Source organism: Suncus etruscus, chromosome 14 (assembly GCF_024139225.1).
Source record: "Suncus etruscus isolate mSunEtr1 chromosome 14, mSunEtr1.pri.cur, whole genome shotgun sequence".
NCBI lineage: Eukaryota > Metazoa > Chordata > Mammalia > Eulipotyphla > Soricidae > Suncus > Suncus etruscus.
In genome coordinates this window covers 30,271,179-30,415,357 of record NC_064861.1, presented here as the reverse complement: position 1 = coordinate 30,415,357, position 144,179 = coordinate 30,271,179, and positions in this window count along the sequence as shown.

Genomic DNA, 144,179 nt, shown 5'->3' with positions numbered 1-144,179 from the left:
CTCCCAACCTGTTGGGGTTTTAGATTTGTTCCATCTGAGCAGTCAATTAATTAGTAATTGGAGCTCCACATCATCATCCCAGGCTCTTGTGCGAGCTCTGGGTACCCCCCTCCTCCTTTCCATTCGCTCAAATTGAGCAGCCCAGTTCTGTGATATCATTTGAAACCCAGCCAAGAAGCAATTAATGTGCTGTTTGCTGACAAGGATTTGATGCTGCTCCAGGAGCAAGGGCTGGGGCTGAGAAGGGCAGCGCAGGGGACAGGAGATGGGAGAGCAAACAAAGGTGTGGACGTGGCGCTGCTACTGGTCTTCGCACAGGTGAGGCTAGGCGGGTGTGTGCCTCCTCCCCTATGCTCTTTCTGGCCTGTGTTCCTCACCACCTGGTTTGTGAGAATTCTGGGAGAATAGCTACTGAGCTCCTCCAGGTACAGGGTGCAAGGTCTATTCAGTTCTCACCAGACCCCCAACAGAGGTTGCCAAGGCCATTGGACAGACAGGAGACTGAGGCATCTACCGTGAGATAATTGACCTAGGAGACTCAGGCCATAATTGGTACGATGAGATGTGACATAGTTAAGCCCCTGGCTGTGCAGGCAGAGTCCTGGAAGGGAGAGGAAGGGTTAGCCCCTGGCCCACTGTTAGGACACTATGACTTGCTGGGGAACATGGGCTTGATAAGTGTATCACCAGTGGCTGTCTCCACATGTGGCAGGTGGAATCTGGTAAAGTTGCTGTCTGACTCAGCTTATAGAGTAGAGACCAGGATGGTGTGAGGGGCCAGCTGAAGGTGCTTCTTGGAGCCTTTGGCACAGTCTGGGTGGGTTTACTCTTAAAAGCCCATAAGTAGAGGTGGCTTGATATGATGGGGCTCCAATTCTCTCTCAGGGCTAGGCCTCCAGTGTTCTGCCTGCCAGCTCTTGCCAGCAGCCATGTGGTCAAACTGTGTGTGGGCTGGATCATGGTTTTGTGTGTGTGTGTGTGTGTGTGTGTGTGTGTGTGTGTGCGCGCGCGCGTGTGCGTACACTACATGCCCTGTTATGGACTCATCCTGGGTGGAAATAGGTACAGGTCAAGAGAGGCCATGCCCAAGACCATAGGCTTCTTGCTATCAGTGAAGGTCTGTCCAGAGCAGGAGTACAGGTCTCCAAGTATATGCTTTTAGTAGAATGGGGGACAGAGTTGGATGCCAGTGGCTTGGTCCCTGTCCTTGGCCTCTCCCATCACCCTGAATGGAGAGCAGTTTCTGCCAGACTTCCAGGGGAAGAGGAGACTCCAGGTGTTCCTTGAAGTTCCATGCTCTTAACCCCACATGCTGGGCAGGGTCAGTGTGGGATGCACTGGGTGCAATTGTACAGCTCCTGCAGGGAGGAGTGGGAAGCATCTCAGATGCAGTGAACGAATATCTCATCTGCAGAGCAGCCTCAGACTTAGGCATCTTAGCAATACTTTTGCAGTTCTCTGCTGCTGTAGTTTGGTTACTTTGCCATATGTGCCCCTGAGGAGGGTGTAGATGGGGTGTAGAGTGATGGCACCTCCCTTTCTCATGAACACTATTCCTGGAGATTGTGCCCTGCCAAGTGTTGAGTGAAAGGGTACTTGCCAGAGTCCAGGAGACAGAATGACTGATATCTCACTTCTAATGCTGCAGAGAAGAGAAGCCAGCCTTTAAGCTAGTGTTTCCCAATCTTCTTTCAGCCTGGCCCCTTTATGAGTGTGTTTCCTTCCTGTGGCTCCTCTTCTTTTAACCCTAATTTCCTGACATGGCCCTCACTCCTGTGACTTTTACCTGTGGCTCCTTCCTTGGAATATCCTGGGTTCTCACACAGAGACCATATGCCGCCCTCCCCACATTGAGAAATGCTGATTTAAACCCTACATGCTTAAACTGTGGGTTGCAGTCTTATATGGGGTCACATAACCTAAATGTGGGGTTTGTGAAGAACTTGGCACCAGTAAAAGGTTTCTGAAGGTGTAGCTATCAAAAATTAATTCAAAAGCAACTGCAACAATACATCTGAGATATATCTGGCAATGCTTACCTATGTTGCATTTCTTGGGCAAAAGGGGTTGCAAGTGGAAAAAGTTTAAGAAGCTCTGAGATAAAGGGAAAAGTGGAGGTGTGCACTTGCAACCCATCTAATAGGTGGTCCCCCTGGGAAGCAGGGAAATTTATGCCATGTTGTCTCTCAACTTAACTTACTTGGAGGACTAAACTGAGGACTCCTGTTTGTTGGGGGAACACCTGCTCCTTGACAAATGGTTAAGCTTCAAGGTGGAGCACTCTCATTGACTTCCCAGAGCTTTCCACACTGCCATGCCTACAGGTAGACGAACCCAGGGCATGCAGAAATGCTAATTCTTCACCTTCTTCCCCCCAAAACCTTGCCCCAATCTCTTGTCCCCTCAGTCTCTTCTAGCTCCAGCCACTCTCCAGTCTTGATAATGTAATTTCTTAGCTGGTTTACTCCTTCATGGCAGTTCTGGGTGAGGCACTACTCCTAGAATCCTGCTTGGATAAGGAAAAGCTCAGTTCATCTAGAGAAAACAACCTCCATCCATATATGCCATCAGCCACACATACTGTGTGTGTACTCTATGTTCCTTTAGCACCTCTGTCACTAGCACTGGGTCCAGTGTAGGGTAGGTGCTTGGTCACTGGTGAATGGATGGGTGAGGGGCAAGGAGAACATGGGAGGCTAGGAAGCAAGAACATGATCCTAGTCACATGGGCTGATTGTAGAGGAGGGCCTGGGTCGGGAAGGAGAGTGAGCCAACATCAGCCCACCCTGCTGCTCCATGCCTTAGGGGCATGCTCTCCACCAGGGGTGGTGCCCTAAGAACGACATAGCTGCTTTCTCCTCCTTTTCTTGGGTGACACCTTGGAATGCTCACATCAGGTGCTCAGGTATGATGGCTCAGGTTAAACTTGCACCCCTGAATTCTGGTCATGATTGGTGAGATAGTGAACCCCAAAGGAACCTGTCACCTTTTATTCTTGTTTTATTATTTTATTTTTTTGTTTTGTTTCGGGACCATATCTGTAGTACTCAGAATTTACTTCTGGCTCTCTGTTCATGGATCACTCCTGGCGGTACTCAGGGAATCATAAGTGGTATTGGAGAGTGAACTGGGGTCTGCTTCATGCAAAGCACAGGTGTCCAAACTTGTTTTATATAGTTGGACACCCCACAATATCTCCAGCCCCAGCTTTTCACTTTAACCCTTTTATTGTTCGTTTTGGGTTACACATAGTAATGCTTAGAGTTGATTCCTAGCTTTGTACTCAGAGACTACTCCTGGAGTGCTTGGGGGACCATATGGTGTTCCAGGTATTGAACCTGGATTGACCACATGCAAGACTAGTTCCCTATCTGTTATACTATCTCTCTGTCCCTATCTGCTTAATTCATTGATGAGAGTCATGCAGAATAAGGGTCCAGGGACACGGGAAGTATTTAGTGGGAGGATGGAAAGGCAGGGTGCTAGTGATTAAGAGGATGGCAGAAGTCAGGTGGTGAGAGTTGTGGGGTCCTGGGACTCCATGGAACTCAGGTCAGTATAAGCACAGCACCCTAGATTAAGAATGCCCTGGCTCCCCTCTGCTCACCCTTCACAGTAAGGGCTAGCCAGAAAAGTGGAAGTGGGGCCTGGTATAAGTTGTTAGGGCTTCTCCTGGGCCAGGACAATGACTTCATGACCTCTTGGGTTGTCTATGTAGGTGTCTGTCACTGATTTGTCTACTCTTTCAGACTATTTGGTATCTGGCTGTTCGAATATGGTGGGTCCCCGTTGGCGGGGGTGGGGGTGGGGGTAAACGAAAGGGGGGAGCGAGAGAACAGAGAGAGAGAAGACAAATGGAGAAGACAAGAGAGAGAAGAGAGGAGAGATGAGAGAGAAAGAGAGAGGGAGAAAGAGAGAGAGAACTGGGGGGGGGGTTGTTGGTCATTGTCAACCTTGGGCCTAGTCACAGGCTCTGAGTGTTGTCCCAGACCCAGGGTGAGGAGGGGCACTAATGTGGCTGGCTTGTCTGGGTAAGGTCTTTCGCATGATGGGGAGAAAATAATCTGTTTTGTTGCAGCCGGGACACCAGGCGCAAACACAGTTGGTGTTCCTGGCAGCCCCCCACTCTCTGAAGCGTATTTGTTGCTTTTCTGAACATACATCCAGGTGCTCTCTGTTATGATAACAAGTGGTGACACAGACTTAGCTCCACATGGGATAAACAAACAGAGTAAAAATATCTGGATTCAGGGCAGATTGGCACCAAATCTAGTGTTCGAGCTGTCACTGCTCTGCTGAAGGGTGAGAGGAGACACCATCAAAGCTCCCCTTCCCCTGGAGTCATGACGTACTACATCCTCCACAGTAGAGCCAGGGGCAGAGAGGAGGGCTGGGCCAGGCCCGAATGTGCACGAGGCTGGTCATGTCTGTGTGGAGGCAGCTGGGCCAATGTTTAGACATCTTTATGATGGTAGAAGTTTCTGGGCCTCACCCAGAGGAGCTATGCTATTGCATCAGAATTGAGGCCCTTGCTAAAGGGGGATGAAGAAGGGGAGATAGATTAAAGCAGAACCCAGGGCGAGGATGAACAGGGAGGCCATTTGTCCTTGCTTTAGTCCCTACCAGTGGCTGCATGGGGCAGAGGCTGGCAGCAGGTATTGGCAGGCTGGTCTGGGCCAGAAGAGGTGAGAAAACATGGATCTGAGCACTGTGGGCCTTGGGAGGAGAGTGGGCAGAAGGCCTCAGAGGCAAGACTGACTGTGGGCAGAGAGGGGGTGCATGGGTAGTCAGCACTATTCCTCGCCTTCAAATAGAGTCTTTGCTTTCACTGAAGATGTGACTGTGTTAGCCCAGGACAGTGCTTACAGAGCAAGAAGCTGGTGTGACATCAACCCAGAATCTCACTCACCCATACTGCTTTTGCAAACTAGCCCCATGCCTGACCTGGACCAGCATTTTCCATTCACTGTGTGTGATGATGGGGCTTTTCTGGGCTCTGGGTATCATGTGAGACTATAGGAAAACTCAACACATCATTAACTCCTTTTCCTCTAGCTTGGCAGTACATAGTATAACTGATGTCCAGCTTTGGCTCCAGTGAAAGATCAGTCAGGGCACATGCTCCAGCTCACCGGGGCTAAAGTACAAAGTAAAGAAGTTGGAGCCTGGAGGTTTGAGGCCTTGGAAACTTGGGAATATATTCTACTATAGCACCACTGCAGTGGTTTCAAACCATGGGCCTGTGAACCATGCTGCTTTGCAACTGTGAAGCCTTTGATCTTGACCCTTCTATGGTGTGAGAGTGGAGCAAACTGGTGGCTTGGATGGAACCAAAACCTTAGCACTTCTTGGTAAAGGAAGTGATGAATTGTTCCTCTGTATCACCTGCTCTGTGTGTGCTGCCTCTGTCTGCAGTGGGCCAGCACTTTACTCCCTCCTTGGTTCCTCTTCATGTCCTGTTTCCTGTTCTGGAATCACTATTTCCTCAGGCTCGTGGTCTGGGAAGCTCCTTGTCATTCAGTTTTTATCTCAAATATCTCTGCAGAGATTCCCCTTGACTCTTCCCAAATCTGAAGTGTTCCCCACTCCACTGATTGCTGTATAAACCTTGTTATCCTCAAGGTGTTCGTCATATTTGCATGTCTGTCTCTTCTCCCTCCTGAAAGTTAGCTCTGTGAGGCCCAAAGTCTCCTTCACCTGGCCCATCTGGTTTGTCAGTGCACAGGCAGTGTGAACCCTGATGGAAGACCTGGGTGTGCTCAAGGGGAGTTGGAATTGCAAGGACAGACTGGGGTTGAAGCTTCTAAATATCTCTAGTGGGATAGTCAGACAATGGAGTCAGAACTTAATGAATATTTGCTGATCACATGAGTTGTGGTAAGGGATGGGATGGGGTGTGCCATCCTATAGATGTCAAAGTCCCAGTTCTCCAAGGGCAGGAATGCTACTCCATGGCCTTCAGCTTCTTCCACTTATGCAAGGATGGATTCTCAAGGGAGGATGAAAGCAAATAGGGTGAACATTTGGGTCATTCCTGGCCACTTCCTGGCCACCTCATGTCAATTTACTTGGCTGGTTACTAATGGTCTATACAACCCTCGTAGGCTGTAAAGCAGAGTTGGCAGTAGTCCTAGCAAGTGAGAGGTGTGTGTGGAAAGAGAGAGAGAGAGAGAGAGAGAAGAGAGGAGACAGAGAGGAGAGAGGAGAGAGGAGAGAGAGAGAGGAGAGAGATATAATGTGGATAAATTGGGCAGGCAATGAAAACTGTGTTTGGTGTTTGTTTTTGTTTTTTAAAATTTTTTATCTTTATTTAAACACTGTGATTACAAATATGATTGTAGTTGTATGATTTCAGTTATGTAAAAAACACCCCCCTTCACCAGTGAAACATTCTCACTACCAATTTCCCAAATCTCCCTCCTTCCTACCCCACCCACACCTGTACTCGAGACAGGCTTTCTACTTTCTTCATTCATTCACATTGTTAGGATAGTTCTCAATGTAGTTATTTCTCTAATAGCACTCATCACTCTTTGTGGTGAGCTTCATGTCATGAGCTGCACTTTCCAACCCTCATCTCTTTTGTCTCTGAGAATTATTGCAAAAATGTCTTTCATTTTTTTTTGGGGGGGGCCACACCCACCGGTGCTCAGGGGTTACTCCTGGCTGTCTGCTCAGAAATAGCTCCTGGCAGGCACAGGGGACCATATGGGACACCGGGATTCGAACCAACCACCTTTGGTCCTGGATCGGCTGCTTGCAAGGCAAACGCCGCTGTGCTATCTCTCCGGGCCCTCATTTTTCTTAAAACCCATAGATGAATGAGACTATTCTGTGCCTATCTCTCTCCCTCTGGATTATTTCACTCAGCATAATAGATTCCATGTACACCCATGTATAGGAAAATTTCATGACTTCATCTCTCCTGATGGTTGCATAGTATTCCATTGTGTATATGTACCACAGTTTCTTTAGCCACTCATCTGTTGAAGGGCATCTTGGTTGTTTCAAATTCTGGCTATTGTAAATAGTGCTGCAATGAATATAGGTGTGAGGAAGGATTTTTGTATTATATTTTTGTGTTCCACAGGTATATCCCTAGGAGTGGTATAGCTGGATCGTATGGGAGCTCAATTTTCAGGTTTTGGAGGAATCTCCATATCGCTTTCCATAAAGGTTGGACTAGATGGCATTCCCACCAGCAGTGAAAAAGAGTTCCTTTCTCTCCACATCCCCGCCAGCACTGCTTGTTTTCCCTTTTTGTGATGTATGCCAATCTCTGTGGAGTAAGGTGGTACCTCATAGTTGTTTTGATTTGCATCTCCTTGATGATTAGTGATGTGGAGCATCTTTTCATGTGCCTTTTGGCCATTTGCATTTCTTCTTTTACAAAGTGTTCATTTCTTCTCCCCATTTTTTGATGGGGTTAGTTTTTTTTTTTTTTTTGTTAAGTTCTGTCAGTACTTTATATATTTTGGATATTAGTCCTTTATCTGATTGGGTATTGGGTGAATAATTTCTCCCACTCAGTGGGTGGCTTTTGTATTCTGGGCACTATCTCCTTTGAGATGCAGAAGCTTCTGAACTTAGTATAGTCCCATCTGTTTATCTCTGCTTCCACTTGTTTGGAGAGTGCTGTTTCCTCCTTAAAGATGCCTTTAGTCTCATGTCAACCTACATGTTGTTCTATATACCTTATAGTTTCAGATCTGATATCAAGGTCTTTAATCTATTTGGATTTTACCTTCATACATGGTGTTAGCTGGGGGGTCTAAGTTTGCTTTTTTGCAAGTGGCTAACCAGTTGTGCCAACACCACTTGTTGAAGAGGCTTTTCTTGCTCCATTTAGGATTTCTTGCTCCTTTATCAAAAACTAGGTGGTTGTATGTCTGGGGAACATTCTGAGTACTCAAGTCTATTCCACTGATCTGAGGGTCTGTCTTTATTCCAATACCATGCTGTTTTAATAACCATTGCTTTGTAATACAGCTTAAAATTGGGTAAAGTAATGCCTCCTATATTCCTTTTCCCAAAGAGTGCTTTAGCTATTTGAGGGTGTTTATTGTTCCAAATGAAATTCAGAAGTGTTTGATCTACTTCTTTGAAGAATGTCACAGATATTTTTAGAGGAATCACATTAAATCTGTACAATGCTTTTGGGAGTATTGTCATTTGAATGATGTTGATCCTGCCAATTCATGAGCAGGGTATGTATTTTCCATTTCCGTGTGTCCTCTCTTATTTCTTGGAGCAATGTTTTATAGTTTTCTCTGTATAGATCCTTCACATCTTTAGTCAGGTTGACTCCAAGATATTTGAGTTTGTGTGGCACTAATGTGAATGGGGTTGTTTTCTTAATGTCCACCTCTTCCCTCCATTATTGGTGTATAAAAAGGCCATTGATTTTTGTGTGTTAATTTTGTAGCCTGCCACCTTGCTATATGAATCTATTGTTTCTAGAAGTTTTTTGGTAGAGTCTTTAGGATTTTCTAAGTAGAGTATCATGTCATCTGCAAACAGTGAGAGCTTGACTTCTTCCTTTCCTATCTGGATTCCCTTGATATATTTTTCTTGCCTAATTGCTATAGCAAGTACTTCTAGTACTATGTTGAATAGGAGTGGTGAGAGAGGACAGCCTTGTCTTGTACCAGAGTTTAGAGGGAAGGCTTTTAGTTTTTCTCCATTGAGGATAATATCTGCCATTGTCTTGTGGTAGATGGCTTTAACTATATTGAGAAAGGTTCCTTTCATTCCCATCTTGCTGAGAGTTTTCATCAAGAATGGGTATTGGACCTTATCAAATGCTTTCTTTGTGTCTGTTGTTATGACCATGTGATTTTTTTTTGAGCCATACCTGGTGCTCATGGAAAGCTCCTGGTGGTGCTTGGGGGACCATATAGAGCCAGAGCCAGGGATGGAACCCAGAGCTTCCATATACCAAGCATGTGCTCCAGCCCTTTGAGCCAGAATCTCTCTGGCCCATGAATGAGTAATTGAATGCTGGGTGCCACCAGGGTTACTGTTTACAAGTTCTCCACCTCTGGAGGAGCCTTTGGGGATTAGAACTCTGAAGATCAGTTTAAGAACCTGAGTCAGAGAGAGGGGAGAAGGCTTCCAAATCTGACCCTGACTGCCTTTCTCAGGCCTCACAGGATACATCTCCTCTGAGCCTAGACATTTTCTCTATGTGCTGACTTCACCAGGCCCCCCCTACCATCCCCTCCCAGCATTACCTCCTTTGTGCCCCTAGTCCCAGGCTTCATATTTGTGAGAATCTCCTCTGACTGGTTTTCTCTCACTGCAAATTGCCTGGCTCTGAACTTCCTTTTGGGTCTCCTTCCCTGGTGAGTATGTGGGTCCCCACCTGTGTATAGTGGGGATGAGGCTGTGGATGTTGCAGGGCTCTTGGAGGAGGAGGTGAAGCACATATGATAGAGGCACTCAGGGTGCCCATGCCTACATTTTGTGCAGACAGATGTTAACTTAGGGTGAGGAGTCACTTCCTGTTGCCAGTGTGGCCCCCTCTGGGGACTTAGCCACTTCCTATCCCTTCCACCCCACAGTTCTGACCCTTACAAATTTCGTGCCAGAACTGGAATATTTTGCTCTTTATGATGTGTGTCATTCTCATTGGTGTGGTCACCTCTGGCTTCCGACTAGATGAAGCTTCCTTAAGTACATTTGTCTGATGGTGATCCTCAGGCTGGATTAGTCTCATTTGTCTTTGTCTCATGTCTTTATTTCTTTGCTGTTCTTAGAATGGAAGTGCCTCGAGGGCCTGGGTCTTGTCAACCAGTGTTGTTTTCTGTCCCCAGGCCTCACCTGGAATAGGGTAGAGATTCAGTAGGTATTTGATTACAATTTTAATTTTTTTTTTTTTTTTTTTGGTTTTTGGGTCACACCCGGCAGTGCTCAGGGGTTATTCCTGGCTCCAGGCTCAGAAATTGCCCCTGGCAGGCACAGGGGACCATATGGGATGCTGGGATTCGAACTGATGACCTCCTGCATGAAAGGCAAACGCCTTACCTCCATGCTATCTCTCCGGCCCCTACAATTTTAATTTTTAATTAAAAATTAAAAGGCATCAATGTAAGTTGGATTCTCAGAAGTCAGGTAGACTAGGATTCTTCCTTCCCCTGTGCTGCAGAAGAGAGAAGTGAGGCTGGACCAGGTAAGAGTGGGATGCAAACTGCTCAGTGGGAAGATGCTTGCTGAGGTGTATTTGTGCACCTGTGCATTTGTAGGCCAGGTGGCTACGGAGGCTAGGCTGTGAGGGAGCCACAGTCACTTGATTGCATGTGGCAGACGGTGTTGGAAAGATGAAAAGGCTTTGCGGGAATTTTGCTTTATAGGCACATAAAGGCCTTTATGACCCATAATGTGGACGAGGGTCTAAAGAGAATTCTGTTCTGCTGTCTACCAAGTGGTTTGTCCAGGGCCTGTGTGGGCTGCAGCTCCTGACCCTGTCCCCAGGACAATGGATCCCAGACAGGCGTAAATACTACTTTGTTGGCAGGGCTGGGGTTGTGGGCAGCATAGTAGCCATGGGGCATGGCAGAGTGGCAGTGGGGCTCAGCTGCCTCATGGGAAATGTGACGTGATATAGCTCATTAAGCCCTACAGATGCGGGAAAGGGAGCTGCTTCCAATTACCACGATGAAAATTAATGGAATAAAACTTCCTTCTCACCAGACTGCCCCATGGTGGGATGGGAAAGACTTTGCTATGTGGTTTGTAGTTAGGATTGGTCAGGAGGAGGTGGTATGTGTGTGTGTGTGTGTGTGTGTGTGTGTGTGTGTGTGTTTCCAGGCAAACAAGGGGAGGGGGCACATAATGCATATGACTGGCAGTGGGGTGGCCCTTACGAACCTAACTTTGTATCCTTGACCCAGACCAGGGAGTGAAATGGAGTCGAGCAGGAAACTGGTCTTGGTCTATAGAACCTTGAAATGGGAGTAGTCTCTACTCGTCTAAGGGCTGAAGAAAAGGAGAAGGAAAGGAGAAATTTGGTCTCAGAGCCCCATTAAGCTTTGGACTCAGATGAAGCTTAGATGGAATTTGGGGGGGGGGATCACATTGCAGTGTCTTCTTTGTCTTCAGGCAAAGGTTTGCCCCATTGGCGAAGCCCAGGAATCATGGGTTGAAACAAGAAACCTTAGTCAGGTTTGGGACTAGAGTCCCCAGGACAAACTAATGATGGTAACACCAACATTTCCTGCTGCTACCTGTGCTAAAAGTAGTGGCAGCTTTGGGCTCTTAGTGAGCAGTCTCACCACTATTCAAGCTTAAATTTCCTGAAGGGACTGCATCTCTGGGCTAGGTGCAGTGTCTGCACCTAGGTCATCTCATCTGGTTGGATTAGGAGAGCAATACATGCAAGTTACCAGGGAGAAGCAGAAGAGGGATACTCAGTCGAACCCGTCTTACTGGCAAAGCAGTCAGTGCTATGAGGTGACTTGGCCAAGAACATATAGCCAGGAGGTGGCAGGCTGGTAGGAATAGCAGGCTTCCCCTGGCAGTATGAGGAAGGGCATTTTGCTACAGCATCTGTGAGTTCATCAGCCCCACATGCCTTCACTCTGGCAGGTCTGAGGATTACTCCTTTCTCTTCTGTCACCTGTCTGTGCCATGGGGTTAAGGGATGGAAGTGTTTGGTGCTAGGGCTTTGTAGGTACTGATGATTGTGTGGGCCTTGGTTCTGGGAGTGGGTTGTCCAGTGTCAAGAACCAAGGGCATGTTCATGGTCTCCTTGGCTGGTGGCTGCCTTGGTAGGGCTTCTCAATTTTTGTAGGAGAGTCTTCTGGTGCTGACCACCCATGATGTGGGCTAGCAGAAGCTCTTGAAATGGCATGCAGCCCTGGGAAGCATGGACAGGAGGATGCTCAGGATTTGCTCAGCCAAAACTCACTCTTACCTTGCATTGTGGTGTTATATTTATTCCTAATAACCTACTTTTCTGCTTGTTTATATAGTGCAAAGATCTAATAAATTGTGTTTGAGACCAGAAGAAAATGAGGAATAGTTTGGAAAAAACAGGAGAGGAGCACTGGCTCAGAGGTCCTTGAAAGCCTGCTTTGGAGAGCTCCTTGGCTCTTACCCTCCCCTGGAAAAGTGAGAGTGAGGAAAAGTGAAGGAAGGAAGCAAGAGCTGGTGGTTGCTGTTGGGGTGGGGCCAGTCTTGCTCGTGTGTATTCATGATGGAGCGGGAGTGCACGCGTGCTTCCATCTAAGGCGCCCTGTGCAGAAGTGGGCTGGGCGCATCACTCACGTGCCAGGACCCCGGATGCCGAGGCCGGGGGAATGCTGCAGTCTAAACATTTACATTCTGAAAAATGGGAAATCATCCGCTTCAATATAAATTAACTAGGGCCTGACGGGTTTATTACATCCTGGAATGCTTTCATGAGGCTCTCTCAGAGGGTCCCTGTGTGCAGGCCCCAGATCTCCAGCTGGGCTCTCCTGGGGCCTGCTTTTCAGGATACCCCTGTTGGATACTGAGAGTTGGACCTTGGACCGTGGCTATTGTTGAGTGATGTAAGGAACCAGGAGGCCTGGTACTGTACCCTTGAACAATGAGGGCACCCTGAGCCACATGGGGGAGAGGTGGCCTAGCAAAGGAGAGGGAGTGGCTAGGGATGGCATTACAGTTGTATTACAGATCTGTACAGAGAGGAGCAGGGGATAGGATCTCTGCCAGGTCCCTGTGTGTGGGAGGTGACTCTAGTTGAACAAACTACTCAACTAATCAACTCACTACTCAAGTGGCACGGAACACTTCATGTCCAGGAGCGAAGGCTGATAGGTCTGAGGGACCTGGAAATGATCTTGCTGGCTGGTGACTGAGCTCCATGTTCACTGAGTAAGTGCTCAACAGTCCTGGGCCCATATCCCTGCTGTTTTGGGGACAGTGAACTGGGTTCCATGATCAGCAAGCTCAAAAGATTTTAGGGACCCATTCTCAAAAATTCAAACATAAACACACCTAACAGTTACAAGTTAGTGCTATCCTAGCCTTACTTTTTTGATTAGCACCATACATGTGTGTATGAGTCTCTGCAGACAAAAATAGAAGCTGGATGAATGGTTTTAGATTAACTATTTGTTTTTGACCCCCCCCCCCGGTTCAGGGCAAGAAACCTGCTCTCTAGAGAAAGGGGTGAGGAGAGGGGAGCTTTATCTAGAGCAGTGGTTTTCAAATGTGGATCACTTGCACAAATCTGTGAGACTAGATTTCTGGATCCCACCAATGTCCAGTTTCTGATATGTTTATAGTGGGTGAGTAAGGTGAGGGGTGGACCCTGAAAATTTGATTTTTCTAACCCCTGAAAATTTGCTTTTCTAACAGGCCTACAGATGACGCTGATGCACTTAGAGACCACACTTTGAGGAGCCTTGTTCTAGAGAAAGAAGTACATGGGATGTTTTGGTTTTTGTTTGGGGGATCAGAGATCTTTCAGCACCAGCTTCTTAAACAGTGACTTGCAACCCCAAATAGAATTGTACAGCTGAATGAGGTGGGGGATTGGGAACAACTTGGTAAATGATCTTTATTTTTTAAATTTAACTAAAGACCATGGTTTACAAAGTTATTGATAGTTGAGTTTTAGATCTGTAATGTTTCAACACCAATCCCACCATCAGTGTCAACCCCCACAACCAGTACTCCCATACCCTGTCATCCCCCACTCCCAGTCAACATCCCCACCTCCTGCCTGCCACCTTGACAGACATATATTAAAATTTGGTGATTTAACCCATTAAAATGGGGAGAAGAAACGAATAGATACTTCCTTAAAGAATAAATACAAATGCCAAAAGGTACATGAAAAATGCTACATATCACTAATCATCAGGGAAATGCAAAAATCAACAATGGTACCATCTCATGCTAGACTGGCACACATCACAAAAAACAAGAACAATCAGTGCTGACGGGGATGTGGGTAGGAAGAAACTTTAATTCACTGCTGGTGGGAATGTTGTCTATTCCAGCATTTATGGAAACAATATGAAGATTCCTCAAAAAACTGGACATCGATTTCCCATATGATCCAGCAATATCACTCCTAGGATATATATCCTAGGAACACAAAAACACAATACAAAAATGCCTTCTGCACACCCATATTCATTGCAGTGCTATTTACAATAGCCAGAAACTGGAAACAACCTGGATGCCCAACAATAGATTAGTGGCTAAAGAAACTGTGGTACATAAACACAATGAAATACTATGCAGCCATTAGGAAAATTGAAATAATGAAATTTTCCTATACATGGATGAACATGGAAACTATTATGCTGAGTGAAATAAGTCAGAGGGAGAGAGATAGACACAGAATTGTCTCACTCATCTGTGGGACTTAAGAAAAATAAAAGACAGTATTGTAATAATACCCAGAGACAACAGAGAAGAGGACTGGAAAGACTGGCCCATTATATGAAGCTTACCACAAAGAGTGGTGAGTGCAGTTAGAGAAATAACTACTCTGACAACTATCGTGACAATGATAGTGAGTGAGAGAAATAGAATGCCTGTTTAGAAGATAGACAGGGGGTCAAGGAAGAGGGAGATGGGAGGCATTGGTTGTGGGAAGGTTGCTGGTGAAGGGGTGTGTTTTTTTTCTTATAACTGAAACCCAACTACAAACATGTTTGTAATCATGTTGCTTAAATAAAAATATTATGAAATAAAAAAATTTGGTGGAGTCAGTGTTGAATCTGTGCTTTGGATATATACCACTCTCCCACACCCCCAAATAAAACAACAATTCAAAATCAACTGCTAAATCCACTGTGTTTCTATCAGTGCTCACACTTGTTATTTTTTGCATGAAAAAAGTGTCCCAAGTGGGAAAGATTAAGATTTAGAGAAGACTTTGAGTCTGAGAACTTAGCATCCATGTCTTTGGTAGAAGGGCTTTAGGTATCCAGGGAACCATCTTGCTTCTAGAAAGGAACCAAATCCTTCAATGACCTGGACAGAGTTGACCTGATACCCCACAACAGTGGTTGGATTTTGTGATTTAGTCATTAAAGAGCCTTTCACCAGCCTTGCCTCTGGGCCCAGCCCATGTGTAACAGTGTCAGTCTGCTGGATGTGGAAGGAAGGTGCTGTGTGTTTTGCAGTTATCTATAGGGAGCCTTCAGGAGGGTTTCTTTGCTACTTAACATGGGATTCATATTGTCTACTTCCAGTGGTCCTCAAACTATGGCCCGTGGGCCACATATTGTATTTGTATCTGTTTTGTTTCTTCATTGCAAAATAAGATACATGCAGTGTGCATAAGAATTCGTTCATAAGTTTTGTTTTTACTATAGTCAGACCCTCCAATGGTCTGAGGGACAGTGAACTGGACCCCTGTTTAAAAAGTTTGAGAACCCCTGGTACTCTATCCTTCCTGGGCTTCCCTGGCCTCTGCTTAGGCTCCCAGGCATGAGTCTGGTCTCTTTGGGAATGCCAAATGACCTCTCTGGCCTCTTAACTACTCTAACCCCGAAGCCTGATTATCACAATACCTGGAGGATATTAGCCCTGGCCACACTAGGGCCAAAGTTACTTTGTGCTGACCCCACCACCACCCCCTTGCACCAACAGCACCATGTGTGTCCTGGCACCTACTTTGCATTCACTTGCCACACTTTCCAGAAAGGAGAGACTCACCAGTAGAACTTGGGCCAAAAAAAAATTCTTCCTCCTTGCAAACTGGTCAACCCTGTAGTATGAGCAAGAACAAAGAAGAGTCCTATAATGGTGGTTGTTGAAGGGATACAGGTGAAGGCCCAACAAACCAGTTAAGGAACTGCAGACAAGCCTTTTTTCTGGCTCTCCCTCAGACCAGGTGAGGCAGGGTCAGCCTGACACACTGCTTCTGAGGCACTGCAACCTCCAGTTGGTCCATAGCCTATCTTTGCCTGAACTGGGTGGGATATGATGTGTCTTGAGGATATTAGCAAGCCAGCAAAGCCATCTAGGTATAGTAGCTTCAAAATTACAGAGACACCTCCCTTACAGTACCTAATTCACACCCCCATTCTATAATTCACTAACCTGGGCACATAGGCCACACCTCTTGACCTGCATCCCCAATTTCTGTGCTTACTATTTGAAGTGGGATGCCTCCAAAGTGGAGGGGTGGAGGCACATGAAAATCCAAGGGATGATGTTTAGGCTGAGCTGGTGATGAGGAAGTTTGGAGTTTTGGGTTGCTTAGATACTCAATTTTATTCTTCATCTTCTTTATCAAGATTTAATGTCTTATTTTTCTACAAAGTTCACGATTGAGTTTCAGTCATACAATGTCCAACACCATCCCTTCACCAGTGCACATCTCCTACCACCAGTGTTACCAATTTCCCTACTGCTCGAACATTACCACCCCTACCACTTGCCTCTATAGAAGACATTTTTCTTCTTTAAAAAAATTTTGGGGGGCCACACCTGACAGTACTCAGGGGTTACTTCTAGTTCTCAACACAGACATTACTCCTGGCTGGATATGTGGGTGACCATATTAGATGCCCTACCCGCTTTACTATTTCTCCATCCTCTAGATCAGGGGTCCTCAAACTTTTTAAACAGGGGTCCAGTTCACTGTCCCTTAGACCATTGGAGGGTCTGACTATAGTAAAAACAAAACTTATGAATGAATTCTTATGCACACTGCATATATCTTATTTTGCAATGAAGAAACAAAACAGATACAAATACAATATGTGGCCCGCGAGCCATAGTTTGAGGACCACTGCTCTAGATAGTTTTCTTCTATCACTCTTGCTTTTTTTCTCTCCCTCTCTTCCCTTCTCTTCTCTCTCTCTCTCTCTTCTTTCTCTCTCTTCCTTTTAAGCACTGCGGTTTGCAATATTGCTACTGAAGGGGTATCATGCATATCACTTTACCTCCTTTCAGCACCTAGTTCTTGTCCAGAGTGATAATTTCCAGCCATTATTGCCATAGTGGTCTTTTCTCTGCCCTAATTTCACTCACCATTCTTTGTGGGAAGTTTCTTTGAATTAATCTTTCTGGTCCTCATCTTCATATTCTTTGGGTATTAATCTGAATTTAGCTTTTAATTGTATCAGAAGAATACAGATTCATAATCAAGTTGTCTTAAGTTTAGAATAAAAGGCCATGCCTTCCATCCCTGAATTCTATGCGCACACACACATCACCTTTCTTGCACAAAATACAGGGGCAAACACTGTATAAGTGTTTGTTGTGGTATGGTGGCCACATATTTTCCCTAAGGAACTTTTTGGAATTAAGTATATAGCCACTAACTTGCTTTTTTAATTTCTTGATTTTCTCTTACTGTTTATTTAACCCTGACTATACTGTAATGACTTTGTCCAAATGCATCAGATCAATTTAGGCATTTTTCCTCAGCATGGAAGGACTTTCTGGGCCTAGCTATAATGATCCTAGTCCTTCTTTCCCACCTTCAGGCATCTTGCTAGTTCTCTTCAACCAAGCTCACTGCCTTTTCTCTTCTGTTTCTCTTTGTCCCCCACCCCCAAGAAGCATAGTTTCTGGTGTAGTTCTATAAAAGAATGCTGAAGAAGGCAAAGCCATAGAGGTACTTGTATTTCTGAAAATTTTCTTGCTTGAGGTGGGTTTGTTTTGTTTTGTTTTGTTTTGGGGCCATACTCAGTGGTTCTAAAGACATTAAAAATAATTTATTTAAGCACTGTGGTTACAGAAATGTTCATAGTTGGGTTTCAGTCATCAAATTTATATCACCCTTCACCACTGTTCCCCATCCGCCATGACTGTCTTTGAGACAGGCATTCTACTGCTCTCTCACTATCATTATCATGGTAGTTGCTACTGCAGTTAGTATTCTAACTGCACTTACTGCTCTTTGTGGCAAGCTTCATTTCATGGACTGGTCTTTTGGCCTTCATCTTTATTGTTTCTGGATAGTATTACCATACTGTCTTTTATTTTTCTTGAATCCCACAGATGAGTGAAACAATTCTATGTCTATCCCTCTCCCTCTGACTCATTTTACTCAATATAATAGTCTCCATGTATAGGCAAATTTTATGACTCTATTTTCCCTAATGGCTGCATAGTATTTGATTGTATAGATGTACCACAGTTTCCTCAGTCACTCATCTGTTGTTGGGCATTGGGGTTGTTTCTAGAGTCTGGCTATTGTAAAAAGTGTTATGAACATAGGTGTGGAGAGGGCATTTTTGTATTGTGTTTTTGTGTTTCTAGGGTATATACCTAGGAGTGGTATTGTTGGATCATATGGGAACTCAATGTCCAGTTTTTAAAGGAATATTCATATGGTTTTCAGAAGGACTGGACTAGGTGCATTCCCACTAACAGTGAATAAGAGTTCCTTTCTACCGACATTTATACCAGCAGCGGTTGTTCTTGTTCTTTGTGATGTGTGCCAGTCTCTGTGGCATGATATGGTACCTCATTGTTGTTTTGATTTGCATTTCCCTGTTGATTAGTGATGTGGAGCATTTTTTAATATCTTTATTTAAGCACCATGATTAAAACATGTTTGTAGTTGGGTTTCAGTCATAAAAAGAATACCCCCTTCACCAGTGCAACATTCCCACCACCAGTGCCCCCATCTCCATTCTCCTCTACCCCCTGCCTATATTTAAGACAGGCATTCTACTTCTCTCACTCATTAGCATTGCCATGATAGTTGTTAGTGTAGTTATATCTCTAACTGCACTCACCACTCTTTGTGGTGATCTTCATGGCATGAGCCAGTTTTTCTGGCTCTCATCTCTATTGTCTCTGGGCATTATTATAATACTGTCTTTTATTTTTCTTAAAACCTAGATGAGAGGGGACCAAGACCAGACAGTCGTATGAACACTAAATAGAAATAAAAAAATGATCAGACTTAAACACCAATTCCAAAGCCAACAATAACAGAATTGACACCCAATCTACAACATGCTAGACACAGAGGGGACCACTTATACTAGCAACCCAGGGTGTAAAGGAGGGAGATACGGGATGCATGCAGGGAACAGGGGTGGAGGGAGGACAGCATTGGTGGTGGAAATGCTCCTAATTCAATGTCACTATGTACCTAAAAAATTACTGTGAAAGATTTGTAATCCACTTTGGTCAAAATAAAAATAAAAAAATTCTAACCTGAAGAATGGAGATAAAACAAACAAACAAACAAAAAACCCAGAGATGAGTGAAATTATTCTGTGTCTATTTCTCTCCCTCTGACTTATTTCACTCAGCATAATAGATTCCATATACATCCATGTATAGGAAAATTTCATGACTTCATCTCTTCTGATGGCTGCATACTATTCCATTTTGTATTTATACCACTGTTTCTTTAGCCATTCGTCTGTTGAAGAACATCTTGGTTGTTTCAAATTCTGGCTATTGTAAATAGCGCTGAAAAAATATAGATGTGAGGAAGGCATTTTTGTATTGTGTTTTTGTGTTCCTAGGGTATATTCCTAGGAGTGGTATAGCTGGATCATATGGGAGCTCAATTTCCAGTTTTTTGAGGAATATCCATATTATTTTCCATAAGGGCTATACTAGACGACATTCCCACAAGCAGTAAATAAGAGTTTCTTTCTCCCCACATCTCTGCCAGTACAGATTGTTTTTGTTCTTTGTGATGTGTGCCAGATTCTGTGGCAGAGATGGTATCTCATTGTTATTTTGATTTGCATCTCCCTGGTGATTAGTGATGTGGAACATTTTTTATGTGCTTATTGGTCATTTGTATTTCTTTCTTTTTAAACTTTATTGATTGATTGATTTTTGGGTCACACCCAAGGGCACTCAGGGGTTACTCCTGGCTCTGCACTCAGAAATTGCCCCTGGCAGGCTAGGGTACCATAGGGGATGCCAGGAATCAAACTGAGTCTCTCCTGGGTTGGTCACATGCAAGGCAAATGCTCCACAGATGTGCTAGTTCTCTGGCCCAGGCCATTTGTGTTTCTTCTTTGAGGAAGTGTCTGTTCATTTCTTCTCCTAATTTTTTGAAGGGGTTAGATTTTTTTCCTTGTTAAGTTCTGTGACTGCCTTGTATATCTTAGATATTAGCCCCTTAACTGTTGGGTATTGGGTGAATAGTTTCTCCCATTCTGTGGTGGCCTTTGTATTCTAGTCACTATTTCCTGTGGTGCAGAAGCTTCTTAGCTTAATATAGTCCCATCTGTTTATCTCTGCTTCCAGTTGTTTGGAGAGTGATGTTTCCTCCTTGAAGATGCCTTTAGTCTCAATGTCATGGAATGTCTTACCTACATGTTGTTCTATATATCTTATTATTGTGGGTCTGATATCAAAGTCTTTAATTCCTTTGGATTTGACCTTTGTGCATGATGTTAGATGAAGGTTCAAGTTTTCTTTTTTTGCATATGGCTAACCACTGTTGAAGAGGTTTTCTTTGCTATGTGGAACATTTTTTCATGTGCCTTTTGGCCATCCGTATTTCTTCTTTAAGGAAATGTGTGTTAATTTCTTCTCCCCATTTTTTGATGGGGTTAGATTATTTTTTCTGGTTAAGTTCTTTCAGGACCTTGTATATCTTAAATATTAGCCCATTATCAGATAGGTATTGAGTGAATAGTTTCTTCCATTCTGTGGGTGGTGATTGTTTTCTAGTCAAGGTTTCTTTTAAAGTTTAGAAGTTTTTAAGTTTAATGTAGTCCCATTTGTTTATCTCTGTTTCCACTTGCTTGGACAGTGGTGTTTCCTCTCTGAAGATGCCTTTAGTCTCAATGTCATGAAGTGTTTTGTCTACATTTTCTCCTATATACCTTATATATTCAGGTCAGATATCAAGGTGTTTAATCCATTTTGATTTGACCTTTGTGCATGGTGATAAAGAAAGGTTTGAATTTGTCAAGAGTGAATTTTGATGCTGTGACCAAGAGGTCACTCCTGGTGGTTCTCAGATGACTATATACAGTGCTGGGGATGAACCTGGGTCAACAACATGTACAGCAAGTGTTATACCCACTATTTATACTATCTATGTATACTATCTAGTACTATCTATGCTGCCCTCTTGTTTGAAGTTTGTATTTGATTTGTATTTGACCATTTTTAGGCCATTTCTCACTTCCCCTACTCAAATTTTGACTCTCATTTTTTTTATAATCAAGATACTGAAATGTCATGTTTCCATTGCTTAATACAAGTTGAAGATTCTATTGTTTGATACTCATTATTTGGAAATCTGGAAATTTTAACTTGTTTTTTTCTCAATTAAAAATTCTAAGGATGATCAGATTCATTTGTGAGATATAACCCCTCCCCATACTATGGTAATAATACCCAGAGATAATAGAGATGAGGGATAGGAGGGCAGGTCCACAGTAGGAAGCTTGTCACAAAGTGTGTGTGGCAGGGAGTACAGTTTGGACAGAAAGGATCACTTTGACAATAATACTTGGAAATGATCCCTTTAGACAAGAACTGGATAATTAAAGGATCTAAAGTGATATGCATGATACCCCTTTAGTATCAGTATTGCAAATCACAGTTGGTGAGAGGGAGAGGAGGAGGGAGATGAGAGGAAGAGAGTGAGAGAGACGAGAGAGATAGAGAATACAGTTGAGGACGTGGTGTCAGGAACTGTGCATTGTTGAAGAGATGAGTGTTGCAACATTATACGACTGAAACTCAACCATGAACAACTTTTGTGATTGTGTATTGCATGGTGATTCAATTAGAAAATTATTTAAAAATTAAAAATTTTAAGGAGCCAATAGATGCCAGGTAGCACAAGTTTGTCACCACTGTACTTACTATATGTAGTCTTCCAAGATCCACTGAATAACTCTTTAGAACAATAACCCTGGGAACTGCTGAGTATGGCTCAAAACCAAATTTTTAAATTTTAATAGTTTGATTAAAATACACCATACATTTTCTCTTTTTGGAATGATAATCATCCTTAATGTTGTTGGCGCTTTAATGAATCCTCTCTCCTTTATGTCCATTTTTCCATTTTTCTTTTTAGACTAGCAGTTCTCAAATCTTTTGTTTTCAAGTTTCTTTATGGTCTAGGAATCTGTTTACATATATAAAGATCTTGGAGAATTTCACAGAGCTCTTGTTTATGTATATTTTATCTATATAGAACATACCTTTTTGCCAGATTTGAAATGAAAATAAATTTAAGTATTGATTCATTTAAGTTAATGAGCCTATAACTGTTAGTATTCGGGCCTGGAGCAGTAGGAGAGGGGGCAAAAGGTGGCAGGACTCCAGTGAAAAGTCTCCTACCCCCACCCCAGCACTTTAGCTACAATGGGGCATCCTGTTACAAGGGGGTGAGCTTTTGGGAACTAACATCTTCACTCTTAAAAGGGACAGTATCTGCTAAGGGATGTCCAGGGACCATAGAGTCTCCGTTTCCTTATACATACTTATTAATATAAATAAGTTTAGAACTATACACTTTTCAAAGAAAAATTGAGTGTAAAAATTAACATTTTGCGGGGCTGGAGTGATGGCGAAGTGGAAGGGCGTTTGCCTTGCATGCTGCTGACCTAGGACAGAGCTCAGTTTGATCCCTGGTATCCCATATGGTCCCCCAAGCCTGGAGTGATTTCTGAATGCATAGCCAGAAGTAACCCCTGAGCATCACCAAGTCCCCAAAAGTAACATTTTGCATAACTTCTCATCTAAAAAAAGTGTGACCTAATAGGGATGAATATATTTTTACGTGTTTCTACATTGACAATCTCACGTGGTAGGTTGTAGAAAAGATATTGATGAAGAAAATCTGGTTAAGATGTGTAGTTGGAAAAGAGAAGAGCCATTTTCACTAACTTTAAGAAATTGTGACTGCTCTGTTTAACATTACACTGCAGCTCTACCGTGGTAAGTTTTCACAGATCAGTGTTAGTGTGGAATATAAAACCTAATTGGTGAACTTTTGTTCTTAGCCAATGTTGAAATCTCCACCTCTCTTTTGTGCTTTGCCTTTTCCTGTGTGTGATTTTGTGGCACCATTCATTGATCATTTGTAAAAGATTAGCTCGCTGAGTTGTGTAGATCTTGTAAATTCAGACATTTCTTTATATAGTGCCAGGTTCCTAGATTTGTAAATAGCATCACCAATATTAACAGAAAAGTATGCACTAGAGTTAATAGTAATAGATGGATCCCCCCAAATTCTCATTTTGCTTAAAAGGTCAAATGTTTGTGTCCTTAACAAAATTACCAGTTGGTTTCCTTGAATTCACTCATTATTGAGAGAAGACTGCCATTCACTTTTACTGTCAGGGTGTGGTAGTACATAGAAAAACTTGGGATACTTGCTGCCACTGCTTTGATCTGTCTTACTCACAATTGCTTTTGTACTTTTGGGGATGTGTATAAGTGTAGTGGCTTTACAGATCCCCCTGGAAAGACTTTAGGATCCTTTTATGGATTTTGTTTTTGTTTTTGATTTTGGATCACACCTGGCTGTGCTCAGGGGTTACTCCTGGCTCTGTGCTCAGAAATCACTCTGGCAGGCAAGGGGCATCATATGGAATGCTGGAATTCGAACCACGTCTATCCTGAATCAACTTTGTGTAAGGCAAATGCCCTACCACTGTGCTATCTCTCCTGCCTCAGGATCCTTTTATGTTGTGATGGAAAACACTATGGGACCGATTATTCTTGATAATATTTTTAATTTTATCTTACATACTTCCATTCAATATTTTATTCTTGCTTTTCAATTTTCAGTTTCTTAGAGTTCTGTATAGCTTTCCATCCCTTTTTATTTTTTTCTTTTTGTTTTTTTGGGTCACACCAGGCAGTGCTCAGGGGTTACTCCTGGCTCTTCACTCAAAAATCACTACTGGCAGGCACGAGGGACCATATGGGATGCTGGGATTTGAACCACTATTTGCCCTGGATCTTCTGTATGCAAGACAAACACCCTACTGCTGTGCTATCTCTCCAGCCCCACCTTTAAAAATTTTTTTTATCTCTCTCTTTTTGTGTGTGTGTGTGTTACTCTCAGCTATGCCAGTAGTTATTCCCAGCTTAGTACGTGGGGGTCATTTTTTAGTGATGCTGGGATCACAGGGGGAGCCATATGGTGCTGAAGAGGAAACCCAGGCCTCCTCACTCAAAGCATGTGCTATAAGCCCTTTGAGCTGTTTTTCTGGTCTCAACTTTAATTCTTGTCTTATATGCTTTTGAGGTACTCTTATTTCATTGAAATTACTATGATTTTTCTAGATTTTCCTTAGTCTTTATATAGCATATGTTTTCTCTGGAAGACTGACTCTATACCTGATGATTTTTTTTGGCCCTATTGAAGATGAGGCCCTAACATGGGGCTCTGAAGCCTTTGGAGTATGGGCGGGGGTGGGTTTGGTTGTAAAGAGATTGTTTAGGAGGCACTGTGTCTAGTGAGAATCTCCTTCAAAGCCTTTTCAAAGACTAGATGACTTCAAATATGACTGGTACATGGAACGTTTGGCCCCAAACTCTTTGCTGTTCAATGTATCAGCCTTCAGAGAACCCTAACCTCCCCATCTGCCTTTGCCCCCACCCCAACTAGGCTGTTTAGCTTTTGTGTATTTAATCCTATGCTCTCTGAGAGCTTCAGAGAGACACCATTACCTGGATGATGAGGAGGGAAGAAAATGAAGGAGGTCTTACTTCTCTTCAGGGTTTAATCTGGTCTGTTTTCTGTTCCCACCACTCCTGCCCTCAGAGGCCCCATTCCTTAGACTTAGCTAGCCTCTTTGAACATTTCAACATATTGCAGCCAACATCCCGAAGGCTGGTCTGGGCAGAGTGTGCTCATTGCTGTGTCCCTTCCTCATCCACTGACCTGCTGGCTTCCAGAACAGTCAATCTCTCTTCTGCACTCTTATTTTTTTTCTTTTTGCTTATTCCAGCTGTTTCCAGAATAGGAAGAATTAGCATTTGTGCTCTGCCTCATGGCCTGGTAACTGTGGAGCCTCTGGGCTTCAGGTTAGGTGTCTGTGGTCCACAGACTCCTTTCATACTGTCTATTGACAGTGTGATTCAAAAGATTCAAAAGACTGAACTAGAGGTATCTTGTAGGTTCAGAGCAGGGTTCCTCCTCAGAAGGAACCATTCTTCCTATATTGGGGGGTATAAGTATGTGGGGTCTTATTGCTGAGGCCAGGAAACTTTTTTTTTTTTTTTTTTAATGGGAGCTACTTTCAGCAGCATCTGCCAAACTGCTGGGTTGATGACACTCAGGAATCATGCAAGTTATACCTGATTCCAGTCTGACTGTGTGAGTGTGTTTAAGAAAATAAGCAGAATTGGAGGTCATGAGGTCCACATCAAGTAATACTGGGGGCCTCATGTAATGCTTAAGGTTGAGCTATCACTGTCCCCCCAGATCTGCTTTTAAGGCCTCTATTCAGCTGGATGGGTTGGGGGATGTGTTGTAAAATTGTATTGTAAAACACCTGAATTTACCCTCCAACTGTGACTTAGAAAAATTGTGGAAGGAAAGGAGGATTCTTTTTACTAATGTTGTGGGCCAGAGGGAGGCAGCACAGCAGGCACACAGTCTAATTCTGAGACCCCTTGGCTTTGTTCCTGACTACTGTCACCTTGTACAGGCCACTTAACTTTTCTGCTGTCCTCACCACTGACTCAGCAAATCATTCACCTTTTTTATGAGTTTCCTCTTGTGTCAAGTACTGAGCTTTCCGTGTCAGGGTGGAGGACCCTGCAAACCACAAGTCCAAGACAGAAGAACTGGCCCATACCAACATCATTTTTTGTCTGGTGTGTTTGTTACTGGAGTTAGGAAAAGGGTGAGAACCCACATCTTCACTCAGAAAGAGTAACAAGTCTGGAGGGCTGCATTTTGGGGTTGAATGAAAGAGCTCATCACTGGCCTCTTTTCTTTCATAAAGGTACATGCTGGGATGGCTTCCCTGTAGGCCATAACTTGGAGTTTGCAATCCCTGCTATTCAGGAGGCGAGTGGGGCTGTGGAACTCAGAGGACAAAGGGTAGACTCTATGTACCATTTCTTTGGGCTGTTACCAGGAGCAGAGGAACTGGCCACCCCTAGTGAAGCCCTTGGACCCTTTGGAGCTGCTAGGTCATTTACTCATTTTCATTTTGAGAGCTGAACTGTATAATGGAAGCCTTGTCCTGTGCTGAGGTCAAGGGCAGCCCTATATCTATGTGCCCAGAGAACATGGCTGTTGGAGCCTGATAGCTTCAGTTTTCCTTACCTAAACCTCCTGATCAAACTCCAACTCCTCTGTCTCTGCCACAAGGCTGCTGCCATCTTGTAGCCCCAGGGACTTCATCATACAGTTATGCGGCAGTGACCTGGACAAATGTCTCTTCTTCGTGGAGGGTCCAGTTAGAAGAAGCTTTTATGAAAAGCATCTTGGTGGGCTTGAGCTGAATGCCCCCACTCTAGACCTGCCTGAGGCAGCTCTGGGGAGGGCTGGGGAGTCACCACTTATCTCACACCATTAGGCTTAGGGCAGTGCTGCTAGCAGACAAAGGCTCGAAGGGGATTAGGGGTAATTACCAGGCCAGCTCTTTATTCCCAAGGTTTAATGGGCCCAGCCACTGTAATTGTACCTGCTGGTGTCCGGCTGCTACCTCCTATCTGAAGGCCAGGGCCTGGGCTGGGGTGTGGGTATCCAAGGACAAACTGTGTACACCCACCTGCCCACACATGGCTGGATGAAACCTGGACTGTCCAGTTCTATGTGGTCTGGTGGCTGGGAAAGGACTAATAGCAGAGCTCAGCCTGGAGAAAATGGGGAACCCATGGGGTTAAGGATACTCATGGGGGTACCAGAGTCTGGTCAGAGTCTGAGTTGCCTAGTTATGTATTGTGAGGGTAATATATGGGTGGTGTTGGGGGTGTGTTCAGGAATTCAGAGGGGGCAGAGCTATTGAGGTGTTTCCATATCCTTCGAAGGTGGGAACTGACTTAGGAAGGCAGGCATGTTGGGGTTCTGACTCAGCTGGTACATATATATGAACCATGCACATATATATATGGTACATATATATGAACCATGCACATAAGTTCTAGGGGAACCTAAGGAGTCCAGCAGGTATCTGACAGGCTTTGTGGCCCCAGGGGGCTCAGGCCACCCCAGCTGCTGCTGCTGCTGCTGCTGCTGCTCACTCGGAAAACCATAGTTTCTGCTTCCAGCTCCTGGGTACCCTGCTTTGCCCCACTCCCTCTCAGGAGGCCTGCATCGAAAATGTTCCAGAGTTCAGAAGAGGGCATTTGAAAATCCAAACTATGCATCCCTTTAATCCTTTCAGGGAGCCTGTAAGGTGATATTGATGGTGATGTTTTTATTTCTTGGAATTATTTTTCCAGTCACTCACGTGAACTCAGAGTGCCATATCAGTTTACCACCTTAAGTAAGAGGATTAAAAACGTTGCATAATGCAGGACCCGAGTTAAGTGCCCCAGCCCCAGCTCTGTCACATCGTGTAATTGGGAGTAATTGAGGGTGTGGGTCTGAAGAAAGGCGCCCTTTGTAGGGGGGTGTGGTGGTGGGGCTCATGTGAGCCCTTGTTATGGGGAGGGGGAGAGACAGATTAAGCTGAGCTTGGGCTCTTTCCTGCCATTGGAGGGGTGTGTCTTGAGCATCTTTACCTGGGCGTCATCTGAGGGTGGACCTCTGGTTGCTTGGATACTGCAGGTGTCGAGAGGAGAGGGGGTCATTCCCTGGGGGCCTGCAAAGCCTGTGTCACACATCTCTTGGGACATTGGCTTCACACTGCCCCTGCTTCACATCGACAGGGCAACTGACTTGACACCTTCCCATCCCCTGAGCTAAGGACTTTGATAGCTTTGGGGGAGCAGATGAATTATATTTCTCAGAAGCCTGGTACAGTGCTTGGGTGTAAGGTTCACCTTCCATGGGTTGCAGCTCTTCTGATCACTCATTTGTTACCACATCTACACAAGTTACCACATCCACACACTGTAGGTGCTGCCCCACAGCTGCCTGGGCCACTAATCACCAACAGCTTTGAAGTGGAGGGGAGAGATCCTTTGTCTCCCATTAAGCAATGAAACCCTCCAAGTGATGACATTTGGGGTCCAGCCTGCACCTGGTAGACCCAAAGCTGTGGCTTTAGAAATAGCTACCTGTTCTTCATGTGGTACCCTTTCAACCATATGTCTCCCCTGTTTTCCTATGCACAATGCTTTCTTCCTGGGATGGCAAGCTAAGTGCTTCACTGGGAGCTCCTGGCAAGTGTTTTGGGGGACTGGGAGAGGACCTTAACCTATAGGATAGCACAGTTGGGAGCTATGAGGAATCTCCATAGATTTTTGTCTGTAACACTGTGGGAGCCTGTTCCTACCACTGACGGTCTCTATTCTTTTTTGACCTTTTTCATTCTGCCTTGTCCCATGATAGGGAGCAGAGATTTCTAACCAACCCCCAACCCCAGTTCCCCAAACCATGGCTCTTCTGTTCACCCAGTCTCACTTAACTTCATGGGGACAGTTGGCATGTTGGCAGTGACAGGGACATGGCAGAGATGAAGGCAGTCATTTCAAATTGAACCTTGAGTGCCTGGCCCCTGCCTGCCACTAGGTGCCAAGACCTTGTCCCAGGTCTGCTTTGTCCCTTTGTAACCCTGTGTCCCCAGGGTCTAGGGCATGATGGTGGGGAGGAGACACACTGCTACGCCTTCACCAGAGGCAATGTTGCCCCACTCTCTCCTCAGGACTGGCTGAACACATGCTTTGTGTACAGAGCGGGTGACACCACTTACATTCCACTCATCTGTGCTCTGGGAGGATGGACAGGAGTGTAGGGTTGACAGGAACCAGATCAGCTCTGAGTATTCCTGCTGAGGACAGGCTGAATTAAATTGGTCACCCATGGTTTTGCTGGTGCCATTTACACCAAGAAACTAGGGAAAGAATCTAGGAAAAGAAAACTATGGAAAGAAAGAGGCTCCTGGGCTGGCTCTAATGTCTTCCCAGTGCTTTGTGCTTACATTTTCCTCCCATGCCTTTAACCCTGAAGAAGGGAGTCCCCACGTTATAAGCTGGGAATTACCTAAAGACACGTTTCTGATTTGTGTGTGTGTGTATGTGTGTGTGTGTGTGTGTGTGTGTGTGTTTGCAAATGGCTATCAGTTGGTCTTATTAAAATTGAGGTTCTTCTCTGGTTGAAATGGGGGTATGGGGCCTGGGTCTTGTCTTTCTACCTCATCTAGTAACTCCTGAGGCCACACCTTGCCTCACCAGGGCTCTTTAGAAACCACTTTCCACACTGCTTTCCTAAGCCAGGCCCCTCCACATGATGGGGTGATGATTAGGATTCAGGGCTCCATGATCAGGTCTCCTGCGTCTGGTTCCTGGATCTGCCTGTTTCAAGTTATTGTGGGCTTGACAATACACTTTAATCTTCCTAAGGCACCTCTCCTCATCTGTGAAATGGGCGGGAGAACACCTACTACACAGGCGTGTAGGAGGATTAAATTAATCTGTGTAGTGTTTAGAGCGATGACTAGTACCTGGGCTATAAAAGTTAACAGTTATAAACAGAACACTTGTGACTTCCAGATGTCCCTGGTGGTTCAATGGTAGAGCACAGGTGTTGTGTGTGGAAGGCTTTGGGTTTAGCCCCAACACTAGCCACATATCTGGCTTGCCGAGTCATTCTCTGATAGAAGACTGGGAGAGAGAATCTAAAGGAAAGGAGGGGGGAGAGAGAGAGAGAAAGAGAAGAGAGAGACACAGAGAGAGAGAGAACAGAGGGAGAGAACAGAGAGAGAAGGGAGGGGAGATGGGAGTGGAGGGGATGAGACAGCCATTCTTCTAAATGCTCAGGGTCAGCTCCAAGGTGGTGACTTTATTCACAGGTGAGTCACAGGGGAGATGGCCTCTTGACCCAGCATGGAAGCTAAGCAGGTTGGTCTTGGGCTTAATTTGTAGCATTTTTCTGTCCTGTCCTGGGGTAGGAAGGGGTGCAGGCTCAGAGCATGGACTGTACAGAGCTCTGGCGAGTGGCACACAGTGGTGGCCTAGTCAGGAGATCTGTTCAGAGTGGCTTTGTGCTTACTGGACAGGAGAGCAGATCTAGAAAACTTTTCTAAGAAGGCAGATCCTGGCCTGGTGCTTCATTTTCTGCAGGAAACTGAACAGTTGTGCTAAATCCATCACCTTCATTGATTAGCATCTTACACAGGTTTTGAAGACACCTGGGAAGCTCCTTTCACATACTCTCCCTCCCTCCCCTCATTCCCCCCCCCCCCAGTCTTAAGTGATTTCTGTGGCCTAGAGAGGAACAGCTCTTACATTGGGCTTACATTGGGCTTTCCTGACCATGTGCAGGGCTCAGCACAACTTCCTCAGTTAGCCCAGAGAGGGTCTGGGTTGCTAGGGAGAGCAGGACCAGAAGTTGGGGGTAGGTTCTACACCAGGAGTTTTATTTGCCCTAGTCCCAAGAGAAAGGACACTGCTTATCATTGCTGGATCTCTGACCTTTGACTCCACACTTGTTGCTTGGTGGGCACTTGGAGTGAAGACAGTGAGCCATGCCAAGAAGTACTGCTCGGGCTCGGAGAGATAGCACAGTGGTGTTTGCCTTGCAAGCAGCCGATCCAGGACCAAAGGTGGTTGGTTCAAATCCGGTGTCCCATATGGTCCCCCGTGCCTGCCAGGAGCTATTTCTGAGCAGACAGCCAGGAGTAACCCCTGAGCACTGCCAGGTGTGACCCAAAAACCAAAAAAAAAAAAAAATGAGCAAACTGTTCAAAACTGTTCAATCAAACTGGGGAAAATTTGTATCCTGACATAGCTCATGAAACTATGTGTTCTTTACTGCATTTCATTGGGTACTTGTTGCAGATTTTATAGCTTTTATTCTTTTAGTAAAGTAGTGGGGTGTGACTATTATGTGGATAGTTTTTTTTTTTTCAGCTGTATTGGTATTATATTAAAAAGAGTGCAACTGGGGCTGGAAAGATAGTACCGTACATGGGGTGTTTGCAGTTGATAGACCCTGGTTCAATCCCTTGCACCCCAAAATGGTCCCCCTGAGCCCTATAAGGAGTGATCCTTAAGCACAGAGACAGGAGTAAGTTCTGAATACTGCTAGATGTGATCACAAAATGAAACACATTAAAATATAGGGTTATAACAATGTCGTTATGAAATAATGATAGCACTGATGTTAGTTTTTAATAATGCACATCTAAATTAACAACTGTTATAAAATTAACATGTTTCTTCAGTTTAGAATGAGTTATATTTGCATGGGGACGGGGTCATTGGCATCGCTTATTCCCGTCATTGCTATTTGCAAGTCATCTGTGTCAGCCCTCAAAGACCTCAGCCTGCCTTACACATATACAGCCTCATCTTGAATACTTAGTTACTCAGTCCTGGGGAGGAAATACAGACTTAGAATGACTTCAAGAATGTTCTTCACCATAGCTATTCTCTTTTAGGGTGTACTTCATGCCAGTGTGGTGTTTCAGGATATGATGGGACTTGGGAATGTGCACTCTGAGGGCTGACTGCTTCCCAAGGCTAGTGGCCTTTACACAAAAGTTCTTCACATTCTTCTCCTATTGGGCAGGAACTGCCATGGCTACCCCAGATCCTGGAGTCTAGATAGGTCAATGATTAGTTTTCCATCTATAAACCTAGATGGCAAGTTGAGGTTATGGTTGGTAGAGTGTAGAAGTTTTTCTCAATAAACCTATGTTCAAGCTGGTAAAACTTCTTGGAGAGAGGAAACCACAGGATGAGGTTACTTGCCACGTAAATTGTGACATGGGACATTGAAATGACCTTCAAAATAACAAGCTCAGGGATGCCAGAGAAAAATACACTCAATATATTCTGCCACATGCCACTTGCTGGTTAAATGGGATTCAAGCAACCTGTTTTTTTTTTTTTTTTTTTTTACCTTATGCCAGCACCCACTCCTACTGATATCATCTCCTGGGGAAGAATCCTGCACTGTCTGAGTTCCCGTCCTGTTGGCAGATCACAGCCAGGCCTGAAGTTGGTGCTCAAGGTCACGAGGACAGGGGACACTACTTACTACATCCCATACCAGCACCCAAGATGTCAACTCATCAAGGCCAGGTTCAGTTTTATCTCAAAGACATTTCAAAATGGAACAAGATTTCAAAATCATGATTTCACAGAAATTTCAAAATTAGAAAACCCAAAATCACACTGTCAACCTATGATGGCCCAGGCCATCAGGAATGGACACTGCCTGGCTCCTCCCAATGTCCCCGGCCTCCACCTCTTGCTACAACTCTGTGGGTTTGGACTCCAGGGACAAAATCATACATAATTGTGTGGTTGACAGCATAGGAGAGCTAGAAGTCAAGTCCTAGAATGAGCTTGGGGCATTTTGGTGCTTTACCCTGGGTCCTCCAAAACTAAGACATGAACTTTGAAGCCAGGATCACAACTTCTCACCTGGTGGCTGATGTTGAAGAAATTTCCAATTTTCTTCCAACCTCCATCTTCAGCCTGAACAACAGCAATTTGTATGCTGAGGTCTCTGCTATTCCTTGATTGCAGGTTGACTGTCCTCACACAGCACCTTCCATGTCCACCCTCACATAATAGTTTCTTAGGAAGCCTCGATGGCACCTCGCACAATTGGAACAAACTTATCTCTGTTGGGACGCCTGCCTATCTCCTTCACTCAAGCATCCCATGTGTCTGCCCTCTTGGGATTCCTGCCCACCCACTAACTGGGTTCTCATTTCCCCCGTGCATGTGTGTGATGATGTGTGTGGCTGCACGAGTCTGAACGTGCATATGTGTGCTTGTGGATGCGTAAGCACACACAAACTCATGTGCTTCCCCTTTCCAGTATGTTGAGAACTCACGTGGAAGGAGCCCAGCTCTTTAGATTCTTTCTTAACTCACTCACACAGCATACACAGTGATATTTCTGGAGAACACAAACATGACCATTTGACAGGATAGGTGGTCTAGGGAGTGAGATGGTACACAGATCCTGTACTTTTTCCTTGAGTTCTAATAACTTTGGGGGGAACTCAGCTTTAAGTAATTTTCAAGAACCTTCACTTCCTCTAGAGATGGTTTGGTCTGGGGAATAGATATACTGGAAATATGGGCCTAGATTCCTAGTGTACCCACTGTTTCCCAGTCTTTCCTGGACACAGGTGTGGGAGGGAATGAAGGAGCTTGGGGCAGTTGAGCCTGAACTGCAGGGGCGATACTTGTGTCAATCACAGAGTCATGGCCCCTCTTCTCCCATGCAGGAAATGGGGCCCAGAAAGCTCCCTACCCCCCCCAGCCTGGCCTCTCCATCTGGGAGGGCAGGAGGAAGCCCATGCCGCAGATCCTGTGAAGTCTGCAGGTTTCACTCAGTTAGGATTTGTCACCTGGCGCACAGTCAAGTATCTGCCAGACCTGTCCATGTCAGTGGCAGCCTCCATGGCACGCTGCGTGATGAAGTATCCAGTCAAGTTTTGGCAATTCCAAAGGTGTGGCAATCATGAGGCTTGCAAGGGGCCAGTGAGGAGCATTGCGACAGAGGCTCTTGTGCTGGGCCTACAGGATGCCCCGGGAGGGAGGCGGAGGGTGGAGGGCACCCTTGACAGTTGACATCTGTGTCAACAGCGCCCAGTGACACACCAGGGGAAGACGAGCCTGTGCTTGGCAGGCCAACAATGGGCTGATTGACGAAATGAACTTTCCCCATAAACACCCCACCATGGCCAGGGGTGCCTTGTCCCACAGGGGTCTGCTTGCTACTCCCGAGGGGCTCTCCTGGCAGCTCTGAGCAGAAGCCAAGGGCTATTCTTGGTTTTGCCTGGGGTCACGACCTATGGATGAGTCTCCAGGAGCCTGTTGTAGGGCGCGGGGCAGATTGGCAGCTACTCGGCATGCAGGAACAAAGGCCTAGTGGCCTGGGGGTGATGAATGCCACATGGGTGGGAGCGGCTGGGTGCTGCATGGGTCATGGATTTGCAGTGCCTCCCACCTGGCATGAGGAGGGAGGTGCTTCATGAGACAGCGGGAAGGGGTGTTTTCCTCCCATGAAACATGGCTTACTTGGTGGAAGTTGTAAACACAGCCTTGAAACCCTAGCCATATTATACTTCTGAGCTCAGTTGAACCTCAATTGAGCCTCAATTGAGGATGAAAATCTTGGCCTTTCCTGCCCACTCTTTTGCATACATGCATAGCACGCACACGCACACGCGCGCACATACACACAAACACACACACACACACACACCCTTTCCCTTTCTTTTCTTTTTTTAATTTTTCCCCCTTATTTAAGCACTATAATTACATACATGATTGTAGTTGAGTTTCAGTCATAAAAAGAACACCTTCCTTCACCAGTGCAACCTTCCCACCACCAATGGCCCCAGACCTTCCTTCTCCACCCACTGCCTATATTCGAGACAGGCATTCTACTTCTCTCACTCATTTACATTGTCATGATAGTTAGTGTAGTCATCTCTTTAACTAAACTCATCACTCTATGTGGTGAGCTTCACATCAAGAGCCAGTCCTTCCAGCCCTCACTCTGTTGTCTCTGGGTATTATTACAATAATGTCTCTTGTTTTTCTTAAAACCCATAGATGAGTGAAACTATTATGTGTCTATCTCTCTTCCTCTGGCTTATTTCACTCAGCATAATAGATTCCATGCACATTATTGTAAAGGAAAATTTCATGACTTCATCTCTCCTGATGGCTGCATAATATTCCATTGTGTATATGTACCACAGTTTCTTTTTCTTTTCTTTTTTTTTTTTATGAATGGTGACATCTTTATTGCAATTATTACTACTTACTATGCATGTTAACAAATGATCACATTCTTGGAATATTGTGGAAGTAAATTCCATACTGAAATAAATTTGTGTTAAATGGGGCTTCTTGAATCTCAACTGCTGTAGTTCCATAATTAAGATTCTCTTATTTATTTTTTTATTTGAACACCTTGATTACATACATGATTGTGTTTGGGTTTCAGTCATGTAAAGAACACCACCCATCACCAGTGCAACATTCCCATCACCAATGTCCCAAATCTCCCTCCTCCCTACCCGACCCCCACCTGTACTCTAAACAGGCTCTCCATTTCCCTCATACATTCTCAATGTACCACAGTTTCTTTAGCCATTCATCTGTTGTAGGGCATCTTGGTTGTTTCCAGAGTCTGGCTATTGTAAATAACACTATAGGTGTGATGAAGGCATTTTTGTATTGTGCTTTTGTGTTCCTAGGTTATATTCCTAGGAGTGGTATAGCTGGATCATATGGGAGCTCAAATTTCAATTTTTTGAGGAATCTCCATATTGTTTTTCATAAAGGCTGGATTAGATGGTATTCCCACCTTTCTCTCCACATCCCCGCCAGTACTTATTCTTGTTCTTTGTGATGTGTGTCAATCTTGGTGGACACATCCCTTTTCCATTGAGGCTGTAAGACCCATGTCTGCTGGTATCTTGCATTGGCCAAGACCATGGCAGAGGAGACTATCTACACTTAAGAACAGTGAGTTGATGTTGCCAATAGGAAGTGCCTCATCTACTATTTCCCCTGCAGTGTCTTCAGAGGAAACAAACTCAAATACACTTATGCTACTAAGAGGGTCTCTAAAAGGGGCCACTGTCTCTCCTGGGATCTCAATGTCTCTCTTCCCTCCAGGAGCATGCACCTGAAGTGTGCATCTCAGGATTATTCTGAGTGCCCCATGGGCTCATGGGGGCCTTTTATTGTTGTGGTTGGCTTGTTTGGGGGCCCACACTTGACATTTCTTAGGGGCTACTTATGAGTGATCTGTGCTAAGGAGACCAAGAGGTGCAGAGGAGCAAACCTGGGGATCTTGAATGCAAAGTCCTCACTCACTTCAGCACTTTGATCTATAGCTCCATTGCCCAAGGGAGACATCATAATAGAGCTGATCTGGAGGGGAGGATGATCTTCCAAACCATTTATCTATTTCAACGTCCAGTTAAAATCATTCAAGTTTCTTCAGATGGCCTTTCTTTTCATTGTTCTCAGAACAAAGAGTAAAATGCTCACCAGAGTCCAGGTTCTGCTCCTCAAGATCCTTCCATGTCATGTGATGCCACCACCCTTGGTTTTGTCCTCCAACCCTGCTGACCTTTCTCCAGGCAAGCTGACACATAAGGCTGGTGGTGGGATTGGGCCCAGGGCCTGATGGCTTTTATGCTGGGATCATGCTTGCTTTCTTTTCTCTTCCTTCTGGCTCTTTCCACTTAATTGACTCCTGTCAGTTTATCAGTTCTCGGAGCATTTGTTCTGGTAGAGAATGTCCATCTTGTTTTTTTTTTCTCTTTGTAAACATATTTGTTCTGTAACTGGTGAAAGAATTCTGTTGTCTGAAATTTCTGTAGATATGAATTAGTTCATAATATCTTATTTTTTCATGGGCTTGGTTTTCTTGACTGTGTGTGGTTCATCAATTTGAAGAAAATTGTCATAGGGAGAAATCTTTCTGGAATGAAAGCACTTGCTAGTGCTGGGTTTTGGGCATGCAGACAGTTAATTCAAATTCAAGATTTCTTGAACTTCAAGTTATTTGAACCATGAGCCATGGCCCCCAAGAGAACTCGTTATTTTTAGCTTTGCCACTCTGAGGATGAAGCCCTTAAAGACTTAGTTCGCTGGATATGGGGAGTTCAGCTTTCTACCGTGGGTGGATTGAGACTTTGGTTTTTGTCTTCTTTCTTCTTGGAGTTGACCATACATGCAGTTAAACTTTGTATTTATTATTTATTTGGATCAGAAAATAGTGTCTGAGTAAAGGTAACTTGCTTTTTAGCTTATTTTTATTTTTGCCATTGTTATTACTTTGGCAAACTTCTTTTGAAGTTATTTTTTTTAATTTTGTTTGTTTTCTGGGTGTGGGGGGGGAAATAATGCCTGGCAGTGTTCAGGGCTTACTTTTGGCTTTGTGTTCAGGGTTCACTCCTGGTGGTACTTAAGGAACTATATGAGTTGCTGGGACTTGAACCTAGGTCCACTGCATGCAAGCAGTCTTAACCATGTACTATCTGTCTAGCCCTTTAAAAATTTTGTTTTGAGAAGATCTACATATACATATATGTGTGTGTGTATATATAGTTTTTTGTTGTTGTTGTTTTTGGGCCACACCCAATGGCACTCAAAAATTACTTCTGGCTTTGCACTCAGAAATCACTGCTGGCAGGCTCGGAGGATCACATGGGATGCCAGAGGTTGATCCTGGGTCTATACTGGATTGCCTGCTTGCAAGGCAAACACCCTACTGCTGTACTATCACTCTGGCCCCTGTTTTGAGATCTAAAGCATTTTGGTTTTTGTTTTTGGGTCACACTCAGCAGCACTCAAGGATTACTCCTGGCTCTATGCTCGGAAATCGCTCCTGGCAGGCTCAGGGGACCATATGGGATGTCAGAATTCAAGCCACCGTCCTTCTGCATGCAAGGCAAACACCCTACCTCCATGCTATCTCTTCGGTCTCGAGATCTAAAGCATTTCAGCTGGAAATTTTAAGGTGTTCACTATGAGGATGAAGCCCTTATTCATTCATTCATTCATTCCTCTTATAAAAGCATAAGCCTCTTGAGATAATTGTAATTTTCCCAAGATAGCGTTCTCTGACTTTCTGCAGGTCACTCTTTATAGCCTCTCCTTCCACTGTGAGCTGCTCCTACATGCTCTCACATGTTTATGCTTTTGAGTCTGTGTGTATTTTGGCTAAAATCTCTCCCCACCCTGACACTGTGTTCATTCAGGGTGTTTGGGTCACTGCTGCATCACTTGGACCTTGATAGTGCCTGAGAGGTGGTGTGCACATAAGGGCTATTTGTGATTGGGAAGATCTTGACCCTATTTGGTTCACCTTTGAACTTGGCCTTTTAAATTTGATTTTTGTGTGTCCTGAAAATTCTTCCAACCTCTTCATCTGTCCATTTCTCAAATCACTTTCACCTTCTTAAATACTTGTTTCAGCACTGTACACATACCTCTGCTCCTTCTCTGCTTGTTCTACCAAGATATATATTAATTTCCCACAGTCACACTTATGAACTATAACATGAATGTATTGTAATAGTTCTGGAGGTCGTAAATCTGAGATTGGTTCCCATGGGTCTAAAATCAAGGCTGCAGCAGCTATCCTCATTTCTTTCTGGACACATTAGGGAAGAATCTACTGCCTGACCTTGTGCAGTTTCTTGAGCCTCTACCCTCCTAGGAACATGGCCCCATTCATCATTAAAGTCAGTGATCATGGGAAATATCTTTCTAGTTCTACCTCAGTTTGATCCTGTCTCTGCTTCTGTCTGATCTGTTGTAGGGAGTTTTGCTGAGGATCCATTGAGATAATCTACGCTAGTGCTCTTGCTTAGAGTCAGCCAATTTGCAACTTCAATTCATGGGCTTCCTTAATTTCCCCTTTCCAAAAGTGGTAAGGTCTCTAGTGTATAAACAGTTTCACTCTGAGAACTCACGCCTGTTAGGCACCGACAGTGTGGCACTGTTCTCAAAGTGAGTCTCACAGACCACTTTCCACTGTACCAAAGAGTCAAAATGTCATGATTTACCATTAAATTTCACTTCTCTCTAATTTTTCTCATTTCCAAGTAAAGATTTTAGTCTGAGTTGTTCCTTTGAACCATAAAAAGAAAAGAATATACTAAATACCTTGGTGGAAAGAGTAATCAAAATGAATGGAGGTCCCTGATGAACACAGATGCAAAAATCCTCAGCAGAATCTTAGCACATAGGATCCAACACCTTATCAAGAAGGTTCTATTCCAGAGATGCAAGGATGGTTTAACATGTGTAAATCAATCAACGTAATACACCATATCAGCAAAAGAAAAAAATAAAAACCATATGATCATATCAATTGATGCAGAGAAAGCATTTGATAAGGTTCAACATCTGTTCATGATAAAAACTCTCAAAAGATGGGAATGGAAGGAACTTTGCTCATTATAGTCAAGGGCATTTACCCTATTTGCCAATGGCAAATAGTATACTTAAAGGAGACAACTAAAAGCCTTTCTCTAAAATCTGGTACAGGGCAAGGCTGCTCCCCCCCTCTTGACACTCCTATTTAACATATTACCGAAAATACTTGACATACCAATTAGGCAAGAAAAAGATATCAAGGGCATCTAGATAGAAGAGGAAGAAGTCAAGTTCTCACTGTTTGCAGATGACATGCTACTATATTTGAAAACCTTAGAGACTACCAAAGAGCTCTAGAAACAATAGATTCATATAGCAAAGTGGCAGGCTACAAAATTAGCATTCAAAAATAAGTGGCCTTCTAATACACAAATACTGATAGAGAAGAAATGGACATTATTAAAAAACAATCCCGGGGCCAGCGAGGTGGTGCTAGAGGTAAGGTGTCTGCCTTGCAAGCGCTAGCCAAGGAAGGACCGCGGTTTGATCCCTCGGCGTCCCATATGGTCCCCCCAAGCCAGGAGCAATTTCTGAGCACTTAGCCAGGAGTAACCCCTGAGCATCAAATGGGTGTGGCCCAAAAACAAAAACAAAAACAAACAAACAAACAAAACCTATTTACACCAGAGCCACAGAAACTCAAATACCTTGGAATCAAATTAAATAAAGAGGTGAGTGACCTATACAAAGATAACTACAAAACACTGCTCCAAAAAATTAAAAAGGGGGGCTGGAGAGATAGCATAGAGGTGGGGTGTTTGCCTTGCATGCAGAGGAGGGTGATTCAAATCCCAGCATCCCGGATGGTTCTCTGAGCCTGCCAGGAGCGATTTCTGAGCATAGAGCCAGAAGTGGCCCTACGTGCTGCTGGGTGTGACCCAAAAACAAAAATGAAATAAAATAAAATAAAAGAGGACACAAGAAAATGCAGATACATACCCTGTACATGGGTTGGGAGGATGAATATAATTAAAATGGCAATACTCCCCAAAGCTTTGTACAGATTTAATGCAATTCCTCTATGAATACTCATTTCATTCTTCAAAGAAGTGGATCAAACACTCCTGAAATTCATTTGGAACAATAAACACCCACTAATAGCTAAATCAAACCTTAGGAAAAAGATGGTAGGCATCACTTTCCCCAACTTTAAATTCTACTACAAAGCAATAGTCATTAAAATAGCATGGTATTGGAATAAAGTTGGACCCTTGGGTCAATGGAATAGATTTGAGTATTCCAAAAATGTTCCCCAGACATAAAATCAATTAATTTTGATAAAGGGACAAGAAACACAAAATGGAGCAATGAAAGCCTCTGCAACAAATGATTTTGGGGGCCCGGAGAGATAGCACAGCGGCATTTGCCTTGCAAGCAGCCAATCCAGGACCAAAGGCGGTTGGTTCAAATCCCGGTGTCCCATATGGTCCCCCGTGCCTGCCAGGAGCTATTTATGTGCAGACAGCCAGGAGTAACCCCTGAGCACCGCCTGGTGTGACCCAAAAATAAAAACAAATGGTTTTGGGAAAACTGGCCAGCCACATGCAAAAGAGCAAACTTAGACCTCCATCTAACACCATGCACAAAGGTCAAATCCAAATGAATAAGACGTTGATATAAGACATGAAACCATAAGGTATATAGGACAACATTTAGGTAAAACAGTCCTTGACCTTGAGACTAAAGGCATTGTCAAAAAGGAAACATCATTATTCAAACAAGTGGAAGCAGAAATAAACAGATAGAACTATAATAAGCTGAGACGCTTCTGCACCCCAAAGGAAATAGTGAGTAGGATACAAAGGCCACCCATAGAATGGGAGAAGCTATTCACCCAATACTCATCAGATAAGGGGCTAATATCTAAGATATACAAGGTACCGACAGAACTTAACAAGAAAAAGGGGCCAGAGTGGTGGTGCTAGAGGTAAGATGTCTGCCTTGCAAGCACTAGCCTAGGACAGACAGCGGTTTGATTCCCCGGTGCCCCATATGGTCCCCCCAAGCCAGGAGCGATTTCTGAGGGCATAGCCAGGAGTAACTCCTGAGTGTCAAATGGGTGTGGCCTACCAAAAAACAACAACAACCCCTCAAACAAAAAATCTTAACAAGAAAAAAGTCTCACCCCATCAAAAATAGCTCCACATTAAAAAATGAAAAAAATTTCATGAAAAATGAAAAAAATGCTTCATATCACTAATTATCAGGGAGATGCAAATCAAAACAATGAGGTACCATTCTCATACCACAGAGACTAGCACACATCACAAAGAACAAGAACAATCTATGTTGATGGGAATGTGGAGAGAAAGGAATTCACATTCATTGCTGGTGGGAGTGCCATCTAGTTCAGCCTTTATGGAAAACAATATGGAGATTCCTCAAAAAACTGGAAATTGAGCTCCCATATGATCTAGCAATACCACTCCTAGGGATATACCCTAAGAATACAAAGACACAATACAAAAATGCCTTCTGCATGCTTATATTCATTGTAGTGTTATTTACAGTAGCCAGAATCTGGAAACAATCCAGATGCCCAACAACAGATAAGTGGCTAAAGAAACTGTGGTACATATACACAATGGAATACTATGTAGCAGTCAGGAAAAATGAAGTCATAAAATTTTCCTATACATGGATGGACATGGAAACTATTATGCTGAATGAAATAAATCAGAGGGAGAGAGATAGGCACAGAATAATCTCACTTATCTGTGGGATTAAAAAAAAAACAAAACAAAAGACAGTATTATAGTAATACCCAGAGACAACAGAGATGAGGGTTGGAGGGATTGGCCCATGATATGATGCTTACCACAAAGAGTGGTAAGTAAAGTTAGAGAAATAACTACACAAACAGCTATCATGACAATGGTAATGAGTGAGATAAATAGAATGCCCGTCTCAGAGACGGGCAGAGGGTAGGGAAAGAGGGAGATGGGGGGCATTGGTGGTGGAAAGGTTGCACTGGTAAAGGGGGTATTTTTTTATTATTGAAACCAAACTATAAACATCTTTGTAATCATGGTGCTTTAATAAAATCTTATTATGAAGAATTTAACAAAAAAAGACATAATAAGAGTGGAGGTGATGAATTTGTTTTTGATGAATCTGAAAGAATTTCAAAAAACATTGGATCAAGCTATGATTCTAATGATGGTCTATTCTAATAATAGTCTACCAGTAAAGGGAAAAAGATCTTTTTTGAGTTTAGAAATTATTGGTGTCAATGCATATATTTTATACAATGTTTGTAAATAGGGTACGGAAAATGGACTTGTGTCACACTATAAATTTAAGAAGTTAGTCATGCTGTTATGGGAAGTTTTTGACACCAACTGTTATGGTCATCTATCATCCTCTACAGCACAGAATTTGAGTGGAAAACTTCACGTCATAAATCAATTGCCTGAAGAAAGGAAGAAAAACTCTCTTGTCTGTTGAACCAAAAGTACTAGAAGACAAACCGTTTACTAATTAGTTATTGTGAAACTTGCTATCACCACCCAGGTTCCTGCTAATTGCATTTCAAAGTAGCAAACTTGTGAAAATTACAATTTATAAATTTGGAAACTTCCAAATTAATAAAACGCTATACCTCTCCATTCATAATATCCATACAATAAGACATTCAAATAGCATGCAAATTATTTGTTTTATGTGGTGGCTATACCCGTCATTGTTCAGGGTTTACTCCTGACTCAGGGGTCATTTCTAGTGGTGCTATGAGGCCCACAGGGGATGCAGGGGATCAAATTAGGCTAGGTCAAATGCAATGCAAATTCCCTACTCTACTATTGCTCTGGCCTATATGTTAATTATTTATAATTTTTTACTTTCAAACATATGTACTACATATCCACAAAAAGACAAAAATGTTTGCTTTGACCAAGAAAATTTTCAAGTGTGAAGGGTGAAGAATAACCTAAGGGGTATTTCTGCATACAAATTGATAGGTCAGTTTGGGAGTTTTGCAAGCCTCTACTGAAAGTTTTCCTATAAGCACTTTCTTAGCTGATTGAGTACATGCTTAGTTTTCCGATCAGGAGTAAATGTCTTCTCTTAGAACTCCCTTTTCTCTGCTTTGGGTAGAGTGGCAGCTTAGCAATTGTGCAGTGAAAGCCAGTTGGGGTGAGTTGAGGATGGGCAGAAGGGTGGGAGTTGGGGGCAGTTGAATACCCATCAGGCTCACAGACCCACAGAACTTCAAGGAGGTGATATAAGTAATGATGGGGATGCAGAAGTGACTGGAGCTTAATGGGAATTGGCACCTGCTAGGCTTTCTCTATGGTGTTGAAGATGAGTTATTAGTAGTGAAGTAAAAAGTCCCTGTCTCTTCAGGGCCACCCAACACAGTTTCCACTTCTATGTGGAAATGCTGAGCATTTGAACTTTAGCTAGTATGACTGAGGCACTCAGTTTTAATTTTAATTTGGAGGGGGTAGTTTGGGGACACATTCAGCAGTGCTCATGAATCATTCCTAGTGGTGCTGGGGATTGAATTAGAGTTGACCATGTGCAAGGCAGCTCCCTGGTTCCTTTAATTTTTGTGTTTTCATGAATGTGCATTTCTTTACATTTGGATAGTCACATGTGATTAATTGTATAGTCTTCTGTTATCTGGAGTCAGGTTGTGACTGAATGAGGGAGAGGTTTGGAGTTTGGGAGGGTTTTGAAATGGCGGAGAGGGTTTGGAGCATGAGAGGAGTTTTGGAGGGAGGGATTTGGTAAGTAGGGAAAGGGTGTGGGAGAAAGGCTTGGGAGGAAGGGAAGCTTTGGCGTAGAACAGGGGTTTAGCTTGAGGGGCGGGGGAAATTTTGGAGTAAGAACTGGTCTTTCCCTGGGTCTCTGATCTGCCTTGGTTTAATTCTTCTTGTTCCTAGCCTCCGCTGAGAACACTTCAGCTCCTGCAAAAATTCCCACCAATGGAGCTGGAGAGAAAGCTCATTGGTAGGGCCTTTGCCTTGCACATGGCCTATCTGGAACAGACCCGGGTTCGATTCCCGTGATCCCATATGGTCCCCGGAGCCTGCCAGGAGCAATTTCTGAGTGCAGAGCCAGGAGTAACCCTTGAGTGCCACTGGGTATGGCCCCAAACAGAATAAAAAAAAAAACAAACAAAAATTCCCACCAAAGTCAGCTAAAAGCAAACAGCACTCCTTGAGAAGTAGGAGAGCACTGTTTATTATGTTTGTGGACCCGTTGAGTTCATTCCTTGATGACAGGGCCCCAAAGGTTAGAGCTCTATTATATAGAATATCTAATGGAAGATGGGGTATTTGTAGGCAGTTTGTAGCAGAGTTACAGAAACAGAAAATTCCAAGCATATTATTTTGTAAGTACTCTTTTGGGCCACCTCAAGGACATGAAGACATTTGGAATATATATATATATGTATATGTATATATGTATGTATATGTATTATATATGTATATGTATTGTATATATGTATGTATATATATGTAGTTGAGAGCCATATATATATCTATATCTATATCTATCTATCTATCTATCTCTATATATATATATCTCCTAGGTTCCAAAGGTTCCAAAGCAAGACTATGACCATCTCAAGGACATCCTGAATGCAGTCTTTGATTATGTCATGTTGTCCATACTCAGCTGCCTGCTCTTTGGGGTTAGCAAGTTTGAAATGTGGGATCTCTTTTCCTTGTCATCATTACCTGGCCTTTGGGTAATTCTACCCTGTGCACCTTCTCTGCAGCCAGCAATCTCTGTCACCACCAGAATTAGGATCCTCTATAGACACTTCATGATTTTAAGGGAACCAGATTGGGTGGGTAGGATAGAGCTGGAGTCAGCTCCACCCCTCCAGGAGGCACCTTCTGGGATGAAACCTCTAGATGCCAGCATTAGACATGCCAATGAAGCACCTTTGTTTCTCAGGGTGAGGCTCAGGGCTGAGTCCTTACCCAGATGTCACCTAATGCATGTTGCTTGTCAGTTGAGAGCCACTGTGTTTTCTCTCTTGGGGTCTTCTTTTCTGTCACACCCACATAATCACCTTTCTTGGCATAGGAAAGAGCAGGCAGTGTCATAGGTATGAAGCTTGGCAGAGCTGTGCGGTAGGGACCTGGGCACTGGGGACCCCAGTGCCTCTGGAAGCTAGCTGCTCATCTTTAAGCCCCAGCGTCTGGCCCCCTCACCTCTTGGCAGAGCTGAAGGGCTGTGTCTGACAGGGAGGCCCTGTGGTCTGTGAGGGTAGGGATCCTGGCAGAGACCAGCCAAACATTTGCCCAGGTAGAGGTTTCAAGCGTATGGTGTAGGGGATGTGCCTGAACTAATCCTGTTATTAGCTGGATTATCTCTTCAAACTAAGAACCAGCTTCTGTGGGTCCCCTGTGAAATACTCAGCCAGGAGCCAGGGTGACAGGCCCCACCCGGGCGTGTGCCTGGTGGCACTGAGCCTGCTGTCTGTGGCCGCCAGGCTGCTGGCTCCTGGTGCCATTACCCGACTGCTCATTCAGGCACCTTTGAAGCTGTCCAGTAACAGGCCTGGAGCTCATGCGGGGACCCAAAGGTGAACTCAACCAGATGGAGTGTCACCAGGAAAGTCACCAGTCTTATCACCAGAGTTAGGTCTTATGCTAGGTCTTATGGGACTCTTGAGCATTAAGAGTGAAAAGTGGGCCTGGTGCTGGAGAGGTAGTCTCATGTAGTGGACTTTAGGGATCCTGCTGCGACTTCTGTGTCATAGGTGATGAAGGGGCCTAGCAGGCTGTAGGAATAAGGTGATATGCTCAGACATAGATGTGAGGAAGGCCAGGTGATTCCAGAACACTGACTGGTATCAGAGGAGATCGCCAGGTCACTATTTGCACTTTCATTCTTCAATTGTTTGTCCAGCAAAGATTTGACCACTTTTGCTCATCTCTGCCATTGTTCTAGAAGTGAGGTTTGTCTCACAAAGCAAAATAGACCATCCTGCCTGTCCTCAAGGTGCTTGAAATTCTGAGAGGGAGGATTGGAGAGGGGATGCTTGTCCTAAGGGAATGCTGGGGCCAACTCCCCAGTAGTATGTGCTGTAGGGTAAAGGAGAGCAAATGGGCTCAATGTTTGGGGACAGTCATGTATACATTGAAGAGAATGGATGGAGACAGAGAAGCAGGAGTACAGAAGCCCAGTGCAGGAACATCTCTGGGGTGTCTAAGCAAAAGCAGGAGGCCCATGTGGGTGGAGAAAGATCCTCACAGTGGAGAGGAAAGTGTGTGGAGGGAGGTCAGGGAGTAAATTATTGAGGGGGACTAGACTTCTTATTCTAGTGTCCCCAGTTTCCAAGGGATTCATGTTTAGAACTCAGGGTGGGGAGTGTCTCTGAATGAGAAACAAAATGGTGCTTTTCTTATTTATTTTTGTTGCCATATACAGCTATGCTCAGGAGGCCATGCCATGCCAGGGATTAGATTCAGGGCTTCTACATGCAAAGCATGTAGTTCAGTCCTTTCCTACCTTTATTTTATTGAGCCTTCATCAGAAAATTTAGCATACCTTTGATTGTGATTATAGGAAGAATAAGAGAAAAAGAATGAAGAAAAGAAAGAAGGAAGGAACCCATTGCAGTCAAGCCATTTTTTCCATTATCAACAAGGAAAATTAGTAGGTTTTTTTATTTTACTTTAACACCATCTCAGATATTTCAAAACCATTTTTCTCCTCATTTGAAATTGAAGCAGCCACAGTGTACCTTACAATATGATACACAAGTACTGATTTTTATCACAGACCAAAACCTAATTCTTTAATTTGTAGTGTTCTCTAATTTTTAGACACATAAAACATTTCTCAGGTGGGATATATTGACTTAACCAAAATGCCAGGGATTCTTTGCTCTAGACAATGTGGACTCTGCTCTGGAGTCTGAGAAATTTCTGGTAGGCTGGGGTATTGGGCAAGGGGACACTGCAAAATTCTGAAGACAGACATGAATTCTGATTGCTATGGCAAAAGGATGATTCTGGCTACCTTGTTGCACCAAGACTGTCAGCATGAGGAGGGAAGAAGGAGAGGACTTTGTATTTTGTGGGGTACCTCCTGGAGGTGCATGGAGGATACCAAGTCTCCAAGTCTATGTTTGGGGTGTGTTTGTGGTGCTATGGGTCAAGACAGGGACTTGTACTTGCTAAATATGTATTCAGCACTGGAGTTACCACTCTGGCACCTGGTTATATTTTTTGGGATGATTATGGGTGATATTGGGTGGTGCTCAAGGGGTAACATATCCCCTTTGACAACTCTGTGGTCAACAGACCATGGAGCACTTATTCCTGGTTCTATGCTCAGGGGACCATATGCAGTGCCAAAGATTAAACTTGGCTTGGATGTGTGCAAGACAAACACCTTAACACCTGTACTATCTCTCTGTTTCATGAACTAGGACCAGCTGGATAAAAGACAAGTGCATTAACCCCTGAGTGTTCCTTGACTCTCAGATATCTTTTGAAGGTAGGCCAATAAGAACTGCAGCAGGATTGGGACTGTGAAAAAGAGGCATCAAATCAAAGAGGGTTGGATGAACTGGTCTGGCCACACTGGTCTGGCTGAAGGTTTTGCACAAATAGCAAAGAACTGTGAGCAGCTCTTCCTTGGTAGGTAGGGGTTTGTGTGGTGAGCTCTTCAGGGACTGCATGGAGAACTGAATGGTGGGTTAGCCATAGCTGAAGGGAGGCAAGCCCCATGCTTTCTTGGGTGATTGACTTGGGGGGGGTAGGGAAAGATGGCCTGGATTGATGGTGCTCTCAGAAATCATGGTTAATAGTGGGCAGAAGGTGTGTGGGGATTTAGACCCCAGGCTAGGAAGGCATTGGTATACTTTAATAATGGGCAAGAAACTTGCTTTTTAAAAGCACCTCGCTTCTCTAACTCAGATGGACTGATGGATGGTTGCAGATTTAATAACTTGGTAAACCAGAGCTACTCCATGCATAATGAATTTCATTGATATATAATTATTTTATATAAGTATAACTTATTGTTAAGATTAATGTTATGTAGCAATTATTTTAGATATCACAGAGTGATACTTTGTTTTCTGGAACTCTTTGATGGAGCTATTAATCTGGTTATGGCCAACTACAGCCAGCCTTTCGGTAGTTTTTGTTTTGTTTTGTTTTGTTTTGTTTTGTTTGGATTTTGGGTCACACTCGGCAGCGCTCAGGGGTTACTCCTGGCTCTACGCTCAGAAGTTGCTCCAGGAAGGTTCGGGGGACCATATGGGATGCTGGGATTTGAACCACCATCCTTCTGCATGCAAGGCAAATGCCTTACTTCCATGCTATCTCTCCGGTCCCTCAGTAGAGCATTTTAATATATGTTTTATAAAGCAGAAATGGAGCACAGGCAAATATGCTGCTAAACACGCAGCTCCATTTTTCTGACTCCACCACATACTGATTTAGGAACCTGCCAGTCCCAATTTGACTCTGGGGGCAAAGGAGAGGAACTCTGGCATCATGGTTTATGATGATGGGGGTGTTTGTCCAGGTTGATGTCTGTCCAGTTTTCTATTTTCCATCTAAGGTCGGAATTTGATTATTTGGGAATGGGGAGAGAGACTCACACAGTTTGTGTGCACAGCCGGCCACATTCAGTTGTATTGATTCTTCACCTACACTGTGGAGAGGGAGATACCACACTGTCTTAGGGCGTTTAGAGCCCATGTGGGTAAGTGATTAGAGTTTTAGAGATTTATGTTTAAACATCCTTTGTATGAAAAATGTGATTAGTGTAAAACTTGGGATAAGTGAAACAAAAATTTCTTGAGTAACCAATTTAAGGATGGCTTGGAGTAAATAAATGGTTTGCCCATCAAGTGGCCCTATTCATTCACCTCTCATGTCTCCAGTAAACTGTGTGCCCAGTATTGGGGATTCAGTAATGAGCAACATAAACACTTCTATCTGCATGAGCAGGGAACCACGCACAAACACATACAGACACACATAGACACACATAGTTAGAACATTAAGACTATACAGTGAAGTATCATCAACAACATTTAAGGAATTTCTTTTTTTGGGGGGTTCACACCCAGCCACACTCAGGGGTTACTCCTGGCTCTATGCTCAGAAATTGCCCCTGGCAGGCCAGGGGACCATATGGGGTGCCAGGATTTGAACCACCAATCTTCTGCATGAAAGGCAAACGTCTTACCTCCATGCTATCTCTCCGGCCCAATTTAAGGAATTTCTTATCGCCTTTGGTTCTCATTTTTGTAGTCGTTTTTAAGTAGAAACACTCAGACACATTCAGTGTGTCCCTAGCACACTGAAATGGGTATCTCCTGTCAATCCTTTTTCTATACTGTGTGTAGCCCTTTCCTGAAATCTGGCTCTGTGCCATAGTCCTTGGTTCTAAAGGGAAAGGGGCTTATCCTTCAGGTAACTAGAGGCTGTCATCTGGGGATTCCCCATGTGAGGGTGGTGTGTGCTGTTTGCCCTTCCCTAACTGGTCCCAAGGGCCCTACTTTTTAAAACCTTGAATCAGCATCTTATAGCCTTTCTCCTCCCTGCTGGCAGCTGCCCTTCTAAGCTAGTGCTCTATTCTAGTCAGTAAATGGAGAGACATCTTCGTGTTTTTGTCCTAGTGCTCTCAGAATTGTTAGCAAAGCTCTCAATTCTGAGCAGAGTCATATCCTATTCATGTGAATCAAGTGGGGCCTCCCCTGGCACAGGAGTGCCTCAGGGAATGTAAGTGATGAGGCTGGGGAATCTACAGGGATCAGGAGGTTTGGTAGGAGGGTTTGCATAGATCCCCCCATGGGCTTTGCCTGTTTCTGGATGTATTGAGGTCCCAGCCCCCATTGAAGGGATATACCTGCTCTGAAGTATGTAGATTCCTGGAAGGTCTGTTTCCTGAACCACCTAAATCTGAGTGTCATGTCAGGAACTACTAGCCACTGAGACAATGAAACACTTCAGATATGATTTCAAATATACTTTCAAATATATTTGGAGCCACTTAAGTATGTAAATTTATACTTGCTGCTATGTTTTCTAAGATCTAAATATTGATCAAGTGTTTCTGAGGATCCTCTAGTATCTGAACCATCATGAGCTGTGAATATTAAAAATATAGCAGAATTTAGGGCCGGAGGGATTAGAGTGTTTGCCTTGCATATGGCTGACTCAGGATGGACCTGGGTTTGATTCCTGTATCCCAGATAGTTTCCTGAGGCTGCCAGGAGTGATTTCTGAGTGCAGAGCCAAGAGTAACTCCTGAGCACCACTAGGTATGGCCCTAAAAAATATATATATATATATATCTCACAATAAAATAAACATATATATATACACACACATATATATATACCAGAGTTTATATATAATATGAAAAGAAAATGTAAATATAGTCCTTTAAGTATCCAAAGATCTGGGCTGGAACATATGCTTTGTATGCAGAAGGCCCAGGTTAGATCTTTTCTGTGCATGCTCCCCTGAGCCCCACCAGGGTGACCCTCAGTATTGAGATGGGAGGAGGCCCTGAGCACTGATGAGAGTGGTTCAAAAAAATACCCAAAATAGCACTTAATTTTTTAAAAAATATTTATTACATATTGATAACATATTTAAGTATACTGGGCTAAGAAAAATATTAAAATTAAATATTTTTTCAACTGTCTGTTTACCTTTTGGGAGGAGGTTTGGACCAAATCCAGCTGTGAAAAACTCCTGGTTCTGTGCTAGGAGTCACTATGAGTGATGATTGGAGGATTGTTTGCGGTGCAGAGATTGGTCTGGATTGGCCGCATCTAATCCTGTGACTTCCAGAAAAATAAGATGATATTTGTATGGCCAGGAAGATAGGTCAAGGGTCTATGTCTTGTATGCAAATAACTCAGGTTTGAGCCTCAGTACCACATGGCACCCTGGTGGGCCCCATCACTTTAGAGCCCAAGTTGCACATCTTGAGCTCTTAGGCCTGAACTGTCCAGCTTGATGAGCTGAGAATCACTGGGAATTGCCCCAAGCTTCATGAATACTACTCAGAAGACCTCTTTTAAGATCATAGATGTGTGCCATATACCTAATGAACAGAGCTGATATGGAACCTTTTCTGATTCAACTCATATTTGAGGCTGTTATGTAAACTGGGGCTGAGACTACCATTTAGCAGATACTTAATATGCCAGCTCTGTGCTGAGGCTTTGACATGTTTTCACTTCTCCAAGAGTCCCACGAAGCATAGATACTACATTTTCACGTCCATTTAAAATATAAGGACAAGGACAAAGGTCTGGAGATATATTCAGTGCTAGAGTGCATCTCTTCTTGTACATGTGAAGCCCTGAATCCCATCTTGACAACCTGTGCACATGAACATACATATCCACCAGAAATCAAATACAAGGACTTGGGGTCCTGGAATCATGACTGTGAATGCCATGTCACAGTACCCCCATTCCAGCCCTATGAATGAAGTACATGTCAGGGGTTTAGAATCCCAGAGCAAAGCCAGCAGGAAACCCCAGGACTACTGTGTGTGAGCCAAGGCCCTTGGGTTTGTTGTCTGAGCACCTGCCCTTTCCCTGGGGGTCCATGTTGGAGAGCAGGTGAGTCTTAGTGTACTGATGGATGTCTCACCCCAACTCTGCAGCTTCCCTAGAGCCCAAATCCCAGCTGCTATAGCATGTTCTCAGACATCCATTTTTTTTACAGACAAGCAGTTCGAGCCATAGAGGGTACCCTGACTCTCTGAGATCACAGTCAGAGTGAACGAGAGCCTTGGCTTCCAAATCCACCCACTAAATGTGTCTCCAAAGACAGAGTAAACCTCTTCCCTCCTTAGCCCCCCAACCCCAGGACAGGGTTCCTGGAAAATTCACAAGCATACTACTTTCATGGGGCCTGAAATCATTCCCTGTCTGAGACCAGAAATGTCCCCATTGGGACATCTTCCTATTAGAGTCTGATTTTCCATGATTTGTTTTTTGAGAATCTTTGGAATGGGCAAAGAGCAATAGGACAGGGCAGGAACATGAGGCTGCTTGCACAGGTGGAGTGCAAGGGCTTACCCATAACTGAATTTGTCTTTCACCCTGTCACTTTTTACTTGTTTTGGGCTCATCCCTGATGGTGCTCAAAGCTCAAGTGCTTTGGGGTTACTCCTGGTAGGGATCAGGGGACCATATAAAGTGTTGGAGATCAAACCTGGGTCAGCCATGTGCAAGATAAACATCCTAGTTCATGTACTCTCTCTCTCTCTGACCCTTCTATTTTCTTTTTTTCTTTTTAGGCATTTCCCCTGCAAGGGTTATGGGAGCAAGACCACTTGGGTACTCCTCAGCCCAGTGATATAGGCTTGATGAATCTATTGAATATACCTCAACCCAGTGGTGCTAGGCCATCAGAACCATAACTGACAGTGCCTAGGGGTCTCAGTGATGATAGGTTTGTGAAATCAAGCTATATATATATATATATATATATGTCCCACCCCATTTAAAAGTTTTTTGCTTTATTTAAAGTAAATTCATCACATAGTTGACCATTAATACATTTACTTCCAGATAAGTGAGAGCAAAGTTACTTAAAATATATAAAAAGAAAAGAAAGGAAGAGGATAAAGAAAAATAAGTAAATTATCAAGCACATTTGTGAAAATTATTATATCTCCAGTGAAGTCATTAATACAATGGCAGATTTAGTAAGCTCTTGTTGTTAACTGCTTATTCTGTTAAATTGGTATGTTCCTATAGGGATGACGGCATAAAACAAATTAAGTTTTTCAGAAATTTAAATCACTATTACTGATGTTGTGGTTTTTAGGGGTGTTTTCTTAGCTGCCAAGCCTCCTGGAAGAAGGAAGATGGAGGGAGGGTGCCTTCACTTGTTAAATAAAAAAAAAGGCCATGGTAATATCAGCTTAAACTTAAGGTGTACCTTAAGTTTGGTCAGGTTGGGTCCCTGAAGTGAATCATAGAGGACTGGTGAGGCAGGGCCATAGGCAAATTAACGATTCTGGGTGATGGATGCAGCAGGTGTGGCTTTGGCAGGGCAAGGTCTTGGCTTGCCCTTCCCTCCCAAGATTGCCAGTTTTCTGCTGAGTGGCTGGTATACCTATGATTTTTCACAGCTTGGTTTGCCTCTCTTTCAAAATAAGAGTGAACCTATGGAGCTGGCCTGGTGTGAACATGGTGATTGTGTTTGTGGGCATGGTTATAGCTGCCGGGCTTCTGGAAGATGGAAGATACAGGGGGAGGGTGCCAGTACTTATTCCAAAAAGCGCTAGTGATATTAGCTGAAATACCTGTGTAAACTTTGATCAGATTGGTGTCCCTGAAGAGAATTATAGAGGAGTGTGAGACAGGAACATAGGAAAATGGTGATTTGGGTGATGGATGCAGCAGTCATGGAGTGGACAGGCGGAGGCTCAGTCCACCTTTCCTCCTGAGATTGCGAGCTCTCTGTTGTGTGGCTGGTGTGCCCATGATTTTTCATGGGTTGGTGTACTTCTCTTTCAAGAAAAGAGTGAGTTTATTGAGCTGACCTGGTGTGAACATCTGACTCTGCTTGTGGGTGTGATTATAGCTCGATCCCATCCTTTTGAACTATTCATTCTCCCTGGTCCTTACAAAGGTGAATTTGGTAGTTTTCTTTTTTTTTCCCCCAGAGTTCTCATTTTTGCAGAATAATTCTCAGCAGCATTCACTTTAGTTTTCACCTTACATGTGACTTTTTTTTTTTTTTTTACTTTTTTTTTTTTGAACCAGACCTGGTGGTTCTCAGGGTGTACTCTTGGTGGTACTGGTGTTATGTAGAGAAAGTTAGCCACATACAAGACAAGGTCTTATCTGTGGTACAATAGATCTCTCTGGTCTTTGAAGGCAGAGACCTCTTTTCTGAAGGCATAGGGTTTTCTCTGGAAGAACTTCCCCAGTGGATAGCGGGCCCCAGAATTGCCTGGATCTTTTTTCTGGACTCCCCAACATCCCTTGTCTCTACCTTGAGCATTGCTTACTTCTCCTACCTCAATGTCCTACTGGTCTAATGGGGATCAGCAGAACATCTGAATCCTCTTTCTTCCAGCAATGCAATGAAGATCCTGATGCAAATGCGTAAAGAAGTTGCCAACAGGAGACCTTTCTTGTCTCTCTGCAAGAATCAGTGGGCCAAGGAGTAGCACTATGGGGGAGGTGCAAGTCTGAAAGTCAGGAAGCAGGAGTGCAAAATTCTCTCTGGATGTAAATTAGATGTCTACTACATGCTTGGGTTTTCTTACCTTAAGCCCAGGCAGCTGTACTGAAGGGGACAGAAGGGATCATCTCAGGCCTCAGAAGGATTCAGACATTCCTGCTAAACTGCAGGGAGGGGGGCCACAGGAGAATATCTGCCTCCCTGCAGTCTTCATGCAAAGAGTGCTTCTCAGGGAGTTGCCTGGCTAGATCAGACAGCTTTCTCTGAAAGTATTACTCAAGCAGGGGCCAAAGGGGAATTGCTTTTCTCTTTTTCTTTTTCTTTTTCGATCTGATCAAAGTCCCTAAGGCTCCTGAGTCTCCCTGAAGAGGTTACAGGTTCTGGATTGTGTAAACATTCTGCCAGGAAGCATCTTTGGAGACCTCCTCGATATGGTCCTCCTGTTTTGGAGGAATTAGAGATAGAGAATTAGGCCACAGCCAGATGGGGCCACAGGGACAGCTCCCTGAGACTCAGAGTGGCCTTCCTTCCTTTCAGTCTTGGTATTCAGCATGCTCTGGGGAACCCTTGCCTTTCTCCTTCCCAGATTTCCTATGCTCACAAGGCAATGGAAGTCCCTTTCTAGTGGAGCCCAGAGGTCTGTTTTAGGCAGAAAGCCCATCTTGGCCTCTTTGCAATTTCCCACCACCCCTCGCCCCCAGATGGCTGTTGCTTCAAGTTAGAACTCATCTTTGAGAGTGACTGCACTCAGCCCCCAAGCAGGAAGGCCCCTTCTCCCTTATTCTGCCCCAGGGCCCTGGTGTGTGTGTGTGTGTGTGTGGTGGTGAGAGCAGCTATAGGGTGGAGTAGAGGGGGGCCTCTTAAGATGTCTCCAGCCTCCCACCCCCATCTTTGGTGGTGTGGCAGCTCCTGGCTCTGCTGTTGGTCATTGGGTGCTGGGCTCATCCCCGATCCCTTCCGCCTTTGAACTGAGCAGTGTCTGTCTCCCTCCTGGGAGCCGTCTTGAACTGTCAGTTCCCAGGGATTAGATGCATGTTTAGGCTGGATGAACTCATGAATGAAAATATTTTTGCTTCGTGGTTTCAGCAATGTAGCCCTACCCTATGGGCCCCCCTTTTCTATCCTTGTCTCTCCCTAGTCCCATATACCCAGGCCCACCCTAATAGTGGGGCCAGGCCCTTACTATAGTTCCCAGGCTGCTGCATGATCACTGGGCAGGGTCACAGTGCTGGGATGAAACCAGAGGAGTGACAGCTTCCGGGTAGGTGAGCACAGTCAGGGTGCTTCCTTTCCTGATCATGTTGTCTTTTGCACATTGGGAGGGCAGGGGCTGCTCTGGGACCCCCTGGATATCAAGCAGGGACATATCTGGGAGAAAAGATACAGTTTGGACCGCTGGGTTTGGTCCAGCCATGACTGGAGGGCATTGGGCAAGTTGGTCTTGGCAAGACAAAGACCATGGTTTTGGAAACAGAGTCTGTTCTGGCATCTTGGAAGTCGAGATCTCTATTGTGGAACTGAAATTCAAGTCTCAGCTCTATCTCATAGTTGTGTGACCTTGGAAATGTCACAGCCCCAATGGTAGGTGGGGGTATAGGGTTTCCAATTTTTACTCTGATGGCACCTGGGAGGGAGGCTTTGCTGTTGGTGAGAAGACTAGAGGGGGAAGGAGAGATTTGGGGCCTCTTAAAAGTCCTCAGTCTCCCTGCTGCCTTTGGTAGTGTGACAGCTCCTAGATCTTCTTTGTCCATTTCATGCTTCCTGTTGCTGGGTATGGCCTGGCCACTACCTCCCTGGTGGCCCTGCTCCCTTGAGAATGAAGAGAGGCCAATAGGAGACATGAGCCCGTCAGTGGTTCAGACAGAGGAGTCCTGCCCACCCAGCTCCACCCATGGACCACAGTCCATGAGGCAGCTGTCAGCCCCCATCTCCTGTAGGTTTTGACAGGGATTTTCTCTGCAGGAACAGGCTTGTGGCTCTAAGGAACTCTGTTTTCAATGCCCCTTGTTTTATTGTTAAGGGAATAGAATTGTTAGAGATCAGAATAAGTCTTCAACAGATAACTGGCCAACTGGCATGACTGTATTGGGCATGAGAGCGAGTGTATGTATGTGTAGACCTGATTTATGTAGCAGTGCCAGCTCCTATGTGCATGGGTAGCACCAGGGAGGTCAAGTGGTCATGAAATGGGCATATTATTGGGCTTTTCCAATCTTCACTTCTGATCAGTAGACATAGAAGTGTTGTTCTGCACAAATGTTAAGTGTTAAATTCTAGAAATGGACTTGGAAAGACTAAAGGTCCCTCTTAGAAGCTTCCCTAGCTTTCCTGCCTTCCCTCACCCCCTTCCCAGCAGAACACAGCTGTCCTTGCTTAGGGCATCCTCCTGACCTCAGGGTCTCCCTGGTTCTGCTGACATAGGACTTCTAGATTAGGGGCCTCTCCAGCCATCCTGCTTCCCTATAGTGCCTGGCCCTTTCACACTCTTGGGGAAATCCAGGACCTCCTTAGTTGTGAGAAGTGGGGACTGGAATCATTAAATAGCATTTTTTTTCTTTTTATTTGGGCCATAGCCGGTGGTGTTCAGGGCTTACTCCAGTCTCTGCACTCATGGCTCACTTCAGGTGTATCAAACCTGGGCCCAGAGCATGCACGGCCCTTCCCACTGTACTATCTCTCTAGCCCTAAGGCAGCATTTTATTAAGGATTGACAGGAACTTCTTGGTAGGTGTTCCCCACCTGTCAGGTCTTACAGTCAAGGAAACAGTCTGCGTGGTCCTGCCCATGTCTTCTCAGGCAGATAGGCAGAGCTAAGTTTCCTTATCTGTTCGACAGGGCTGAAAACATACCTCCTAGTGAGTTGGGAGCTTGAAGGAGAAAGCCACAGTCCTGACTTCTGCACTGGTTTGCAGCCGGAAGTCATTGGAAATCTTTCCCATTATTGGTCTTTTCAGAAAAACTAAGAAGGGACAGCTAGCTCTGTCATGGACTTCAAAGTTTTCTTCCTTCGCACTATGCCTCACCTTGACTCTGCGCTGTATAACCAGGCCCAGCCTCTCCACTAAACCTTTCTCCCACTTGTTCTCTCTCCACTTGCCTACCAAGCTCTGATTCTGCCTCTGGGAAGGTTAAAGGTGGGGGTGGAATGGGGAAATGAGCCCAGTCTTCAATGTGTAGGGGATCCAGGACTCCTTCCGCCATTAGACTTCGGAGTAAGGAGGCTTACCAACCTGTTTGTCAGGTCCTGTGTTTCTGTCCCTATTGGCACCTTCTTAAGGCCTTGTCCTACATTGTTCTGAGTCAGATGCTAGAGCTGAACCCCTGTCTGTCCATCACTGGTAGTGGGAGGGTATTATGTCAGCCAGGTGCCCTGCAGTATGGGGCGCTCCATGGAATCTGTCTCTCGTGCTCCAGGCTGGATTGAAAGACCATTTGGACAAGGCAGGCCAGGGTGGAGGCAGGTGACAGGCAGCTCCTCCATGAGCAGATTAAATATTTACATTAGGCAGAGATGAGGGTTAAGTGCCTGGGAGGCAGGCGCGGGAGTGTGTGTGTGTGTGTGTGTGTGTGTGTGTGTGTGTGTGTGTGTGTGTGTGTGTATGTGTGTGTGTGTGTGTGTGTGTGTGTGTGTATGTTGGGGGGTGGCAGCTCCACAGAACATCTAGTGAGCTGCAGGACAGGGAGCCACATTGGGGGCCTAGCGGAAGGACTGTGAGGGGCTGGGGCCAGAGCAGAAGTCAGGGGCTGCCTCCACAGGGAGGCCCACAAGTGTGTGGTGGCCCAGGAATGCAGGGGTGGAGGGCCTGCATACTTGTGTGTAATTAGGTTGGGTCCTCCACAGCGGCTGCAATTAGCTGCAGGCAGGAGACAAGACTTCCTGCAGCCAAGGTCACTACTGCACCTGGGCTGGCTTACCTGGGCTCCTGCTGGTGGCTTGGGCTATGAGTTTTCGGTGGGGGGCAGGTGGGACTACTGAGATTGGGTCAACGCTCTCCTCTTGCAGCAGGGGAGAGATGTGTCAGGGCTTCTTCTCTGGGGCCCAGCTGACGTAGAGCCTGTTGTTGCCGCTGTCATCTTTTCTTTGTTGGTGGTATTGGGGGCCTGGGGGTGGCTGTTGCTGAGCTGCTCTTATCTCATACACACTGAGGCTAGGACTGTCAGTAACCCTGTGTGTGTGTGTGTGTGTGTGTGTGTGTGTGTGTGTGTGTGTGTGCATCTTTATACCTGGATCTCCATGACGGGAATGTGTTAAGGGTCTTGTTGTTCCTTCCTTCTGAGGAGCAAGCCCTTCCTGACTTTGTGGAAAAGCATTAGCACTGAGTCTTCACCTTTCTGGTGAGCAGAGTCAAGCCTGAGTGGCTTAAGAAGCAGAAACAGCCATGAGCAACCTTCCTGCTGTCTGAGTCTTCTCTCCTAGCATGATGCTGCCATGTGAGACATGTGTCTGACTCAAGTCGAAAAGAAAAGGCAAAACAAGGGTAAGGGCAATTGGAAGCACAACATGCTGGCTCAGGGTCCCCTGCTCAAGTTGACCATGACACAGGGCTACCTGCCTAACTTGGGTCAGCGTGCTCAGGCACTCTCTTCTAAACTCAGCTGGAATAGGCTTCCTAGCCTGGCACTCAGGCAGTGTCTGGATCTCTGTTGTGCTAAGCTAGGAGTAAATTTAAGATCATGGGTTTCCTGGGGGCTGTCCCTAGGGATGGGAAGGGAGTGGGCCATTTCCCTGCAAGGGGGCTATGCCTTTCTGGTGGGGGCAGGCTAGTTGGAGACCCAGTAGGGACGAGTGGGGGTTAGAAGAACATGCTGGCTGCCCTCTCAAGCCTCCTCTCAAGACTTGGCTATGTCCCTGGTGCCTCTATCTCCTGTGAACCTTAATTTGAGCTCCCCCTAAGGGTTCTTCAAATAGTACATTTCTTCCAGGCCCTGCTTATTAGGGGACCCCAGCAAAGCAGGAATGTCAAGGTGGAAGCACTCTATTTTCCCAGGGTATGGATTCTACCAATGTTTTGTGGTGAGTGGAATGGTGTTCTAATTCCTGACAATTAGGGGACTGCTGAGAGCAGTCACTGTTCTTCTTTGAGCCTGTTCATTGAGGAAGACAGGGTTCTGGGAGGTGAGTGTCAGGGAGTGGTCTGGTCTGGAAAGACAATGCTCCCTGAACAGTAGCCTGTAGTGCCATGTCCTTCTGTCCTGTGCTGTGTAGTGAGAAGGAAATGCAAGTCAAGTTTCCTGGTTTGCAGCAGTTCTCAGTTCCCCTAGTCCCTGTGTGTATGCCAACTCGGCAGATACTGAGCTGCAGCTGGCAGCAGGTGGCACATTCATGTTTCTGTGGACCTCTATCCTCAACACAGATGTCAACTGATTGATACACAAGTTTGTGTGTGTTGTCTAGATACTATTGGTTCTTCAAAAATGGAGGCATGAGGGTAACTCATTGTTGAGAATCAGTGTTTAATTTTTGACTCTTCCCACTCAAACCTCACTAGGAACAACTCACTGTTGGTCAGGAGCCCTGCCAGTAACATGACTACAATGCATATGTAGTTTGTCTGTTGTATGTCTATGTTCATATGATAAGCAAGAAAAAAGAGAGTTATTGAGGAAGTTTTAATAACTTGGCATTTCTGTTTATCCTGAGTGTAGACCAGAAAAATGAGCAACCCATATTGTTCAAGGCTTTGCCTAGAAGTATATGTTAATTGACTACCCTAAAACTTAATGTCAGCAACACTACAACTCACTTCTGAGCAAAGCTGATCGAACTCTTAGCATTTTCCCCATAAGGGGTATCACAGATCTTGCACTTAAAAGCAGACAGCACCTCTGCAATATGCTTGGAAGGACCCTTTTATCATTTTTGGGGCTATATCCAGCTTGCTTGAGGGGCCTTGTGGTACTGGGAATGAAAATGGGGACTCCCTTGGGCTGGAGAGAGAGAGAGAGAGTATAGGCTTTAAATCACTTCCTCTGTATACACCAATAACCACTAAGAGTGACCCTGAGCACAAAGCCTATGCTGAAATAGCCCTGAAATATTATCAGATGTGACCCCCAAACCAAAACAACTCCCTGTTTGGACTCCCACATGCAAGGTCTACTCCTCAATACTTTGAGTCTCTTCTTGGTCTCTGGGACTGTTTTAAACAGCAGAATCCCCAGCAAGAATACTTTTTGAGTACTTGTTTATGAGTATACAAGTATAAGTACGGACAGTTATGAGCAGAGACAGGGCAGAGCATTCCACTGGACTTTAGCTGTGCTTGTCAGATGAGTCCAATTTCCACAGCTCTACACACCTCGACCATAGCAGTGCCACAGTATTGACATCAGGGGGCGTGATTAATAGCAAATTGTGGCATGTAGGGTAATTCCTAGGTGCCCTATAAAAAAGCATAGTAAAGTAACATGTCAGATGTCCAAAGGCAACAGAAACTGAGAACTGGTCTTCAGCAGGGAGCTTATCACAGGCAGGTGAGAGGGGTATATTGGATGGGAAAGGGAAACTGAGAACAGCAGTGGAGGGAAGCAGTTACTCTGGTGGAGGAATATTATGTGTGAAACCCTATCAGCAACAACATTGTAAACCCCAATGCCTAAAAAAAATGGTATCTTCAAACAGGAGGATGAGGAGTATGTGGCAAGCACCCTAACTCTTCACTCAGCCCCACTATTGAAATTATACAAGGTTGAGAAATGGCAGCTGATCACTAGAACCCCAGAGAACATGGAGAACTTGGAGGTCCTCAAATGACTCCAGGCCCAGCTGCCAGCTCAGTACAGAGCAGAGGGAGTTCCTGAGACCTCAGATTGGGCTGTGATGGAGCTGAAGAACTTTGCCCATAGCAGGCTGCTGTTCTCCATACTTAGTGCTCCTGTCCAAAGCTGTACTGGTAGGCTTCTTGCTGTCCTTAGGAGTGTCTTGCTGTGTTTTCAGGTGTTGAAGGGGGGAGAATATAGATGCTTTGGGTACACTTTGAACATATAAAAAATAGTAAGTATCTTTGTAGGTTGTTAATTCTGTACCACCACATCTGTTTGTTACTCCTGTGACTTCCACAGAGTGCGACGGGCAGCAGAGAAATATCACTGAGGGTAGTTCTGTGTGCAGCAGGGAGTCCCAGAATCTTTGCTGGTAGAAGGGAATTAATGAGCAGGTGAGAGGAATTCTACAGTAGAGATTAATCTTTAAGACAGGCTTGGGAAGAAGTAAGGGAAGGCAGGGCAAACTGGCTTCCTCTGTCCACTCACCAGTCTCTTTGGCCTCTTGGTGGACTGTACTATACCCCATTAAACCTTATGAGGCCTTACTGGCTCTCTTCAGTCACCTGAGGGTCCAGGTGGTAAGGCCTAGCAGGGGTCCTCAAACTTTTTAAACAGGGGACCAGTTCACTGTCCCTCAGACCATTGGAGGGTCTGACTATAGTAAAAATAAAACTTATGAACGATTCTTATGCACACTGCATATATCTTATTTTGCAATGAAGAAACAAAACAGATACAAATACAATATGTGGCCCTTGGGCCATAGTTTGAGGACCATTGCCCTAGAGTATATATAGTTCACCAATAATTATCTAACAGAGCAGGGCTGGTGCCCTTTTCTATACTCTCAGTCCAGTGCTTATTTCTTATCAGTAGTGGGCTGCTACTTCGCACAGAGGCACTTTGTATCAGGTGGATGAGTCTTGATTAAGGACTGCCTGCAGCTTTAGAACTCTTAGGAAATAAGGCTTTAAATCTGATTATTCACAGTAGATTCTTGGTGTGATAACTCACAGGCTGTGCTACTTGTGATAAATGACTTAACTTCTCTGGTCTTTAGCAAGTTCATTTTAAAGTGGCCTTAAGGGGTTGGAGAGAGTACAGAGATAAAGAATTCACCTGGTACATGACCCAACCCTGGTTCAAATCCCTTGCAGTGGGGCCGGCACGGTGGCGCTAGAGGTAAGGTGTCGTCTGCCTTGCCAGCGCTAGCCTAGGACGGACCTCGGTTCGATCCCCTGATGTCCCACGTGGTCCCCCAAGCCAGGGGCGACTTCTGAGGGCATAGCCAGGAGTAATCCCTGAGCGTCACCAGGTGTGGCCCAAAAACCAAAAAATAAATAAATTAATTAATCCCTTGTAGTGCAAATGGTCCATTGAACACTTCCAATTATAATCCAAATTCCTCTAACCCCAAATAAAATTACTGTAAAACTGATAATAACTATTTCTCAAGTTTGCCTTGAGGATTAATCAGTAAATATATATGAAACATTTAGAATAGTACCATCACAAAATATGAGCCATGCTAGTGCTTGTTAAATACAATTTATAAACTTTCTTACATGATCTGGGAATAAATACTGTTACCAAGTCTCAGTTTTGTCATTTAAAAAATTGGTAGGACTGGAGAGGTAGCACAGCATGGCGCTTGCCTTGTATTCAGCCAACATGTGTTTTATCTCCAGCATTCCATATGCTTCTCCCCACCAGGAGTGATTCCTGAGCACAGAACCAGGAGTAATCTCTGAGCATTGTCAACCATTGTCAACCCAACCATGACAACACAACAATAGAAAATGGGTAGAGTTCTATTAGTACTTTATATATCTTTGTAAATTTGTAATTAAAATTTTTTTAAAGAAAATGGGGAGAGGCATTTAGACTACTGAGAGTTCTTGTGATGACTCAGTGTTATGACAATGAATGGATTTCAAAGGCTCAGTTTGGGGTAAACATTGGACACTGACTTTAGTTTTCAATTTATGGTTTTATTATTAGTTGCCCCCCTCCCCAGTTCTCTGCCCCCCAGTCAGCAGTCTGACTAGGTATATGGTGCACTAACACAGAGATGGGCCAGGAGGCCAGAAGGTGGCAAGGGCTGCTGAGGTCAACCTTTCAGTGCGGCCAAAGGTGGATTTGTGGTTCCCGCCTGGCACAGACCTGTGACTAGCAGGGTGGAGGGTCCTTGGGCAGGCTGTTTTCTCTTCTCTGAGTCACTCTCTGCAGGCAGCCAGTCCTTCCCACCCTGGGGGGACTCTGAGAACTGCTGTGGTGAGTGGTGGTCCCTTCCCCATGTCTTCTGCCCTTGTTCTCCAAGGCAGCTTCCACTCATCTCCTAGCACAGTGTTTTGTGGAACAAGCTCCCTCTGCTGTGCCTCTGGAAGGCTCACAGCATCTCCTCAGAAAGCATCAGCCTGATTTTCTAATCCAGTTGAAATCTGTGGCCCGTAGTTAGAAATAATAAATGAAGTGCGGTAAAATAGGGCACTTTGCCTGAGTCTCCATTTCTGGACGTGGGTGTGGGTGGAGAAACTGGGTTTTCTTTAGGGAAAACTTGACCTCTCCCTTGCCCGACAGACCCTGACCATTTAGTCCCCCACCTCACCTGACCATCAGCTCCCAGGGGCAGGAGCCTGGGACATCATTTTAGGTAATCATTTCAAATTCTGATCTTGATCTGTCAGGTCAAAGTCCACACTTGCCTGTAAATCAATGCACACTCTTTAGCCAACTCTTTTTTTTTTTTTTTTTCACTCCCCAGCTTCTTTTACCAGCTTCTTCTACCTATCATGCTTGGAGTTTAGTCTCGGAGATCATTGTTTAATCAATATTAAAACATTCACGGAGTTTAAGTGTTTACTTATGTGCTTTGAATCATAGCTCGCAGTAAGAACAAGTGATGCCCCTAATCTGCCTTCACTGCACTCCCCAATACCCTAATTATGTAATTTAGAAAAAAACATTTCCTGACAGCAGTTTCTCGGTGCACAGCAACAAATGCTGACTGGGGACAGGACCAAACAACCTGGTAATAGCTAGCACATGGACCCACAGCCTCAGTCCAGGCAGTCCTGGCTTGGGGCGGACGCCCATCCGTTTGGGTTAAAGCTTTCAAATGATGGCGTATTAGTGCCAGTAGAAGTAATTCCACATGAAAAGAGCTGTAGCTAATAGCCCATCTCCAGTCTCTCTGAGTTTGCAGAATAGGCCCTCATGGCAAATTGTTCCTGACTCTGACTCTGGTCAGCCAGAAAGCTCTCACCCAGCCAGAGCCGAGGCCAGAGACATGTCAAAGAGGTTAAGGTCTAGGCAGGGCCTCTCAGGCCATGCCAGCATCTATACCCATGAACTTAGGCTGGAGGGGATATGGGGTCTCTGAATGAGCTTGCCTGTTCACTCTTGCTCAAAGGTGTTGGAGGGGCTCAGGATGGAAGGGTGTGATTGGAGACCCTGAAACTGAAGTGCTCATTGGCCCTAGTTGCTTCCTGCAGAGGAATAGAAGTGATCTTTTGGCTCTCCCAGCTCCCAAGGAGCCCTCGGTCCAACAAATATTTGTCGCCATAGAAACCAGCAATAAACTGATGTGGGGAGGAACTCACCTGTCTCATTTTAGCCCTTGGGGTTCTGGTGCACAGCCACTCCTTGGGGTGGCCTCCAGCAGCTGGGGCCCACGACTATGGATACTGCTGCTTAGGACCCAACCTCTTGAAGGCCCCAGAGGAGGGGTGTGAGTGGGTGGATAGGGGATAAGGGAGTCGAAAGCTGAGCTGCATAAACTGTAATTTGGCCACAAGTCCCACTCCAGTGGGTTAGCCTCTCTGGAAGCGCCAGTTGCTATGGTGATGGAAGCAGTGCCAATGGCAAGAGTTGTTGTGGTTAGGGTGCCTCTCTTAGACAAAGAGAAGGAGGCCAAACTGACTACCTCCGACCTCCCGCTTTTCCAAGGGTTGGATATTGACAAACCCTGACCTCAGGATCAGTCTTTCCAACTGATCATTCTCCTCCTAGGAGAATTATTTTTGAGGGCAAAGTGCCTATGACTTCTCCAGAAAGAAATGATCATGCACTTGACCATCATGAGGGGACGGACTTCTCAATGACTTCAGAAACTGGAGTTTAAAAGTTTGTATCTTGGGGCTGGAGCAGTTGTACAGCATGTAGAGTGCTTATCTTACATGTAGCCAACCCAAGTTTGATCCCTAACACCACATATGTACCCCACATCTTCTCTAGAGTGATTTCTGAGCACAGAACCAGGAATAAACCTTGAGAACTGCTGGGTGTGGCCCCAAATCAATAATAATAAGAAAATTCAAAAATAAAAATTTCTCTCCTGGGCTAGAGAGTCAACTCAAAAAAAAAAAGGCCTAGGTTAGCTCCCTAGTATTATGTTGTGACCCCCTAAGCACCACCAGGTATGGCTCTGACCCCCCCCTCTTTCAGACACACAGAAAAAAGAATAAATCCTCTCTCATGGGCAAACCCAGACTAGAGTGTTCTTTCTGGAATCTCCTGCCACCCAGATCCTGGCTGCAAATCATCAGCTACCTTCAAGCTGCATCTTGACTTGGACCTCAAATATGAGCTCCTCTGAAAGGTTTTCTAAGTGACAGAATGGAGGCAGCCTTTTCTGGAGCTTGGGTGCTCGTGTAGCTCATTAACTCTCAAAGTGTTTTACAAATATTTATCCACCTTAGGTCATTTGCAAACCTAACCCTGTCATCTTGCCTCAAGGCTGTCCCCTCCAGTCTGGTTACCCAAAATGAAGTCAGAAGCCTTGGACTAGGAATCCTACACTAGAGAGCGGATTTGGAAAGCTAGCCCGAGCACTTTTGTTTATTTCCTTAGTCTGCCTTTCTTAGTTCTAGAATGTGTCAGGACTTCCCCATCCAGACATGTAAAGCCCTTTGCCCTCTTGCCAGCAGTGAGAGTATTTTTATGTATGAATTCATCTTAGATCGCTTTAGAAATCACTTTTCATCCTGTTAATACTCTCTCCTTGAGATTAGGTGAGAGCCTGCAAGTGAGCTCAGAGCCAGGGTGTTTCAGTTCAGGGTAGGTAACCAGTTTCCCTTCCATAAGTGTTCCCGTCTGGTGCGAAGAGAGTGGGAGGGGGGAAGATAGGGGGAGAGAGGGGAGAGTGAGGGAGGGGAGAAAAAGAGGAGAGAGAGAGAAGAGAATGGAGAGAGAGAAGAAGAAGAAGAAGAAGAAGAAGAAGAAGAAGAAGAAGAAGAAGAAGAAGAAGAAGAAGAAGAAGAAGAAGAAGAAGAAGAAGAAGAAGAAAGAGAGAGAGAGAGAGAAAGAGAGAGAGAGTTTTTCCTGGGGCACACAGGGGTGTGTGGACTGAATGTCAGGATATTTCTCCCAAAACTCACCCAGAGGATTCCCAGACTCTAGCCCCTCCCTGTCCTCCCAGCAGCCCACCACCCCAATTACATCGGGGTGGCTGGCCTCAATGTAGCCAAACTTGAATGTTGCTAAAGCTCTGATCTCAGCACTTTTGACTGAGAAGGCTGACCCTTGGTGAGTTTTCAGAAGCCAGGCCAAGCTGTACTGCACCACACCGGGCCTGCTCTGTTGATAAGACAGGTTTTTGTGGATAGCAGGCAAGAGGGTAGCAGCTCCAGTAAGACCCATATCAAGGTGTTACTAATCCTTGGGTTAGCTAATGTTTGTCAAATAAATAGCCTCATTAGGAAGGGTTATAAAAGTCCGATAAGATCCTCCGAATTATCCCCCAAAGCACAGATACTGGGACTTTCAGTTCAGCATAACTGGGGGCATTGAGCAAAAAAAGGGAGAAGGCCCAAGAGGAATATTTTTTTTAAATAAAAGCTTCTTCCTTACCTAGCTCCAACAGTGGTACCCAGAGCATGTCATAATCTGTTCTGAAAAAGCTACAAGTTGCCGAACCAAAGAAGAAAAAAAAGCAAAAACCCAATCACGACAATGACATATTTTAGGTTACTATTTCACCTTTGCAAATCAATATAACAAGCCATTAAAACTACATTTTTTTCTGTGAATGATAAGTGTAATTACCTCTCTCTTGCCATAAAAACGTGTCCTTATTAAATGTAAATATTTAAAAATGATTGAAATATATTTGAAGGGCACTTTATAGCTTGATTTTATATGCTGACATCTGGGTTGCCTTTCCTAAAACACTATTTCTTGGAGAGTTATTAAATTAGTATTTTGAAAGGACTAGCACTAGACCTTGTTCTTGTTTCAATTTTGGTTCTGTACCTATTTAGATTTACTGGGAACCCGGAGAGGGTTTATATTTTAGCTAGTACTTCGTTGTGCTGGCTGTGCTTGTATGCATTGTAACCATGATATTCTTTGCAAAGAGAATCTTTAAACACTGGGAAACGACATCTCTGTTTTTATTTTGTGCCCCATGTAAGAGTAGAAGAATCAGTATTCTAAGATTCCGACCTGTAAATATTTAAATTTTCCATTTTTCTTTTGAGCAGGAAGATCATTTTAAATATTTACTTCACTTTTAATTGTGCATCATTTCAAACAGAAAATATCTCGTTGGTTTTATGGAGATCACTCAGAGGCTCTTTAATTTGAGAAAGATAGTTCAGTTGAGACTATTTCTTCTCAGCTATACTCTGTAGCAGGGAATTTCTTTAAAATTTATCAGTTTCGGTTGTCTCCCTCCTCCTCTGCGTTTTTGGAAATGCGAGATTGTTCAGGTCTGTGCTTGAGAGCATTTCAGAACGAGAGAAAAATCTAATCTTTGAAAATACAAGCTTTGCTAGCATGCCTAATTCCAGATGGCAAAGAGACCTTGCCCAAAAATGTGAAAGAATTCAATATTTGGTGACTGAAATATTTTTTCACGGTAAACAAATATTTCTGGGATGGATGTATTCCTGAGCTGTGCATAGGAGAGCAGCCATCCATGCAAACCGTGCTGGGCTGCCCTTCCAACCCTCTTTACTCTCTCCCTTTCACTCTGTTAAATCCTTGAGATGTGTAAAGATGTTATGATAGGCAGCGGGTCAAGTGATCTGCACATGTAGCTTTTAACAAATTTTTCTTTGCAAAGGAAAATTTTTCTTCAAATAAATCCCCCCAAATAAATGGTTTGTAAAAACAAAAGTCTATTTGTTTTTAAATGGCACACAAGAAACCATGTTATAACAATATCTTTATTTGAGTTCCGCCTGAGAAAAGAAATTCACCTATAGTCAGCGATTTCCCTCATGATAAGCCTTTAAAAAATAAAGTTGTCTCTTGGGAGAAAATAAACATCGATGAAGTGTAGGCATTTGTAAGGAGTAGCCATTCTTTACTCGTCCAATGGAACTTTTCAACCTTTGTTTTCTTATCCAACCCCTCCATCCTTCTTTCTTTTATAATTCTTTTCATACAAATTCCTGAACCATAGCATTTTGGAAATTGGTTGCTTTTAATTATATAGGTACTCCATGAAGAACATGTGCCCCTAAAATTTTCCCCCAATGAAGCAGAAATTTTAGACAAGTTTTTGAAATTATATATATATTTTAAATGAAAATGCTTGGCAAAATGTCTGGAGTTAGGAGGTATTTTTTTACTGAAGGTGAGCAAATGACCGAGGAGCACGCTGCAGGCACCGCTTAGAGACTTGGGAATTTTTCAGGAGGCTTTATTTTCTTACGTTAATGCCTTTGTAGAGTCCGTCCACGATCAGACATCAAAGAGCATGCAATTAATAATGGGCATCTGGAGGCTCGATCACATGCTTCTGATGCTAAATGGTGAGCAACAGGAAAATCAGCCGGGGTATTAGCTGGAATCATTTGCAAACAACAGCAGCAGAGGCTTCGAATCTTTTGTGTCTCTGCTCTCAGCACCACAGAGGTTCACAGATTTAAGTCCCCATAGGCTTTTTTTTCTTCTGTTGAATGGGTGCATAATAACTGAACTGTAGACCTGTCTCCTAAGCGTGGAGTCAGATCACCTTAGTTTCTTCAATAAAGGCGAACCCAATTTTACGTGAACTTCCCCTGGAAGCCTAACATGGACGACAGACAGCTTGGCTGTATTATTTCAGCCTTTACTTAATCCTCCTCCGTTTGTACCTTCATTTGTTTGCATTTTCCAAAATGGATGTTTTCCAGCTCTACGATAATAGTAACTTTCTGCTTGCCGCAACCGAAGGAGACCTTGTTATTCGTTTCCCCTCTTTTATGGTCGCCAGTTTATCTTTCAAAGCGATAGGTTACACAACCCCAAGTAATATAAGATAGGCACGAAAAGACTGGATTTAAGCTCAACACAAATGTTCCTTCCAGAGAAATACGGCGCTTTTGGCTCTAAACACTATAGCAGGTATATAACCTGCAACTCGAACAATAATTCCCATTTGAGTAGGTCACAAGATAATAAAGGAGTGCTTGTTTCTAGGAAATTAAAATAATGACAGTGGGGGGAAATATTTATTTGCTCTGTACATTGGTCAAATGACTGGCCAATATTAAAACTTGTAAACTTACAGATGCAACCAATTCTATTTCATTAACAAATATTGCAATCTCACAATAAAGTAAATGCATTAAAAATGTCTACGGAGACACTGAAAGGTCAGAGCTTGAGCCTGCTTCGAATGTTAAAAAAAAAAAAATCTAATTAGGGAGAAAATGTTTTCTCGTAAGCCTTTAAAGAACATCTTGAATTTTAAAGACTTTTGGCCGTTCAGGTAGCAAAAGCACCGATTAGCTTTGTGCACATTTCTGTCCATTTGCCCCTGGACTAAATCTATCCAGTCGTCAGCTTTGTTTTCCTTCTAAGTACAAGTTGGATCAACAGCATACTTGAAAGTTAATTTGAAGCAGGGTCTATATTGCCGTCAGCAAATATGTTATAAGCTTATTATTTAATAGCGATTCCCGAGTAAGGCCATCATCCCCTTCCTAAATCCAAATATAAAAGCCGAAATCGTATTTGTTAAAACTGTCATTTCGAATTTGTGGCCCAGGTTTCCCCCCACCCCCCAGTGGGGCTGAAAGCCCCCAGTGCTGTTTCCAGCTGCAAGCACCCGGAGCCCCAGCAAAGCTGCTGGTGTTGGCTGGCTTAGAGGCTCCCAGCCGCCCCCAAACCACTGCCTTCCCTGAATATTGCTCCAGTCCAGCACGCTCATGGCTTTTCCACATTGTAAAATCATTTGATTTATTTGTTTGGTTTGGTTTGGGTTTTTAGAAGCTCTGCAAAAAAAAAAAAAAAAAATTATTTCCTACTGGCAAAGAGGGCCCTTGGTGTTACACTACATTAGTTTCACAGCACTAGTTTAGGGTTCTCAAACTTCAAATTGTGAAGTAGAAGGGGGTGAGGGGGGGGGGCTTCCAGAGCTCTCCGCTAGGACCAGAGCACAACCAATTAAACCTGATGGATCCCTTTTGCTGTTCCTACCCGCTAGAGTCCATAGGTCTCTGCCTGTTAGCTTGTGGAATTTGATGGGAGACATTGTTAGTTATAAAGAGGCCCCTGGGTTTCTAGGCTGGTGTTAAAAAAAAAAAAGTGATTTTTATCGTCACCTTTGGGTAGCAAGAAGCTCGGAAGGGGGCGCCGATGACAGCCACTAAGCTTTCTATCTCTCCTCCATCTCCTCCGGTGGCTTCCTGTTCCCAATTCGTGCTCTTTACAAAATCCGCCTTTCTTACAGGACCGACTGGCTTGCACCACCCCCAGCCTGCCCAGGGTGCCCGGCCCCAGAGGGCACAGAGGCTCTGGAGGAACTTGCACCCCAAGACCTAGATTGGGACTTTAGATCTCCCGGCCTTCAGGGGTCCACGATTGATGGGCCCTGCAACGGGAGATGGAAGGCCCGGGACTGTGCATTTCTCGCAGTTGTGCAGGAGAGGGCCAGTCTGAGCGCCCTCCTGCGCCATCTCCCAGGCTCTTCCCTCCCGCGCCTAGGAGACCTTGCTTGGCCTTTGCTGCACGTCCGAACTGCTTGGCCCTCAGGTGCGCGCTCCCCAAAGCTCTCCTGCCACCTGTTGGCCACGAGTGGTGTAACGCCGGAGAGGCTACACATGAGGGCCAACACACCAACCAGCCTTCCAACACCCTCTAGAATTGTTCAATGCTTTGCCAGCTGATCGGACCACAGGCAGGTGGATCAGTTCCCTTTGGGTGGCCATTCTACTAATATTACCTGGGTCCCCATTGGGCTAGACACCTCCCCCTCTCTCAGTGTGCCAGCATGTCCAAGAATGTGATGGTAAGGGCCTTGCCAGGATGCCTCCTTTCCTGGCTGCAGAAGTTGCCTGACTTCTCAGGCAGCCTGGAGCCAGAAGGTCAATGGTATCTGAAAACAAAAGACAACCCCAGCTCAGGGGAGAATCGGGGTACGATGAGAGGTTCTGGTGGAATGGGATACATGAGACAGTGGAGCAAATAGAGCACAATGGGCCATTCCAACCTGAGCTTTCTTGGGATAGTGGTCCCTTCTTTCTTTTTTTGGGGGGTGAGGGGAGAGTTGGCCTATCCCCAGCAAAGCTTAGGGATTACTCCTGTATCTGTGCGTGGGAATCATTTCTGACAGCGCCCCAGGGACCTTCATTGCTGAGGATCATCTCTGGGTTGGTTGTAGGCAAGGCAAGTTCCTTAATTCCTGTACTGTCTCTCTGGCCTGACAATGTCCACTCTATCTTTTCTCATAGACTCCCATGGCAGAAAAGAACTGGAAGTTTAGGACTCTTCAGTCAAAGTCAGAAAGAAAGGTGTGTGTGGGGGCTTTAGAGTGAAGCGAATGGAAGTCAGAGAAGCTTCAATGGACAAAAAACTGCTTCCAGTGTCACAGGGAAAACTTTCTGCTCTAAGAAGGGCATTCCTGAGCTTCCAAACAGGCTTGACTTCGCCCATCTAAGTACCCTGCTATCGCAGTCTCTAGAAAAGTGAGGTTCTACTTTGGGGGTCTGCTTAGGGCCTTCTGGTATAAAGCCATGCAGGGACCATACTTGTGAACCACCTGGGGGGGTCCCCACAAAACCTCTTTTAGGTCTTGAGCAAACCAGGGTCCAGGCTCGCAGTCTGTGAAAATGAACATGCCACTGTGGGTTCAAGAACTTTGGGGGCAGAGTGCAAGGTGAAAACTTTCATTCTTATTTTGGGGAGAGAGTCTGAAGCCACAGCTCTTCCCCTCCTCCACCTTCCTGGCCCTACTTGAGGGGGTGAAAATGGACTTGAGGTTCATTGTTGTGGACCACAGGGTGGTCCTTGGCCAGGCCAGTGACTTTCCTGTTGACTCCCTCAATGTTGCCAGCTAAGGTCAGTCTATTTACATGTGTCCATTTTAGGTCTAACCTTGGCCACTTTTCTCCATTATGAAGGGAAGTGTCAGGGCCAGCAGTGAAGATCACAGGCCCCAATGTTTAGGTGGTTGTCCTCTGACTTCTAGAAGGTGTGTTCTGATCTTCTGCCCTCTGAAATAATGGGGAGAGGCCTATGGTATTGGGCTAAATGATTGTCTAGAATCCAATCCACAAAAGCTATTAAAGTCAGGGGCTCATGGGATGCACCTTGGATGGAGTGGGGGTAGTGAGGGGGGCAGTGGTGAGTTGTGTCTTTTCTAGATCGCCTCAGAATTTTACATGGATGAAACTCACAGGCCTGTGTACTCTTGGTACTATTGCCTTTGCAGCAGTTCTGCATAAAGAAACACCCTGTGGTCAGAAATTTTCTCGTTACACTCGGTTGGGGTTTTGGGTAACTGTAATCTCTGAGGCTGGTCCACAGCAGAGGGAGAGGATGCCTTCTTCCCATGACTCAAGATTTTATGGAGAAGAAGGAATGTGGGAGAAGTCAGTAAACTGCCCGTCCTCTGTGAAGAGCCGAAGTAGATCTCCCTTATCCCTGGCTGGCTGCTCTTTTACACTCAGCAAAAATAAGCAGCCTCCCTTCTTACCTCCCTTCCTTCCCTCCCTTCCCTCACCTGCCTTTCATTTCCAGCTGTTGTGATTGAAAGATGGGACTGAATCAATGTCCTTCACACAATCACTACTCTGCACTCAGATCTTGGCGCCTTGTAGATAAGATGAACTACAAGTATGCCTGGACCCACTGGCTCCCACTTTTGTGCTGGGTGTAAGCATTAGTTAGTTGTCTGGTCCAGAGGAATTATGACAGATAAACTTTGTTTTGTGACCACTGGCCATTCCAAAGCACATTTTTTCAGCTAGCAATCTGGGGGGAGGGCCCTTATCATTCGACTGAAGTTGGGAGTCCAGAGTAGGCTCCCTGGCACTCTTTCCTCTCTGCTTGGCAGCACCAATGTGTAAAAAGTTTAGGCACCACCAGGGTGAGATGTCCTCTACAACAGATGTTTATATTTGATGCTGTTCTTCTATCTAACCTTGGTGGGCTCCGAGGAGGAACGGATGGATTCTTAGCTGGGACCATCATCTGTATTTCACACATCTGCAGTGATAAAACTCTCCCCATTCAGAATTATGACTGATAAAGGAATCTGTATTTGCAGCAATCCTCTTCTACAGCCTCTATTCCCTTTCACCTCGGGCAGCCCAAAGAGGCAAGTCAGCTCCCACCTTTCTTGCACCTGGTATAGAGAATGATTCCCCATGGATCCAGCAGGAAATAGCTCTCTCTCTCCCTCTTTTCCCATCTCCCAGCTGTTACCAGTTCATTCCCTTTAACTTTCTTTCTGAGTGAAACTGTTCCAGAGGCTAGAGAAAAGAAAAACTCAGTGAGCCAGTCCTTGAAGCGGGGACATTCTTGATTGAGAGATGGAACCATTCACCAAGACATAGATTCTTTGCTGGCTCCCAACATTGAGAAGGATTGAAGGTTAAGAGGCCCTCTAGATTGAAGCTGAGAGATAACTTTTTTTTTTTTGGAGTGTGGGAGAAGGGATGGTAAAACACTGGAAGCCTTTGTGATGATGAACAGTTTGGGAAGATGTAGTGTTTTTCTGTAGAGGAAAAATACAGAATGCTCTTAGAGACAAACAGTTGGGTCTTGGTTGTCAAGCCTTCACTTAGAGAGCACTTGCTCTGGCCATTGTCATTGCTGTGAGACACTTAATCCCTGTGAGAGGCCAGGCTCCGGGTCATCCCCATCCAAGAGATAAAATTCAGCCCTGCTTTTCTTCTTTGTGTGATCTCAATAGAGGCAGCCAAGCAGCTGCTTTGACGCCAATAAGCAGACCTCTGCCATCAAAGGCCCTGTTCGTTATTAGCTTGAACCCGAATTGCATCTTGACCTCAGATGAGATCTAGGAGCATGGGGCAAATCCTGTTGACAAAGCTTCCATCACCGACAGCCACCTTCTCTCCCTAAATTTCTGTCTCTTCCTCCTCCCTGCAAAGCCCTTGGACTCGTGTGTCTTCCACCTGGCTGTGGGAGAGAGCATTCTGCAATTCTAGAACTGCTTAAAGCAACTTGAAGACAAGAAAAAGGTAGTCTCCTCTTTTGGTCTGTAGAGACTTTTGCCAGTATCATCTGATGGAGCTGTGGGTGAATTGATGCTTCATATAATCCAAGCCAATAAACCTCTCAGAACACAAAATAAGGCACCCCCTGGAAGTTTCCTTTTGTCTTCTGCGCAAAAGCTGTTGTCAGTATTTGACTTGGTTTCAGAGGCTTAAATAATTGAGTAAATTTCCAGGAAGACAACCCACCTAAACATGAATGACCACTCACTTTTCTACCCCTTCTCCCAGTTTTTAATATTGGATGAATCACTGGAGTGGTTTCTGACACTGTCTATTGTCTTACCTGGATAGGGAAATCCTCCCAGGGCTTCACCAGTTCCTGGAGTTGCAGCTGTACATGCACAAGTCACTGAGCTCCAGCTGGAGAATATTGTAGGAATTTGGCCTCTGGACCATATTCATTCTGATTGAGAGTCAGAAGGCCCTTTGATTTCAAGTCAAGGCTTTGGTAGAAGATCATAAATGTGTGTGCCTGCTAGTGTCTGCCCTGGGGTTTCAGGAGCACTCAGTTAGCATATCCTTGCTGGTAGAGGGAGTTGTTGAATTGGGGGACACCTTACTGAGAACACCTAGTGAAGGCAACCTGCCTATGGGGAGAGACCAGCCGGGCTGGAGGAGCTGCATTAGTGTAATTTCAAAAGTCTCCTTCATAACTGGAAGCTTTTTGACCTTGAATGCTTAATGTTAACACCTCATATGTCACCCAGCTCTGCTGTCTGTATGCCAACCTTTCCAGTTCATAGCCCCATACTGCATTCAGAGACAAGGGTTCTTTGAATGGCCTTTAATCTGGAGCAGCTCTCCAACCTTCTTGTTCCTCACACTTATGTTTTGGTCAAGAACAGATCAGAATGTGAAATGTTTGTCCTTTGGGTTGCTCGGATGTTTTCTCACTGTTCACATCAGAGCAGAGCTCCTATCCTGTCTTGCTACAGTCATCATGGACCTTACCTCTGGAGACACATGTCATTCTCCTCCCCCTTGTTATTCATGTTGACTTTGATTTAGGGTCAAGGTATGGTCTGGTTCCTTGCTCCCCTGACCCACCCCATTCTCATTCCTACCCCCAGCAAATAACAGGTTTTCTTTGGGCAGACACTCTGATATGCAAATAGCTGGTTTCTTGTCCAAATTCACCTTCTTCCTTTGAAGCTAACATCTATCTGGGAGTTGTCAGGCTACTGCCAGGCACAAAATGGAGACTCACTAACTGGCTCCCGTTTATTTTTTGCATTATCTTTAATGACCTCTGTCTCCCTCCTTTCCTGTTTCTGTTCCTCTCTATTTCCTTGCTTTTGCTGATGCTTTGTCAGGATGGCCTCATAGATTACTATTTTATTTATGATATTTTCATTGTCACTTCTTTTGATGCTTAAATTATCCTCAGTATAGCCAGTGAGACCCTCAGAGTGTGTGTGTGTGTGTGTGTGTGTGTGAGAGAGAGAGAGAGAGAGAGAAAGAGAGAGAAGAGGAGAGAGAGAAAAAAGAGAGAAGAGGGGAGAGAGAGAGAGAGAGAGAGAGAGGGAGAGAGAGAGAGAGAAGAAAATGTATGTGTTGGCGGCAAGAGTTGTTGTTGTCGTTGATTTAATTTTAATTTTGGGCCATGCCCAGCGGTGCTCAAGGTTTATTCCTGGTCCTGTGCTCAAGGATCACTCCTGGTGTGCTCTAGGGACCTAAAAGATGCCAGTTATCGAACCCAGGTCACACATACAAGGAAAATACCCTATTTGTTGTACTTGCTCCAGTTCTCCTGTGACCTTCCTCCATGTTACTATCATCTTTGTTTTATGTAGATATCCAGTATCTTATTAAATTTTTGGAACTAACAAGATGTTTCAGGCTAACTTTGTACCTTCCCTGACCAAATATTGGAATTAAGTAATTTTACTAAGGAATTTTGTTTGTTTTTAGTGGGAAATGATATCTAAAGAAACAAGATCTAGGTACTAGGTTCTATTCAATAGTATCTGAGTGCTACTTATCCTGAAAACCTATGCTCTGTCTACCTACATGATTATACACATATGTTCAAGCCTAGAAATATATCATGTGCATGTACACTTTTAAAATTATACATCTATGGGGGGTTCTAGTCTTGTTTTTCAGGGAAATCTCCATATTGCTTTCATAGATATCCATGATAAATCATTATTAATAATATTGTAAGCCTCCCTACATTTTTTAATTCTTCTCTTTTTTGTGTAGCTGATAAAGTTTTAGTTGAATCATTGAGATAGTTACAGAGTTCATGATTGAGTTTCAGTCATACAACGTTTCAACACTCATCTTTCTATGTTTCTCCCTCTCCTTAAATAAGTTTTTAAAAGGAAACTAAAGTTTATAAATAATAATAAAGATATACATATAGATCTACATTTATGATTTCATGCCACTTCCTTCAATCCTTCTATTCTCACCAGTTCTTCACTGCTGCCCTCACCTCATATATAAACCCCCCTTCTTCCACAGTGAAAGCCCTGGCTCACAGTATCACCCCTGTACTCAAATCATCAGTCCTGCAATATGCAGAAAAATCCTTCCCAAACAGCAGCATCCCTGTCACTATGAAAGACAGATCTAATGAAGGCTCATGGTCTGCATGCAGTATTGTGTTCCTCTGCACTAAGAGCATGTGGTTGGCATTTTTGGTTCAAAAGCTACTTGTTAGTTTCCATTTCTTTCCCTTCTCAGCATGTTTCTCAATTTGGGTTTGTGAGATGTTTCCTCCTGAGATAGCTTGGTTCAATTGCTTCTGTTTGCTCTTGATTTTTGTTTTTTATTCCCCTTATCCCAGTGGAATTTATTTGAATTTTTCTATTCTGCAGAATGTTGGTATGCTTTCTAAAATCTGTATGAAATAAAGCTCAGAGAAATGTCACTCTTTCTCATTCCCCTTTCCTCTAGCTCCTCCTCTACCCCTTAAAGAGAATCAATCCCTCCTCCTCGCATTACTGCAGGGTTTTCTTCCTGTGTTTCTTGCAAAAATAAGTGGACACAAATATGGCTTCCTCTTTTTCTTTTTCACAGATAATGTAGCATACTGATATTTTGCATTATTTTTACTCAACAGTAAGTTTATAAATCAGACCCTATCAGTTTATAAATATTGCTCCTATTTCTTTTTAAAGTAGCAGATAACTCCGTTGAAAATTTCAACATTTCTCAAGTTTCCTGAGATTTTTGTAGTCCAGTACTCTGAATGAACTTTGCATAAATATTTCTATTGTTGGTGGTCTCTGTGTGTGTTACACTCTAGAAAGTAGGGTTTCTCGGTTCAGGTAAATCCTATTTTGTCTGGGAAGTCTTGTCACCCTCAACAAGGGTTCTGTAATACACATTCTTACCAGCAACATTTCCTCATGGTTTCAAAATTTCAGGAGCAATTTTATGTCTTTTTGGTGTATACATACTGTTTACACACAATTTCATTAAATTTTGAGAGGCCTCTTTTTTTTTTTTCCTTAACTTATTAGCTCTTTATTTGTGATACAGGTTGCAAATTTTTTTTCTTCTAGTTGTTGTTTCTTTTAATTTTGCTTGTGGTGTTTGGGGCCAGGAAAAACTCAGAATTATATTTTCTGGTCAAAATAATTTCTTTTGCATTTGATTCCCTATAGATTTTGATTAATAACTAGAAAATACCCAGGTTATATGAGAATTTATTCACATTTTTTCACTTAGGAGACAGCATAATTTATTTCTAGTATTTATGTATCTATGTCATTTGGAATTTTATTTTTGTATATGATGTGATGACTGGATCAAATTTCTTTTTTCCTAAATGTTTAGCTTTTCCTAGGTAATTCAGTTTATTCTATGTGCCTCACAATGCCATCCTTTACACACAAGATTTCCGTATAAAATAAATTTTATTTCTAGATTTTGAAGTCTATTCCACTGGTCTGTCTCTTTATGTGCCATTGCAATTTTGTTTTAGTTATAGACATCTTTAAGATTTTATAATATTAGGGTCAGGCTAGTTCTTTCAGCCTCTTCTTCTCAGTGGTTTTATGTCTACATTTTTCTTACATGTTAATTTTGCCACATTAACCTTAGCATCAATTTGCCCAACTCTAGAATTTTTTTTATATATATATTTTTTAGATGTTATTTTTTTAATTTTTTTAATTTATTTAAACACCTTAATTACACACATGATTGTGTTTGGGTTTCAGTCATGTAAAGAACACCACCCATCACCAGTGCAACATTCCCATCACCAATGTCCCAAGTCTCCCTTCGCCCCACCCGACCCCCGCCTGTACTCTAGACAGGCTCTCCATTTTCCTCATACATTCTCATTATTAGGACAGTTCAAAATGTAGTTATTTCCCTAACTAAACTCATCACTCTTTGTGGTGAGCTTCCTGAGGTGAGCTGGAACTTCCAGCTCTTTTCTCTTTTGTGTCTGAAAATTATTATTACAAGGGTGTCTTTCATTTTTCTTAAAACCCATAGATGAGTGAGACCATTCTGTGTTTTTCTCTCTCTCTCTGACTTATTTCACTCAGCATAATAGATTCCGTGTACATCCATGTATAGGAAAATTTCATGACTTCATCTCTCCTGACAGCTGCATAATATTCCATTGTGTATATGTACCACAGTTTCTTTTTTTTTTTTTTTTTTTTTTTTTTTTTTTTTTTTGTGGTTTTTGGGTCACACCCGGCAGTGCTCAGGGGTTATTCCTGGCTCCAGGCTCAGAAATTGCTCCTGGCAGGCACGGGGGACCATATGGGACGCCGGGATTCGAACCGATGACCTCCTGCATGAAAGGCAAACGCCTTACCTCCATGCTATCTCTCCGGCCCCATACCACAGTTTCTTTAGCCATTCGTCTGTTGAAGGGCATCTTGGTTGTTTCCAGAGTCTTGCTATGGTAAATAGTACTGCAATGAATATAGGTGTAAGGAAGGGGTTTTTGTATTGTATTTTTGTGTTCTAGGGTATATTCCTAGGAGTGGTATAGCTGGATCGTATGGGAGCTCGATTTCCAGTTTTTGGAGGAATCTCCATATCACTTTCCATAAAGGTTGAACTAGACGGCATTTCCACCAGCAGTGGATAAGAGTTCCTTTCTCTCTACATCCCCGCCAACACTGTTTATTCTCATTCTTTGTGATGTGTGCCATTCTCTGGGGTGTGAGGTGGTATCTCATCGTTGTTTTGATTTGCATCTCCCTGATGATTAGTGATGTGGAACATTTTTTCATGTGTCTTTTGGCCATGTGTATTTCTTCTTTGTCCAAGTGTCTGTTCATTTCTTCTCCCCATTTTTTGATGGGGTTAGATGTTTTTTTCTTGTAAAGTTCTGTCAGTGCCTTGTATATTTTGGAGATTAGCCCCTTATCTGATGGGTATTGGGTGAATAGTTTCTCCCACTCAGTGGGTGGCTCTTGTATCCTGGGCACTATTTCCTTTGAGGTGCAGAAGCTTCTCAGCTTAATATATTCCCATCTGTTAATCTCTGCTTTCACTTGTTTGGAGAGTGCAGTTTCCTCCTTGAAGATGCCTGTAATGTCCTGGAGTATTTTGCCTATGTGCTGTTCTATATATCTTATGGTTTTGGGGCTGATATCGAGGTCTTTAATCCATTTGGATTTTACCTTCGTACATGATGTTAGCTGGGGGTCTAAGTTCAATCAACTCTAGAATTTTTTAAGGCTTTTCATTGGTCTTTTATTGTTTATAAATTAATTGAGAAGAATGGACATCATAATGATGTTGTAACCTCATGATCAGAACCAAGGGCTGGCTCTTATGTTCATTCATTTACTAGTGTAATTTTAAAGCATGTTTTATAGTTTTCTCTGTCTCAGTACTCAACAGTTTTTGTTAGTATTTATCTCTTATTTTGCTGTTGTAAATGGGGATTTCTCTTTATATCTTTTAATTGGTTATTATTTGTGCCTGTTTAAATCTTTTGACATATACTGTTAATTTTATATCCTACTACCTTGTGGAATTATTTTGTTTGAGTTAGTTCAATGACTCTCAATATGTGGTCTGAGTACTCTTGGAGTTGCTGAGATCCGTTGGATTCACAAGGTCAAAACAATTTTCATAGTAATACTAAAACATAATTTGCCCTTTCAACTTTTATTCTCTTGAGTGTGCTGCAGAGATTTCTAGCGGTTATGTGATGTGTGATATCATAACATATTTAGTGCAGGGCAGATATGGAAATCCAGCTGTTTTCTATTAAATTTAACAATAGAGAGATGTGCAATAATGTAAAATGATGTCATTCTCATTGAAAGTTAAAATTCTTTAAAATGGATTAATCACTATTTTCAATATAATGGAATTTCAGTACAGCATAACAGCTCTGTGTGTTTGGGCTTCACTTACTGCCCACAACAGGGGTTCCAGTACCAATTCCAGGAATACCCAGAACCAATGGACCCCACTCTTTCCACCCACTCTATCTAGTAATCCTTATGGTTTGTATGTTGGTGTTAGTTTTGTTGTTTTATTTGCCAACTAGTTTAGTGCTGCTTTTCATACATTATGCACAAATTAATCTATACAACAATTGTTTCTTTTTACTTCCTTATTTCACTCAACGTCATCACCTCAGGTCTCAGCTATCTTTGTACCATACGGCATGATTTCATCTTCCTAATGATAGTGTAGTATTTCATTTAGTATATATGCCACAGTTTATTGATCCAGTCATTAATCAATAGGCATTTAAGTTGATTAATTGTTTTGTTTATTTATGAACAATGCTCTTTGAACTTAGGGTGCAGATGTCTTTTTCAATAAGTGTTTTTCCCCACAACTTTTGGCTAAATGCCTGGAATTGGTATACCTGGATTCCATGGCATTTCTATTATTTTCTTTCTTTTTTGGAGGGATGGGTTACACTGACCTGTGTTCAGTGCTTATTCCTGGCTCTGTACTCAGGGATAAATTCTAGAGGTCTTGGGGAACCATATAGGGTGCCATTTATGAAACTCACATTTGCTGCATGCAAGGCAAGTGCCCTATCTGCTGAATTAACACTCTGGCCTTGGTATTTCTAATATTTTTAAATTTGCAGTTTCTTTTCCTTTGTTGTTATCAATGCCAGGCTCACACACATGTTGTGTTTTCTAGGGATTCACACTTCTGATTGCAGTGGTTACTTGCTTAGCTGTACTGCTCACCAGGGAAGTGGAGGAGCACGCTTTCATCTGTGGTGCTTTTGCACCTGGTACTTGGATCAAACTACTTATAGTTGTGGTGTTTATCCAATGTTTTGTATGATTCTAAGTCTATGATCCTAATGTGTGCTCACCTATTATTGGGACTATTAGTTATATTGGGACTACCAGGAGGGTTGCTGTAATGCTCACATGTATGCTCATCAAGGGTGACACACTTCAGTTGTCATATTCATGCATATCTTAATATGGTTGTCTTCACTCTGCTGTGGTGTGAAGGGTCCCAAACAACCTTTAGTGATCCCCACTCAGCACATGTGGGCAGTGCCAGGGATTAAATTTTCACCCCATCCTGGCAAGGTGAGGGCCTTTATTTTTATTTATAAAAGAAATCTCCAGGCTGATTTCCCCAAAGGTTGTTTATAGAAATATACATTCCCACCTACAGGTGCACAAGGTTTCCATTTTTTTTTTATAGACTTGCCAGCCAATACTTTTGTGTTCTAGTATTTTTTGATGGAAGCCATTCTTGCACCAAAGTGACTATCTCATTATGGTTTTGAATTGAATTTTTCTAATAAAAGAGATTGAAAGGTTTGTTCATGGCTCTGTAGGCCATCTGTGTGATCCGTATGTCTTCTTTGGACAAGTGTTAGTCCTTTTGGGGGTTGTATTGAGTGACATTTTTGTTGTTGTGAAGTTGTATGAATCTTTCATATATTTCTGGTATTAATTCATTGTCATAGGTATGTCTGAAGAAAGAGAGGTACTTTCTCCCAATTGCTTAATTGTCTTTTTGTTTTGTGATAACTGCATATAACTTTCCATTTTGTAGAATCCTAATTTTTTTCCTTGCTTTTGCTTCCCTTGCAAAAACTCAATGGAATTGAATCTTTGAGTACATTTCTCACATTGGGGTACTGGGGTGTATAACATATGTTTTATATGAATTGGATCTAACATCCAAATATTTAATCATTTTGAGTTAAATTTTTTTTATGGTGTTAGTTATTTACTTAGGATTAAGTTTGGGTTCTTTCTTTTCTTCCTTTTTTCTCTAACACTTTTGTTGAAGACATTTTCCATGCACCATTGTGTAGACTTGGCTCTTTTGTCATAGATGAGATATTTATGGTTTTATGGTTTTATTTCTGGGCTACTGTATTCTGTTGATATTTGTTCCTGTTTTTTTAATAAAAATATTGCCACATATTTTATGTGCTATTGTTTTGTGATGTAGTTTGAAGTCAAGGTCTTTGACACTTTCACTTTTCATTTTTCTTCTTTTATCTTGGAATTATCTTGTTTGGAGTCTTTTGTGGTCTCATACAAATTTCAGAATTGCTTATTCTGTTTCCTTGAAAAATTACGTATTTTGATAGTAGTTACATGGAATCTATAGGTTGCTTTAAATAAACTGGCCCTTATGTGTGTGTGTGTGTGTGTGTGTGTGTGTGTGTGTGCGTGTATGTGTTTATTTCGGAAGAGGCCACACGCAACAGTGCATTGGGCTTATTTCTGGTATTAGAATTACTCCTGGTGGGTTCAGAGGTCTATATGGTATGCCAGGAAATGTACCCAGGTCAGCTATATGCAAAGTAAGCACCATGCCTCTTGTAGTATCTCTCTAGCCAACAAGTAGGCCTTTATATAATATTTGTTCATCCAATTTACAAACATGGAATGCTGGTTCATTTCTTTGTATCTTCTATTTATAATTTACTTATAGTGTCGTAGTAGTTTTCAGTGTATTGAAATCTCCTTTGTTAGGTTCACTCCAAGGTAATCTTTTTGGATGTAGTTGTAAATGGGATGATTTTCTTGTTGTGTATCAAAATACAACAAGAGTTTGTATATTTCATATCCTATTTCTTTGTTACTGGTCATCAAGTCTAGAGTAGTCTTTAGGTTTTTTAATGTATGTTATCATACCATATACAAATAATAATAGTTTTACTTATTTTTTAAATTGGAATCTTGTTATTTCCTCTTCCTGTGTAATTGCTTGGCTGGGACTTCCAAACTATTTTGAAAAGTAGTGGCTAGAGTGGACATCCTTGTATAATTGCTCTCAATTTGTGATCTGAGTACCCTTGAGATTTTCTATGATCTGTTGGATTCACAGGTCAAAATAATTTTCATAGAAATACTAAAACATAATTTGCACTTTTAACTTTTATTCCCTCTTGAGTGTGGAGTGGAGTTTTCCAGAGGTCACATGATGTGTGATATCATAGCAGAGTGAATGCAGAGAAGATGGAAAGCCAGATGTTTTCTATTAAATTCAAAATAGAGATGTGCAAAAGAGTAAAATAAGGTCATTCTTTTAAATGTGAGTTTTTGTGCCTTGGTTTTCAAAAATCGTGCAACTTATGTTAGCATGATTGTTGTTACCTTTTTGTTTTGTTTTGCTTGGGGGTCGCACTTAGCATTGTTCAGAATATACTCCTAGGTCTGTGCTCAGGAATCAGAAGGGGTGATGGGAAGTAACCATATAGATAGAATCCTGGGGATTTGCAAGCAGGGCAAGCAACCTTCGCACTCTACTATCTCATTGGCCTTTGTTTTTACTTTTTTTTGTGTGTGTGGTTTTTGGGTCACACCCAGCAGTGCTCAGGGGTTACTCCTGGCTTCATGCTCAGAAATTGCTCCTGGCAGGCACGGGGGACCATATGGGACACCGGGATTCAAACCGATGACCTCCTGCATGAAAGGCAAAAGCCTTACCTCCATGCTATCTCTCCAGCCCCTTGTTGTTTTAAAGTAGTAAACATTTAAAAATTTCAGCTTAAAATGTTTTTTGTTTGTTCTTTTTTTTGGCCACATCTGTTGACGCTCAGGGGTTCCTCTTGGCTATGCACTCAGAAATTTATCCTGGCTTGGGGGGGACCATATGGGACGCCAGGGGATCTAACCTCGGTTCATCCTAGGCCTGCACTTGCAAGGCAGACACCTTACCTCTAGCGCCACCTCTCTGGCCCCTAAGCTTTAATTTTTTAATGTAATAAATATCCATTGACATAACCCACAGCTCTTTGAGGTCTTTTTAGGAGTGAAAATTAGTTCTGGGAGCAAAGATTTTTATGAAATTCTGGGTTACTCTTTAGATTCTCTAGAGAGGCTATCTTGTTCTCTGCAGCACTATTAGCTGCTGCTTTAAGTTCTCAACTGCTAGCTTTCTCTTGTCTTTTGGCATTAGCTATTCGGTTATATGTGTAGATGAAAGTAGGCAATGGGGTCTTGTTCTTTACCTCAGTAGGAATGTCTTTGTTCTTTCCCCATTAATTAAAATAATTAAAATGCTGAGATGTGAACTTTGAACTGTATTATTCTGTGTTTATTGAATGCCTTTTATTTTGTTGTCTAAAATCTCCTTTGGTATTTTAGAATAGTTTTTATTTTTGATTCAGCATTTGCTTTTTTTTTTAAATAATTTTATTGTGATCAACGTGAATTATGAATCTTTCACAGTAATATTTAAGATACATAGGGACATTAAATCAGGGGTATTCCCACCACTAGTATTGTCTTCCCTCCACCCCTGTTTCTAGCATCCAGCATTTGCTTATATGCTTATAACTTTTTATTTTAAATTAATTTTTTGTTGTTGTTTTGAGGTCAGATCTAGTGATGTTCAGGGGTTATTCCTGGTGGGGCTTGGGGAACCATATGCGATGCTGGAGATTGAACTTGTGAAGAAAAGCACTGTTCCTGGTGTACTATCCCTGTCTCCATAAATTCATACCTTCCATATTGCTCTTCATTCATTTTAAATTTTTACTGTCTGATCTGTTTTTAATGATATTCTTTGATCACACTATCCTTTAATAGGAACAAGAAATTATTTTGACTTTCCCCTTTCTTTCTACTTTGCTAATTTTGTTTGTTTTGGGGCCACACCTAATGGTGCTCAGAATGTCCTGGCTTTGAGCTCAAGGACAATCCTGGTAGGCTCAGGTGACCATATGGGGTACTGGGGATAGGATCTGGATAGACCATGTGTACAGCAAAAACAAAATATATATATATTTTATATATATATATTTTAGCCACACCCAGTTATGCTCAGGTGTTTCTCCTGGCTATGAGCTCAGAAATCGCCTCTGGCTTGAGCGACCATATGGGACACTGGAGGATCGAACCATGATTCTTCCTGGGTCAGACACATGCAAGGTAAACAAATAAGTTTCAGGACTATTCTCATTATTTTATATTTAGTGCCAGATTTCCTTTTTAAATGACTATCTCAACTACATTTTTTTTTTTTTTTTTTGGTTTTTGGGCCACACCCAGCGGTGCTCAGGGCTTACTCCTGGCTGTCTGCTCAGAAATAGCTCCTGGCAGGCACGGGGGACCATATGAGACACCGGGATTTGAACCAACCACCTTTGGTCCTGGATCGGCTGCTTGCAAGGCAAACACCGCTGTGCTATCTCTCTGGCCCTCTCAACTACATTTTTGCCCTTTATTCTTTGTTACTCCAAGATTTTCTTTAGACCCTTTTCTTTCCAACCTTTTCTACACACACACACACACACACACACACACACACACACACACACACACACACACACACACACACACACACACAGAGCAGTGGGAAGTGTTCTGCTGGAATTGAGAACGTATTTCTCTATTTAGATGTAATTTGAATTTTCAAGTATTATCCTCTAGTAATAATAATGGTGTGGGAGTCATATGTGTAGTTTTTGTTTGTTTTATTGTGTTTTTTTCCCATTGTCAATCTTTTTCTTAAAGTTTTAAAAAAATTCTTTGTTTTTGTTTAAAGTGAGAAGAGGTATGCATGTAGGAAGCCACTAGATTTACTCTTATTTTAAAGAGTGAAAGTATAGAATTTTTATTCTTATGGAATTTTTATCATTTCAACAAGTGCTTTTAAAGTTACTTGAATTACTTATATTAATATATCATATGTGAGCAATACCACAAAGTGTGTTTATCATATTTTCACTTATTAATCTTAAAGGGAGAATTGCCCCATTGGTGAAATTTTCAGAAACTAATACAGCAAAGAACAAAATCTCTTTGGGGAATGTGGCAGTTACTACAGGAAGAGACTTGCTTTAGTTTTGGAGCTATATAACTATAGGTCTATTTATAGAGCTATAAACTCTAAAAGATGCTGGTAGCTGTAACCAGGCCTACAAACACAATTGCCATGTTCACACCAGGCCAGCTCCACAGACACACATTTTTCTCAAAAGAGATGTAAACCAAGCCATGAAAAATCACGGGTACACCAACCACACAACAGTCTTAGGAGGAGAGGGCAGGCCAAGTACCCGCCCTACCAAGGCCATGCCTTTTGCATTCATCACCCATAATCACCACTTTGCCTGTGGCCCTGCCTCATCAGTCCTTCTATTCAGCGACACCAATCTGTCCAAAGTTCTGGTATACTGATATTGGGCTGATATCATTAGGGCTTTTTTAGAGCAAGTGTGGGCACCTTCCCCACATCTTCTTTCTTTTGGGAGGCCTGGCAGCTAAAAACACATCCCACAAAAAAATGCAGTATCAATAATAGTGCTTTGAATTTCTGGACAACTTCATTTGTTTGATGCTGTCATCCTTATAGAAACACACCAATTTAGATGCCAATGTGTAGCTGAGGACACTTAATGTTTGGAAACAAAATAACAGAATAGACAGCTATAACAGCGTACTAAACCTTTTGCCATTGTCTTAATGACTTCATTGGAGGTACAATAATTTTCACAAATTTGCTTGCCACAACTTTCCCCCTTTCTTTTATTTATTATTTATTTATTTTTTGGGGGGGGCCACACCCGGTAATGCTCAGGGGTTACTCCTGGCTATGTGCTCAGAAGTTGCTTCTGGCTTGGGGGACCATATGGGACACCGGGGGATCGAACTGCGGTCCATCCAAGGCTAGCGCAGGCAAGGCAGGCACCTTACCTTTAGCACCACCACCCGGCCCCCTTTCTTTTATTTTTAAAAGTTTCTTCTCTTCTGGTGATACTTAGGGATTACTCTTGGATCTGTTCTCATGAACCATTCCTGACTGACTCAAGGAACTATATGGTGATGGGGATTAAACCCAGGTCAGCCACATACTATACAAACATCTTACATGCTCTTTGGATTACATCTCTTTGGCTACAGTCTTTCTATTGTGTCTGATGGCTAAAGAATCACTGCTCTCTTATTATTGGTGGCAATTCACATTGTTAAGTATTTTCTAACATTTCTTAACCATCAAAATAAATATGCCAATATATTTTTCTTTCTTTCTTTCTTTCTTTCTTTCTTTCTTTCTTTCTTTCTTTCTTTCTTTCTTTCTTTCTTTCTTTCTTTCTTTCTTTCTTTCTTTCTTTCTTTCTTTCTTTCTTTCTTTCTTTCTTTCTTTCTTTCTTTCTTTCTTTCTTTCTTTCTTTCTTTCTTTCTTTCTTTCTTTCTTTCTTTCTTTCTTTCTTTCTTTCTTTCTTTCTTTCTCTTTCTTTCTTTCTTTCTTTCTTTCTTTCTTTCTTTCTTTCTTTCTTTCTTTCTTTCTTTCTTTCTTTCTTTCTTTCTTTCTTTCTTTCTTTCTTTCTTCTTTCTTTCTTTCTTTCTCTTCTTTCTTTCTTTCTTTCTTTCTTTCTTTCTTTCTTTCTTTCTTTCTTTCTTTCTTTCTTCTTTTTTTTTTTTTTTGTGGTTTTTGGGTCACACCTGGCAGTGCTCAGGGGTTATTCCTGGCTCCAGGCTCAGAAATTGCTCCTGGCAGGCACGGGGGACCATATGGGACGCCGGGATTTGAACCAATGACCTCCTGCATGAAAGGCAAACACCTTACCTCCATGCTATCTCTCCGGCCCCCTTTCTTTCTTTCTTTCTTTCTTTCTTTCTTTCTTTCTTTCTTTCTTTCTTTCTTTCTTTCTTTCTTTCTTTCTTTCTTTCTTTCTTTCTTTCTTTCTTTCTTTCTTTCTTTCTTTCTTTCTTTCTTTCTTTCTTTCTTTCTTTCTTTCTTTCTTTCTTTCTTTCTTTCTTTCTTTGTTTCTTTCTCTCTCTCTTTCTCTCTCTTTCTTTCTTTCTTTCTTTCTGTCTCTCTCTTTCTTTCTTTCTTTCTTTCTTTCTTTCTTTCTTTCTTTCTTTCTTTCTTTCTTTCTTTCTTTCTTTCTTTCTTTCTTTCTTTCTTTCTTTCTTTCTTTCTTTCTTTCTTTCTTTCTTTCTTTCTTTCTTTCTTTCTTTCTTTCTTTCTTTCTTTCTTTCTTTCTTTCTTTCTTTCTTTCTTTCTTTTTCTTTCTTTCTCTTTCTTTCTTCTTTCTTTTGTGGTTTTGGGTCACACCCGGCAGTGCTCAGGGGTTATTCCTGGCTCCAGGCTCAGAAATTGCTCCTGGCAGGCACGGGGGACCATATGGGACGCCAGGATTCAAACCGATGACCTCCTGCATGAAAGGCAAACACCTTATCTCCATGCTATCTCTCCAGTTCCATATATTTTTCTTGATGGAGATTATTTCAGGCTAAATGACTTTCTTTTCTCACCTGCAAAGTTATTTTTTCAATTTTCTAAAATAAATTATTTTAGAGAGTCATAAAATTAGGAGATTATCTCAAGGTAATTTTATATTTATTGCTTCTCGAGCTGCTGATTTTGTGTCTTTAATAGTGATTTCCTGGGTCTTTTTTAAATAGAATTATTTATTTATTTTTATTTTTTAGTATAATATTTTTATTAATAATTTTTAATTTGACCACAGTGGTTTACAAATAATTCACAGTAGTATTTCAGGTACATAGTGACATTGAATCAGGGGCATTCTCACCACCAATGATTTCCTGGGTCTTTTAAACTCACTTATCAATAGATAGTTTTTGACTGTTGTTGTTGTTGTTGTTTCTCATTAAGGAATCTTTATACACTTTTATTTAAAATTTTTTTCTACATAAAATATTTATTTAAGCACCATTATTTAAAGCAGTATAGTCAAAGATTTCCTTCACAAGACCCAAAATCATTAGTCCCACCAAAAATATCTTGACACACTGGAATATATCGAACCCACAATATTTTTTGTTGTTGTTGTTGTTTTTGGGCCACACCTGGCAGTGCTCAAAGGTTACTCCTGGCTCTGCACTCAGAAATCTCCCCTGGCAGGCTCGGAGGACCATATGAGATGCCGGAGTCAAACTGGAGGACCATATGGGATGCCAGAGTCAAACTGGGGTCAATCCCTGTTGGCCATGTGCAAGGCATATGCCCTACCACTATGCTATCTCTCCAGCTCCTGAACCCACAATTTTTTAACTCAAAATGAAAAGCCTGTACATAATGGAAAGAAGCATTTGCAAAACCTATATCTGATAGATATCTGATAGATATTCAGAATATAAAAACAAGTTTTGCAAGTTGATAAGAAAAAAGACAACCCAAGAGAAATGAAAAGAAACTTCTTAAAAGACCAATCAAAGAGAGCCCATGAAACAAGTTTGTGCCATTAGGCATGAGGGAGATGCAAATTTAAATCACAATGAGACTCCCTGTCTCTGCTGGAAGGAGTGCAATGGTATTAGGAAACTAACCCAGAAAACACAAGGTGTTGGCAAGGTTGTTGAATACCAGAGACTTCATGCGATTTTAATAACTGTCAACAACTAAGGTTAAATACATACCTTCTTATGCCCCAGCTTTTTGGGGGGATCTACCCAAACAGAAATGCATACACAAGAATAACAAGAGATGTGTTATCAAGTGTCTATAAGGACACTGTTTGTGACAACTACAAATGGAAACCACCTAAATTCCCATCAAGAAAAAAAAAAATGGAGAAAAATTAAGGTATAATTCCAAATAGTGGAGTACCTTTCTGTGTCTATTCTCTAACTATGCCCAACAATTAGAATGAAAATCACATACTCAGTTTGTTATATGAAAAACACCAATGAGTAGAGCAGACTCGAAGTAGCTTTTTAGCTGTGTCTTTGTTACTAAGACCTCCATTTTCAGGAAGTTTGATAGGGATGGTCAGTGTATGTCAGGCTTCTAGCATGATAAACTCTGAGACATGGAATCAGGGCACAGGGCAGGGGGAAAGCCTGTCTGGGACAAACTGAAAACAGGGGTGTCATCTCCTTAACCTTGAAAGTTCTTGAGGATTGATTTGCACTGAGTTAATGTTTAATTATCCAGGCACCATAGAAACCATTACCTTCTAACCGTTGACGCGGAAGTCTTGTTTTGAAACAACATGTGTTGGAATAATAGTAACACAAGGTCAGTTGTGCATGGCAAGCCCTACTTTGAGAAACAAAGGGCAGAGAATTTCTAGCATGTCCCTAGCAGACCAAGCATGTTGAATATTCAGTTCTGGGAATGCTGGGTGTATCCAGAGTGGGCATATGGGTCATACAGGCAAACCTTGTGATGCTAGGGATTGAACTCGGGACTAATGCATGTGAGGCACAGATAGGCTTCAGCCCTTTGTGATCTCTCTACTCAATCCCTGGACACAAAGGGGCTTTCATAACAAAGCAGCATGATGATTTTTATGAGCTTGAGCTCTGGGCACTAAGCTGAGTTCTTTTTATCTGCTGTTTTACTTAGTCATTGCAGGAACTGACAATTTCTGTTCCCATCTTTACCTTATGGAGAAGACACACAGGCCCAGAGAATTTGAACTACTCCTCCCAGCTCACACAGCTAGAAATAGGCCACTCAGGTGGGCTGCCCCTTGCTCATTCTATCATCCTTTTGCCTCTTCTTGCTTGGATTTCCATAGAAAATAAACTAATAATTCCTATGAAACTTCTCTTTCCAGGGTAATGGTCTGTATATATAGTAAGAGCTCAATGAATACTGAGTTCTTGTGAAAAATCCAGAAAAGACTTTGTTGACTCTTAATGAAGTCAGCAGGGCAATAAATAAGACTTGAAACTTTGGGAACCTCAGTTAAGACTGCTGGACCTTTGAAAAGTTAAGAGCTATTTACATCAACTGATGGGCTTCCTAGAAGTCACAGCCCCTGTCTGCATACCAGCTGGATCAGAAGTCAGAAGAAAGAGAGCACAGGAATGTGAGCTTCTGAAGCCTTCTCCTCTGTTCATTCCATGAGTGGTGGACATCAGAAGCCAAGGAAGTGAGGCTCAAAGCAATGGGGGCATAGGCTCCGGGGGAAAGCGACGCTGGCCAGTCTGAGAAAACTCTAAGTTATTGTTTTGGAGCTGCCAAGCATCTTCCTATTGGGATGAACACCCATCACTGCTTGTTTATTGAATATCTGTTTGGGAAGAAAACTCCTGTAAGAGGCCCATGTTTTAGGCTTTCTAGTCAGAGACATAAACTAGAACTATCACTCAGGATGCCTATGATAATTCCATGGACACCACCTCCCCAGTGCCCCTGGATGGCAGAGTAATTTTCAACAGGGAACTCATGAAGAGACCAGGATGTCCCAGGGGCTAGTTTTGGTGTTGACAGCCACCTCCCTCTCCTAGGTGCCTGTTCTGCCCCCTGCTGCTAATCTGTACTCACAGCAACCAATGTGCTGGATGGAAGTGGCTGGTTCCCTCATTCTAAGTGCTGTTGGGGACACACTGGGTTAGGGCTAGATGGCCTCCGGGGAAGAAATATCACACTTATCTTGCCTACAATGCTTCTCTTTGTTCACCTGCTGCAGGACCAGAGTTACTGTGTGGTCTTGTCTATCTCCCTGGGTACTAGTGAGGAAGCAAGGATGGGAGACCTTGCTGGTACCTACTCATCCCATAGCTATTCATTTTGAGACATCATTATTTCTCTCTCTCTTTCATTGTGTGTGTGTGTGTGTGTGTGTGTGTGTGTGTGTGTGAAAACTCTATTCATCAGCCATTTTGAAAATATTTATTTTATATGTGAAGCATGCCAGGCTCTCAGAGGATGAGGTTAAGCTTACTGGAACTTATTTCGTCAGAGAGGGGAATTGGGGGGATGGAGCCCAAGAGTCTAGAAAACTGTGGTATGGTGTTGGTGTGCTTTTGAACCACCGAGAGAAGGGGGCAACCAGACATCTGTTCTGGATTGGGTGGTTTTTCTGAGGAAGCAACTTTGGAGTAGAGGTCTTTTGGAGTAGAAAATTTCCTGAGAAGAAATTTTCTAAGTGAAACAGAGGAGTCTGATTAGAGAAGAACAGAACATACATCCAGTCTCTGTGGCAGGGCAGTATTCCTACAGGAGTTAAAGAAGACAGGGGGGCCTGAGAGTGGCTTCTGTGCATTTGGTGAGTCTGGGAAGGTCAGTGCTTGGCCTAGGTCTGAGCCCAATCAGACGAGTGTGCAGCACCTCCTAGAGACAGAGGCACCCACAAGCATCTCTGATTCAGGGGACATAGTGCACCATAGAAGCAGAGCAGAATGGAAATGTCTTCTGTGGTTCTCAGAGAAAGTTTCCTAGATACCAACACTCCTTTCTCCACCGGCCAACTGGGGTTCTTACTACTGTTCTGTTGCTGTGAGGTGCTTAGTAGGTGAGAGACTCACAGTAGGTTCAGAGGGCATAGTAGGTGCAGAGGGCACAGTGGATGTGATATGTGCAGAGTACATACAGTGGATGCAGGGTCCAGAGTAGGTGCAAAGGACACATTAGTACTGGGAGCACAGTAGGTTCAGAGAACATAGTAGGTAAAATGGACAAAACAGATGCAGGGGGGCAGTAAGGAGATGGCAAAAAATTCAGCTCTTTGAACAACCCATCCTGGGGAGCACAAGGACACAGAAAACACCATGTTTTGACCCCATGCAAAGATGCAGGAAGAACAAAGACCTTCTGAGAGTTATAGAACATGGGAATGTTTATTTCTATAAATTTGAAAACTGAGTCCCTCAGGGAAAGCTGCCTTTTTACACTCTTGACCTCCTGTATATTGTCCATGGCAAGGGCACCTCTTTCTCTGAGAACTTTTCTATTAGAAAAGATTTTCTAAGTTATTTTTTAAAACAACATTTTAATTGAATCACCAGGAGATGCAGTTACAAAGTTGCTCATGTTGAGTTTCAGTCATGCAATGTCTACTATCCATCCTTCACCAGTGAACATTTCCCTCCACCAATTTCCCTCCTGTTCTCTCCCTATCTTTCCCTCTGCCTCCTACCTGCCTCTATGGCAGACATTTCTCTATCTTTCTCTTTCTATTTTTTTTAGACATGGTGGCTTACATTATTGTCACTGAAGGGGTATTATGCATATGACTTTATCTCATTTCAGCACCCAGTTCTTGTCTAGAATGATTATTTCCAACATATCCAACTCTCATTATCATAGTGGTCCCTTCTTTGACTTAACTGCACTCCTATGCTCTTTGTGACAAGCTTCCAACCATGGACCAGTCCTCCTAGACCCCTTCTCTATTGTCACAGAAGGTTTGTTGGTTGTTTTGTTTTTGGGTCACACCTAGTTGTGCTCAGGGATCACTCCTGGTAGGCTCAGAAAATCATAAGTTGTGCTGGGATTCAAGCTGGAGTTGGCCATGTGCAAGAGTCTCACTACCCAGGATTATCACTGATGCCAAATGGCTTTTATTGTTGTCTGGAGATAAAGCAGAAGCATGTACAGTAATATTTCTAACATTGTATGGATTGCATGGGAAAGTTCAGACTGGAAGGAAGGGTCAGAGTAGAGGTGATGACCCATCTCATGGGTCTTAGCCATGAGGAGGAACTGGCCCTCAGCGCTGGAGGAACTGGGAACAACTGGCCCAGCTCTACTCAATGTCTGCCAGTATACACAGCAAATGGGCTTCCAGCTTCTAGGGGTGGGAAGCACATGCCATCTTCCCCAAGATACAGTAAGAAGGCACCTAAGTTTTAGAGAGCAGTCAGGACTGCTTGATCTAAATTAAGTCTAGAACCCTGGGGGCAGCTCTATACCCAGCCAGCCATTAGCACTTCCTAAAGGAAATTGGATGAGTCGCAGAGCTCCTCAGGCATAGAAAAGGACTTTGGTAGGAGCAGCATTTGGCATTTTTCTCTAAATCCAGTCCCATCTCTGCAGCCATGTATGCTCCCTGGAAACTTGCTTTCTCCTCTGGTCAAGGTGTGGGCCACAGTGACCACCAAATGGAGCCATTTGTGAGCCAGAGCCAGCAGTGTCCCACCTGCTCATGACTATGGATCTCATTGTCCTGAGGGAGGAAGTCCCAACTCCCAATCTTAGTCTGAGTTTGGGGCACTTGTGGGGAGAAATTCCACCCCCTGAATTTTTGGTCCAAATGTCAGCAAACTTTCCATATGAATTCTTAGAAGTGGGATTATCAAGGACACATCAGTAGGCCCTTCCCTACTCTTTTTTCCTTATAATTTATTATTATTATTATTTGTTGGCAAGAAGTAAATTTACGGGGGGTTCCTTGTCTGCATTTCAGCTCCCAGCCTGAAGCAGGCCCTTCATCTCAGTGAGCACAACACTAACCTCTCCTGGTTTTATCTGGATTAAGGGCCTAGTTTGTTGTTGAGAAGGAAGGAGGTTCCTCCATAATTGCCACTTAAACCCACCTAACAATAGCCACATGTGGTGCCAGATCATAAAGCTATTAAATGTGGGTGCAGTGTTTGTCTTCCACAACATGCCTTTGTTTGCATAGCTGTAAGGCTGAGGAAAGGCAGAGGTGGAAAGCAGAGGGTAAAAGCAAGCCTTGGAGGCCCAGCTTCCAAGAATGCACAGCCCCAGGTTCATGGAAAAGCCTAATAATCAGTCCACCCACCTTGCCCATGAAGGCTGCTGTCAGGGCCATAACCAACTGTGGACCCCATAGGTATCAGTCCCTAGGTATCAGCTGGGGACTGTGCTCCAACAAAGCAAAGTTGGTACCCAACTGAGGGTCTCCACTGCTGTAACAGCCACCTGCAGTTTCAGGAGGGTAACCCAAGGGAATAAGGGGGTCTATGCTATGTGGGGCAGTCTCTCAGCTGGGCCCCTGCTTCCTGGTGCCTTTCCCTACCTGGTGAGTGGAGAGCATGTTTTCTGGGCCTGCAGGTGGTTCCTGGCTCTTTCCTCCTGCAGGCAATGCCCAGGGTCTAATGCCCAGGGGGGCAGTGTTCATCTTCTCAACAGCTGTCTGTTCAGAGACATCTATACACATGTGCATGACAGGAGCTGAATCAGGGCAAGGGGCATGTGCACAGGTAGCTGCTGGGGAATGTGTGCTGGGGTTGCTATGCTCTCTGTGATCTGAGTGCTCTGACTCTTTGAGGGGTTTCCTAGCAGCCTCATTCCCAGAGCAAAGGTCCCAGTGCTGGCTGACAAAAGGGGGCTGTTATGGCAGGAACACAGCTGTCAGTAAGTGTGGAGCCCCTTGCCCTGGGTGCCCTAAGAAGACTCAGGCCATTGGCCTCTGCTCTGATTGAGCCTACTTGCCTCCTGCCCTCTCCGTGTGTCACTGCCAGCTCCCAGAGGAGAGTGAAAGCCCTGCTGTGAGGTGTCTTTGCAGATGCCATTGTGTTTTTTTTTTTTTTTTTTTTTTTTGCTTCAAATCATGGGTTCAAGCAACTTGGGAAATTAGGTTATACTAACTAGTTGAATCATTAGAAAGGAACCAAGGGTAGAAAAAGAGTTGATTGGGAAATTACTTTTGCATCATGGGCAGGTGAGAACTGATATTCTAGTGGATCAAAATTGTCTTGCTTACAAGGATAATGGGGGTGTGGTGGGGCTAGGAGGCTTCATATGTGAAGAGCAGTCAGCCAGGATGTTTCTGAAAGGGATGTTGCTAAGTGTTTTGAGTACATTTTGGATATGCATATAGCTTTATCTTCTGTTTCTACCCAGCTTTGCTTCCTCTCAGTCTTGTTTCTCTTTGATTCTGCCACTGATTGAACCCAGGACTTTACACATGCAGGGCAAATGCTCTGCCACTGAGCCTCTTGCTCTACTCACATCCTCTTTGTCTTACAGCCATGTGGCACACTTGTCACAGCCTTGATTATGTATTTGTTGTACTTCATGATGAAACGCTGTGCACAGGTCATGAGGATCCTGCCATGTCATTCCTATTTCCAAGAGTACTTTCTACCAGGCTCTACCAGGCTCTACCAGGAATTAAAGATGAGCTTGGGCAGAGATGGGGGAACAGGGAGGAGAAAAAGTATGAGCTCTGACTTTGGCCAAAGGTTCAAGTCCTTGCAGTGTTCCTTTCCTCCTGTATGCTTCCAGGCAGCTCAGCTCCCTTCTCTGAGCCCCAGTGTCCATCATTATCATGGGCATGGTGTGAGTGTCAGGCAAAGAAACCCAGGCTAAGCCTGAATGCTGGCCCTGGATGGTGGGTTTAGCACTTGCTGGTATAGAGGCTCCTGCAACTAGAACTTGCCTGCCTGGGACAGGGGGTTCTAAGGCCCCTCAGGTTCAGTGCCTGTTTCTTGGCTGTTTAACATTGCTGGGTGAGAGGAGGGGGAAGGGGATGGAAGGAGGAAGAGATGGGGTGCCCTTGCAGGTGTTTCTTACACCTGCCCCTCTAACTTTTTCGGTATTGATTTTCTTTTAGTTGGCACAGAGACATGCTTTGAGGTCACTTTTAACAGTGCAAGGGACCCACACAGTGACAAGGATGGAACCTGGGCCTTCTGCATGCAAAGTCTGTGCTTAAGCTTTAGAACCAAGTCTCTGGGCCTGTGATGATATCTTAATGTTTCATCTTCTCAAGTGTCTTCTAGCATAGGCTCCCCCAATTCCCTGGACTGTGGCTTTCACATTGGTGGGACAAAATAGATTGTGTCTGGGTTGGCAAATAGGATAAAGTATGGTGTGTTTCAGTTCTTGCCACCACCACCACCACCACCACCACCACCACCACCACCACCACCACCACCACCACCACCACCACCACCACAGTTCTTGCCACCATCACAAGCCACCTCTCAGCCTGAAGCTCTCCTCAGGGTACCACAAGGACTCTGGTCCTGTCCCAGGGTGTGCAGGATACTTATCCACCAGTCATGGAGACCCCCTCATAATTTGTAGATGGGAGACTCCAAACCTGGGGAGGCACCGAAAGATGACTAGATCTAGTGGCCAGTGCCTCTGAGTACTCACAGTTAGCTTAGGCTGGGGGCAGAAGAAAATCTGCTCCAAGCACCATGTCAGGCACATGGGAACAGGTACAATAGCAGGTTTTCTGAGTCTCACTGTGCTCCACAGCCTGGCTGTCCCAGGGATCCTTCACTTTGGCAAGAGGTTGCTATATCCATGCCTTCTCCTGCTCACCTCTTCTCCAGAGCTGGATAGATCTCACCTCATAAGTATCCTGCTGCACCATGGGGGTCAGCTCCTTGAGGCGGGTTTCTGGGACAGGGGGCCTGTTCTCCCCCTTGAGATAGATCATGTGAACTAGGCGAGGACCTTCTTGGGAAATAAGCTGGTTCCCCATCTAGAGGGACTTCTCTGCTGAGAGAGAGAGGAACAGAGGCAGGATTACATTTGTATGTGGAGGGAGTAAGGAGAGAAGGTGGGAAGCATGTACTCTTCAGTGCTCAAAGAAGCTTAGTCTCCTTCCACACCTTCTTCCTCCAGGGTTGGGTCTTCCACAAAGTGGGGAGTTAGGGTAGGAGGAGGGCTGTTACATGGGGCCATAGGTACATTAAGTGAGGGGAGCTGGCTGGGCACTGTCATAGGTTTGGTGTGAATCCCTGGGGCTACCGGCCTGATGCAACTCTTAGGTCTGTTTGGGCTTGGGGGATGGGATACGGAGCTGGACACAATTATGTGGAGTCCTATTTAGAACCCAATTCAAGTTCCTGAGGGGAATTGTTTTTGCTTTTTGGAAGGAAAATAATTTTACTTAAAGAGATTTATTTAGAAAAGTGTGAGGGGGAGAAAAAGAGCAAGAGATATGTTTTCAAGAAAAAGCATCAGCTTCTCCAGAAGGAAAGAAGGAAATAAGCCTCTATCTTTATTTTTTGCTTATAAAATAGGTAATAAAGACATTATAGTGGGCAGAGGAGGCCAAACACCAGAGCAACCTTCCCACACCCAACCAAGATTGACAGACTCCCAGGACCTCAAACCCCTGTTTGAGAATTCCAGGTGTTGGGTTCAAAAGGCTCTGGGCTCTGAGCTGGTCAGGCTAGTTAACAAATGCATGGGGTGGGGGTGGAGGATTGGGAGGGGAATGATCAGAGAAGAGAACGAATTGTATTTTCTTCTTAACTGTCCCCAGGACACCTCCAGTGGACTTGGAGGATTCACAGGCATCTAATCCCTGTCAGAAAAGGAGCGAGAAAGCAGTTGCGGCTTTAGAAGCCAAATCCCCTTGCCCAGGCATCTGCTGTTTCTGTGTCTCTCTCCCCTATTCACTTTACTCCCAATAGACCCAACTGGGGTTCAAGATCTGGATCTGGGGTTCAGTAGATAAAAATTTCCTCTCTCCCTCTTCCACCTTTCCAATTTAAATCTGCCTCACAGGTTTGATTTGGTGCAAACCTATAAGTGCTGGAGTGTTTTCAATGAAGGCAGGGAGAGATCTCATTATAAGAAACCAGGAAAACGGTGCAGAGCTTTAAAAAAAAATGTTGACTGACTAAAGCACAGGCTTTCCAGTCAATGAGAATTGGCCCTGGGAGGGGCTTGGAGTCGCTGCCGGGTTACGAGTGGTCTAAGTGGGCGGGGGTGATGACATCTGTTTAATTTTAGATATCTGGAATATATTCGGAAACTAATGAAATCCAAATGTATGACCAAATTGGAGAACAATTTTATCTGCAACTGAGAAGTTTTTCTAAAATAAGAGCAAACTTTTCAAACAAAGCTTTTGAAAGACTGATTGGATCCCTGTCTTCTTGGGGTGACATTTTCTGTGGGCCTGTGGGGGTGAGTGTAGAGAGTGTGTCTGCTATGTGAGCTGGATGTCATGATGAACTTTATTCCCATCTTCTGCCCCTACACTGGGCCTATGCCTTCAGCCCTGCAAAAGACACTGTCTTGGAGAAGAGGATCCCTTTCCAGGAGAGCATAGATTCAAGGTGTCTTAACACAGACACCCTCAGGACTCCTAGGTCCCCAGCAGGGCCTACTCCAGGATGGTTCTTTCATGGGGATTCCCTCTCCCTTTGGTGTGTGTTAGCAGATTCCTCATTGGTTGGAAACATCTTTGAAAGTAGCACCTTGGATTGGTGTTTAAACCACTTGTTCTTCATCCCAGGGTGTGGTCTGGTTCTTCCTAATTAAAAAAAAAAATCCTGGGTTTCAGGAAAATGCTCTCTTACATTTCCAGCTTTCCCCAATGAGCTACCTGCTTCTTAGGAGTGGAAGGCTTATATTTTAAAATTCCTTAACCCTTTTCCCTGCCTTCAGCGTATGTGGATTATTTTCTGCATTGGTGTATTCCAGTGTCCTGTTTGGGAACTTGAAGCTTCATTCTCAGAGGTCCCATGAACTCTATGTATCCCTCCCCACCCATAAATTGTCTCCCTCTGTCCCCTTTCTTGTACCTTTGTTGTACCTGATGAACCGTTACTAGCATATCATGGTGACTGGGGGTCCAAGGCTATAGCAGGGTCCCTCTGGGTGTTATGTGTTCTGTTGGGTGTGCTCTTTTCAGCATGTGGTCACCACTGTAGTGCCATGCAAAGTGGTTTTTATCATGCTACAAGGCCCCTGGGAACCATCTGTTCATCCTTCCCTCATTCCTAACCCCTAGAATTCAATGTTCTTTTCAGTCTTCAGAATTTTATGTTTTGTACAATGTCTTAGACCTACAGCCCTATAGTGGAGTCTTTTAATATCTGTTTCTCTCACTGAGTAACATGTACCTGAAGTTTCTTTCCAGGATTTTTCAGCATTGGCTTTTTTTTTTTTTTTTTTTTTGGTCACATCAGTGGTGCTCAGGGGTTACTACTGGCTTTGCACTCAGAAATTGCTCCTGGCAGGCTTGGGGGACCATATGGGATGCCAGGATTTGAATAATCTGTCCTGGATCGGCTGTGTGTAAGGCAAATATGCTACCATGTTTGCTCTGGCCCAGCATTGGTCTTTTAATCATTTAGTACTACTTTCATTTTTTAGGATTTTTCATTTAATTTAATAAATTTAATAAATCATTCAGTACTATTACTCAATTGTCTGGAAGGCCCATTTCTATCCTCATGCCCCCTATCTGAAGTTGCTTTCACAATTTGATAGGAATAAAACTGAAATAACTATCCATGTCCCAGTGTTTGAGTAAACTTAAAAATTAAATTCCTTTGGTTAGATTCTGTGAAGTTGCAGTTATTGGGTGGTATAGCAAGGGCATGGGGAGTTATGTGAGACTCTCCAAGATGCTATTTGGAGTGGTGCCTCATTTTCTGCTGCCCCATTTTCTCTCCCACCAACAAGAACAAGGGTCTCAGTGCTCCTCCTCTTTTCAATCAATCAGCAATGTGAGGTTCTAGACTCCAGCCATTCTGGTGGGTGTGTGGTGGAGTCTCTTCCTAATGACATAAGACAAGTGAGTCTTTGAGCAATGATTGCAATGGGTAGTTTGTCTCCTCACTGTTAAATGTTGAGTATGGTTGGTATGTCTGAGTATGGTTGGTATGTCCTGTTCTGCAGGACACAGGTCTTCTGCATATGCTTGCCTCCTGGTCTATGCCTATGTCTCTCTCCTCTTGAGGTTCTAGCTAGGTCTTCCAAAGATACCTTTCCTCTGCAAGAGCCCTGCACACAGCCCACCTGCACCCTGCCCATTAGCTCATAGAGAATGCAGGTACTGCCCAGTGGTAGCCCTGGCTCCCCATGTGTGCACCCTCTGATCCCTTGGTGCTTATTGTGTCAGGGTTGGGTGTCAGTGTCCTGCTTCTCACCCTTTGTGGGAAGAGCCTGTCTGTGGGAGTGCAAGGTGAAGTGTGACATCAGCTTTATGGTTTCTTCTGTTACTTGTCCTATCATCTGGTTGTGCATAAACATGAATCCTCATGTGGCCCCCTGGAGAGGAAATAGATGTGATGTGATCTATTCCTAGGACTTGCAGAGCAGTACTATGCTGTCAAACTTGAGATCTGTTGCCTGGGCTCAGTCCTAGATCCTCAGGGAGGAGCAGATATGGGTTGTGGGTGCTGTTCTCACCCATTTTCCAGAATGGTCAGCTAGTACGTGCCATGTTTCCCAGGCAACAGGTTAGAAGCCAGAACAGTGCCTGCCATGGGGTTGGTGCCCACACATACATCTTCACTTTTGGGCATTGGCCCTCATTGGGAAAGGCTAGGGTCCTGGGGGTTGGGAGGAAGTGGTAGTCATGTCACCATGCTGGAGCAGCAGAACTGAGCCATACCTTGGAGTTTTTTTTTGTTTTGTTTTTTGTTTTTGAGTCACACCCAGCAGCTCTCAGGGGTTACTCCTGGCTATGAGCTCAGAAATCGCTCCTGGCAGGCTCGGGGGACCATATGGGATGCCAGGATTCGAACCACTGTCCTTCTGCATGCAAGGCAAACATCTTACCTCCATGCTATCTCTCTGGCCCCACCTTGTGAGTTCTTGATGCTAGGAAAAGCTTGACTGGTATACAGGTATATACTACTGGGAGAAAACACACCAATAGAAAAGGCAAAACAGGAGGAAATCTTGTCAGCAGGGACATGTATGCCCTGGGGCCACTATTACAGGGCTCCATAGAGAGCTGTTTATAGGGCACTGGAATGGGTGACTTTCCTATAGTGTGATCCCGCTCTGAGGCAGTGAGGGAGCAAGCAGGGAGGGCTAAGGCCCTGAGACCAGACAAACCTAGAGTGTGGCTGAGATAGGTAGCTGGGCTCAGGGCTCCAGATGAGAGTGGCATCCAGTGTTTAAGGGATGGTATATTTGGATTCAAGAGACTGTGTGCAGTCAGTGGCTGAGTGGGAGGGAGGTTTGGATGTCACAGTGGGAGCTGGATGGGGCTAATCACACAATTTGTGTTTGGAAGATCTATCTCCTTGCTTAGTAAGTATTGGATGGCAGGTTAGAGGGAGCAGAGTTAAATTAGGGGACCTGACATAGGAGTCTCAATATATAATAAAATGATACCAGAGTAAAGGGAGAATGGGTAGGGCCCCACAGTACAGGGAGGCATAGGCTGTTGGAGTTTCTAATGGAGTAGCATACCAGTTGTTGAAGTTGAGGACGGCCTCACTTCCCCTCTTTCCATATGTCCCATTGCCTTTACTGAGATTGGGGGAGGGTGTATGAAAAAGGGCACAACTGTAGCCTGGTGAAGTTTCAGAGGACACATGGGAACAACACACTGACTGTTTTGCATGGGGAGCTGAGGGAGGTAGTCTGAACCATAAGGGGCTGTGTTCTGTGATGCCATGGCATTGGATGAGAGGGTAAACAGAGAAGAGGGGAACGGTATTGTCCACTGGTGTAGAGTCCAGCAAGGGCAACTGGAAGAAGCCATCAGGGCCTAGGAAAGTGTGGACATGACCCATGCTCCTGGAAGGTAGGAGAGGAGGGAAATGTGCTGGGACTTGGATTTCACCTCCTGGCTAGGGCAATCTGGTGGTTATCAGGTTATTGTGAGGAGTTAGAGCCAGATCAGGCAGGGTGAAGGGGACCTTGAGGGAGGTCTAACCACCGCAGGCCACACAGGTTTCAGAGGTGCTATGCCCAAGACAGCAGAGAAATAGGCATTGGAGTCAGAGCAGTGCAGAGGAAGCACCTCAGTCGGTTTGGAGGCCCAGAATGGGGAGTGGTTTGTGTTAGGAGCTGAGTCTGGGAGAGGAATTTGGGGGTAGCTTGATTGAAGGTGAGAAGTGGGAGCTAGGCTGGAGTAGGAGCAAGGGTGCCTGATTCCTGGCTGGAAGACAGAGAGCAAGCAGGCAAAGTGGAAAGGGCTCAGATTTTGGCCTCCTATTGCCCAACTACCCACTCTTTCCTCCAGCCACCTCAATTAAACTCTACTGAGCAGACCTGCCCTTGGCCACCTGAGCAATACAGTTTACCTACCTCCACCATTTTGGTGCCTCATCCATTTCTCTTGGCCTCTTCCTGCCTATATAGAGTCATCCTAATGACCCCCCGGGTCATGGAGCCCGGCCTGATGATTAAAACCCTAGGTACACAGAGTTGGCCACTTCCTTGTCAAGTCTCTCCCTGTTGTGAGGACCCTTGAGACTGCTGGAATCTGGGGGAGAGAAAAGAAGTGTAGGGCCAAGTTCAAGTCAGAAGTCCTGAGGCTAGTACATCGGGTAGGGCACTTGCCTTGCATGTGGCAAACCTGGGTTTGAACCCTGGCATTTCATATGGTCCTTTAGTACCACCTAGAATGATTCCTGAGTGCAGAGTCAAGAGTATCCCCAAAACACAACCAGGTGTGGCCCCAAGACAAACAAAAACCTCCCTAGACCCCCAAGAAAGCAAATCAAGAAATCCTTATTAGCTGTGTGATCATGGACAGTTTCTTTTATTTATAGGAGCCACACCTCATAATACCAGGAAGACTTAGAGTGCTGTGGACAGAACTCAGAGCCTCATACATGCCACGCATGTGCTCTGCCCTTGGCAGTGCATCCTAGTTCCTGGCAGGAGGGTGAGGCCTCAAAGACTTCCACAAGGTTGAGCAGGTTCTTAGGGCCTGGCAGCCATCTTCCCACCCCTCCCCCAGAATCTGAAGAATCACCCCTTCTTCATTAGAAGGAGGTTTTTTATCCTCATTCTATCTTTGGTGGGATTTAAGGAGTCACTTGACTCATCTTGCCTCAGGTTCCTCTCCTGAGAAGTGGGTGTGTTGACAGAGGGCCTTGTAGGTGTGAAAGTACATGGGGTGATAGGGGAGAGCTGGTGTAAAGTAATACATCATTACTGTATATGGAACATCAGGTCAAAATGACCCCCATGCACATTCCCATTCCCTGGACAGTCCACTCTGTTCAGGGGTCCCTCATGCCCCAGGAAAGGAAGCCCCCACTTCTTTCTTCCCCAGACTTGGTCTCTGATCTGCTGTTGTTCTCACTTCCCCACAGGCCTGTGGGGGGGGGGAGCAAAGGCTTTGAAAAAATTAATTTTAAAAATTACACATGCTCGACCTTTGAAACTTCATTGGAAATGCCCCTTGAGGCCTAATGAAGCTCAGATTATTTAGCACTTCAGGGAGAAGTATGGTGACAGTGCTCTTTTAATTTACACCAAACATTGGAACGCACGTGTACCCAAATATGTATCTATAATTAAGAATAAAAATCATAATCCCCTAAGTGGGGCTGTGCTGGTGAGCATTGGATTTAATAGGGGATTAGAAGAAGGAATTAAAGTCGCCCAAGGGGTACGCCAAGAGACTTCAAACACCTTTCGGAAAACAAATTAGCCCGCTTTTCAGAAATCATTTTCCAAGGGCAGCAGAGGGTTTTCCTCGGGCTCCCCTGCTTTCTTTTGAAATGTATTTTTAACACTTGTATAAACAGTTTGGGCAGGGGACTTGAGGCGGCCCGAACAGCTTTCATTAGCTGGTGTCTCTGTGAGAAGAATTCCGCTCATTATCTGGGTGTTTTGATCTTCTGGGGGTAGCTGGTGTGGAGCTTGCCTTGGGGCCCCCACTCTTCTCTGTTGCCAGTGGGTCTGGAACTTGCCTGCTAGCTCATCTTCACACCCCAGCCTAGCCTCTTAGCAGTCACTGGGAAGAGAACTCTTTAGGCAGTGCTTACAACTAGAAGGCCAGCACCCAGCGTCTCTCAGGACCTTTGTGCTTTTCCTGCTCTTCTCTTCGGGTCTCTGTGTTGGATAGTAGGGCTCTGTGGGTAGGGCTCTCCAACATTGCAGGTGTTCCAGTGGAGCCCACAGTTCTAAAGGAACTGACTGCCCAGTTGTGGCCCTCCTATCCTGGGAGTAGTAGAGTCTAGTTCCTGGGAAAACTGAGAGTTCATGGTGTCTGCCAGCAGGTATAACCAGAGGGGCCAGACTTGAGCTCAGAGCTCAAGCTGTGAGGGCAGAAGCCACATACAGAGATTCCCTCCTACAGGTTATGATGCTCTGATCTCTTCTAGGGAGCCTAGGTGAGTGCTCAGTTGGCAGGTTTTCTTTACAGGTTGGTATAAATGCTCTAAATGCAATTTTATTTTCCTTCCTTGGCTAGTGCTTGCAAGGCAGACACCTTACCTCTAGCGCCACCTCGCCGGCCCCTGATCTAAGTTTTGATCATTCTATTTGCCTTTGTGTTGTAACAAACAATATGAAGTAAACTGGTTTGTATCTGCAAGGAGGCAGGCTGCGGTGGTGGGTGGGAAATTGGGGTTACTGGTGAAGGGAAGGTGACAGTGATGGTGCGATTGGTGTAACACTTAATGCCTGAAACAACTGTATTATGAACAACTTGGTAAATTATCGTGTAGTAGTACAATTATTTTCAGTGCATTAGTGCCTTAGTCTGGCTGGAAAGATGGCTGGAGCAACAGCACAGGTTTCCTTAGAGAAGGTGCTTCCATTGGGCCCTGGAGTGAGAGTCCGACATGGAGCACAGTGGGATATGGTTTGTATTAGTCCCCAGATTCAATCCCTAATACCACATGATCTCTGGACCATAGCCAGGTATAGACCCAAAGGTCCCCAATACCTATGGCTAGAGCAGCACCACATTGCTAGGCCTAGCAGTGGATTGTCAGGCTAGACCAATTGGCTAGATATGGCCTAGGCTTCCTGCACACTGGTTGGAAGCGTCCCCCTATGATAAATAAAAATAAATAAAATTTAAAAGTAACCTCATCTGTGTCAGAGAGGGAAGCTCTGGATGCAATGAGCCTGTTCTTCTCCTCCTTTCATTGAGGTCAGCCTGGGCTGGAGCTAGTTTCTCATGGGGCAGCCAGGCTTGCTTTTGTCCTTTCACTTCAGCCATCAAACAACAACATACTTTCCTGCAAGAAATGACCTGTGAGTTTGCATTTGCAGGGGGGGGGGGGGAATAAAAAGAAAGAAAGAAAAACAGAAAAGGAAGGTTTTGGAAGTAAATCCTGTGGGGAATTGAGGGATCAGGGCCATGTGGGGGCCCATGTGCAGTCATGGCTGAGGTCTGTGGAGCTGCTGGCTGTCGGTAGGCCTGGGGTATTCTGCAAGGAACTCCAAGGACTAGGAAAGCTAGTGTGGCTGGATAGATGGGGGGTCTGGGCTAGCCTAGGGCAGCATCATAGGTTTCCCTAGAAAAGGTGCATCTATTGAGTTCTGGATGTGGAGAGCAGGATGTAGAGCATCCATTGAGAGCAGGATATGGAGCACAGTGGGCTGTGAGCAAGAGTCTGGGAGTGTGGGGCTTCTGCCCCCCTTCAAGTCTCCACTGTCTGTACTTAGTCACTGGAAGACACTTCCTTTGAGGAGTGTTGTTCAGCTGGGTGTCTTCATGCCCTGGCCTCATGGTCCTGCCATTCCTCCAGTCCAATGGCATGGGGGCTTCTTCTTACTGAAGCTGATGTCTGTTCATGTGGTTTCACACACCCTGCACATCTGGACTGTCCTCCTCCTCCCCAGCTCTTTTCCTGACTGGCCCTTGAGGGATCTAGCCTTCCTCTTGGGCTGGGTTGGGAAGAGGGCAGGAGAAACTTGCTAGTTGAAGTTGAGTTTTCATCCTCCCCTTGCTCTTGGGGTGCCTAAAGACTTCTGGCCTTCCTCTCTGTCTGTGACCCCTCCTTGCTCCAAAGGCGGCAGGGACTGCTGAAGCTGGTTTTCTCTAAGTTCCCTCTGCCAGCTGCCTTTTCTAAGGGGTACCCACCTATAGACTGGCTGACCTCACTCACCACACCCTGTCCTGCCTGAAAGTGAGGAGAAGGGGGTGGTTGCATATCTTAAGAAAGGCCAGGGTGGGGCCTGGAGAGATAGCACAGCGGCGTTTGCCTTGCAAGCAGCCAATCCAGGACCAAAGGTGGTTGGTTCAAATCCCGGTGTCCCATATGGTCCCCTGTGCCTGCCAGGAGCTATTTCTGAGCAGACAGCCAGGAGTAAACCCCTGAGCATCGCCGGGTGTGGCCCAAAAACCAAAAACCAAAAAAAAAAAAAAAAAAAAAGAAAGGCCAGGGTGAAGCAGGGTTCAGTTTTGACAGGTTTCCAGGCCCTAAAGATGGCTCCAGGCTCCAGGGAACAAGCCTGGCACATCAATTCTTTAATTCTTGCTTCCTTATATGTGGGTAGCAGCAGCATGACAGAAGCTAAGATTTGTTTCAAGTAAACTGCTTCAAGGTGGCAGGCCCTGGATACCCCAGGGTGGGTGAATCAGGACAGGTGAAGGTCTGCAACCAGGAGAGGGCCATTCCCTAAGCCCATGAACCCTGCTGCCTGATATGCTGAGCTCATGGTTGGGGGATGCCCAGCTTCTCTGAGTGAGGGCAGGGTGCATCTATGTGTGCCCTGCCCCGGGTGTGGCACAGAGGAAATCCCCGGCTCCTGCTGCCAGGCCACTGTCAGGTTGCATAAGAGAAGGAGGGCAGCGCTGTGCTTGTGTGACTCTGTACAGAGCACATGGGGCTGCCTTGTATATAGGAGGGTGACTCAGCAGTGCCAGTCTCCTCAGGGAAAAGTCAGGAGAGGCCATCCTGGCAGGGAGGGTCAGTGTATTAGGGAGGGAAAGGCCCTGTGAGCCCATTGAGGCCTTCACCTGAACAATTCTGGCCCCCTCCCACTTGTCAAGAAACTGGCTCCTCTAATTCTCTGGCAGGCTCACCAGCTCTGTTGTTGGCAGCAGTGTTGAAGTATCTGTGGCACAAATCCTGAAGTGGGCAGTTCCATTTGAGTGGGAGATAGAGAACATGGAGGAGATCCCAGTAGGACAGTGGCGAGGAGGGGTAGCACTGGAATCTCCAACTTCTTCAAGTCTTCTGTGGGTGGAGTTGGCCAGGATGGACATGAGTGGAAACCAGTGCAGATTTGGGGGCAGTGGGTGCTGGTGGCAGAGACATGTTCCAGGAGAATGGGGGAGTTGGTAGCTCGTGAGTGAATCAGAGACCACCAGAGTGGGCCTGATTACTGGGTTTTGAGTAGAAGGGAGGCATGCTGGTGTGCTGGCCATGGTGTCAAGAGGACTGGGCTTTGTGTGGTGAGGTCTGAGGAGAGTTGGTTTTACCTGCCACTGTCTGGGGGGGTTTAGGTCCAGGGGACACAGAGAAGCTCTGGGGGGGGCACCCTGCCCCACTAAGGCTGGTACCAGGGACAAGCCACACATGGAACTCTCAAACTAGTAAGCCCCAAGATAGGACTCCATACCTCCCTCAGCATCTCTGCTCAGGGGGAATGAATGAAAGCAACCAACCCTCACAACGGAGTTGTGAGGTATGAATACATAGGAGCCTCAGGGTGCCTGGTGTATACTTGGAAAGTGGGGTGGGGTACCCATCTGCATTCTAGGGCAATGTTTCCCAAAGTAGGGAGTACTGCACTTACCCATGGACATGGGGCCCCATTATAGGGGCAGTGGTAGTATTGGGTGGTGCAATTTTGGGGGCACTTTTTACTTACTCATTTAAGGTAGATTGGGGGGTATCTTTGAGTGCTTTTATTTTGCCTCTTATTTTCTGAAAAGGGGGCACTAGACCAAGGAAGTTTGGGAATTTCTGGTCTCTTTCTCAAGTCACATGCAGTACCAGTATCAGACTCTTCCCAGCAAATTCCCTTCCAGAAGATCTGAGGAGCCCTTGGGTCAAAGGTAATGTGAGTCGAGGTGGGATCACTCTCATGGCTCATCCATATGGAGGTTCACTGACATCTTCTGACAGTGTCCAGGACCAAATGAGGCAAGAGCCAGCCTGCCCTTTTACCCATTGCCCTGGGATCACCAGGGTGACAAGGCCGGAGGAACTCCACCCTCAGCCACGAGCCAGGCCAGGATTGCCTCACACAGGCTACCTGCAGGGAAGGGTTTGTCCTGTGTTGGGGAGATGGAGGAGATCTGACATAGGAGGTTTCACTGCCAAGGATGTTTCACCTTAAAAGAGAAGGGAAAGGACTATTGCTGTGCTCTAAAGTGTTTCTGGGAGGAAACCAAGAACAGTTGAGGGGAACTGTGTACTTGCTCCTGTTTGTCTGGAAATCCTAGTATAGTTTCTGGGTCACTGGAGATCGAAGTCAGGGATTCATTGTGGGTATCTTTGGGTCACTACTACATGAGAGAGCACAGAAGCCTGTGTTAGTCTGGTGAGAGGCTAGGAGAGGCAGATATGATTGATTAGCCCATCCTGATAGCCACATACTCCACACTTACCAGCACACTGCAGACACCCCTCATGTGGCAGGGATCCCAGGCCTTTGTTGTTAGGGCTCCTGCCATCCCCTCATACCTGAGCAGCACATGGAGATGTTGACATAGTGATTTTTTTTCTCAGCTAACAGAGTTCCTGCCCTTCTCTTCCAAGAGACTGTGGGACCAAGGCTACTGGGGAGAGTTGAAGACAGAGTTTGGGCATGTGCTGAAGGATGAGGAGGAGGAAGGGAGAGAGGGTGATAAGAAGAAAGGAGGTGGGAGGCGAGGGACTGACACTTAAGTCACAGGGACTCAGCCTGCACTGCACCACCTCTTTCTGGAGAAGCCAGGAGGTGGTGGGCATGAAAAATATGATTTACCTGCATGGCAGTGGTTCTTACTCAGAGGAAGGTGCAGGGGAAGCTGAGTCTCAGGAGACTCTGTCGATGGGGATAGGGTCTGACTCCAGCAAGCTGAGGCTGGTGAGGGATGGCAGGTCAGGGAAGCCATCCTGAAAGTAAATGTCAGTTTAGGAGGCAAACTTGAGCAGGTCTGGCATATTGCATATGGATCCCCTTTTAGACAGGACTTTGATCTTCTTCTCTCCAGCCCCCACCCCCACTTTTGTTTGTTTTTTAGGGAGACACTAACCCACACATAGAAGAAAGTGACTTTAAAGGCCTCCAGTTTAACTTCATTTTTATACATTTTAAATTGCACCATTGGCACTCATAACATCTTTATTCTTAGAAAATTCTTACAGATATCTAAACTGTGAAACTTCTTCCACATACCTATAAATTTAAGATGCTTGTTCACAGTTTCATGTGGTCAGGCCTGGGAACTGAACTTGGATAGCCCACCTGGCTGCTATGTTTGTGGCTAGCGAAACAGTATGTAGTCTGTCCCAACACATTATGGTGTTGAGCCCTTTTGTGTCCACCCATTGTCCCTGGTACTTTACCACAGTGTCCCATTCCTGGAATATGGGAGATCACTGATCTAGAATTCCACTGTTATTTCTAATTTTTTGCTTTACCTTTCTGGTATAAATGTTTGCAATTCATATGACCTTGTCTGTACATTGTTGCATGAATTAAGAAACCCTTTGCAGGCTGGGGAGATGACTACAGGGCTGGGACACATGTCTGACTTAGTCTGAGACCCCATAGGTCTCATAGTACCATGGATAAATACTACTGGATGTGACTTTGCTGGCCCTCAGCGCAGAACTCTGTTAGACTGAGCATTGTCAGAGTGGCTGTTGCTCCCCACCAGCAAAAAAATAATGTGGTAGTAGAGGAAAGAGGGGAGAAACCATTTTTATGTTTCCTCAATGACCTTGATATATTTGAATGTTCACTTTTGCTCCTAAGGAAGGATGACCATAACCCAGTACACTACTGGAGGAAGTTTAGGTTGGTATGTTAACACAGATAGGCATGTGGCAGAGCTAAACAAGTGTCCATGGGCAGTGCCATTGGTCTGGGCTCCTGTTTGATGTTGACTACAGTCATGCTCAGATGCCTCATAGATCCTGGCTTGACACTCAGCACCTTGTTCAAATTTTTTGGCAGTATTTGTGCCGGAAGTTGATGAGGAAGAGATTGATAGGATTAGGATTAGGGGATTAAAAGTCTATTTAAGGCAGATGTTAGTACCACCATAAAGCTTATGTGGTTTCAAGTGAACAAGGTCATCCTCAGAATTATCAGGTATATTATTATCAGAATTATCATATAATTATCAAAATTATTATTTCCTTGGAATAAGTGCTATGGGCTCTTGTATTTGGTTGAGAGCTGGCAGCTTGAGCATTCTTAATGCTGCTCTTTTTACAGACATGATGTTGGCAGACAATCTGCATTGGTAATAAATAAGTCAAAAATAGAGAAACAACTAGCCTAGGGCCACATCTTTCTACTATTAAACTCATTTGTCTTTAGTAAAATGCATTACCTGGCTTTGTGGATTGTGTGTGTGAAGTTTGCAAACGTGCCTAGGTGCTTTGCATCTTCCACAGTGACAAGTGGAGTCATAGTTCATTCCGATGACTGTCCCAGCACATATATTTACTTGCCAGTATGTTGGACATCTACTGCATGGCTTGTGTGTCCCAGGTCTCAAGGATGTGGCGTGTTTCAAAACAGGTAGAAACCCTCTTCTCCTGGAGTTCATAATCCAGAGAGAAAATGGCTATCACTATTCACCTAGAACAAATGAGTAAACATGCACTGTAGTGCAAGGTGAAGAAGAGAGAAGTGATCCTAAAGGGATGGAGCTGAGGACAATGGCCCTTTATAAGGTGATGGTGGGGACAGGGTTCTATGGTGATGCCCTTGTGTAGAGCCTGGCTATGCATAGAGTTTTAATCACATATAGCAAAGACCCTAAGGAATGGGGCAGTCAGTGAATGCTGGCTAATATTGTAATGATGATATGATGAAAACTTAGATTTTTATCAAATTGCTGTGAGACTCTGTGCTTGGGGTTCAGAGAGCAAGAATTGGGGTCAGTACTCTGATGTAGATTGAGGAGAAGCCTGTGAGGGTAGAAAGGTTCTCTGAGGCTTCTTGAACCTGAGAGAAGAAAGGTGGTGTTATAGCATGCTGTGAAGACAGGGAAGACAGGGAAGTCCCCAGGTCCTTCCAGAGTAGTAATCCTCAAGCCCTAGCATGCTTCAGAATCACCTAGAGGACTTGTCAAAACATGATAGAGGCCCCACCCTAGGGTTCTCATTCAGTACGTTCCGGGTAGGGCCTGAGAATGCCTCGCATACAAGTTCTCAGTCATTCTGCTGCTGTTCCAGGGGACCACACCTTGAGAACCCCTGATTTTGACCTGGGGATCTGCAGATTGTGATGTGGGAAGAGACAGGCATAGAGAAGAATTGGAAAAGGAGTCCCCAAGCTGATGGCCTGTTCTGCCCCACAAAGCCAATGAGACTCACTCCTGGCTTTCAGAAAAGTGGCAGAAAATGGGCTTCAAGCTCCTTCTGAGCTTAATCTGAGTATTTGGCAGGCAAGATGAGAACTGGGCTCAGTTCTTATCTGTTGGGTCTCCCAGGCCAGTTGGGTTGGCGGAGGGATCCTCCTGGGTGCTGAAGGGCCCTTCTAGCTCCATTCGCCTTCCCAGCCAGCAGCAGGGATGGAAAAGGTGCTCCCTCCCGTGGCTGCACTAGGGTGAAGGGATCTGGTGCCAGATGCAGTTGTGAACCAGCTGGTTTTCTCTGAGGCTTCTGGGGACAGGACTGGAGTGTTCACCCTGCTCAGTTCCAGAAACTGGAGGCCATAGGGGAGATCACAGCTGGCCAGCCCCACAGCCACTGGGCAGGTAGGCAGGAGACAAGGCCTTGCTGGGAATGAGGCCTTCCTGGTGTGTGAGGAGAGTCGATTTAGTCTAGGCCCAGAGGAGCCGAAGTTTCCCACAGCTGGGGAGAGAGGAAGGCACAGTGGGCTACTGTTTCCTAAAGTGAAGGCTGGTTTGGGATGATTTCATGGAAAACTGAGCCATGACCTCTTGACCTAGTTGCCTGCAGAAATATCCTGTATGGGGTTGGGGGCCAGGAACTAGCTCAGTCCCATCCCTACACTTTCCTGGGTATCCTAGTCATATGTTATTTCAGGACCCTTTCCTTAGGTATCAAGCAAATGTTTCCTTCTGGCTGGACTTTGAAAAAGAGCTCTCAGTGACTGCTCTGCCAAGAAAGGCCATGTTCACAGGGATGGGGACAGTATGGAAGCTCCCACAAGTCAGGCCTTCTTGCCCCTCATCTTGTTGATAGTGGTGGCCCTGGAGCTCGGATTCAGGTTACAGTGGACATATGGAGAGGGGTCAGGAGGGAAGAGAATAAAATACTTCATGGTTTCTCGAAATCAGACATGAGCACATTTTCTTTAGGTAGAGTGAATGACATCAGGCCAGAGCTGGAAGTAATAATGGTGGTGATGCAGTGGTTAGCATTATGGTATCATTATTCCCCCTAGTTATAACCTAATCAGGAATTAAGTACATAGGAATTTAGCATATATACATTGTACTATCATAGTGTTATTAAAAACCATCATTCTGAAGGTATAGCCTTTTTGGGGAGGGCCCATACCCAGTTTTGCTAGAAGTTTCTAGTGGTTCTACCCTCAGGATTACTCCTAGCATTGCTTGGAGACCACATGGGCTTCTGGAGAACCCAGAGGAGTAGCTAACTCTTTATCTTTTTTGTTTGTTTTGGGGCCTCACCCAGTAGTGTCCAGAATTTACTCCTGACTTTATAATCCAGGGTTATTCCTGGTGATACTCAGGAGACCATATGTGATGCTAGGGATTTAAACTGGGGTCAGACACAAGGAAGGCAAGAGTCTTTCCCACTGGTAACTGTCCAACCCCCTTATCTGGCCTTTATTTGTAGACACTGATAAGCCTCTTAAAGCCATAATTTCACTTCATTATCTCAAGATCCCTTTAAGAATTTTTATTCTCATTCTCAGAAGCTGTAACATTGCTACTTGTCTGGGAAACCAGAGCAGGATGCCAGCATTGTAGCCCCAGACTCAGACAGACCCTGAATGTATCCCTTTCTAGGGCTTGGATGAGACCTGGGGGAGAGACAAGCAGAGAATAGATGCTGCCCTTCCAATGACAGTGGCAGAAGTCAGGACCAGAGGCACTGGCTCTGGGCTTTGCAGTCCACAGATTTACCAGCTGGGCACCTCAGACTGCTGATTCATCCAGATGCTTCCCAAGCTTCTCAAGTGCCTTTCAATGGCTAACTCCTGTGAAGGGTCAGAACAGAGTCTCAAACTTATATGTTCTACCACCTACTGGAAATCTATCTTATTTTAAGTGAGCAAAAAGAAAAGGCCCTAACCCCCCAAATACACCCAAGGAACCTTGCACCTCTTGTACCTCTCAATTGTTATTGCATATCCTGTGGGGAAAGGACCCACTTTGGAAAATACTTCTGTTGATAGGTATTGGGTAGTTCTGACTCCTGGAGACCTTGTTCCTGGGACACTGTTTATTAGGGTCAGCACTGTGAGCCTGAAAGTCTGAGAGGTTAGGAAGAGGAGGTATTCCCAGGGTAAAGAACTGGCACTTCCAGACAGCATGGGGATCATGTATTGCTTCATCTCTGCTACAAACTGTCCTCCATATTTCTGCTCTCGCATTCACATGGCTATTGACATACCTGCCCTGGGCCTTCCTGATGAGAGAGTTTCAGTAGATCCCAGAGTTCTCAGAAGATATAGGCCTTTTGGAGAGGGCAGACCCAAACTTTCAGTCTGTGGGTGGGGTTTAGGGAAGCTGACTGTTCTCTGAAGAGCAGGGGTAGCTTCCTCTGGAAATACAGACTATGGAGCCAAAGCCTCCTTGCCCTCAGGATAAGAGCCCCAGAGAGCTGAGCTGGTGGACAAGTGAGGTTGCAGAGTCTGTCAAGGTTAGCAGATAGGCCTTGGCATTCCCTTAGGAAGTTATTCAACTTCTCCCCTGACTCAGACCACGTTGTTTCAAAGCATGTGGTATAAACTACTGACCACTGGGGAATTGCTTGAATTAACAAACTCGTTTTTCCCGAGACCCGAGGTTGAACTTGAGTGGGGAGTTCAGGGCTCTTTTGCAGAAATTCAATAGATCAGGAAAACTCATGTTACACCATGTTTTCGATCTTGATCAAATGCACATTGTGCATGGTGGTGCTTTCTCAATGCCTACTCACTGCCAGATGCACTGGGAATTGCTGGGAATTGTGGCTGGCCATGGCAGAAGCTGGCATAGGGTCTAGTTGCTGGGGGAGTCAGCCTATAGTCTGGATGGGAAGGAACTTCAGAATAGTTCTCAGCCAGAGAAAGCTCAAGGGACCAATCTGGTTTGCATGTAGGAGGTCCATATTCATATCGTGAGCTGGTCTTTTCATCCCTCATCTCTATTGTCTCTGGGCATTATTACAATAATGCCTTTTATTTTTCTTAAAACCCATAGATGAGTGAAACTATTCTGTATCTCTCTCCCTCTGACTTATATCACTCAGCATAATAGATTCCATGTACATTCATGTATAGGAAAATTTCATGACTTCATCTCTCCTGGTGGCTGCATAGTATTCCATTGTGTTTATGTACCAGTTTCTTTATCTATTCATTTGTTGAAGGGCATCTTGGTTGTTTACAGAGTCTGGCTATTGTAAATAGCGCTGCAGTGAATACAGGTGTGAGGAAGGCACTTTTGTATTGCGTTTTGAGTTCCAAGGGTATATCCCTAGGAGTGATATAGTTGGATCATATGGGAGCTCAATTTTTTGAGGAATCTCCCTATTGTTTTCCATAAAGGCTGGACTAGACAGCATTCCCACCAGCAGTGAATGAGAGTTCATTTTTCTCCACATCCCTGCCAGCATTGATAGTTCTTGTTCTTTGTGATGTGTGCTAGTCTCTGTGGTATGAGATGGCAGTACCCTCACTTCTTTTTTTTTTTTTTTTTTTGGTTTTTGGGCCACAACTGGCAGTGCTCAGGGGTTACTCCTGGCTGTCTGCGCAGAAATAGCTTCTGGCAGGCACGGGGGACCTTATGAGACACCGGGATTCGAACCAACCACCTTTGGTCATGGATTGGCTGCTTGCAAGGCAAACACCGCTGTGCTATCTCTCCGGGTCCTGTACCCTCACTTCTAAGTCAGAGCCTACGAGTTTGTTTCCACAGGACATTGTTCCTTGTTTTGTTTCTTTTTTTTTTGGGGGGGGGGGAGGAGTCATACCTACCAGTGCTCAGTACTTACTTCTACTTCCTTGGCAGTTCTCAGGGACCCTATATAGTGCTGGGGATTCAAGAAGGGTTAACCACATGCAAAGCAAGCACATTATCCACTATACTATCTCTCTGACTCTGCTACTTTGTTTCTTGGTATCCTACATACAAGTTGGCTTATCCTGTGTTTGTCTTCAGCTTCTGACGGACTTCACTCAGCGAGAGCCCCTCTGGTTCCATCTGTGTTGTTACAGGTCTGACGTTCCATTTTTGCTCATGATTAAGAACTATGCCATGTAGGTCTATGCACTGTCTATTTGCCATATTGCAAGGCAAATCCCCTGATTGAAGTTACCTGTGACAGCAGCTCCACAGTGCTTCATGAGAGATCTTGTTCCTCTCTGGTTTTGTCCAGGGACTCCAGCCCCAATTATAGAAGATTCCCATCTCCTTCAAACATTTTAGTGAAACTAGTTCCTTGTGGCCTCATCTCTGTTGTGAACTGTGGAGCAAAGGACCTTGCTTTTCCTTTAGTGAGAGTACACGGCAGAGTGTCCCTTATTCTTCTTGTATCCACTCCAGAAATTAGTCACCCTGAGTAGACTGTGAAGGACAGGGGCATGAGGCTGTAGGACATGTGTGCTTGGGTCTCCGTATTCTCTGCTCTGGGCTGGTACCTGGCTTGGCAGAGCATTTAGATTTGGGGTCAGAGTACTTTCTTTTTTTTTTTGGTTTTTGGGCCACACCCTGTGACGCTCAGGGGTTACTCCTGGCTATGTGCTCAGAAGTTGCTCCTGGCTTCTTGGGGGACCATATGGGACGCCGGGGGATCGAACCGCGGTCCGTCCTAGGCTAGCGCAGGCAAGGCAGGCACCTTACCTCCAGCGCCACCGCCCGGCCCCCAGAGTACTTTCTTATTTGGTGTTTACTTTCCTTCCCCTGTTCTTTCCAAAAAGCACCCTCCCCAGGGTCCAGAGTGCTGGAAAGGCTTTCTGTGATATGTGCCCACTGGGACAGAAGCCCTCCTTTAGTTTTAGGGCTCTTGAGGGGACCACCAGGCTCATGACTGGAATTCCTCTGGTTTCCTGGACTTGAAGGGGAACTTCCAATTTTTTTTGTTTTTGTTTTTTGGTCACACCCGGCAGCACTCAGGGGTTACTTCTGGCTCTATGATCAGAAATCGCTCCTGGCAGGCTCAGGGGACTATATGGGATGCTGGGATTCTAACCATCGTCCTTCTGTATGTAAGGCAAATGCCCTACCTCCATGCTATCTCTCTGACTCCCGAAGGGGAACTTTCTTAAAAGGGTCTGACAGGGTATTATGGGTGAACTGGGTCTCTCCTACATAGCCTCATACAAATCTCATGTACTAAAGAGGTTTGATGGATCTTGCAGGGTGTCCAGAAAACCTTTATGTGGATGCCTTGGTGCCCTCTAACACCTGTCTGCACATAAATGGAGTGTTCCCTTTAGGTGCTGAAAACCAGTCTTCCTTTCAAGGTAGTGCTCAGTCACTGGGAACAATGTACTTGCCTAGCCAGGCAGGTGAACTATGCCCAACAAGACAAGGCCCTGAGTTGCATTTCTGGCTCTGCATAGAACCCCACCCCAAGCACTGCCACACCATCTGGGTCCATTATTACTATGAGTGCCCACCCCTAATACTGCTTAGGTCTCCTATAAGGAAAAGTTCATTATCTGAATTTAAAGTTCTCCAGAATTTGGGAGGGAGGGGAGCTCATCTGTGAAATGTGGAAGGAATTGGAAGTCCAAGGGCTTTTTCCATCAGGTCTCCCATTGTGGCCAAAACCTCAGGCTTCACTCAATGGGTGAGCATGTGCATGAAAGCAGGGGATGGGCAAGAGAAGGAGGAGACATCATGAGGACAGCATTTTTTAAATACCTGTCAACAAAAGTGAGGCAGTTTTTAGATGAGTTCTCAGTAAATGAATTTTCATTTTTATAACTTTCCTTTTATTCTTTGGGGATCATGCCCAGCACTGCTAAGGGATGACTCCTGTTTCTGTGCTCAGTGATCACTCCTGGGAATTATGCTCTGCTTGGCCTGAGCCTACCATCTTGCAAGGCAAGCAGCTTATCCACTGTACTATCTCTTCAACCCTGCACACACTTTCCTTGCTTTAATGCCAAGTGACAGTCGGAATTCTCTATGGTAACAATACAGCTTGTTATTTTTGATGAGCCTGGTCTTTTACTGTATCTTTTTCTGTTTGTTCTGTTTTGTTTTGTTTTTATATAAGAGCTTTATCTTGAAAATGATATCATATTAAAGCCAGTGACATAGTATAGCTGGTAAGGTGCTTGCATTGCAGAGGCCCAACCCAAAAAGAACAAACAACTTAATTGAAACAACTTAATCTGAAAACAACTTAACTTTTTAATTTTTGTATTTAAAACAACTGTTCAAAAAACAATTTTGATTTTGGTTTTCTAGCTAAAATCTATTCCAAACTGAGAATTATCACTGAACTCACTTCTTCTTTAATATCCTGAGCCTGAGTTTAGATTGTTCTCAGGGGAGAAACTTGGCTATGCAAATGACCAGCGATTTTGGCTTTCTCTCCTGCCCTGGGAGAGCTACCAGGGTTCCTGAGCCCAGGTGGGCTCCTGAATTTTTGGAAGCAATGTCTCAGCTGCTTCTCCTGGGCCACAGAAAAACTGGGTGACATGAGGACCCTTGGTTCAGTGTGGATATCATCCACCTATCACATCTCCCAAGAAAGTACCGCCCCAGGTCTCTTGGGGTCATTTCTGAGCACAGCCAATATATAGAGCTTGTAAGGGTCAGACACAAACCTCTCTTTGAGGGGTCCCTTTTCTGACCCTGTCACTGGACACAGAGAAAAGGCTCCTACATTAAGTGCTTGAAGGCATGTCCCCAAAAAGTCACATAGTGATCCCCAAGATCCTGGGAGACAGGTGCCAGGAAAAACCAGATTTAGATCCCGAGGCACCTGAGCCTGCTCTCTGGTCCTCCCACTCCCACTAGCAGGCATCTCTATGTTGCCAGCTTCATGTGTGTGTGTGTGTGTGTGTGTGTGTGTGTGTGTGTGTGTGTGTGTGTGTGTGTGTGTGCTCGCGTGCCCTTCTTCCTACTGAAACCTTATGTCCTAGGGATTGAGCTGAGCTGGCTGTGACGGGCATGGTGAGATCAGCCTTCTCTGCTCGCCTGTGCGGAGACCACCAGCCCTTAGCTGTTGTCTACTTGCTGAAGCTGCAGTGATTTCCAGCGCAGTACTGGGGGATTTGGAGCAGAGGGGCTTAAGGGGCACCCCACTTGCAGGCAGGCCCAGGAGCCTCCCCACAGCTTTTTGATTGCTAGCAGGCACAGGGGGTGGCCTGGCCCTGATCTCAAGTCTCCAGCCCCCCTCCCCTTGCCCTGTTTGTCATCGACAACCCTGTCAGGCCTGCTCCTTGGGTGGGGGTTGCCCCGTGTTCCTCAGAGTCCCCAGCGGAGCACACAGTTATGTAAGGCTTCGGAGCCAACAACGAGGAGTCGCAGCCAATTTGCTTGCATCCGAAGTGACATTGTGCAGACATTCTGCGTTTGTGCTTAGCTTTTGTCTTCATTCACCACGAGGCGTGGCACAAATCGCTGGGGCTGGAGCGTGCCGCCTCCAGACAGCTCACTTATGCCTTGAATGGTATGATTCGTAAAGTCATAAATCTCCTGTCTCTGCCAGCAGCAAAGTACAGCAGGCTGGCGAGGCCAGGATCCCTTCCACAAACGCACCTGCTCCTCAGGATCTCTGCCTCCTTGCTTGCTGTCTGTTGTGAAATGTGGTCTGGCTCTGAATCCCTACTATCATTCTGGGACTCAGGACTACAGGGGCTTGTGATGGGCCTGGGTAACTGGACCCGGTGATGCTCCATTTCCCATGCTTCCTTCACCATCCCAGATGTCACTCATCCTGTTACGAAGGAACACCCTCAACCATCCTTCACCTCATGGTGGCTTCACCTGTGCACTCAAGGAGTTGTGGTGGAGATAGCTTTTCTTGAGTGGGTGACCCACAACAACAGGGGTGTTGACTGGTGGGAAAGTTAGAAACTGGTGTCCATGACCTGTTTCTCTGCTATGATGGTCAAGGGCACGAATGGAATAAGCCTTAGTCTGGGTACCAGTTTCTTCTTTGGAGGGAGCAGTGGATGGGGTGTCAGACACTGGGAATGTCTAGGTCATGCCAGCATGGGACTGACCCCACAGTGAACCACAGAGAGATTGTTTTCACCTCCAGGGTCCTTGGGTTTGGATGGAGGGGCCGAGTCTCAGCCCTTAAAGATCTGAAGGCTATGGACATCCTGTCCTCTGGTCAGCAAAGTCACTGTCCCTGGGTGAGACAAGTGCCAGAGAGGTCCTCCTAACTTCTCACCTCATTATTGAGGTTTTGGGGTTTTCTTGAAGAGAGTCCTGGACTTACTATTTTATCTCTTCCTCTCTTTTTTCTCATTTCTCTTTCTTTTACAATGATCTTCACATCTACCTCTGCTGTTTGTTTTGATGTCAGATGCCATTTTCAAAATGAAATAACATGGGGCTATATGGAGTAGAATAGGGAGTGGGTCCCTGGGGATCCTGACATTTTTTCTGCTCCATTTTCTCAGGCCTGTGGGTTCATACTGACCTTGATGGGGGAAATGCAGAGTGGGCATCCAGCGTTCCCCTCCGAGTGCTATGCCATCATGATAAGCTCTGACCTTTCCCTGGGATTCTCACAGAGGGTCTGAGAGATCAGGTTTGTCCTCTTGCTTCTAAAGTGACTCCAATGGCTGGGTCCTCTGTCCACCTGCTTCACCTGGGCTCAGCACTGGCTCAGCATTGGCCTTTCTGTGATCCTAGCCTGATCTGAAGGGATCATCCCTCAGGAGGGAATTTAAAATCCACTGTGTCCTCTAGAGTGCTCACACATAAGTTGCCAGGAGTCGAATCTTGCTGCAGGCTCTGAACCTCCTTGAGCACTGCCCCCCACCCCCCTATTGCTATATCCCAGGAGAATGTTCCATTTCCTATGAGCATCTACCTTCCCTGTCCAGCTGGACACTCCTGAGCCTTGGCTCTGTGGGTGGCACCCATGTATGCCCAGGCTTGGGAAGAAAGACTGAGTGCTTGAGGCTGAGGGCACAATTTAGGAAGAAGAGTCCCAAGGGGAAACCTTAGTATCTTGTCCCATGAAATGGTAGACCTTGGGGAGGACAGTGCCTCTGTAGGGTTATTGGGGGAGCTACAGATAAGGAATTGCTGCTGCTGACTTCTGGGAAGGATCTTCAGGGCAGGGCTCAAAGATGCCAGCACTCTGCACTTCGGGACTAAGCTAGGTGCTTGAATCAGGTCAATCTGGGTGCCACCAGGACAGCGGGTGAGCATGGGTTGCCCCACCCTTCTAGCTTGGTTTCAACATGTCTGATCACCTGGGGGATGGTATATGCTTGTTAAGCAGGTTTATGGTCTGGGCTTTTGTACATCTGAACACTTTTCCTGTATCCTTACAATATTTCTGGGAGCAGGAAGACCACTAGAGTGGGGAAGAACTTAGGTACCAAAGGGTTATGTGACTTACTTTTAGGAAATAAATAGAAATGGGGTTTTGATTACTTGGAAACTATATACTGTGAGCTCTGTGCAGATAGCTAGGCTGGTGGTCCTGCTCTCTGATGACTGTATACAACCAGGTTCCCAAAATTGAATGTGCCCAGCTGTGTTGGAGTGCTATGTGTCTCAGAGCCCACCCTCGTGTCTCTGATGCCCTACTGGTAGGTTTTCTCTGCCTTGCGGGACAGCTTTGGTGAGACATACTTGTGGATGAGTGAAACCTCAGCTTAGACACACCCAATGTCCAGCTTTCTGGCCCTGTTAGGCTCCAAAGAAACAAGTACATCATACATTTGTCTTTATTTTGATTGTTCATGATTTCACTTTGTAGAGAAGGCAAGAGTGACTCGCGTTGATTGAATCAGTCTGTGAAAATTCTTGGGAAATGTCTGATAAATGCCGGCTAGCTGCCAGTTCCAAGTGCGCAGAAATTACCAAGTTAAACAAGTCTCAGAAAATTCAATCTCCCCAGAAGTTTTCCTTATTTGCACTAATGGCATGAGGCACCTATCCTTTGGCACTGCCAGATGTACCAGGGACTTCCCTTAGCTTGGGCTAGGGTCCCCAGGGATGAAGAGAACAGCTAGACACTATATACTCAGCAAATTCTTGTGTGATGGTACTTGCCAGGCCTGTTCAGGCCATCACCTTGTGCCCTGAGAACCAGCCAACTGAGGCCCCTGAGGATGCTGGGTAATGTGAGAGGGATATGGAGGTTCTCTCCAAGGTAACAAGAAGGCCAGCTGCCTCCACTTTGGCCTTTCCGAATTTGGTCAGGCTCACAGAGCTCAGGCTACTCATGATAGTCAAGTAAAGGTGAAATGTGAGGAGAGTAGGTGAGAGGTGAGAGGGATGTGTCCAGGCACACAATAACAGGTAAACGATGCTCCTTGACAACTGGTGGCTGGTGATATAGGAAAAGGATGCTGATTTCCCATAAACCAGAGTTTTGGAGCAGGTGGGCTAGAGAAAGTATTCAGAATTTAGCGGAATCAGGTAAGAAAGGGTGAATGATGGTAGCAATCATCAAGTGTACTACCACAACATGCTAGTAAGGTGCCATGGAGCCTTCTGGAATGATGGGAGCATTCTTCTCTAGCCAACCTGCCCAACAATGACCAGCTGAGTTTTTTTCTATCTTTATTTAAACACCGTGATTACAAATATGATTGTAGTTGTATGATTATAGTCATGTAAAGAATACCCCCCTTCACCAGTGCAAGATTCCCACCACCAATTTCCCAGATCTCCCTACTCCCCACCCCACCCACACCTGTACTCGAGACCAGCTGAGTTTTTGTAGCATGACTGGTACATCTAAATGGTTCTATATTTTTTAACATTTGAGATTCTAATTTATGATGTTTCCACTTAAATAGAGGTTTAGGCTGACAGCTGCTGTGTTGGCCAGCACCACTTCAGGGTGTCTTGATGTGGCTTAAATGCATATCTGGTCTTGGCTACACTATCACAGATAGATTGCATCATAGGGGCTTAGATTGCTCTTCAGCTTTTTATTTTTCTAATGTATGTAATGCTTAAGGTTTAAATGTTGGCTGGGACACAGAGGCTGAATGGAGCTGACTGGTTTTAGACCCAATATAAGATGAGCGCCAGGTTCAGTCTGAGTGAAATGGAAAAGAGGGGTGTTTCCTATTTGACGCTTTTGTAGCTGACAGTTGCTTGGGAGTTAAGCTCAGGGGGCAGCTAGAGGCCAGAGTGAAATCTAGACTTGCTGGCACTTAAAAACTAGCTGGGCAAGGTTCCTCAAAACCAGAAATGGGGGATGAGAACCAATATTTGCATCTCTGGCCTGTGTTAATTTGAACTCCATGAATTTATGGTGCTTTGTTCTCATTTATGGCTTTTGAAAAAAGTCACAGATAAAATTTTACTTCCATAAATCTATTTCTTCTCTAAGGTTAATATTCCTCCCCTCACCTTAGATGGGGTTTTATATATTTTTACTCTAAAGAAAGGGTATTTACTTTTGCACACTGTTTAGACATCATCTTGAGCTACACTTCATTTATTTACATGTGTGCATGTGCACACTAGAGTCCTTGCCTTCTCTCTGATTCCTGCTTACATCTGGCACACATGGTGGCTAAGGACTCCATGCATAGTTTGCTGGCTCTGTGCTCAGACTCCTTTGGAACCCTGGGGGTCCCTGATGAAAGTTACCAGCCAGGCACAGAAGGTGCTAGCAAGTCAAGCAGATCAGGCCAGTGTACAATGGTGTTTTGGGAGAGGACTACCTCAGGGATAATTTAAGGCTTTGCATACACTGCAGAAAGGAGCGATTTGGAGACTTGATGTCTGATGAAGATTGTTGGGCAAATGCTCAGCTTGGTCTTCGGGAGCAGCCTGATGGAAGGGATTTCTGAGGATAAAGCTGGACTCAAGAGGCAGCGTCTTCTGCACCTGCACTTTGCTGGCCAGGCTTTGCCTATAGGTAAGAAAAAGGCTTTAGGGCTATGTGGTTGTGATGGCTAATGGAGAGCAATCCCTGGGTTCTCTTTATGTAAGTTAAACTTGCTTTCTTTGTGTGTGGGGGGGCACATCCAGTAGTTTTCAGGGTTATTCCTGGCTCTGCACTCAGAAATTACTGCTGGCAGGCTTAGGGGAACCATATGGGATGCCAGGGAACAAACCCAGATCAGCTGCATTCAAGGTAAACATCCTACTCACTATACCATTTCTTTGGCTCCTACTTTTTTCTTACATATTCATTTGTCCCCTTATTTCATGCAGAAGTGAGTATGTGGTAATTTCAGTGAAACAGATGCTACAGCAGGATAAAACACTCTTCAAGAAAGTAAATTGGGGGAAAGTAGGATAAGAAAATAGTGATGTTGGTTAAATCTTAACTGTGAAACTAATGATGTGAGTGGAGCCATGAGCTCCATGAACACACCAAAAGCTGTGTACCTATCCTGTCAAAGTGTATGGTTCTGCAGGGGAGATGGAAGGATAAGGGCCACAGTCCCTGCAAACTAGACTCTGAGTCTCCTGGAAGATCCAGAGAGTCCATAATACTGAGGTTCTGGGCATGTTTTGTTCAGTTTGTAGCAGTGCTGCCAGAGTTATTTTCATCCTCCTGACTTGCATATTGTGGCACAGGGTTACAGACAGATATACCCCACTATCCTGAAAAACTTTTGGCCAGGTTCATAGCTAGTCCAGAGGTTCCCAGAGCAGGGGCTCAAGTAAAGGACTGATTACCTAAGACCCTTCAAAGCAGAGAGTTTTTCCATGTACCCTTGTCTCAGGCTGACTGTTTCATCAACCCCCAAATGACATCTGTCACCTCTCTTTCCTTATTTAGGATCCTCAATGGTTTATAATATGTTCTTTTCTAATTTGATTCTCCCAGAAGCACCGAGGAACTGTGATTTTAGTCTTTTGACCACCAAAGGAAACAGGCCCAGAAAGGCTAAACTTTCTGTCTGATGCCACTCCCTCTCTCCTTATCCCCTCTCCCACTTTGGGTCTCTACTCTGAAGCCTGTCTGTGGCTTCCTCCATTTGGAAGTCATTCTTTGGCTTCTCACAGGAACCCAGATTGTTTGTAGTCTTCAGAGTAGCCTGACCCTTTGTCCCTCTCAGATATTTGGGAAGCAGGTGGAGCTTTCTGCTTCCAAATGAACAAAGCCTGCATGTTCAGGGCAAGGAGGCTACAGCTGGTTACTGTAGTACTGTTGTTTCCATCACCACAGAAGCATGCCCAGCCTTGAGGTATGGACCACTTCTTAGCAGGCTGGCCCATCTCTTCTTCCCCTGAAAGGGGTGAAGTAAACAGATGTTGACATCTGGAAATCTATCCTTCCATAGTCCTTTTATTTGTCTCTTGATGCATTTGTTCATTTATTCATCAATCATTTATTTACTATTTTGTGAGCATGCTCAGAGCTAAGTGTTGATTGCTCATTATTTATGCCTTCAGGGAGCTCAAAGTTTAGTTATTTAATCAGTACTTATGATCTTAGAGTACAGAGTGAGAAAAGTCAGAGTTATGAGTTAGAGTGCTAATAACTAGTAGCATACATAAAAACATGAACAGGTTAAGTGTGTCTTGACAATTCAGCATTTCAAAGGTCTAGGACTCCTCTTATTCTGGTACCCTCCATGGGGCTCACTCTATTTTAGCAAGATATATCTGTAAGTGTAAAAGTTTGAATGTCATAATCCTGTATAGAATGTCATAACCCTGAGCAGAAGTAAGAAACACCTCTCTGTCTTAAGCTAGTAGCATGCTTTCTAAAATGTGACCTTGACTTGAGTCAGTGCTGTGGCATATGAGACTGTGTTGGGCAAGAAAGTTTACAGCAGCAGCTGGTTCAATAAACAGTACCTTCTCAAAGTGAAACAGTGGGCCCCATTTCTTCAGGAAAGCTGAGGGAATCTTTCTCAAGGATCCAAGGGCAAGTGCCCTGTCAGGGCCTCATTAGTGAATGCCACCTATTCTCAGGTTACACAAGCAAGTACTCTTGGATGGATTTCAATGTTTTGATCCCTCTTTAAAGAAAGCAACCACAGCTATTCCAATTATGAATTTTAAAATACCCTCCACAGTCCTTCTGCTATCATCCCAGGCATCTCTCTATGATAGAGACCTGCATAAGTAAAACCACATTTCTTGTGTTCCAACCCACACGGTATTTATTGTACGGCCAGGCTGGCAGGCAGACTCAGGAAGCAGCACATGGGGAACATTCTCAGACTTGGTAAGTGACTGGCCCCGCTGATAGAGCAGTTTAAGGTGATTTTAATGCCCTTAATGTTCCTAATACAGTGACCCTGGCTTTGAATATTACGTGGGAAAGTCTTCTTTTGAATAACTGAGAGATTGTCTCAAGAAAGCTAAGATTCACTCTAGACAGTGTGTCTTGGGGGATTAGGGTGTGTGTGTGTGTCAGTCCCACTGCAGAATTATAAATGCTATCACAGGAATTTTCCCTTCCATTCCCTGAGGATCATGGATGTAGCCTCCAAAGAAGAGTTCCCAGGGCACCCAAGCTCTCCATATCTTAGTCCCCAGAGGAGCTGACCACAGACAGGGACATCCAGTCTTTCAGGAGTTCTCTCTGGACTCAGCTAGACCTGCTCAGGGGTCCACTCTGTAACTTTTCAGCAACCTCCACATGGTCTTGGCCCGTAGCCCACTGTGCTGGTGTGGGACACATGGTGATTTCTTCTAGGCAATAGAGTATGGGGTTCTCTCCTGAGAGGGAACTGAGAGCAGCAGTTCCTTGTGAATAAGTGTGGACAAATGCACATGTTGTGTGTGCACTCACATACATTTGTTCATTTTTTTTCTCTCCAGATCCTATAGGAATTGGTCAGAACTGAGGTCATCAATGAAAGAAAGTGTAGCTTAAGTAAGTATTTAACCTCTCACTCTCTCCTTTATGACTTGGAAGATTAGAGTGTCCATTCTAGAAGCTGACTTGCTTAGCTTGAAGGCCTAATTTTTCCAAGTATTAGTTATATAGTTGTGTGACCTTGGGAAAGTTATTTTATCTCTCTCTCTCTCTTTTTCTCTTTGAGTTATTGGACCACACCAGTGGTGCTCAGGGGCTATTTTTAGCTCTGCACTCAGGGGTCATTCCTGGCAGTGCTTGGGGACCAAATAAATCTGGGGATCAAAATTAGGTTGGCCATGTGCAAGCCAAATGTCCTACCTGCTGTGTTATCACTCCAGCCCCTCATTTCTTTTTGTTTGTCTTGAGGTCCACACCTCGAGATGCTCAGGACTTACTCCTGGCTCAGTAGTTAGGGATCACTCCTGAGAGGGGTCAGAGGACCATATGTGATGCTGAGAATTGAATCCAGGTTGGCTGCCTGCAAGGAAGCACCCTATCTACTATGCTGTCTTTTCAGCCCCTCTTTTCTTTTCTCTTAAGTGACAGGGTTGCCACATTCCAACAGGGCTGTAGGGACACAGAGGTCATTTCTGATGATTCTCCGTAGCCAATCAGGTCCAGGGATTCAGTGTTCAAGGATGTGGTGCTCCGTAGGCCCTGCAATGCTGGGTACAACCAGAACCACCAGAATTACTCAGAGGCCTTCAGAACTATACCTGGCCATGCTGGGGGCAAGTCACCTCATTTCTTAGAACATACATTTACTCATGGAGGTTCTGTATAGTTTTTGGAGCCACAAGATATGAAATAAGACACAAGTGAGATAGGATCTATTCTACCTGCTATATGCCTAGTAGCACTCTCATTTCTATTGTACAGTTATTCTAATGTTCATCCTTCAGGGCCTGTGAAGAAATTCCTTCCTCATTACTGTTCATAAGACTTGTGTGCAAGGAGCTTATGGGACTAGTGAAGAAAACATAAGATTTCAATCTTATCAGTAAAGAATTCCTAAAAGGGAAATTGGATCCAAAAGCATTTAAGAAAGACCAAAAATAAATAAAAGGTCCTGGTATCAATATTAATATTTAGCAAGTACTTCCACCAGGATAGATATAGAGGCTCACCCCAGACTATTACTACACTCCAGCAGTAAGCTTACAAAGCATGATTATTTTTAGGTTTGTCAGAATGCTGAAGGCACAAAGTAATGTATGAATTAGAGTCCAGAGGGTACAAGAGACAGGACCTATGACTATTTTACTTTGGGAGGATGATGTGGCCATAAAAAAAATGGAAAGAAATAAAAGGAAGGAGCAGGAGATAGTACAGGAGTTAGGATGCTTTCCTTGCCTGCAGCTGATACTAGGCATATATAAATGGGCCCATAAGCATTAGGAATGATCCCTGAACATGGAATCAGAAGCAAACCCTGAGTACTGACAGGTATACTTCAAGTCCATACCCACCACACAGAAAATAAATAAGGAAGGAGTAAACAGAAGAAAGAGTGTGGATTCTTTTATTTATTTATTTACTTATTTATTTATTTATTTATTTATTGGCTTTTGGGGCCATATGCAGTGGTGCTCAGGGGCTACTCCTGGCTTTGCACTCAGAAATCACTCCTGGCAGGCTTGGGGGACCATATGAGATGCTGGGATTTGAACCACCATCCTTCTGCATACAAGGGAAATGCCCTACTTCCATGCTTTCTCTCTGGCCCCCAAGTCCATAGATTGAAAAAAAGTGATGTCAGATGAAAGTCTTATCCCACAAGAAGGTATTATCTGAAGGAAGAATTTCAGAAACAGATCTATACATAAAAAAAATCACTTTTAAAATACAGTTGGTCATATCAGGTAGTAATAATAATAGGAACACAGAGGGTGTTTAGATTTTTGGAGATAAATCCTATAGCAACTAGAACACAGAGAAGAAAAGTTGTCAGTGGAAATATACTATCATTAAGTTATATATATTTTAAATTTTTATCATTTGAAGTACTGTGAGTTACAACTCTTCTAATGATAATTTTGTATGTAAATAGTTCCAACACCACAGCTATTACCAGAGTATCCCATCATTAAGTTCTCCATTTGTTCATGAAGTCTCAAAATATATTTTGAAAGTTAACTGATAAATTAAATATAAACACTGTAATCTCTAGAGAAATTACTAAAAATATACAAACAGGCATGACTAACATCAGTTGTGGAGATGGAATACAATACTAAATATATTTTTCCCTAAAATATTGAAATACATGGGGCCAGAGCGATAGCACAATGGTAGGGCATTCGTCTTGCACGTGGCTTATCTAAGACTGACCTTGGTTCAATCCCCCAGCATCCCATGTGGTCTCCCGAGCCAGGAGTGATTTCTGAGTGCATAGCCAGGAGTAACCCCTGACTGTCACAGGATGTGAACCAAAAAGCAAAAATAAAATAAAATAAAAAATTGGAATACAAGTAACAGTAAAGCAAAGGGCATAAAGGGCAAATAGCAATTCCATTTAAACTTGTTATATTTAACATAAAAACTTATAAATAATTTGATTAAATTTTACTGGATGAATCTTCTCAATTAAAGGGCAAAGTTCACTCATCGGGGTAAAAATGCAATACTGGAATGGTTTACAAGTCATTTCTTGTAAATAAAATTTATTTACTTTTTTTAAATTTTTTTTGGAGTTCTAGGAGTGGAATTCAGGGCTTCACACATATAAGACAAGCACTCTATATCCCCATCCAAATATACACTTGAAATATAAAATTGCACCCAGGAAAAAGAAAGCTTAGGGTAAGGTGCCCTTACACACTATATGCAATAAAATGGGTAGAATGACAAAACTATTAGAATGTGTGTTCTTAAAGGTAATAGATGAAGGGCATTTCATTATATCAGGGAACAATCAACATGATATAAAAATCTAAAGTTTGTAACAAATCTTCCAAACACATGAAGCAAAAATAAACAGTAACAAAGATGAAGCATAGACACGAATTTAATAATGCTCTCTTAGCAGACCACAGACTAGGAAACTGTTAGGTAAATGGAAGATTAACACAACTCTGCCAATAATCTGACATAGCTGCACTCAGGACTCACAGGAACTACTAGTGGAAATGTAAAAAGAGAAAAATACTTGGAAACAGAGACGCTTTCTAAAAAATATTATAGACCCATTATATCCTGGGGCCCAGCAATTCTACTCTTAGGTAGAGAAATGAAAATATACTCCAACATATATTTAAAAATAGAGAAATGAAAAAATACCCGAGAGAAATAAAAAATATTTTTTACAAGAATCTTTAGCTAATGGACTTATTAACAATCTGAAACTAGAAAGCACAGTCTATGAGGGAAGCATGAATGTTTCAGCAAGCACAGTGAAAGTTGAGAGAGTCTAGTCACATGACAGAACTCCATGCCCTATGGAAAAGTGGACTTACTCTATATGGGTACCAGGGATGAGTCTCAAAAAATCAGGCAGGCTGGAGAGAAAAATGTGCTCCGGGCCATGTGGGTGAGAAAACACTCACCACATTGATGATGATTGAAATCAGATTGATTGTTGATTCTATGGGAGGAGACTCCAGGAAGAGATGTGGGAGATTTCTACATGAGAGAAACATTGAATCCTCCTATGCCAATTTGGATTGTATCTCAAATTTAAATTGTGGGATATAGAAATAATTCTCTTCCACTGAACTTCAAATTCTAGTGAGCATATCTGAAGGTTTTGTAGATAAAATAATCTCATGGTACAACTCTCTCTTGTTTTCTTTAATTTTTCATTGGGGAAGCAGGGTCATATCTTGCAATATTTAGGGCTTACTCCTGCTCTATGCTTGGGGATCACCCCTGATGGACTTGGGGGAGCATATGTGGTGCTAAGGATCAAACCCAGGTTGGTCATATACAAGACCTATGCTTGACTCACTGTACTAGTGACTGTATTCTAGCCCCATCATGACACAACTCTTAGGGTGGAAAAGATGAGGATGAAATCATTGGAAATTTAATTTTAAAATATGGAATGTGAACAACTTATCTTATTTTTTGTTTTGCTTTGGAACAAGACAAAAGTGCTTAGGAAGTACTTAGGTTCCTGGTTCTGTAGTTAGGGGAGTGTATACAGGTACCAGTCATTACATTAAGCTAGTTCTATAGTAGCACCTATTCTCAAAGACAAAAACTGCCCATTCAGCCAAAATTGGGGGAGGGAAGCTGGGTTCTCCTGGGGGAAGGTCAGCTATAGGGCCCTGTCTGCTTGTTGCCCTTGAACAGGGACTTCTGAATGGTTGATTGTGGAATCTGTTTACTATCTGTTGCTGAATCTGGAGCTTGTGAATGCTTCACACTAGACTTCAAAAGCTGCTGCATCAACCTGTTATCTTTTTGAGGTACCCACTTTATCCCTCTTATACCAGTGACATCAAAGACTCTGTCTCATTGCAAAACTTATCTGGTCCATTGGCACCAGAGGGCTCACCTTGGGAAGAGTTTTGAAAAGAGAGATGGCTCCAAGTTCCTCTGAACAGCATCTAACTCCTCTCTGCTCTCTAAGACTCAGTCCACAGTTGAGCAGGAGACCTGGGGTTCATAGGCTAACCAGCAACCTCTCTGAGGAGTAAATTTGGTATACCACCAGATTTGAGAGTGTGTTTGCTCTCCAAGCAAAAACTCTCCAAATTGATTTTTTTTCTGAGATGGGTTTATCATCACTAATAGCTTAATTGGGTAGGCCACTTCCTTTCTTGAAGGCCTTTTCTTTGTCCAGCTGAGTTCCAGTGAGGACATTTCCCACTCAGGTGAGCATCTATTTCAGTTCCTTCCTCTTCCAGAGTTTTCCTTGCTGGAATAAATTTTTTCTTTTAAAATAATAAAAATTTTAATCTATGGACATGTTTTGAAAAGCTAAGGTTGTAGACTTGAGGGCACTTTCTTTACCAATTTCACTAAGGCCTGGTATTAATTTAGGATGTGAAAATCATGCTTTCTCTCACCAGATCAAGCTGCACATGTGGAGTTTTAGTCTGGTCCAAATTCTGGTCATAGGTTCATAGAGGTAAGGAACAACAACACTGGCTCTTTTTTTAAATTTTAATCATCTTTATTTTATTTCTCATTCCTACCCAATAGTATAAAATTCATAAATTCTTCATTTAACAATTTTCCCTTCTTTTTATATATTTTTATTTAAGAAACATGATCATAGTTGGGTTACAGTCATAACCAGAACACTCCCCTTCACCAGTGTAACATTACCCCCTCCCCCTTCCTATCCCCTGCCTCTATTTGAGACAGGCATTCTACTACAGTTATTTGTTTTTAAGTTCAGTAAGTTGTATTTTTTTTCCTTAAAGGATAAGAGTAAAAAAAAATATAGTAAAGGTGTGATAGTGGCAATCGCCGTTGTTTGCATAGGTCCAGAAAAATGGAAACAATGGAAAAAAAAATCCTTGACCTGATTACAAAAAGGCCTCACCCCAGAAGTTTATTGGCATAAGACTGACTCTGGGTTCCAGGCATACCAGTCTGTCCAACTCGTCATTTTCCGTGGTCCGAGTGAAACTTTTTCACACTTTAGCTATTGTTGGTATCAGATTCTTATATTTAAAGACTCTGGATTCTGTGCATTTCTTTCATTGATGTCAGGCTAATGTGGAGCATCCTCTAGTTTCAGCATACCATTAAATGTGGAGCGATCTGCCCTACATGCAGACTGTTGCTGAGTTGTCTGGGTGTTGGGAGCACTCTTTGGAGTAAGTCAATGCCAAAGCAATGGTAGGTCTTCCCTGGTAGAGGCTTGGATCCTGGTAATGTTATAGACAATTGTGGTTGTTTCCATAGATGGTATTCATTGTTCAGGTGTGTGTGGGCAATGCCCATTCTTCTGAGGCCTAAGCCAAATCAAATAATTATGCCAATGTTCAGGGTAAAGGGCCTAATTACATTACCAAATTTGTGTTCCCATCTCTATTAGATAAGAACTTGTTTGCATATGTATTATTTTCCCATTTTAATGTACCTATGCAAAAGAAAAGCAATGCCACAAGATATTGTTGGTGCATCTGGGGGCCGAAGAATAAAGTCCAACATTCCTCATAACTTGGTTCAAACATAAAATCTATACGGAGATTCTCTTCTACCAATATTGCTTATAAAACAGATCTTAAAGGGGGAAAATCAAACAATGAACTAACAAATTCAGTGGGCAAAATTGTCACTATATGAAGATGTTAGAAAAGAATTATAGATGTTAAGGGAATACATCTGAGATATACAAAGGAGATACACGTGTCCCTTTTATAACAACACTGGCTCTTTATAAATCTTTTGTGTTTCAACTTAAAAAAAAAGAGCAGTAAGATCCAAAGTTTATATCCATTTAGCTGACCTTTTTAATAGTAAGAGCTATTTAATAAGGCAGCAGAAGTGAAAGTTATCAGCAGGGTTGGGTAATATAAAGTATTTATGAATGGATGTGCAAAATCCAATCTCAGGGTGTAAATGTGAGGCTCTGTGTAGGCAGAACGGCTTGTGACTTGAGCCTTCTTTGCAGTAAAGCATAATTCATGCTGCTGTTAGCCCTTAAAACAGGAAATAATATACCCATTTAACTTAATCACAATTTATATTACATGTGCATATTTCTAAACAAATGTTGTAGATGGAGAGTTTGGTAGCAATAATATTTATGAATTACACTTTTAGTTAGCAAAGGAAATGTGTGACCTCTTACATTTGGTTTGACATTTGAATTTGGTGTTCAGTGTATTTGACAGGGATGATGGATTCTCATTAGCTCCATGTATAAACAGGAAATGCTTTCTCGGTGAGCAGTTATTAATGTGGGACATCCCTGAATCTGAATTTCTAGTCACTTGCTCTGACCTGGACTATAAAACATGCTTAATCCCTCTATTTAAGAAAAATCAAAAGGTATAAAGCAAGATTTTGATTTGATGTTCAACAAATCTGAACTGTGTGTGAATGCCATATTCTGAAAAGCAGGATGTGGTTGAAAGGCTGCGTAGTCCACCAGGCCATGGAGGTTTCTGACCCCCTCAATCCCCGGTGCGTTTTGCCCGCCTTCATTTCTAAATAAGATAACCTGTAGGAATTAGTGCTTGATGGAAGTGCAGATTTGAGTAAGCTCATACTTAACCTTTTCCCAAACCAGGATTAGAGCAGTGTGAACTAGACAGGAATCAGACTGCTTTGCACTGTGACTTACAACTGGGATTTTATTTTGAAATTTTAGGACTAATGTAGGATTCTTCGTCAGATTGTCCCAAACAGAGGCTATAGAAAGAGGTGTGGGAATGTTTGGCAAAGCCCCTAAATTCCTATGGGAATGTAGAGAAGTCAGGGCCAGTGGGCTAGCTGCCTGCCTCGGACCTTGGACCTGGGTTCATCCCCATTCTCCTTAACACTTAGAATTTAATTAGAACTCACTCGGAAACCCAAAAAGTAAAGTGGCAGGCCCTTAGTCTGCACTTCAGGTCTGCAGAAGAGGAAAGTAGCATTTTTATGGTTGGGGGTCAAAGTTTAAATTTAGTTTATATCAGATTACCAAAATATGCTTTCGGTAAGGTTAGATTCTCATGCTTAGAGATCAGGGCCATAATGAAAGCAAACAGGCTGTGAGATAATCCCATTACAGATGAACTCTTCACTTGAACCTCAAACATTTGGGAACCATAATAACACCAACTCAGCAAGAAGATATGGAGTGAGCAGGCGGGAGCGGTCCAGACCCTCTGACCACCCCACTCAGGGTGCCCTTGCCTGCCTAGTATGCCCTGGCTCCTGTAGCAGATGCATAAAGTGTATATTTATCCACTAGCCTTCCTCTGCTCCCCCAGCTAAAGCATAGGTCCCCTAAGGGTAGGGTTGTTTTTCATGTGATCACTGCTTTGCCTACATGAGTAGGTCTTGGCCCAGCTTCTCCCAAATATCATTTGAATAAAGGAAGGGACTATGAGGGGGAGAGAGAGAGAGAGAGAGAGAGAGAGAGAGAGAGAGAGAGAGAGAGAGAGAGAGAGAGAGAGAGAAAGAGAGAGAGTATACAGGAGTTAAGGTGTATATCATGCATGTTTCAGACTTTGGTTTGATCCCACCACCACATGATACCCTAATCATCATTGGATGTAGACTTGGAGACCCTAAAATTCCACCAAGCACAGTGGTGAACCACCAGATGGGACCCTGAAGACCCTGAGCAGTGGAGTGACCCTGAGGGAAATCCTTGCCACTGGACAGCAGTGCAGCAATGCATTCGTGGACCCTTGCATTGAATCACCAACCATTTGGTCAAGAATTGCTGATGGGGTCTACCCATCACTTTATATTTAAGTACAAAACATTGCCCAACTCCTAGTAGCCACCTCCTACTTCACCAGTGAAGTTTATTTCTGGTGGCTAAAACCCTTTATATTTAAAAATATAATTTAATTTTGTATATTCATAAAGAAGTACAAAAAAAAGAAAGTGTGCAGTTTCTCCTTCCAATGTCCAGCTCTGAAATAATCACTATTAATAAAAGTAAGTTGATTCCACTATCATCTGTACCTTTTTCCTTTTTTTGAAGGGGGGGAACACCCTGCAGTGCTCAGGGGTTACTTCTGGTCCTGCACTCATAAATTACTCTTAGCAGGCTTGGGGGACCATATGGAATGCTGGGAATTGAATCTGGGACCATCCTGGGTCAGCGGCAAAATATCCTACCGCTGTGCTATCACTCCAGCTCTTCACCTATACCTCTTTCTATGAACAACATCAATGTTAGTTCATACACATGGGGATTTTTCCTTTGCCTCTTTAAGAGAAAAATGGATCCAAAGCAAACACAGTGCTTCACCTCTTGACACTGCCCTTCAGTTACCACCATGCCATGGTTTGTGCCCCTTTAGTAAATTTACTGACAAGAGCATCCTGTCAATAATGGATGCAGGTAAATTCAAACCTTCTGACATGTATGCATGTGTAGCTTTTAAATAAGCATTAAGTAACATAAAAATAAATAAATAAAGAGAAGAATTAAGCAATAGATGTCAAAGGAGAATGAATTATAATACAGATAAATATGAAAAAGCCCATCATTTTATGTTAGTAACCATTATATCTCTTTTAGGATAATATCTACATAAATTTTATTCAGTGTTAGACAGTATTTAACTAATAGACTTTGATTTGGTTTTTATATGTATATATACATACATATATATATATATATATATAAATTTAAGATCACACCCAGTGGTCATTAGGGCTTACCCCTAGTTCTGTGCTTAGGGGTCATTCCTGGTGGTGCTCAGGAGGACCACATGTGGTGTCAGGGACTGAACCTGGATTTACCATGTGCCATACAATCACCTTACCTGTTGTACTATCACTGGCTTTATTACAGTTTAGCTATACTTATATACAGATTTTGGTTATGCTATCACTTAGCCCTGGATTTATATTTATGTCCTAACAATGCTACAATAAACACTCATCTGAATATGAACTGTGGCACCTTTTCGAAAAGTGAAATGATCACAGGCTTTTGACCCTTAATAGATGTTTTTAGATATCTTTTCTAAGATGATAATATTTCTTCACCCCACGTGGTAAACAAATGCTCCTGTTTCCCCAGACCCTAGCCGACACTGAGCATTATTGGTCTGTAGTTTTGTCCACTTTTGATGGATAGGTATGTTGCTTTAACTTGTTTGTTTTTTCCCATCACAAGTAAGGCCATGTGTCTTTCGCTGCCTTATTGTCAATTTACACATCTTCGTCTTTTGTTCCTTCATGTCCTTTGTCTGTTTATATACTGTTTTATTTTTAATAAATTTTTAGAAGTTCTTTATTAAGGCAACATATAAGACCACTGCCATATGAGTTAAAATATCTCCTCCCATGCACTATTATATTTATGACCATTTTGACTACCTAATAATGTAAAGCTTTGAGTTACCTTTTCTTTCTTGGGGCCGGGTGGTGGCGCTGGAGGTAAGGTGCCTGCCTTGCCTGCGCTAGCCTAGGACGGACCGCGGTTCGATCCCCCGGCGTCCCATATGGTCCCCCAAGCCAGGAGCGACTTCTGAGCGTCACCGGGTGTGGCCCAAAAACCAAAAAAAAAAAAAAAAAAAAAAAAAAAAAGAAATTGTGTTTTGGGGCCGGAGAGATAGCATGGAGGTAAGGCGTTTACCTTTCATGCAGAAGGTCATTGGTTCGAATCCCGGTGTCCCATATGGTCCCCCGTGCCTGCCAGGAGCAATTTCTGAGCACGGAGCCAGGAAAAAAACCCTGAGCACTGCCGGGTGTGACCCAAAAACCACAAAAAAAAAAAAAAAAAAAAAAAAATTCTTTCTTGTTGCCTGCTGGTTTTCATGATTATTTTTTTTATAGGCAAAGGACATCTTAATCAGTGCTCAAGAGACCCCAGGGGCATTCTTGGCAATTCTTGACTAACAAGGCCAGTAGCTCATTGTGAAGGCCCAGGGCAGGATAGTGCTCAGGCCCTGCAGTGCTCAGGTTATCAAGTCACCCTGGTGATGATTGGGTGGGGGGCTTTGCATTGCATTTAGTAATGCAGGTACCATATGTACTGCTGGGGCTCAAATTCAAATATGTAAGGTGAGTGCCCTAACCCCTGTACTATCTTTCTGGTCCTTTCTCCCATGAAGTGCACTGGGGTCCCAGACTGGCTCCTTTGGTAATGGATGGTAGACAGCACCTACTTTCTCAGCAAGGGTCCAGCTGGAAGCACTGGATTTTGCTCAGGCCAGTCTGTTAAAGGTTTATCTGTTAACAGGGAAAGGGAGGATCTGAAGAACACTCTAACTCAGGCCTCTGCAGCACTCTGATAGCTGCTACTAGCCTTTCTTTGGGCCTGGGGTGGGGGGAGAATCAAAGTATGAATCATGACAACCCCAAGCAGTGTCCTAAATCTTTGGGCTTCTTACATGGGGGTGACAACAGAGAACCTGTGTCAGGGGTCCTAGGCAGAGACCCCATGTCCTCAGGAGGCCTGCAGGCTGTGTCTGGCTGGCTGGCTTTTCAGTATTTACTCCTATACTGAGATTTCTTTTCAGCCAAGTTTCAGCCTGAAGCAAATTTTTTATGGCTGTGAGCTAATCCCTGAGCAAACCCTGGTTTATATAGAAATGCTGACACAGTACTAGCTCTGGTGATTCAACTGCCATAGCTGGGCTATTTATGGCTCCCTCCTGTCAGTAGGGGATAATTCCATTTAATAGATTCTGTATCTATTGCGACAGGGACCCTATTTTTTCTTCCCAGTGGGGTGGTGGGACCAGCTGCCCATAGACCCGAGACAGTGGACAGTGCTCTGTGGAGAAGGTCTACCTACGGGTGGCAACTTGAGCCACAGTAGTACAACCAAAGTGGGTTTGCAAAAGCTCTAGAAGCAAATCAAAAGGTTTATCTCCTCTTTGTCTCTGGGCAGTGAGCCTAAAAAGCATCCTGAATCTTCTGAGTGAAGCTTGGGAGAGACTCTGAAGATGTCCCAATTTCTTTTCCCTTGACTCTTTCTGCATGGAAAACTCAGAACAAGCATCTCAGCGGCCATTGCTCCCTGACAGATCCTAGGGAGGGGACACCCATCCTGCCCGTGTCTGCTCTTCTAGTGACGGGGCAGATCTGACCACAGGTGACTTGGATGCTGGCGGAGGGACAGCTCTTGCTCTGGCTGTATTTCTAATTCATTTTACTTAAACAAAGCAGGTCTGCAGCTTGAGCCCTTGGAGAAGCTAGAAAGAACCTCATTTTCCTTTCTCACTGTCTGCACTAGGTGAGGTACAGACTCTAAGTTTTAAATTGTGATAAATTAATCATGGTGTCCATTTTGCCATTCTCACCATTTTTAGGGTGTGTTACAGCACGAGTAGGTGTGCTTAGATTGGTCCAGATTTCCACCCTCATCTTCTGCCAATGGAGCTCCCTACTCAAACCTTTTCTTCTTGGGACAGACTTCTGTAACCAGCAGCTTATAGTCTTGGGCTTCTGTGGGCTGGAGAAGATGAGCACTGAGCTGTCAGTGCTGTGACTGGGTTTGTACTTTCCTCATTCTTTCTGAGTGCTATTCCTCAGATTAAGGTCTCCCAGCCTCCTAGGGGCCTATTAGGATGCTCTCAGGGGCCCTGGGACTGCGCAGCCATTTCAGTCCAGAGGGAAGATGCAGTGTTTGCATTTCATCATCTGCATTTTCTGGACAACATGCTAAGACAGCAGTCTGTTTACAGCTGGCCCAGTTAAAAGGGGCAGAGGCCTGCTGGCTGGGGACCTGTGCTCTTATTCTGTAATATTTATTTATTATTTTGGGTCACACCCGGCAGTGCTCATCAGGGGTTACTCCTGGCTCTATATTCAGAAATCGCTCCTGGCAGGCTCGGAGGACCATATGGGATGCAGGGATTCAAACCACTGTCCTTCTGCATGCAAGGCAAATGCCCTACCTCCATGCTATCTCTCAGCCCCCATATATTTATATTTTTAATATAAGAAAGAGAGGAGGACACTGAGCAGTGCTTACACTAATCTCAGTGATTACTCCTGGCGGTGCTCTGGGAACCCTACATTGTGTAGGGATCAGACCAGAGGCAGCCACATGTAAGGCAAACACTTTAACCCCAGTACTATCTCTCTGATCACAAATTCTGTATATTGATTGGTAAATTGGGAGTTCCTGAAATGGACTCAAAACCAACAGTCCTTCCAGTAGCACTAAGCATTGTTGTGGACCGAACAAGTAACCTAGGTGGGGCCCACTTAACTCCTGCCCATGGAAAGTAGGGCTTCTAAAGTAGGCGGCTTGGTCCTTTCCCAGCTTCTGTGGGGCCTACGAGGGGCCGGAAGCACTTAGAGAAGGCAGGTGGGGCTGGACTCGCCTTAACAGAATGGCCCAAGATGGGGAGCTCCTGAGGCCGCCAGGGCTGTGGTTTCAGCAGGAGAGCAAGCTCGGCTTCTGGCAGCGCCGGGAAGCTGAGAAGACAGGCTGGCGGCCGTGGGATTTAGTGGTTTAGCTTTGTTGAAATCCTCAACTTCAAGGACTTCCCCCTGGTGACCAAGATTGGCCAGCCTGATCGAGCAGGATCTGGGCCCTGAAGTCTGCCTGGGAGCCCTGGGGAGAGAGGAAGAGCAAGGGGGGAGGGTAAGGAATGGCAGGAAGGTGCTGGGGTCTGTCCTGATGAGGAGAACCCAGGAGGGAGATTCTGGGGCAGAGCTTGTGTTCCTTTTCACAGCTTCTCTAGGGGGGGCACCCTTTTATCACCCCCAAATTAATGATACCGTGAGACCAGACAACTGACCAGACATAGGGTGCTGGATGTCCTTGGATTTCAGCTTCATGTGTAATCTTGACCCCCTTTCACGTCAAGGAAGGTTGAGGTTGGCTGGAGATCAATTGTTCCGTGCAGGGTGGTGGGATTGGGGTATGGAGAGGGTAGAGAGTTTGGAGGGGGGGCACAGGGACAGGAGGGCCACTCTAAGACTTTCCAAGGCACCCCCCCTTGCATAATGCAGGTGTTAATATTAATACCTGCACAGGCGCCAGTTCAGGATAGGAGGGGCTTTATGGACTAGTTTAATCCTCCCAGACTCCATGAGAGGAGATGGATGCTGCTAAAGTCTCTGTCTCACAGTTGAGCCTCAACTCAGAGAAGTTGAAGAATTTGCCAAACATCACACAGTATTGGTGACTCATCATCAGCCTTACAGAGCTGTGAATACTTGCCCGGCAGTCTACGCACAACCAAGGCAGAGAAGAGAGAGAGGTCTGGATTTCCTGGGGGCCTTTGTCCTCTGCCCTTAAGGCACCAGGCAAGGTTCTGGGAGGATTCAACTGGGACCTCAGTGGGAAGTTTTCCCCCACTCAGGCTCCTTCCATTGACTGTGCCTGCTCTGAGGCAGAAACATTTCTGGACTCTGTAAATGAGACAATTGGCTCCTACCCATTGGCTAGACTGAAGATGCAGGTGGGAAACTTGCATTCCTGGTGGCATCAACAACTGCTTCATTTTGGGATGATCATCTTGACCCTCAGACCCTGCTCTGTGGCCCTGGAAGTCGGGGGGGGGTCTGGGGTTAATGACTGGGATCACATAGTCTGGGCTGTCTTTGCTCTGCTGCATGCTGTTTGTGAGACTCACAATGGGAAGCTTTTCCTTTCTCGAAGCCTGTCTCTGTGAGATGGTCATCCCCTGGCTGGCGGACATTTGGCTCACTTTTGAGAGCCACTTTTGGTTCACTTTTGTGCCCCTGTTAGTACTGCCATTCTGCTTTCTGCCTGATGTACTCACGATCTGGAGGACTCACCATCCAGTATTTGCAGGATTCAATAGTGAAAGCTCCATGAGAAAAACAAGGTACATGATTCTAGTTGAGAGTCAACAACTCCTTGATTTTATAAAGAGAAACCCCTACAAATCAGACTGCCCATTGGGAAAGTAGGTTAAGAAGAGCAAACAGAACATGAAAAAAAAAAAAAAAAGAAACACAGCCTATAAGAAATAAAAGGAATAAAATCCTGCTTGTATTTTTTAGAAGGACTATTAATAGCAAGTTACAAGTGTCTTGTAGCACACTGGTGAAAATTTGTATATTTATTAATACCTTTTATTGGAATGAGTGTCACACTTAGTAGAAGTCATCCACAGCAGGTGACTGAGGAAGGTGTCAATGGGTACAAAACCTTTAGAGGAAAGCTTCACAACTTCTATAAAAGTAACTTTGAATACCCCCTCAGTAACAATATTGCAAACCACAGTGTCTACAAGTGGGGGAAGGAAAGGAAGTGACCATGAAAAAGAGAGAGACCATGTATGTGAGAGAGAAGAGAGAAGGGTAGAGAGAGAGAGAGAGAGAGAGAGAGAGAGAGAGAGAGAGAGAGAGAGAGAGAGAGAGAGAGAGAGAGAGAGAAAAGAAAGATGTCTGCCCCAGGGGCAGGCTGGGGGGGAGCACGGGAGGGAAACTAGAGACCATTGGTGGCAGGATATGTGCACTGGTGAAGGGTGTTGTACATTGCATGACTGAAACTCAATCATGAATAACTTTGTATTTGTGAAAAATCCCAAATGTGTTAAGAACAACCTTGTAACCACAGTGTTTAAATAAAGTAATTGAAAAAAATCATTTTGTACCAGAAAGGAACTCACCCAAGATCGAACGTGCCTAGCATGTATGAGGCTCTGAGTTCAATCCCTGACACTCATGACCATAAATACAGTAGGTGTGGCCCTGGTGGCCCCCGAGCACCAATAGACGTGTATCCTGTAAAAAAAAAAAAGTACCATGCAACATTGTTATATACACCTAAAATACATAAACATTTAAAGTTATAAACTAAGGTTACTTCAATAATTAATTTTAAAACTTCTAAATTCATGGGGCCTGAGTGGTGGTGCTAGAGGTAAGGTGTCTGCCTTGCTAGCGCTAGCCTAGGACGGACCGTGGTTTGATCCCCCGGCATCCCATACAGTCCCTCCAAGCCAGGAGTGATTTCTGAGCACATAGCTCAGGAGTAACTCCTGAGCATCAATGGGTGTGGCCCAGAAAACAACAACAACAACAACAGCAACAACAAAAAACCTTTTAAATTAAAAACAAATTTTAAAATGGCAATTTAATTCATTTAAATTTAATTAAATTTAAATTGGCAATTCTGTATATGAAGAATTTATATTTATTTACTGAATAATTTTATTTACAAAAGTTCCAAGGGATTTTTTTTATCTTTTTTGCATATTTATGAATGAACACAGTGACATGCATTTGAGTTTTATTATATTTATTATAGTGAAATGGAAGAGATTAAATTCCAGCCATTGATTAAGAGGATGCACAGTTGAGTAATAGCCTATCAGTGTTATAAAGAGCATGTGGGAATGTAATGTATTCTGAGATGAAAGAAATAAAACCCATAGGCTCATACATACAAGGCAAGTATTCTAACCACAAGCCCAGGTTCTGTCATTGTATTCTGAAGACATTAACTCATTGCTAAGATTTATCAAGTACAAAGAATAAAAAACAAAGAAACAAAGAAAAGATTTATCAAGTGGGGCCAGAGAGATAGCACGGAGGTAAGGCTTTTGCCTTGATTGCAGAAGGTCGGTGGTTCGAATCCCGACATCCCATGTGGTCCCCCAAGCCAGTCAGGAGCTATTTCTGAGTGTAGAGCCAGGAGTAACCCCTGAGTGCAGATGGGTGTGACCCAAAGACCAAAACCAAAAAAAAAAAAAAGAAAGGATTTATCAAGTACAGAGGAAAGAAAGGTACAGACATGATGTATGAAATACTCTTGTTTAGAGGAGAATAAAATGTTCATACTAAAATACAGGTTTATAAGAATAGCACAATCCTCACTTCCCAAACCCCAAGTTGGGCATAAGAAACTATTGCTAGTGAGGTCCTTAACACAGAGAATCACAAGGTAAGATATTTACTGTTAATACTTTATTTTTATTATGTTAGAATTTTTACTTTTATACCTGGGTTATTTTCATATATATAAGGAAGTATGCTTTTGTGCACTAAAAAAACTGAAATCCTGTTGTAAGTTTTGTGCCTATAGGTTTAGATAAAATCTGTGTTTTTCCTCTGAAATTCTACTATTCAAGATTCAGTTTTCATGCAGTTAGAAGGTTTAAGGTTCAAGGTCCTGTTTTGCTTTGAGGTCCCTGGGTGGCTGGGAATCCCTGCTTTTCCAGTATACTTGAACAGTCAATGATCTATATTCTATATATATATATATTCTATATTCTATAGAATCAGAGCACCCGAAGCAAGAGTGTTAGTACAGCAGTAGGGTGTTTGCTTTGCATGAGACTGGCCTTTTGATACCTGGCGGTCAACCCAGATTTGATCCTCAGCATCCCATATGATCCATAAATCCACCAGGAATGAGCCTGAGTGCA